The 111,575-nt window shown below is 42.7% G+C and overlaps 8 protein-coding genes, 1 long non-coding RNA gene and 1 pseudogene across 10 annotated transcripts in view; 6 read left to right on the top strand and 4 right to left on the bottom strand.

The window, feature by feature from the left end:
• Nucleotides 1-3,845: 3,845 nt before the first annotated feature.
• Nucleotides 3,846-8,751, bottom strand: LOC132450810 (ras-related protein Rab-25-like). The gene is made up of 5 exons (XM_060042910.1): nucleotides 8,384-8,751; nucleotides 7,621-7,816; nucleotides 4,939-5,132; nucleotides 4,555-4,635; nucleotides 3,846-4,361 (listed from the first exon to the last, which is right to left on the bottom strand). The coding sequence occupies exons 1-5, from the start codon at nucleotides 8,418-8,420 to the stop codon at nucleotides 4,246-4,248; spliced, it is 624 nt and encodes a 207-aa protein (XP_059898893.1). The 5' UTR covers nucleotides 8,421-8,751; the 3' UTR covers nucleotides 3,846-4,245.
• A 1,482-nt stretch (nucleotides 8,752-10,233) lies between these two features.
• ubqln4 (ubiquilin 4) lies at nucleotides 10,234-20,600 on the bottom strand. The gene is made up of 11 exons (XM_060042902.1): nucleotides 20,349-20,600; nucleotides 19,159-19,310; nucleotides 18,762-18,937; nucleotides 18,066-18,328; nucleotides 17,821-17,979; nucleotides 17,403-17,625; nucleotides 17,103-17,242; nucleotides 16,502-16,585; nucleotides 16,211-16,326; nucleotides 15,771-16,068; nucleotides 10,234-12,113 (listed from the first exon to the last, which is right to left on the bottom strand). Exons 1-11 carry the CDS (start codon nucleotides 20,490-20,492, stop codon nucleotides 11,961-11,963), a joined length of 1,908 nt encoding a protein of 635 aa, XP_059898885.1. The 5' UTR covers nucleotides 20,493-20,600; the 3' UTR covers nucleotides 10,234-11,960.
• A 1,388-nt stretch (nucleotides 20,601-21,988) lies between these two features.
• On the top strand, nucleotides 21,989-24,775 carry LOC132451276 (lens fiber membrane intrinsic protein-like). 2 transcript variants are annotated; one of them, XM_060043643.1, is made up of 5 exons: nucleotides 21,989-22,165; nucleotides 22,873-23,087; nucleotides 23,455-23,604; nucleotides 23,894-24,028; nucleotides 24,405-24,775. In XM_060043643.1, exons 2-5 carry the CDS (start codon nucleotides 22,913-22,915, stop codon nucleotides 24,464-24,466), a joined length of 522 nt encoding a protein of 173 aa, XP_059899626.1. In that variant the 5' UTR covers nucleotides 21,989-22,165; nucleotides 22,873-22,912; the 3' UTR covers nucleotides 24,467-24,775. The 2 variants fall into 2 exon arrangements, with proteins under 2 accessions (XP_059899626.1, XP_059899625.1); XM_060043642.1 differs by having other exon boundaries at nucleotides 22,151-22,285.
• A 1,839-nt stretch (nucleotides 24,776-26,614) lies between these two features.
• tinagl1 (tubulointerstitial nephritis antigen-like 1) lies at nucleotides 26,615-71,654 on the bottom strand. The gene is made up of 12 exons (XM_060042903.1): nucleotides 71,468-71,654; nucleotides 57,669-57,982; nucleotides 55,595-55,661; nucleotides 45,882-45,974; nucleotides 45,607-45,721; nucleotides 43,589-43,715; nucleotides 43,133-43,283; nucleotides 42,678-42,864; nucleotides 36,985-37,030; nucleotides 35,417-35,540; nucleotides 30,380-30,425; nucleotides 26,615-30,157 (listed from the first exon to the last, which is right to left on the bottom strand). The coding sequence occupies exons 2-12, from the start codon at nucleotides 57,973-57,975 to the stop codon at nucleotides 29,996-29,998; spliced, it is 1,425 nt and encodes a 474-aa protein (XP_059898886.1). The 5' UTR covers nucleotides 57,976-57,982; nucleotides 71,468-71,654; the 3' UTR covers nucleotides 26,615-29,995.
• Nucleotides 53,710-55,148, bottom strand: LOC132450812 (uncharacterized). Its single transcript, XR_009523924.1, has 2 exons — nucleotides 54,555-55,148; nucleotides 53,710-54,501 (listed from the first exon to the last, which is right to left on the bottom strand). It is a non-coding gene; the product is annotated as an uncharacterized LOC132450812 (long non-coding RNA).
• LOC132451746 (5S ribosomal RNA) lies at nucleotides 66,210-66,325 on the top strand (annotated as a pseudogene).
• Nucleotides 71,655-85,558: 13,904 nt separating the features above from the next.
• On the top strand, nucleotides 85,559-86,691 carry LOC132451312 (zinc finger BED domain-containing protein 4-like). Its single transcript, XM_060043682.1, has 2 exons — nucleotides 85,559-86,267; nucleotides 86,438-86,691. Exons 1-2 carry the CDS (start codon nucleotides 85,670-85,672, stop codon nucleotides 86,689-86,691), a joined length of 852 nt encoding a protein of 283 aa, XP_059899665.1. The 5' UTR covers nucleotides 85,559-85,669.
• A 13,788-nt stretch (nucleotides 86,692-100,479) lies between these two features.
• LOC132451228 (uncharacterized) lies at nucleotides 100,480-105,238 on the top strand. Its single transcript, XM_060043592.1, has 8 exons — nucleotides 100,480-100,738; nucleotides 100,847-100,924; nucleotides 101,222-101,287; nucleotides 101,640-101,696; nucleotides 102,092-102,157; nucleotides 102,510-102,566; nucleotides 103,449-103,532; nucleotides 104,072-105,238. The coding sequence occupies exons 1-8, from the start codon at nucleotides 100,519-100,521 to the stop codon at nucleotides 104,293-104,295; spliced, it is 852 nt and encodes a 283-aa protein (XP_059899575.1). The 5' UTR covers nucleotides 100,480-100,518; the 3' UTR covers nucleotides 104,296-105,238.
• Nucleotides 105,239-106,041: 803 nt separating this feature from the next.
• LOC132451311 (uncharacterized) lies at nucleotides 106,042-107,628 on the top strand. Its single transcript, XM_060043681.1, has 2 exons — nucleotides 106,042-106,863; nucleotides 106,912-107,628. The coding sequence occupies exons 1-2, from the start codon at nucleotides 106,279-106,281 to the stop codon at nucleotides 107,626-107,628; spliced, it is 1,302 nt and encodes a 433-aa protein (XP_059899664.1). The 5' UTR covers nucleotides 106,042-106,278.
• An 837-nt stretch (nucleotides 107,629-108,465) lies between these two features.
• LOC132450939 (uncharacterized) overlaps nucleotides 108,466-111,575 on the top strand; it is a 3,510-nt gene continuing 400 nt past the window's right edge. The window contains exons 1-2 of the mRNA XM_060043137.1: nucleotides 108,466-110,054; nucleotides 110,337-110,397. Coding sequence (XP_059899120.1) covers nucleotides 108,978-110,054; nucleotides 110,337-110,397 — 1,138 coding nt within the window. The 5' untranslated portion in view covers nucleotides 108,466-108,977. The remainder of the gene's footprint in view (nucleotides 110,055-110,336; nucleotides 110,398-111,575) is intronic.

The following is a 111,575-nucleotide window of genomic DNA, read 5'->3' as shown; positions in this document are numbered from 1 at the left end:
TCTGAAACTGTTGTCCTGACCCCAGATGGATCCAATAGAAGAGCCAAACACAACAAGTTGTGTTATGATATTAGAGGATTTTAAGGAATTAATTGCCCAAGCTGTATGGGAAGATAACACACACACATACAGAGTGTACTAACAGCCCTCCCACATGCACACACACGTTCACCTATAAACACAAATACTCATTCACAAACAGAAACGTTTTTACACTGCAGAATATGCCCTTCTTATGCTGCCTTTTTCCAGCATGGTCCGAGGTAATACAACGGCTTGATCTTGCACCCCAATTTACCCTCTCGGACCCTACACATATTGGCGGTTTCATTGTGATGTAAATGTGATTACACGGCTCTGCAGTTCCAGGGTAGAGGTGTTGCTGCGTAGTCTCTACAACAGAGACAACGCAACAATATGAACATGAGTAGTTCTAATTAGAGAGATGTTGAGATCCACAAGCTGCTGACCATTATGGGAGAGAAGGTTATGCAGTCGCATTTAACGAAGATATTGAAAGATGGTGTGATCTACGAGAAAGACGAGGGTCTTTCCTTATGTCGGGATAAAAAATATGTGGTCAGCAAAATAAAGAATATGTTGGTGTTTTCGACCTTGTAAATAATTAATCGGGTTTATAGCCTACACTCAGATGTATACGCATTCTTGCACGTGGGTGGCTTGAATAATAAAAAATAAAAACATTTAGAATATGTAAATTATTCTAAACAGGTCAACTCTCCGGGCGTAGCCCTGCCTACTCCAATGAGCAAAGAAAGCCGGCTCCGTGACGAAGGGGGATTTTACCCCCCCTCGGTTTTACACAGGCAAGACAGTGAAATTGCCGGTCATGCCAAGTCGTGACCGTACCGGCTTGGCAGTGTAAAAATGCCTATAGAGACACATAGACAAATACATCAAATCACACACGCTCACAGAGATACAAACACAGACACACATACAAATATATTCAAACACAGACAAAAACACACAAACAGACTCCTAAATATAGACAAACTACAGTACATGCTCAAGTACAAACACACAAAAACACATGTACACAGACAAAGTCAAAGACTCCTGTTTGAGGATGACCCCTGAAAGAGTACAAGAATGGCTGAACGTCACACTCCCAACATCTCCTCACTATCCAAACATCTCCCATCTCACCAACTACTCACCATCTACTATCTCACCAACTATTCCTCATCTACCATCTCCCATCTCACCATCTCCTCATCATCTAACATCAGTGATGGACTGTGAAAAGCTGTATCTGCAAGTTGCGCCGGTGGGCCGATGGTGGGTGCAAATGCCAGGGCCGTTTTTGATCCGAGTCCGTCACTGTCTACCATCTCACCATCTCCTCAACATCTCCTCTCCTCACCATCTAACTCACCAACTACTCATCATTTTTACATTTAGCAGACGCTTTTATCCATCATTTATCCATCATTTACCATCTAACCATCAACTCATCTACCATCCCCTCATCTCAACATTTCACCATCTCACCATCTCCTCACCCTCTACCATCTCACTATCTCCTCACCATCTAGCCATCTCCTCACCCTCTACCATCTCACTATCTCCTCACCATCTAACCATCTCCTCACCCTCTACCATCTCCTCACCCTCTACCATCTTACTATCTCCTCACCATCTAACCATCTCCTCACCCTCTACCATCTCACTATCTCCTCACCATCTAACCATCTCCTCACCCTCTACCATCTCACCATCTCCTCACCCTCTACCATCTCACCCTCTCCCATCTCACCAACTACTCACCATCTAACCATCTCCTCATCATCTACCATCTCACCATCCACCATCTTCTCAGCCGAAGCCCCCTCTGAGCTCTCTGCCAGGCATTTTGGAACTCAGGAACAATAGCACACCACACAACCCCAAAGCACATTTTGCTGGTTGCCATAACAACATAACCACCAGTAGTAGGCATCCTCTTACATTAATTGCTATTTTTTTGTGCACTGACAATTGGCATTTTTAATGCCCCCCATCTAATCACAGAGGAGAAAGAGTGGCTCGCCCGGTAACACAGATGTGTTCATATTCATGTAGGCAGCAATACCCCCATAGTCACAAATACAACCTCACAAAAAAACACAACTTCATTTAGGCTTCAACCTCACCTGCCAACAAATGACCAACCCAGTCCCAATGGAGTTGGTGTGTATCTGTTGAACTGTGCACCTACGTGTGTGTGTGTGTGTGTGTGTGTGTGTGTGTGTGTGTGTGTGTGTGCGTGCGTGCGTGCGTGCGTGCGTGCGTGCGTGCGTGCGTGCGCATCATCAGTGTTGAGAGACTCTTCAGTACATGCCAGAGTTCTGAGAAGCCATAAAAAACACTAAACCTGACAAAAGCATGGAGAGAGTATACTGTGTTGTTAGCTGCTTAGCTACATTACACCGCCTTTATTGGTGTGTGTGTGTGTGTGTATGTGTGTGTGTGTGTGTGTGTGTGTGTGTGTGTGTGTGTGTGTGAGTAGTCAAATTCAATGGAGAGTTATGTGCAGGTACGCACCAGTCAAGGTGTTGCCTGTTCTCCTCTTGTTCCCAATGTGGTTGGTGACACATGGCACATGGCTAAATACAACATAAGCTAACTTCCACAGAGAGAGACAGAGAAAGAGAGCGAAAGAGATACTGTATAAAGAGAGCGGGAGATGGAGAAGAGAGAGAAAGAGAGATTGGATAAGCGGGAACTCTGTGTTTGTGGGTGAACCAGAATGTGAAAAGTGAGGACGAGCTCAAAAGATGTATAGAAGATATATATAGGCACGTTCAAATATCACAGAAACCAATTCAACATTTACTGATTAATTCATTGTCGTACTAATTGCTGGTATTCATCGTACCTAGGCCACATAGGCCCCAAACACACACACACACATACACACAGACAGACACACGCAAATACTCACTCACGCATACACACACACCTAGATGGACACAGAGATACACACACCTACTGCACATGTGTGAGCCAGAGACTGTATCTGTCAGAAAGATGTCGGAAAGGAGTGACACCTGAGATTTAACATTCTCAGACGAGCTGCACAGCGCCATCCATTTAAAAATATCGTCTGCAGATCTTCTTTTTGCCCTTGCTGCCGCGATAACACAATGAGGCCCGCGAATGAGCCAATGCTTTGCAGTCTCTCATTAATCTTCAAAGGAAGGAGATTTTGGGGACGCCTGAACATATTGACTCGTGTCACAGCACGGCGCGAAGATTTTCAAAAGAGCATGAAAGCCATCACTAATAAAGATGAGTGCCTGCCTGAAAACATATGTTATTGTGGTACATTTATCCTAGATATGAAAACTAAAGACGTAAATGTTAAGACATCTAACATAGCTTACACCTTATTGGCTACCTACACCTTGCTCTAGTATTTGCTGTTCTCAAAATGTGTCGCCTATGACATTTATTCATTTAGTTGGGTGGGGATCGCTCCCTTTGTTTAAAAAACAGTTTTATCAGGACTTTTTATAGTGTATGTATTAATTAGTGTGAGTGTTTTTCTGCAGTTGGACCTTAGAGCTGTTTTTTGATGTACCCCCGACCCCCCTCTTCTCTGTGTACTGGGCTCTAGAGGTTAATGAAGAAGGTTAAGGGGATTAAAGGTCGTTTAAGGTGTTGGTATGTGTGTGATTCTTTCCCAGACTACACTGACACCTACAGGCCACGGTCAACACAGTTTAAGATGGTGTTGAAAAAGGGTTGCAAGGCCCACGCTATATCAATCCCACCTCAAATGAATCCAATACTCCAGTGTAGATTTCTGTCGGTATTAGAGATGCACAGAGACCAAAGAAAAAAGACAAGCTTTTTTTATAAGATTAAATTTATCCTACTGGATTCAAAACATAAATGTGAATAAAATAACGGAGACAAAGTATTGCAGTGTCATCTTTTAGCATTTACAACCATTCTTTGCAATGGTAAGCACCAGCTTACCACCTCCGTTTTACATTTAGGTCATCCATCCATATATTAAATACAATTTCTGCACTTTAGAGCAACCACATCATAATCTTTGGGTCCAAATAGTACCGACTATCAGTTTATTTGTGGCAAGCAGTCGGTTGACCTTGACAGCTGAACACGATGATGATAGTGATGATGATAGTGATGATGATAGTGATGATGAGGATGATGAGGATGATGAGGATGATGATGATGACATGTCTGTCACCAGAGACCCTGGTGGTCTTTTCAAAGGTTCTTACAGCAGGTTCTCCCCTCATCCTTGGGCTCGATGGGGTTGGACAGGGTCACTGCGGAGATGGAGCCTCGCGTCACCTCTTTGCTGGCCACCTTCTTATGGATAGCTAAAGGAAAACACAGGAATCAGTAGAGGATCCTACACGCGCGCACACACACACACACACACACACACACACACACACACACACACACACACACACACACACACACACACACACACACACATAAACACACACACACACACACCTTTGACCTTGTAAAATAGGGCTTATAGCTTTTTGCAGGTACAGAGCATACCTTTGAGGACCTCATTGAAAGCAGCCTCGACATTGGTGGAGTCCAAGGCTGACGTCTCCATGAACATGAGCTCTCTCTTGTCTGGTAAAAGAAGATCGGATTCAATATCGCAGTTCACTTATCATGCAAAGCAAAGGATATCTTAGAATCACAGCTCACTGGACGCATGTACAGTCGTTTTCACTCCTGTGTTGAACATATATTTGCTATACTATACTTCCTAAACAATAACATTTGATAACATGCACACATACATCGGAATAAAACAACAACATAACAGCTCTTCAGAAATTTGGAGAACGCTACTAAAATGCATGTCTATACAAACGGCCTGATAACTATTCAATGACAAATCAATGAGAGAGATTGATCAGGAGGTCGGACCTGCAAAGTCTTGGGCCTCCTCGGTGGGCACGGTGCGCACGCTATCCAGGTCGCTCTTGTTGCCCACGAGCATGACCACGATGTGGGGGTCCGCGTGGTCGTACAGCTCCTTCAGCCAGCGCTCTGCGCTCTCATAGGTCAGATGCTTACTGATGTCATAGACCAGCAGTGCTCCGACGGCACCCCGGTAATATCTGGCGTAACAGAACAGAGGAAACCAGGGTTACACTTCACGTTGCGATGTGCTGTGAGGGTGTCACTACACAAGCAAGTCCATTGTGATCAACAATGTACTTAATATTTAAAAACATCATTGAACAGCATTCCAAGAGTAACAAACTAACCTCTGTGTGGTCACATGCTATGCCACAACATTATTACATATTAATCGCATGGTGTCACAGGTTGTTACCTTATTGCTGTGTAATTACAATGTAATAAGGACGCGCTTCTGTAAAGTGTTACCAAAACCATGTCAGCAGCCTGATAATTAAAGCCTATGTTAACAACATGTGTTTTTGACTGTATATGGTGTGTGTGTGTGTGTGTGTGGTTTTGTGTGTATGTGTGTGTGTGTGTGTGTGTGTGTGTGTGTGTGTGTGTGTGTGTGTGTGTGTGTGTGTGTGTGTGTGTGTGCGTGTGTGCGTGCGTGCGTGCGTGTGTGAGTTTGTGTGCGTGTATCTGAATGTGTATGTATGTGTGTGCGTGCTTGCGTGTGTATATATGTACTAAAGAAAATATTATTAATTACTTTCTGCCCAAATGAACCTGCTAAATTAACTTTCATAATTTATATTACTTTACAATAATTAGGTCAAAGGTCTAAGTTGCAAAGATGATTATTATATGTAAGAATTGTGGAATTTTTGGATTAAAAGAGTAATTTGAAATTAAAACAAGGTTTTAATACAGTGAACCTTAAAATAAATAGAGCAAGTACATTATTCTTTTCCCAAAAGTGTATTCATGAGGTACCTCAGGAGTTTGGTCAATTTAAATAGCTTTAACCACTTCCAAACTTGGGAAACTAATGGCTGGGAACTGGAAATAACAAATAAAGTCAATTAAATGTACGTGAACTGCTCCTAGATTAAAATGAGTCTCTTCAGACTGATGCAATCTGAAAGTGAAAGGACACATTTAAATAAGGTCCTACGAATATGTAGAGCAATTGGTAATCTGTAAAAAAATCTATTTGAACAAGATATTCTAAAATACCCCCCCCAAGAGTTCTCCTGATATCAGGGGCCCTCCCCCTGGGGCCCCTTCTAGGCAAAACCACGCAAGGAAAAGACAAAGCATTTATGACTGCAATTCGGTTATCCCGCCAGCAGGTGCCAACTAAAAATGGTAGTGCTACCCTTCAGTGCCAGTTTCATGTCTGAAACATGTTGAACGGTCCAGTTGATGTACATCTGCAGCATTAATATAAAATGATGAAACAGTCATTACACGCAATTAAAAATAACTCTATTCTTGTTAATACCAAAGGTAGGTCTTTGTGAAACATTAAAGGGGCCCTATTTTATCGCAAGGGTGGGCTCAATTAGTCATCACAAGCCATTTGAATCTGCCTTTTCCTTAGTGACAACATAAGTGGGCGTTGTCATGAAAAAATACCAATGTTGTTACCTTTTAGTCATATAGGCTTTGTTTTCTATTCCATGTATTGTCTTACCACCCTGCTTTTCCTCAGTTTCGTCTAAATGTTTACCTTTGTGCTTGGGTCAGCCACCCCACCATTGCAGAGATTTCGTCTAGAATGTTAACCTTTGTGCTTGGGTTAGCCGCCCCACCGACCTAAGTGGCATCTAAATGTTAACCCTTTTGCTTGGATAACCACCCTACCTTCCTCAGCGTCAATCAAAATGTTAACCTTCCTACTTGGGTAAACCTTTCACAAGGGAGAAGGCATCCCCTTATGCACTCTTCTGCTTGATGAGAACACAGGCAACTCTGTGTCTTGGGTAAACATTACCTGATTTGATTATTGACATCTACAAAGTGGGGAGGATGGGAAACTGTATAAATAGCTCTGCCACACTGTATTCTGGACTCACTCTGCTAGAGAGGAGTCTAATGTATGCAAATAGGTTAAGTGTTTACAACTATTGTGTGCTTTTTGCATTTAGAAATCTCATCTGTTCTAGACGCAATATCTCTTGAAGGAAATTGCCATGACAGCGTCCTTCTACGTGGAGGTGCTGAAGGAGCTGGTACAGACAGGGGTGACCAAAACCTCATCAGGGGTTGGCCAGAGGTGAGTCATGAGGTCTGGATCGTTGGATCAAGGATATCTTCATTGATGATTAATGTTAAATTAAAAAACGCTCATATTTTTAAGTATATGTAATTTAAATCTACAGAGATGACTCATAGAGTTGACAGTTGCAGTAACACAGAGCGCAGTCACTGTCACTCAAAGTAACCACCTAGGTCTTATTTTGAGTCAGGAAAAACCCTGTTTATATCTGTACGTGATTTTTATGTGTGTGTGTGTGTGTGTGTGTGTGTGTGTGTGTGTGTGTGTGTGTGTGTGTGTGTGTGTGTGTGTGTGTGTGTGTGTGTGTGTGTGTGTGCGCCCGTGCGAGTGCGTGTGTGTGTATGTGATATGTCCGTGTACGCGTGTGCGTGTGTGTATGTGATATGTGCGTGTGTGCATGTGTGTCCGTGTGTACCCACGCGGAGGTGATGGCCCGGTAGCGCTCCAGGCCGGCCGTGTCCCAGATCTGGGCCTTGATGGTGTTGGTGTCCAGCTGAACCGTCCGTGTGCTGAACTCCACCCCGATGGTGGTGCGGCTGTCGTGGTTGAACTCGTTCTTGGTGAAGCGAGACAGCATGTTGCTCTTGCCCACACCAGACTCACCTATCAGAACCACTGGGGGACAAGAGGAGATTCTGACACTCAAGACCGACCTGTCAGGGCATGCTGTGGCAAGAAGCAGTCATCCAGCCAGCCAAATCCTCTTAAGTTGTCTATTAACCTGAGAGGGTTTGGCTGTCCTGCCCGGTGTTTGACTTGATGACATCACACAGCCGCAGTATTGCTTCACACGACCACTCCATTGAACTTCTGATGGAATGTAAGGATCGGACCGAATTCTACCGAGTCATGTACTATGACGTATTGAAGCCAGAAAAAACGAATCTTTCACAACAATAACACTTCCCCATATCGACTTGCAACACATCTAGAACTTAAATACCGCATAATCTGGTCAGAAGCCAAATAGTAAATACATCGTTACTTCCTCCTTTCCAATCCCCTCCCTGTATGCAACCCTTGGCATTTTTTCAGAAATCTCAACAGATCCTCTCGGCTACGGCAACGACAATGGAATGTCTTAAGGTCAAAAGCTGGCTCTGTTCTCTTTCAAAAATAACTTGAAACAACGTCAAAAATAGAAGAGGAAATGATCCACTTAGAACGAAAGATATCACTCACCTTTGAAGACAAAGTTGTAGGAATCATCGGAACCCATGCTGTGTTCAGTGTCTGCAAGGATTCACCTTACGGTCAATAAGCCCGGAGCCGGGAAACACCATCAGATCCCCAGTGTAGAAGGGAGAAGGGACAATGTGAGGAGAGAGCAACAGCAGAACAAAGCCCATACACCGCCAACATACAGTACACAAAGCTCTTTTTCCACTCTCGCCTAGAGAACCGAGTGCAGTGGATTCATGAAAACGTAGTAAGGAAGTGAAGGAGGAAAGAAACAGGTTCAGCCTGACCCTCCCTCCTTCCTCCCACCTCCTTCCTTCATTTGCAGATAGGGGCAGTGCCGGAGTGAACAGCGACCAGCCACGGCCGAGCCACGGACAAGAGTTCCTGTTGCATGACAACCAACTGATCAGGTGACAACACAGGGAAGGGAGGGAGGACGGGTGGAGAGCAGGTGTAACAGGTAGAACCACTCACACACAAACAGACAGGCTCCACCCCACCCTGTTATCCAGCTCTACCGCTCTCCGTTTGTGCCACTGAATGACACCCAACACTGGGCGAGGAGAACAAAGAGAACTCATTTGAATGTCACCAGGGAGCCCGGAGGCTAGCAGGGAGAGGCTCAATCCCAATCCCTCTCACAGGCGCGTGCCAACTGTCGTAGCGTCAATGAGGATCTTTCTGCATTATAACAGAGCGCATTGTCATTGTAAAAAGAAACACTAATGATCACGTCTACCACCAAGAAGGGTGGGAGTCCGACTGGGATATTCAGAGGAGTTTCCAATTTGTCACATGGTGTGAAAACAGCTTGAAAAACCAGAAGCCTTCAGACAATACAGCACGAGGCAAGGGTGTAGCAATCATTATGGAGGTGTGGGTGTAAATCAATGTAAGCCAACTATAGATATATTTTTTTTATCTACCACTTTATAGAACACAATATGAATATGTGATCTACATTCTGACAGTACACATGCATGTTCATGTTCATTTAAAAAAGGTGATTTTGGCAACATTTTCACAAAACTAAATTGTGGGGGCACACACAAGTGGCGATCCACTATGCAATACACAATACACAATAAAGTGGTTTAATTTAGTTTTTGTATTGTTTTTCAAGTTAGCGCTTATTTTCTTTTACATGTTTGGTCGTAATAGCAGCAACACCATTAGGTCTTTATTCTGAGGCTACAAAAATATGAATATTAAAAAAAAAGATTGAGTCATCTTCATTTAATTAGAGCGTGAAATGTGTGAGAAGTAATATTCTAATAAAATTGTGAAAAACTTTTTCTCTCTGAAATATAAACAGTATTTGAAAAATACTGACCATTTTCAAAAGGTGAGAGAGTTTCTTACAATGTGAGCCTGGGAACCAGTCATTTAAATCAAGAAGGATCAATCCAAAGACCAACACAGCCTGTCAACTTCTCTGGGTGAGTGACATGAAAACTTCAGTAGATGAGGCTCAGGATAAAGATTATAATCCACCATACAGGGTGATTCAATTTGTAATTCACATGTTGTATACAATATGACAAAGAACAAGACACTTATTTAAAATGATTGTATATATACTTGAAATTTAAAAAGTTACATTTAGAAGACCCCTCATTGTGAATTGCCCTCATAACATCTACACTCCATTTATTTCACCCCACCTCCAAGCAACACACCCCTAAGATGAAGGAATTCAAGTCTCATATAAGGACCTGCAACAAAATTAGTTAAAACGTGAAATAGACTATCAAAAAATTGTGTTGCAAATATGCATCGTATGCGTTCTAGGTCTGGTGCCAGAAGGTAAAATGTTGCAATACACTGATTTCAAACCCTGCCCAGGATCATTGAGTGTTAATGGTTCAGAGCTTTATTGCAATATTCCAGGAATGAACAGCAATTTTCACGATGATTGAGCCAAATAGGAGCAAACAATGAATCACAATTCTCTAGACCCTTGAGCTCAGCCACAGCTGCGGCCATTTAAATGGATCAACTCATCCATGACATGTAGACAGACTTGAACCACTAACAACAATTACAGTTAAAGCCATTAGACGGGGAACCAACTTCTAGAAATATATTATAGTATGCCAAAAAAAAAAAGACATATCATCACTGTCCATTAAATTACACTGCGCCAAAATGTTTTTTTTTTAGCAAGATTTTTTTTATTATTCTTTTTTAGTACAGTACTGTTAAAAGTTAGTTCCAACATGTTGAATTGGGAGATGTATTTGTATCAGCTGAGGTCAACAGACAAAGCAAAGCTATAGAAGCAGTTGCCAAGGTTACCACAACTACAATGCTGAGATTTCCAAAAGCAAAAAAAAAAAACTAGAAGTTCAATTTACATGACTATATTTCCACCATAACAAAATAATAGACTTTCCATTATGTCTTTAATCATTTTGATTTCAGATTTATTTATTTTGTTTTAGGTTTGAGACTTGCAATAATTATCTATTGGTACCATCTCCACCTCAAATCGTCTTAAATTGGTATGGATAAAATAGAAGAAAAAATGATCTTCCTGGTGTTCCTCTTCAACTGGTTCTCAATGATTATGGTGAAAAATAAATGACTTCTTTCTGCGTGAAAGCCATTCTAGATATTTGGCCGAAAATTCGGGTTTCCGACCAATCCTGGATAATTGGTCGTGCTAAATTGATGTCAGTTAAGAATGCCTTTGAGGGAAGGGAGGGGTAGGGAACGACGAAGGCACAGAGGTAGTGCTTTAAAGGTGGAGAACAGCCATTACCCATGGCTAGAGGGTGGGCAAGCCGTTCTGGAATGACCAATCATAAAATTGAAGTGTGGGAGGTGCACGTCATTAAGAAGCGCTTTATAATTTATTGTGATTTCATATATAACCCGATGGCCTGTTCGTTCAGAAGTCTAAAATAAAGGTGAGTGAGAGTGGAGGGAATAGAGGGGCGGTGTTAAAGAGTTTAATGAACAAAACAAAAAAAGGACAATCTCTTGCTTGTTCTTTCGAGACTGTCTAAAAAACAGGAGCTCCACAATATTAAAAAGCGATAACTCAGATTATGTATATATGTAAATGTGTAGAGCTGAGGACAAAGCCACATTATGTCACTCTGGATTCAAGCTCTATTCTAGGCATGTTTGTCTGCAAACAAGTCTCCCCCTGACTACAACCACCCACGGAAAAAAAATAATTAAATTAAATAACTGGTTGTGATTCTCATTGCTGATGCAACATAACACCCCCCTCAGGTAAGGAAATGGTCAAGTCCGCCACTGCAGCAGTGCACTGGAACAGATCCCTGTGGATGGCACCAACAGGATCGGGGAAGGGGGGAGGGGAAAAAAAGAGAAGGAGGAAAAAGAAGGGTGGGGAAAGAATCGGAGACGCAACATGTCCGTGTTTCTTCTGCAAAGGTTGAAACCTCTTCACTGGTATTTCTCTTGGTTCTGCCAGACTTCTGTCAGGGTCTTCACGAAGATGTATGGATGACAGCGAGTGAGTGTGTGGCTTGTTGGTTGGTTGGTTGTGTGGGTGGGACGTGTGCATGTGTGTGAGTATGCACGCTTGTCTGCATGTGTGTCTTTACGAGGGCTGTGAGCCCAGCAGTCTCTCGATGGCCGCGTTGATGTCGCCCCCGGTGGCGATGAGGGCCTGCAGATTAGCCTCTCGGTTGATGAAGCCCATGGCGCTCAGCTGGTCCAGCTGGGACTGGAACCGGACTTCTGGTGTCTGGGTCTGCGGGGGGGTGGGGGAGGGAATCTTATCAGACATCTGGACAATTGGGGGATTTAATTTTGTAGCGCAGCCCATATATTAATATAATAATTGTTGTTACGTTGTAAAGCACAAGCATCTGTATGTTTTGCTTGCTCTTTGGCGTTATTTCACTTCCATCCCGACACACCTGTGTGCTTTGGGTTGACGGACCCTACCATATATACTGTCTACACAAGCTTGAATTAGCTGCTAATAGCCTACCAAAAATCACACCTGGTAAAATAGGGGTGCATACATCTTTTTTATATGTGAAATATACTTACCAATGCAAATATCATATACAGGCTCAAGAAAGTCATGGCATGGCAGTAATGATGTAAGAGACAGTAATTATAACAAGTGGACAAATGCTTCATGAGGAGATGTATCTCATGTAAGATCAAACATGAGACCAATATTAATAACACATATCTCAACCTTTTATTTATTAAAGTTCTGGGGTCTCATGTATAATACAGTGGGATCAATACTAAAAGTGTACTTGAATCACAGTCCACATGGAAATTGCACACATGTATCAGTGTCAACACACCCTCTAAACACCCAAATTCAACAATGAAGGGTCAATGCAAAGCACTAAATGAACGTTGATATAAATGAGCCTGCAGATAAATGGTACGTTAGGAGGAATCCTGGCCACAAATGAGATGAAGCATACTTTTTTTTGCAATTGGGTAACGTGGATCTCAGAGAGCAGAAGATTTGTGTTTGCTTAGGCTATATCTTTTCAAATTGAAAAAGTGCTTTGGGAATATTATGGCTTACTACAAGCACTTAAATTTAGCCTTTGGATCTGACGTGCCTGTTATTTCAACTTGTTTCCTTAACCTGGCCACCGTAATGGACAACTGGAGAATGCATTCATTTTCATTTTAATGTTTTTGATTTATTTTTTTTAAACCAAAAATAGATTGACCATGTATTGTCCACTTGGAATTTTCAGAGACGGATACAGCCCAAGATGTGACAAACAAAAAGTCCACTTTAGTGTTCCAGCATTAAAATGCAGTCCGTTGAATAACACTCATTGTTTGGTGTGAAGCCACAGGGCAGTTTCCTTCAACGTGGTGCAGCAGGTGCTGCTAGGATTGGTCGGATCCAGATAAGATAGACGTGATATACATCAATGAGGACACATGTCCAAAGTGCAGCAAAATACCAAGTGCCCCTTTCTCTTTGGCCTGAACTGAATAACTAGGTCGCCATTTGACATTGAGGGTATTTAGCAGAGGCTTTTTTCCCAAAGCGACCTACAACGGTTCATACACAGTGACCACAGCGGAGTCTACCATGCAAGGGACACCTCGACACTAGGCTGGGAGGAGCCAGGGATCGAACTAGCAACCTGCCCACCACTTCCATTTTTGCTCCTTGTAATTTCCACAGTTTATTTGTGGTCATTGTTTTTGTTTCTAAATACTGGTCAGGAGTGAATATCAGTTCATATAACACCATTATATCTTTGAAGGTCCCATTGCATGCTACTTTCTGGATGCTTTAATATAGGTGTTAGTGGGCCCCTAATACAGTACTTGAAGACGTTCAATAAATTCAGCCTTGGTGCAGAATTACAGACACTTACAAGCCAGTCCCACAATGAGCTTTCCACAAATGTGCCGTTTTTTTAGAGGCGGGTCAAGGTGGAGGGTGGTGGTGTGGCCCTGAGCAGCATGCGGCCACGGTACCATTCGCTAGTGTTTACAATAGTGATCGACCGATATATCGGCCGGCCGATATTATTTGCGTTTGTTTTTTTTTGGAGTGATTTACAGACATTTTTTTAAATTGAGACATTGTACCATTTGTTATCATCATTGTGTCATTTTTATGATGTAAATTGAGGGAGGCTTAGCCTACAAATCCAGACCCACATCTAGAAAGCTGTAAGGTCTGGCAACGAGTAATGAAAATGGCCCAACTCGAGGGGCGGCACCAAGCATGCATTAGAAAATATCACTGGATAACACACATTGGATAACACTACGACCAATCAGAAGAATGCAAGGGGTGACAAATCCAGACCAGTGGAGCTAACCAATAGATAAGACTCTTTCCGTATCCGGTCGGTAAAACAGCAACGCTTTTGGCCCGCCTATATTGATACATCGATGTGATTGATTAATGTTCTGGGCCAGGGGAGGCCGAGAATATATCAGAGTATATTGCTCGTTCCCAGAGTGACTCGCTGAGCAAATTCAATTGTGCTCTCGGATTTCCAGGGTATAATCGGCTCCAAATTTTCGGCCCAAGAAAATCGGTATCGGCGTATCGGTTATCGGATAAGGCTGATGAAAAAAAATCGGTATCGGTCGATCCCTAGTTTACAATGGATGTATTGCAATGGCTTGGATTCATAATATCATCCAGAGGCGTACACAGCTTTTGGCCGTGTTCTGTTAATATTCTACAACAATCCGGGTGCACCGGCGGGAGTCCTGAAGCACTATATCTTAATAATATAATATATAGATAGATAGTACTTAACTGTGTAGCAACTGCAGTAGCTGCTAGCATTGCTGCAACACGGGGAATTGGTTAGCCTAGCGATTGTTGCACTTGGTTCTATGAACATCCTTTCTGTACCGACATTGATATATTGTTGCACTTCTTATGACAAATGTACTTATTGTAAGTCGCTTTGGATAAAAGCGTCTGCTAAATGCCCTAAATGTAAATTTAAATATAGATATCTATATAATATAATATATATTATCATGGCCAAAAGCTTTGTGCGCCACCGGATGATATTATGAATCTCAAACGACTGCGTCTCTGGTTCTTCCACTCAATCTGAAGTACAGATTGAGTAGCGACCTGGGGGAGGAGAAAGGGATAGTTGCCGTTTGCGGACTCCCGGTACCTCCAATATGAGACTCGTAGTGGGGGTTATCTCGGCTGCGGTGGAGCACCACCGCCGACACGGAGGAGAAAGAGATTGGTCTGGCGGTGGTGCTCCACTGCCAGGCAACAATCCCTTTCTCCTCCATGTCGTGGTTCAATCTGGACTTCAGGGAGCCAAAGCCAAAGTTCTTTTCCACCCCCCCCAATTCTTTCTCAATCATGGACGAGATAACCCCCACTACGAGTCTCGTTGTGGAAGTACCGGAGACGTCAGAGAACCCGATGCAGTCTAGCCTTTTCACCAAATGGGAGCTTTACGCAAACCGTACCTTATGTTGCGTGTTAAGCGCCATAACACCAACAGCAGAACGGTTATCCAAATAACAATGAAGTGTACAACACTTGCGTTACTGTGTGTGTATATTCACACACACGGTCGTAGCTCATTGTTGGGCCAAATTCTCTGAAAGGGGAGGTAACTTGGCCCCCCTCTGAGCTTTCCTTTTTCAAAAGGCGGAGCAGGATACCTAGTTCTTGTTTGACACCAAACGTAATTTCTAGCCACGGGGGGACCATAGGCAGGCTAGGGGAACTCATTAATGTTAGAAAACCTCAACCAGCCATAGAGAAAGACATACTTTTAGGGGTAAAAAATATATGCATTCTATTAGGTACATGCATGTGTGTGAGCAGATGAATATTTTTCAATCAACCATTATTTTTCACAGTACTCTAAAATCTCAAAATCTGTGTTTGCATGCGCTTGGAACGTACCGTTGCAGTTCCTCCTCCTCCTCCTCCCAGTCCTCCACCGAGTCCTCCTCCCAGTCCTCCACCGAGTCCTCCTCCCAGTCCTCCACCGAGTCCTCCCAGGCCCCCTCCGAGTCCACCAGCTAATCCTCCCAGTCCTCCTCCTCCCATTCCACCCGCACCTCCGGCAAACATCTGGAGCATCTGCTGCATCAGCTGCTGCTGGGCGGGGTTTGTTCCCGCGCTGGGGGAGGGGGCGGGGCTCTCCGGCACCACACCCCCAGCGGCGGGGGGCATCCCGGGGATTCCACCCGGGACCAGACTTCATTGGAGAAAAATACAATTAAAAGCTGCAAAAAAATTAACCTGAGCAGGTCCATAGAGTTCGAGAGTGTGTGTACGACTGTTTGGGCTCATCGAGAAGGTGTGCCAGTGTGTGCGTGTGTGTGTACGTGCGTGTGTACCTAGGCATAAGTCCCGGTGCTTCCGACTGCAGTGTCTGCAGGCCCTGCTGGATCTGCATGAGAGCCTGCATGGCCCGGGGGTTGGTCATTACCGAGAGCGCCTCCGGGTTCTGCATCTGTCATCACACACAATGGTTCCATCAACAGCCAATCACAACCCGATCCTCCGTTGGCTCAGCTACAAAGACCCTTTGCAACACATCCTTAAAAGCCATTACAAGCAGTTATCCATCCATGTACTTGATGCATTGCATCAATCAGTGTGGATGTTGCTGCAGCTGTGGATTTTACCTGCTGCAGGAAGACGGGCATATGGGACCTGAACTGTTCCTGCAGTTGCGGATTTCCGGCAAATAAGGGGTTGTTCATCAACACCTGCAAATAAGTGGCGTTAGAATACATTGATTCTTCATGTGGTATTGGAATTAATGTCACCTTAAAAATCTGTAGTAGAATATACCCAACACATCTTCACGTCTTTGGCCATAATAACAATATCTATACACCTTTAGTACCAGTGTCTTACAATCCCATGAGCACAGAGATATAGCATGAGTGCTCAGATTTATATTCCCGCCATAGAGTGGTTATTCTGTGCCGAGCACCAATGTCTAAAAAGAGAAGAGTCAGAACCATTCTCTCCTGATTATTGTTCCTTCAAATCAGATTTGCTGTAATTTAAGGTGGGCTTATAGAAAAGCTCTGCGCGTGTGCATGCCAATGGGCTGCCACACAGCAAGCTTAGCCTGCCGGTTCAATCCCTCATTAATATTCAATACAACCTGTGAATAAAGTCCAACATAATCAGAGTCTAATGGGATACACGATCAGAATATCAATGAGCGGCCCGTTTTCTAGATGCACTCTCTAAAAATGCGTTGTGTGTTCGAACCTGGGACGCCAACTCAGGGTTCTGAGAAAGCGATTGCATCATGCTGCGCATGTAGGGGGCAGACAGCATGTTCTGCATCAGCTGCGGGTTCTCTGAGATCTGCTGCATCAAGCTCTGCATACCGGGGCTGTTGAACATGCCTAGAAGACCAAGACATTTAATGAGGTGTGACGTTTTGGGGGGCGGGGGGTGTTAGATATCTTGCTCAAGGTTGCCAACAGGTAGTCTGCGGACAGAGCTAGAATTCCTGTAAAAACAGACTCAAAGAAGTGTGGGAATGTACGCGTCTCTTCTCTTTACCGTTCCCCAGACTGCCTGCGTTGATGCCCAGGGGGTTTGTGACGCTGGGGGTGGTCCCAGGGGTGGTGCCTGGGGCGCCTGCAGGGCCCCCCCCACTCTCGGCAGGGTTGGTGGCGCTAGGAGGCCCCCAGGGGTTGGGGAGGGGCTCCCGGTTCTCTGTCCGTGACGGCTGGATGCCAGAGTCATTGGTCCCCCCCAGGGCTGAGAAGGGGTTGCTACCAAACTGTGTGGACAGGGATCGTTTTTACTGCATTTGGTCATATAGAATACAATTTAGTCTAAATGTGACTAAAGTGAGGCTTAGCGTGATCATAGGAAACGACAAAAATAAAATGGCCTCAAAAGATAGGTTTCTAATTAAAATTGTGACCATCCATTTCTAATTGATGCTGAACAGATGAAGGTCTGGTCCACCCACCTGTTCTCTGGCAGCGCTGAACATGGGCTCCTGGATGTCGGTGTACATGCGGCGGAGGGCATTGTACCCCCCGGGGATGCTCTCCAGGTTGCTAAGCGCCCTGTCCTGGTTACGCATCATCTCCTGCATCATGGCTGGGTTCCTCGCTAGCTCCATCGTCTGAGGAATACAGAGCGCAAGTTCAGCACCGATCCTATACTCCCTGAGATAAACCCGAGAGGATGTTTGGAGTCGGACGGCCTCACTTGTCTCATGAGCTCTGGGTTGTTGAGCATGTGGGAGATCTCCGGGTTGCGCTCCATCAACTGCTGCATCTGAGGGTTGGCCACGATCATCTGCCGCATCATGTCCGGGTTGGACATCATGTTCTGCACCAGCGGGTTCTCCATGATCTGGGACAGCATCTCTGGGTTGGACATCAGCTGCCGCTGCATCTGCTGCTGCAGCTCCATGAAGTTCCCAGAGCCCATGCCAAGGCCGGCCAGGTTGGACAGGTCGCCGAAGCCAGCTGGGAAGAAAGAGGGGGGAAAAGATAATCATGAAAGACATGAATTGATGTGTTACTATTAGAGTATTTTTAACTGAGAAGCAGTGGCTTCGCTCAGTTCCTTCTAATGTCAAGTTGAGCAAGAAACCTTAAATGCCCAAACACCTCCTGACAAGCTGGCTTTTGCCTGCATGAAAGTGCTTTACAAAAGAAAAGGACTGTAGTAATTAAGAAGACACTTTTAATCAAGTGCATTAAGTTATATGTCGTTGAGGAGCAGGTAAGTGAATTACCTACAGGTAAGCTGCCGACAATGGGGAATCCAGTACTTTTTGGCTGAGAACAAACACCCCAGACACTAGACTACCCCCCCGCACCCCACCGAGGGTTTATAATGGTATCCTGTACGTATGGGAGTGGGTCTGTAGGATAAGATAATGCAGGAGGGACTCACATAGTAGGTTAGGGGTCTGTGTGGGAGGCGGGGCCGTGCCAGCGGAGCCTGCTGCTGCTGTGGTGGTGGCAGTTGAGGTTGCGGTGGTGGGGTTGGCCATCGGACTGGGGGTTGAAGCATTGCCCACTTGGCTGGAAGTAGAGCTTGTGGACGAAGAGCCAGCGCCGTCTCCAGCTCTAGAGACGGAAGGATCAGAACTGAGAATCTGGCATACAGTCTGCAAACAAGCGATGGTGTGAGTTTGCAGAGATAAGGGTAGGGGATGAACAGATAAGGGATTGCGCAGCATTTAGTAAAAACACAGAAGACCAGTGCCACCGGGGAGTCCTAGATCAGGGAAAAACATTTAGCGACGGGCGTTGGGGCGGGAAGGGTTGTCCCTGCTGCATTTCCTTACTTCTGTGCCGTCTTAATTACTAAGTGTACTGTCAGGCCGTCCTTGATGCCGTGCTGGTTGAGGCTGTCGCCATCCTTCAAGATCTTTCCGGCAAATATCAGAACCAACTGATCCTGTTTGGCCTTGAACCGCCGCGAGATCTCCTCCTTAAACTGAAAACAGAGAAGTGCGAAAGAGGAAATAAATAAAGGGACAGCACCGAAGGGACACCGAGTGGAGGGGAAAGATGTGAGCAAAATTAAGAATGGTTGTAAAAAATAAGGAGGGCTGGAGCAAACCAATGTGGCGAAACTCTAACATACTCTCATTCACAATATAATGTGAAAACAAGCCATTGATCAGCAATGTTCAATTTGGAAGATTTGTGCTTGGATTGATTCTTACATAATAATTGCACAAAGCTTGACACATAGATAAAGAAATCATGACAAATGGATAAACCTTTTCTGAAGATATTCTACCACTGCCTTGGTTTCCAATAACCACATTCTCTCACGATAGTTTCCTACCATATACATCACTGATAAGACTGAAGGTTTCCAAGCCATGCCATCTAGCGAATATGGTGGGGAAACGTAAAGACTACACATAATGACTGAAATAAAACAATGTATTCATCTTTATTCTAATCAAAAGCAATACAATCGAGGAGATACTCTCTATTCTATCCTGATGTGCAGGACTCAATGAAACATGTGGAAGAATGTTCTAGAGTCCATACCTTCTGAGAGCTCATTTCACCCCACTGCTTGATTAAACAGGTTGAGTAACATAGTAACATAGGCTATGGTTATTTTAGGTTATATAGATGTTACATTACGTTTAACAAGAGGACAGCCCATCAGCTGACACTTGTTTGGCTAGCTAACATTAGCCCACAGTGGAAGCTCATCCGGCTAGCTGTCGTTAGCTAGCTAGCCGGCAGTCCATCTCACTCACATCGCCACTATTTATCCAGACCGCCTCTCTGAGAAAAACACTTTACAGTTCATATCGTATACTGTCTGATGTATTGAGCCGACAATCGATTCAATAGGCACATCATATCAGTAGGCTAGTAATACGACAAATGCTAGGTTAGCTCGTTAGCTCCTAGCTAGTGTGTGCTAGGCTAAAGTGGGCAGGGTTAGCATGACACCGTAGCCCCGCGCTGAGCGCCTCGGTCGGCTAACCCTAACCCCGATACACACCTGGGTGACGGAGGCGTCTTCACTGATGGCGATCTCCTCCTTATCTTTGGGGGTTTTGACTGTGACCTTGATAATAGTTCCCTCCGGTGCGACAGTTTCATTATTGTTGTTATTTCCAGGATCCGCGGCGCCGTTGTCAGCCATCTTTACTCCTCCGATGGAACAGCTTGGGTTCGTCAGCTTCCGGGTCAGGAGAGGTCACGTTTCTTTCCAGAACGAACCATTGGGACGCATGCGCTTCACATCTTTGGTAAAATATAAATAAATAAGTATGGATATACATGATATTATATATTGATTTTTATAAATAATATTATTTTCAATTTCATAATAATGTATGATCATCTTTGAGAGTTCCCCATCAGACAGACAAATACATAACTAGTGGGTATTTATGGTTCTTTATTATTATTAATTAATTAATTATTAAAGTGTTTATGAAGTTGTGTAGTGAGGTGAAAATAGGCCTTTGTAAATGTAGGTCTGTATGCAAACACATTTAAACACGTTTATATATAATTATGTAGATGAATAAATATATCCTAACAAATTGAAGTGCATCTTTCATCAAATTCCCGGCTGTGTTGGAAAAATTGTGAAATAATGGTTCTGTTTGCAGATTAATGGATTATAGACTGGCCTAGTCCATTAATCTCATCATCACCAAATGGTCTGTATTTGTAGTCTTCTGACATTTAGCTAATTATGACGCTGAATGACGGGTTGAAAAGAATGACGGATCTGTTCAATGTCTGATAAACTCAACTGACTTGGTGAAATGCATTGTGTAATGAATTTGGGTTAAATTAATCTAAATTTCACTATGTTGTCATTTTCTTGTGATTGTGACTCACTTTCCTATGTATGGCCTGTGGGCTTTTTTTGTGTGTCTTCATGTGCATTTCTATGTTTCTGTTTATGATTTGTGTGGTGGGGTGAGCACATACTGTATCTACGTACACATGTACTGTATATATAAAAAACATTACTTGAATATGAATATACTACGTATATATATAAAATACGTAGAATATATAAAACATATAACCAAAAATATGGAGATACAGTAATGAGGCATACATCCTATTGCAGTAAAGAGAAGCCTGGTGGTGTGTGTCTTTGTCCACAACGCACGTGATCTCTCAAAGCAAAGTGTCTATTTCAGCATGTTGCATTCACTCCATCAGGAACGCATACCTATGCATATCCCCTGTTCTAGGGCACGCCGACTGCAAACAAACAAAAACAACACAAAATATACAGGGGAGACCCCCACCACCACCCACCCATTCCGGATCCAAAACCAACACACACACACACACACACACACACACACACACACACACACACACACACACACACACACACACACACACACACATACACATACACATACACACACACACACACGCACATGCACATGCACGCGCACGCACACACACACACACACACGCACACGCACACGCACACGCACACGCACACGCGCACGCGCACACACACACACACACACACACACACACACACACACACACACACACACACACACACATACACACATACATACAGACAAATGAGTACTGGGTTAAAGCCCCCCTCCCCTCAGCATCATGCCATTCAAATGGCATGATGCTATACAGGAACATGGGGTTGGTCACAATAGATTGTGCTTCCATCAACAGAAAACAGAGGGGCTAACTTTTTGGATTGTCGCCCACGGGAACTCTTTCTCTCACTCTGTGCCACCAACATCTGTCCCTCTCTTCCCTTGCCTCGTAGAGGTGGTTTGTCAAGAGGCTCCATTTACTAAACGATAGAAGGTAAGTAGTGCCACCGGGGAGTTTATCTTGCGTGATGCATTTACGTTGTCCGTCATAAAACAGTTGGCATTGACAGAATATGACGAAAAAATCTGCTGGGGAATTGGTAGCGAATTCTTGGTGAGGATGCCTGACATAACCTTGTATCATACTGTATCAATAATTGCTTCTGCTGACATAAAATCGATTTTTACTGGTGGTTAACATAGCACAAGGTGAGTTCTGAGGGATTATGTGCATCTAGATCATTCCATAGGATGAGGAACATGCATGAAGAAAGGTTTGTAATATTATACTAATACACGGCTGGTAACATTTGATGGTATTTGCTTTGTTTGATTTGTACATTTTTACCTTCACATGTCTCCCGCTGATACTTTCGTACATTACTTACATGCATATTTTTTAAGCTAATTTGATATATACATAGTTTTGTAGATTTATTTTGGCTGATTAACCTGATTCTGTGTTATTTAAATTAAAGACATTATTAATAGGGCCATTGTAAAGATCAATCAGTTATCCAATTACATTTTCATTAATTGGTTTTATGTTATAACTATTATAAGTCCTCTGCTCTGTTTTTTGGATAGTTTGCCAACATTCTAAACCATATTCATGTGTTAAGCCCTCTACTCAAACATGTACCTTCCTGTAGCATGCCACCCTTCAACCCTGAACTATTTTCTCTGTGTCCTTCTCCACAGTGATAGGTGCTCTGCAGCAGGCCTACAATCTCAGCTCAGGATGTACAGTTTCATGGGAGGAGGCCTCTTCTGTGCCTTTGTGGGCAACATTCTGCTGGTGGTGTCCACTGCCACAGACTACTGGATGCAGTACCGTCTGTCCGGAAGCTATGCCAACCAAGGCCTGTGGAGGTACTGCATGGCCAACAAGTGCTACATGCAAACCGACAGCATAGGTAGGAATAAGGTTCACATACGTGTGTCTTTTGGTTTAATCTCCCACAGCCCTCTACCCTAGGTTTGAAAAATAACTTTGAATCGGTTTTAGAAACAATAAAAGCCGGTTAAAAAATTTGAACCATCAACCAGTTAAATCAGGTAGAGCCACCTGATCAGACCATGTGTTATGACATTTGTTTGTATAATTTGGATTTATTGCAGAAAAGGAAATGAAGCTGTTATATAGTCTGATCAAATAAAATAAAAACCTTTCCATAGAAGAAAAGCAATTATCCCAAGCAGGTGGAAAATGGCATCCTTTCACAAGTGCACATGAGAAACAGCGAAACAACCCTAGTAACCCTTTCTCCCTGACCTCTACAGCCTATTGGAATGCAACCCGGGCCTTCATGATCCTGTCGGGGATGGCCTGTTTTGCGGGCATCATCGCCGGCATCATGTCCTTCGCCCACTTCTCCTCCTTTGAGAGATTCAACCGCTCCTTTGTTGCAGGAATCATGTTCTTCGTCTCCAGTGAGTAGGCTGAACAGTGGAAACTCGTCTCCTCCATACAACTCACACCTGAACACAGATACGCATGCAGTGATTCACCTTAAGATCTAGTTCTTTAAACACACACACAAAAACACACACACACACACACACACACACACACACACACACACACACACACACACACACACACACACACACAACCTCACATATACACATATAACACACGTCACACACATGCATAAGTAACACACACAAATAAAATTATCATTACAATAATACGTTTTATTTATCTTTTCGTCCTAAACAGCTTTCTTTGTATTGCTGGCCATGGCGATCTACACCGGTGTGACAGTCAACTTCCTGGGAAGGCGCTTTGGTGACTGGCGCTTTTCCTGGTCCTACATACTTGGCTGGGTCTCTCTCCTCATGACCTTCTTTGCTGGTAATCAGAGACGCAATGAGTATCTTAAAACCTTGGAATGTTACCGATGCATGGTAACTAGTTGTTGTAGTTATTATCGAAATACTGGAGAAAAGTTTTTTTGTTCACATTTTAGTTATGTTTGCCTTTTAACACAAAATTCAAGTCAAGCTCAGTAGAAGCCACTTGGGCCTTGTTCGTGTAGCACACAATGCACTGTGTGATACACAACATTTCTTCTTTAACACCAATGTCTTTATTATGATTGATTATTTGTTTAATACCCTATACTGTATATTATAGATATAATATATATACACATATATATACACACGTATATATATATCATCTACCCTAAGATGATTGATCAAGGAGTATACCTTTTTTTGTCTTCCAGGTATTTTTTACATGTGTGCCTACAGAATGCACGAGTGCAGGAGAGGCAACGGCCCACGCTAGAGGGAGACAAAGAGCCAAATGAGTCCGAAAGGCCCGTATCTGGACCACATGATGTCAGAGTACATCACTGTACACCTTCTACCATAGAGAAGAGTTGTCAGCATCAGGAATTAATAACAATAATTATACCTTGAATTTATATTACTGATTTTCAACCTTGGTCATTTTGGTCTAATTGATGAGATGGAGATATTTTTATTGTTGCAATACAATATTTAGCATCATTTCGGAAATATGTAAAGAGAAAACACAAATATATTTAGTTGATACAAACAAATTTAATGTTTCAATAAAGTGCCTCTTCTCATATTTGGTGGATGTTTTATTCCTGTTGATTTTAAGTGCCCCACCAGTCCAATGTAAAGTATAGTTGTTGTTGAGAAAAGCAAAAGATCAACTACGAGAGTACCGGTTTGGCACTGGAGTTGTAGCATGCAGACTAATATGGTCGTACACTGTAGTGTTTATCTCCATCCGGACAATCTCACTCCAATCATCATCAAGAAAGACCAGCAAAATGTGCGTTTCCATTATGGTTTTGATAAGGGAAAAACGGTGGAAATGATAAGGCTAAGTCAATGCTTCTATTCTTTGATTTGATATCAAGATCTTAGCAGTGGGAAAGTTAAACTTGCGGTCAATCTTCAGTTGTTTTTCTAATGAAGGCGGGCTTCCTTTGGCTTCCCGCCGATCAAAACTAGCATTGTTTCAACACCTAGGCTACCTATTGTTGATAACAGGGTTTATTTTCTGTTACTCTATCTCGCTTTAATCTAGTCTTCTTCCATTCTCTGCGGTGTTTGTGTTTATTATTCATCATTAGCTGGGAAGATATTTCATAGTAATAATGAAAGCTTAATAGGTGACCTTGGGTGTCTTGAAAGGCGCCTCTAAATGAAATGTATTATTATTATTATTAATAATGATAATAACAACAGTTTGCTTTATCGACACGTTTCCATGCTTGGTGCTTCCAGAAGCTTCTGTGATGAATATATGCATTGTATATCTTAGGTGTTTTACTGGGATTATATCTTGGCCTGGTTAAAGACAGATAGATGGGGAGGATAAGGGTAAGCATGAGAAGATGAAATAAGGAAAACATCTATATTATTTACTTATTGATATTGTACTTTACAAATCATTATCATCGTCATCACAAACATGCCACATAACACTACACACATTAAGATGAAGTCATGAAGACTAGTAATTATTCAAGGCTAGTATGACATTTATTTAGGAGACGCACTGGCAATTTATGATTTTATTATTACATCATAAATTCTGCATTTTTGGCCTCAGCCAATGTGTATGGAAAAGTCAAGAAGAGGTGATGCAGTCCCACAGCTGGCTACATGGTTGGTAAATGACATCTTCTTTGATTTGCAAAGTATGTGACTGGAATGCAAGGTCACCCCATGTAGTAGACAGTAGGTTTCTAATATCCTACTTCGTGTTTGTTCAACAGTTTCGGTGTGAAAACCTGGTGGGCTATGTTTCTTATGTTACAGCTTGTTTAAAACAGGTGAGGATTTTCGAGGCACGCAATTATGATTGACTAGACTTTAAGCTCAGCAGTGCCCCTCTGTCTCCAGAGGATCCTCGCAAGCAGATGTTCACATAAAGCCTCGTTCATATGTAGTAAAAAAAAACACACACAGTAATACACAAACTGACGTTGGTTGGGTTATTGTCATTTCATTGCTTTCAATAATAGAACGGATCAATAAATAATTATCACTATATCGCAAATATTGTATCTCTGTTTAGAACTCTGTGTGTGCACTTATGTTCGTTAATGATTGACATTTCAGTTTAGTTGCCCTGCTTTCCTACTGTCTGGGAGCTCTGGCGGGGTTACTGAAGTGACTAAAGAGGTTCAGCTGACACAGTACAACCTTATTCAAACTGAATTATCCAAACCCGCCTCTCATCCCATAGACTTGGCGGCTGCACATCCTAAACCCAACCATCAACCCTGTCCTGTTTCCCCAGTTCCCCTGGAATGCTGGGCACAAATCCTTGTTTTTTCAGACCTAGTTCCCAGCTTTTCCATGTATGTGCAGCCCTTCTAACCGATATGGTGGAAAAGAGTCTGGATCAATGTAGTTTACCAATTTAGAGTCAAAAACATATATATTACTATTGCTGTTTATGAAAGCCTTTATTGGGCCACAAAAGTGAGATATTTTGTGGTTTTGAATGAAGTGCACAAGATGCACCAGACAGAGTGATATTACATTGCACAGGAAACAAAGAAGGGTAGGCCTAATGGCATATAAATGTATCTTTTCATAAATTAAGTATACAAATATAATAATAGAGAACATGGAGTTGTGCCTTTGACTTTAGCTATTTATTAGACTGGAGATGTAGAAAGCTGGAGAAAAAGGACAGGATAAGGTTCCCTTAAAGGGGTCTCTTTGGTTTGTTTTCAGATGGAAGGAAATAATCATAATTCCAAGCCACGTCATTTTCTCAACCAAATGAAGATTAGCGGATATGCTCGCTTTTCGTAGACTTGCCATCAATGAGATGTGCTAAAATTCGGACTTTGGGTCAAAATCACAATAATTTCGTCTAGAATGAAATACTAGCCTGGTTGTGTCTCATCTGCAGCTAGCTTATCCTATTACCTATAAAGACGTCTGTTGACTGAGTGCTTGGGAATGGAAGCGCACTCACATCAGGTTGATAACAAGCCTGCCACTCACTAGATGTAGGGGAAAAGTCTGAAGAATGAAGAAAATACCATGATAATGACTGTTATGGTAGCTTATACTGGTCATTAAGAACTGTTAAGCTCTGTTGCCACATTTTAAACATCTCCATTGATTACAGTCTACCTGAAACATAAAAACGATTTAAATTGTACTGACATTTTTGAGTTTTTAACAACTACGAGGCATTGATAAACACTTAGCTAGTTGGCTTGCTAATGATAGTATAAAGCAGGGGACCCTCTACAGCATCTCACCGTATTTTAACAACACAGATTCAGCGAGGATTTAGAACATCACTATGTGACCAAACCTCCTTCTTAACGCTTGACAACTCCACATTGCATATTTCTTGTCCATCCGACCCTGCTTCACAACCTTTCATGTCTATCTATGGTCGTCATTTAGCACCGCACAGCTGAACTGGAGGGGAAGAGGTGATGTATGAAAAAAAAAAAAAAGCAGATGCTCAGCTAGCTTAAAGGCTAGCTTTGCTTAAAGCTCTTTCGAATGCAGTTAAAGGCATTCTAGGTCTAATAACATCACTGTATAATGTCTTAATCCTAAAATACAGTTCATAAGCTTCAGTTTGAACACAAGAAGCTGACATTTTCTAAGGCAAGGAACACACAAGGCTAAAGATAACTGTATGGTGTGGGGATAATATCTACATAGGCAGCAACATGTTTGATATTTTACTTTTAAAATGGCCTTACATGCAATACATTATACTGTTTGATATATGATAATATGATCTACAATAAGTCAGTATTAAATACACTTGGCTTAAACCCCTCCTGCCCTCTGGTGTTTGAAAACAAATGTGATTACCAGTAGGCCTATGTGCATTTTTTGTGGAGTGGGGAATAAAGAATGATACAGAATTTTCATAACAGATAATAGAATGCAGAGTACAGTACAATTACAACAATGAAAAATTGACATCTTCAGCTCACATAGTAACATAGCGTACACACATAGAACAAATTAAGTCTACATTACAGAAAGACTATATTCTTCACCGAAAATATTGCTGATTCTTTCAGGCTTTTCATAAACCAATATATGACCATTGTCGTAATGTTTGCTACGCTACAGGTTGGAAAGAACGAATGAAAGATCGTAGGGAAGAGGCATAAGAAAATGCATTAAGTTGGAGCTCAATGCCCCTTTTTCAGTGTTGTTGAAGGTGTTTGAATTGAGTGGCAAATGGCAGAACGGATTTGGCAGAAATGGAATATATTATATTCATAAATGTGTATTAATTAGTGTTTAATCCCATGAAAATAAGAATCGTTGTGGTTTCTACGTAGGGAGCACGTCCTCTGCCAGAGTGCTCGCCATGTTACACCGCTATTAATCTACACAAGCCCAGCTTCAGCTTTCCCTTAAAGTGTAAGCTTAACCTGCTGAGTGTGTAGAGCTAGGAGTAGGAGTAGTTTGGCTTATTTGATGGGTTTTATGAACAGCCAAGTTACTTTTTGGGATATCTTCATGGTTGAAAGCACTTTTTGTCAGTCCCTTTGGATTAGGGAGTCATCTTAATAAATGTTATGCAAGTGACACGATAAGTGACCGAGAAGCTTAACCCGCACACGCACACACCACACACACACACACACACACACACACACACACACACACACACACACACACACACACACACACACACACACACACACACACACACACACACAAATACACACCGTGGCACCATACTATAAGTTGTGAAGTAGCTTAACCCAACTGAGCAACCAACTGAATATTAGTTTCTCTCTGCAACCTTACTGCTAGATGCCACTCAATTCCACACACTTCACCTTTAATGGAAAGTAGTATTCACACTGCAAAATAAAAGCATGGGGAGAAAATGTTTTCCACAAAAGGTTTGGGATATAAATATTAAATACTGAAATCTCTTAGGAAAATCCACCTTTCTGGTGGTATTGGCCCCAACAATCAAAAGTACTTGCACCTACGTTGTTGTGAACATCTATGCAAGATAGTGGCCTTAAAAAATAAAGTTTTTCTACAATCATTGTGCTTTCTAACACACTCATCGCCCTATCCTCGCCGCCCTCCCTTGGGCATTCTTTTTCACTACTTATAACAGTGTATTCATCTTTTCATTGGAATGTATAGCTATTAACTACTCTTTCTATGTAAATGTACTCTGTCTCTAGTAAATGTAGTGAGTCTGCTTTGGGATCTTTCCATATAATTGTTACACCCTTTCTCTATTGAAAAATAATTGGGGTGATAGAAGATCTCAAGGTAAGTCCCCTCTCTTCTCCCAAACTGCCCAATACCCTACAAGGCTTTAAAGTAAGAAAAATAAAACTACAACTAAAGCTTTTATATGAAACTATATTGTGAACATGTGTATACCAGAAAATGAGGATTCTGGAAAGTGTGGTCTTTGGCATAGTCCTGAGTTGCTTAAACTATTACTTGTACTACTACAACTTACTACTTTAATTACAACTTAGTTAATTCGTACATTAGTGAAGTGGTGTCAAATATATTTTCATATCCTCATCTCTTTTGTAACTTCGCTAAAGGGGTGCTAGAGACAGCAATAGTTACGGGAATAGTAATGCAGACCCCCATCGTCATAGGGTTTTATGTGAGAGACAACATAGGTGATATGGGTAATCTTGGGTATAAACTGGCCTTTCCAAGTATACCAGGTCAGCGGAAGCTGTTGGAACTACAACTGGTCACTTGTTATCCTCCAGGGCATGGTAGGTTCCAGAACAAAGAAGATCGCCACATGGGAGCTTTTGTGTGTCGAAGGAAAGGGTCTCTAGTTGCGTCGGTGGCGGTTGGGTTGGTTGTGCATGTCCTCCATCGTGACCCTCCCCCACACGCCGATCACAAAGGTTTCAATCTCACACTCATTCTCGCCACGAGCGATGCGAAAGTAGCCGTCCTCGCCCCAGTTCTTCCCCCAAGAGTTGGCCGCAATCTGACGACAAAGTGAACGAGACATGCAAATGGGAGTTAATGGAAAGAATCGAGTAAATACAAAGGAATGTAGTAGACTAACATAGTAAGAATGAAAGTATAGTAGGGTAAACTGTATTGTTGTTTGTTGATGGTTGTGTCTCTTTATCAGATAGTCAATAGAGTAGGCAACTGAATGCATTTTAGGGTTTAGGATTTCAACAGTAAATGAGGTAAAACTTACCCAATATTTCTTTGGGAGTCCATTATAATCTCTCTCCTCTCCCCATCTGTTGTACACAGGAGAAATGATTGACAATTATAATCAAATGTAAACAGTACTTAAATACTAAAATATACCTTCAAACAATCTTTTGTAATATACAGTAATCTTTGATAATGCGGGACATGCTGAATCAATAATCATCTTCCAAAGGCAACACTCATGGAATGTGTTCAGGTATTTCATTTATGCTACGGCTGACAATGAAATTGAGGAAGGGCCTGAAGTGTTTCCTACTGAAGAAACGTCCTTTAACTTTTCAGACTTTAACATCCTGAAAACATAAGTTAGGGTTGTGTACAAAGAATGTTAGTGTAGCTTAACACACGCGCACGCACGCACCCACACACACACACACACACACACACACACACACACACACACACACACACACACACACACACACAGGTCTAGATGCTCAGTAAACAGAGTTCCCCCTTTCCGCTGACACTTCCTTCCCCGCAGGAAACAGGGAGTTGAGACATGGAGAAGTAGGAAGTGGACACTGCCTTATTCTCATAATTTTGTACACAACACTGAATTGAAACTGAATCCCATCACCATAGTTTCTACACACACACACACACACACACACACACACACACACACACACACACACACACACACACACACACACACACACACACACACACACACACACACACACACACACATACATTGCATGCCAACTTTGATACAATCTCATAGCCAGGAGGCGTTATTCTGAGAAAGACTTAAGATTTATTGACATCCCAGATGTCAATTGTATGTCGCCATATTTCCTGTATCAGTCCCTGACCAAAACATGCCCACAGGAGGGCTGGCTGCCATCGTATTTATCCACTTAAGGCCTTCCAGTTTCCAAGGAGCCCCCCGGAGAACATTGCTTATTTTGGTTGTTCTAAAAGGAAATGGAATGCAGAGGGGGACATTTCTGAGCAGATAACACTAGACTTCACTTGGTCTTTTTTGAACATTGAGTCTTCATGAGCTCCATGTTGGTTCTTCAGGGGCCGGCAACTATAAACAGTTAATGTCAACAAATCAGTTGGCATCTAAAATGTAAAATAGGGCCAATTTTGTGAAATATTTTCCATTCGGTTTTGTGTGTTTGTGTGGGTATGTGTGTCTATGTGTGTATGTGGGGGTTTGTGTGTGTGCTTGCTTGTGTGGATGTGCATGGGTTGACGAGGGCGTGGATGTGTCTGTGTGTGTACATGCAATAGCAACAGTCAGAATCAGCCCACAGCTAATAGCTTATCTGTTTGCCCAATCGGCTCTCTTGGTCCCCCTGGGACAATGAAGGCCTGCCCCCCGCCCCTCCTCTGTGCGCCCGCCCTCTCCACAGCACACCTCGTCCCACACCCCTGACCTGGTCTCGGGCTCCTGATCCCTCCACGTCCTCTGTCCGATGTGGCCGGGATTAGCGTGTCAGACAATGGGCTTTTCACCACATTGGACCTCAATGCTCTCTCAACAAACTTTCCCAGGCCCTGGGCTTAAAGAAGCACACCGCGTCGGGATTTGGCCAATGAAAACACACAGATGTGCCCCCCTGATGGCTGTCTGTCGCAGGCTGCGACCATCTCCTCCTCCTCCTCCCTTCTCTCTTCTAACTCTGCACCCTCTTTTCCCATCGCTCCCCCTTCAATCAACTACCTTCATTTAGCCGTTCATCCCTCTATCCAAAAACCTTTGTCCCTTTATCTTATCATCTCATCAGATCTTATCTATCCATCTATCCACTTATGCGTCCAGTCAACCATTCAACCTTCATCTTTCCCCTTCACCCAGGTCGTTGGGGTCATTGATAATCATTTCTTACATTTATATAGCGCGTTACATTGAAGGGGGGACCTCACTAACCACCAGCGCAAAATAACGATGGCAACAATAAATTGAGTCACATCAGAAACTAAACTCATGCATCTTCATCCACAGCATCAGCAGAAATCTCATGACCTATCAAGACTACTGCACGATATTGTCCTCTCCGCTGACCTATTAAGAATACTGGTCCTCCCCACTGACCTTTCAAGGCTAGGGAATTCCAGTGTAGCGTTACTTACTTTACTTACTAACTTTTACTAGTGTAAAAGTTAGGGCGATGTAAAAAGAACACACACTAAGGTAAAGAAAATATACAGGTGGGAAACATCACTCATGATCCTAAGTTTAATGTTGGATGCCTTAAACATGTCAAATAAATCAGAGATATTAGACCCACATACACAATGGAATGTGATCATTGCAACAACAACAAAGATGTGAAATCCAAGTTTTTGAGAGAACCGGGTGACCCCTCCGTTATGTAAGTCTCTTGAACAATGTCCAATCAGATAGACCTTCATCTAGATAGACCATGATCACAGATATCTAGAGTTTGTTTTGACTAAGCGAACACAGGCGGTGTCACAAAAGCATAAGGTGTTGAGAAAGCATAAGAAACATAGGACAAAGGCAGCTGAGGGACGATAAACAGACAGACAGAATGACGGAGAGACAGACCGGCAAACTGACTAGCAGAAACAGTAATATACAGATGGACTGACTGGCAGAAAAACTAGCAGCAGATGGACACACAAACACACACACACACACACACACACACACACACACACACACACACACACACACACACACACACACACACACACACACACACACACACACACACACACACACACACACACACACACACACTCCTCTTTCTAAGTACAAAAATATATATTTTGATGCTTGCGGACTACAATGTTATTGTCAAAGCACACTTAAAAAACAGCCAGCTGACTAATTCCCAATGACACAGCCAACTATTTACTGAAGGAAAAGTGTGTTGATGGCCCTATATTAGGGGAAACTCCTCCTGACTGAGCACCACCTTCAAAACACAGGGGGTGGAATTAAGTGGTACCTTTCTACTGCAACGCTACTTGGCCTTGACCATGGGGGGGGGGGGGGGAATGCGTGTGCTGTGGGGGAATGGATTATAGTTCTGCAGTTGTATGACAATGACGCGAGCACAAGCTGAGGAACAGAGGACGATTAGGGGAGGTGAGTGGGGAAGGGTGGGCGCTGTGGGTGTAGGGGCGGGGCGGGGTTCTTGTAGACAGGGATGGGCGTGGACAGGTGATCTAGGTGTGTCTGTCGTCTGCCTGGCCGCATATTTGCGGTCGCTTTGGTTGGTGGATGGGGGAAAGAGATGGCGGACGGAGGGAGGGAACTCTGTCTGGGCGGACAGAGGATCGGAGCAAACATGTGTCCTGTAATGTTGCAGAACGGAAGGGAAGGGCATGGGGTTGCGGCTGTACGTGCGCGAGCACACACACACACACACACACACACACACACACACACACACACACACACACACACACACACACACACACACACACACACACACACACACACACACACACACACACACACACACACACACTAATAGAATGAGTCACACACATAAGGATTTCTTTGGTATATAAATGATTAAAACCAAATCAAGAATCTCCCTTTAGGGGATCAATAAAGTATCGGCCTATAATAAATAGACACAGGCTCCTTGCTATGGCATTCATGTTTGTTTTGCTAGTCTTGAAGAAATATTGAAGAATCGATTCCTCTCCGTCAGACCCTGTGTTCTGCCAAGGTGTGCAAACAGTCATTTGTTGGGTATGCAGGAAGTTACCCAGACCAGTTGAGAAGGGCTGGGATGCAGGTATAATTATTGTCTCATCGACTCTTAGAGAGTACCGCACTGTTGTGAGATTCAGCTCTGTGCTTCGACGCGAGCCATTGAAAAGGGGAGGAGAGTCAAAAGGGTTTCTGCACTTGTCACATGTTTAATAGCGTTAAACCATCAGGTCGTGATTAAAATGTTAATAGTATTGATTCATCACTAAAACAAAAGAGGGTCAGGTCTGTACTGTAAAGAAAGAGGAAAAATACATGACTAGATTCAAAATCTAGTCATGTTCATTCCTAGGTCTGAAGGGGATGTATAAATGCCATCATTAAAAAAAATATTTTATATGTATTATGTTTGTAAGGTTGACAGTCACATAGGCCTTCAGCAGGCTCCTCCACATACTGGATATTTCAAACTGTTAACATTTCACACTGACAATTTCAACACATAGTATGTTTCTAACGGAGGTAAAATAAAACAAGCCTTCCAAGCTAATGCACAGCCCACACACTGCCTATCCCAGCATCCGCCCTTTTCAAGCGAATCATGGCTGTAGTCATTGCTCCTAAACACAACTATGACACAACTATGCTTCCGGCAGGGGCGGATCTTTGTTATTCACTCACACGCCCACACACAATCACTCACATGTACGAAAGCATGAACACGCATACTCATACGCATACAGAGACACACAAACGATGTACATGTTAAAGGATGGGTCCTCCTTTTTCCTGGTAAGTTTCCCAAACCTGTCTGCTTCTGACAGGGCGATGGAAATGGAGCATTAGTGTTTAGTTTCGCATTCCTTCACATTTTTCAAATTGGTTCTGTGACCTCATTTTTTGAGCACACAAAGTTTATACACACGTGAAGAGGCCACACATTGAATGTGCCCTCTATGTGCATGGCAAGTTTCTGCTTCCTGTTTGTGATGCTGACTTGTGGTGATGTAATGTTTGTAAATGAGCAAATATTGAATTTGCCATAACTCTGCCTTTTTTACACAATCTATATCAATCCAAAGATTTGTATTCACGCAAGTCCATGGATCATGTTCATCCAAACTGTTTGTCATTTGAAGCTATGATTCAGAAGAAGAAAAATAATAATTTATGAGTCCCAATTGCAAACATTTTCAGCAGTATAAGACCTATACACCAAGTTTCAGAATTTGTCATCCATTGGGGCAGCCATGAAAAGCGTTTAGCAAAGACCGGATGTTATAGCAACCCCTATAGGAATTTCAGCACCAAACCTTTTGGAGACCTGATGACCGTGGACATAGGCATTAACAATTAACAGTGTCTTACCCGAGGATCCTGACTGAGTGTGTGCCATGTCTGCGGCTCTGTGGCGGTTTAGTGAGGCTGACATCTGTGTGTTTGTAGATGCCGCTCTTGTACACAAAGAAGTCCTCATGCACCTCCATAATCGCTGCCAGAACAAACAAAAGGGGGGGAAAGGATTTACGGGCGGACGTTGAAGTGCAATAAAACACAGGCATTCCCAGAGTTATTCACAGCCCATGCAACGCCTATCCCAGCGGCAGACCTTTTCAAGCCAATCATGGGTGTACTCATACTCCCAGACACAAATATGCTTCCGGAAGGAGGCTCTTTGTTATTCACTATCACTCGCAAACACACTCGCACACACGCACACACACACAAACAAGCACACTCACAAGCATATTCACATGTTAAGAGAGGGGTCCTCTATGTTCCTGGTAAGTTTCATGTTCCTGCCTCCTTGTTTCGCAGACTTGCGATGGGATTGGAACAATATTGCCTAGCTTAGAATTGACATTTTTCAAATAGCTGCTGTGACCTCATTTTTGTTTTCTGTTTCCTTCTGAGGCTGACTTGAGTTTGATAGAATTATGTTCACAAACTAGCAAATATACAATTTGCCATAACTCCTGTTTACTGCGGATATGTATAGATATTTGAAAACTCTTGACAAGCCCACCACAGAGATATAGGCATTACCAATCCAAAATAATAATAGCCAACCACAACATAACAATAGGTATCCACAGATGCACTCTAAATACCTAACAAGAAACACAATGGTTACCATTGATAAGAAAGGTGAAACCATTACGTTCAAAGGGCGATTCATCTGAAAGTATTTTCTTTCTTTCACCTGATAGGAACATTCAATGATTATCCACCTGTGTGTATGCGTTTGTATGTGTGTATCAGTCTGTTTGTGTGTGTGTGTGTGTGTGTGTGTGTGTGAGAGAGGTTGCATGTCATAACCCGAACACACACACCTCCAATCCAAAGGCTAACATGACCTGAGGTCAACCAGAACTGCACTCTATCTAATACATGCATTCTTCACATACACACACACACACACACACACACACACACACACACACACACACACACACACACACACACACACACACACACACACACACACACACACACACACACACACACACACACACACAATTGTCTATTTATAGAAGTACACTTGACAGCGGTCCAGATGGGTGCCAGAGACTGAGCTGCCCGAAAAGCATATCACAGTTCAGAGCCATTAAGCCCCGTCTCTAACCAGTGGAGGAGGATACGGTCAGAGGTCAACCCCTGGTGAGGAACCATCAAGAAGATGAAAAGGTCAGACATGAGCTCAAAGGAGATCAGATGCATGGCTTGCTCAATAGGAGCTTGCGTATTTGAGATACCTCTTTGGTTAACTAGCAGACGGAAGGTGATTTATGTTGCTGATGTTTAAGGATAATTAAGTTTGGAGTAATGTTTAAGTTAGGATAACTGAAACACACATGCACACACACACACATGGACACACACAAACATACCCAGACATCCGACCCACACACACACAAACATATTGATCAAAGTACCTTGCACGGGGCCATTATCCATGATCTCCTTCATGATCTCCTTGTCCTGAAGTGGATGAAAAATGTTCATGAGCAACGGTGGAAGATGATACGAGCAGGAAGTAAAACGATTACATGACAGTCAAATGGATAGTCTGAAAACAAGCCGGGTGGCTATAGTCCCCCCCGCCCCCTCGCGGCCCTTAATGCCTGGCTTATTGACTTCACAAGCGCAAAAAAAAAAAAGAGCGTAATTTCAGGAGGCATCAGCCATCCGTTAGAATGATGGATGGGGTTAGGGTTAGAGCTTTGACAACAAACCACATGTTTGCCGCCACCTGGTTTTAAGTACCACAGATTTGCAAGTGGCAACATGTGGAGAAGGCGTCTGGAGACAATTTTATTGACCGTTACGAGATGCTGTTCACCGGAGACCCGACCCCCCCATTATGACCCCACCCTTTGGACAAGGTCATTGGCATCCTCTCTGTGGACACTGGCGGAGAAATACAGAGATCAAAAGTTAAAATGTGTTAACTTGATTATAATCAAGTTTACATTCTCTTGTGTTTTTAATGAACATTGATTTATGTATAATTGGTTTGTCCTATTCATGATTTTTTCTTTGCTCCTGGTCTGATTGTATTATTCCTCCGACATAATTATTGTTCGGTTGTAAAGCTGTATATACGTAGGTGCTCATTCATACATGGTCATGGATTTGTGTTCCAGTCAAATCAGGGTGAGCTAGACGGTGGCTACATAACGACCACTGTAAACGCAAAATATTTATATAATAGATACCATTTCATGAATGAAAATGTATTATTCAAATATATCTCTTGTCACATAGAATTGATTTGACATGATGCAGTTAGTGATACGCAATGCAAAAATTGTACAAAATGCAATGCAAAAAAAACGCAATGCAAAAATTGTAGAAAAATTGTAACAAACCAGTATCACGCAATATCATGCTCATGCTCAAAAAAATGGATCTATCGAATCGGGTCCCAGAGCATGATTGTATGATTATTTTTTCATGCTACACAGAATGAAATGTAAACCATGCATTTCAAACGGGAGATTTTTTTCGACTTCAGAAGGGGGGGGAGTATACCCTCTAGCTATGGATAGATCTAAACAACACTATTTGAACTGATGAAGGCCTTTGTAGGCCAAAACATTATCACCAATTAAAACATTCTTACTATTGGAACTCGGTTTGTGTGGCACCTTCTTTTTCCTAGGTCGAAACAACAATCAGATTTATATGATTTTTGTCCACGTCACGTGACTGTCAAGGTTGCTATGGTGGTTGCTATGGACCCCCCCAGTTATTGTTTATATCCATATGCATTTGTTTACGACCAATTGCCATTATTGCATTTTCTGTTACATGCACGCATATATCCTGTATTTAATACATGAACATTTTATATGAACCCAATATTGTGAACAACCCCCGAACATATTGATTCTAGATTCCTGTGATAGTTGCGGGACGCTGTGATGCAACCAAGTGTATGAGTTCCGTGTTAAGGGTAATTTACACAAACCTAGATGAGGATTTATCACCCTTATAGTGCACTTCAGTTATTTACAAATTTAAAGATAAAAGATTTGAGTGTCTATTCGTACCCTTGATACTTTTAGCATTGGCCACACAGTTTGGCTAAAAACACCCATTCCCGGGCATTCGTGTACTTCGCACATTCCCAGGCATTCGTGTACTTTATATGAATGGGGTTCATGTATTTTATATATTCTATATAGCCTATATGTATTGTTAAATGTAATGAAGTCTAAGATACATTATGTACAAAGTTCTCTTTTGTAGCCTGATATAGTTGTATGAGTAGAACAGCAGGTAACAGTGTGGCCACAGTGGCCGAAGCGGTAGCGACGCTTTCTCTGTAATCAAGAGGTTGCGCGATTGAATTCCCCTATTGTCTGATTATCATGCATTTATGATCGCAACGCTTTTTGTCAGCCAGCCAGACCTCCTGTATCATAAAGTTTAAAATATGACTTACACATTACATCTGAATCTAGCAATAAGTCAAAAATAAAAGTAAGCTGTTTTACTTGCATGTTCTATTGAGGAAGCTATCAAGGCAAAATAGTGTAGCTATTCCCAATGCAATCATGGGTGATTACAAATGTATTTGAGGAATCTGATCACCACACTTAAAAATGTTTGGAGAAGATTTTGTCAGGGTTACCTTGTCTGAAGCAGTTCTTCTTTTTTTTTATAACACATTGTCTGATCAATATGCCAGGGTAAATGCACAGGGGTGAAATAGCCTCACCCTAAAAAAATTAGCTGGCTTTTTTTTTACAATAGCTTTGGTACAAACCACAGCTCACAAGTGTCGCAGCTGAGCTACCCTGACATTCGTAGCCAGAAATTCAACTTAAAAAATAATAACCCTTAGGTAATATCTTTTCCGGAGTAAGGGCCCTTACATAGTCGACGCAACGCTACGCTTACGCGTCCAAAAGGCTACGCGACGCGACGCTTCGGCCGCCATTAACGTCGAAGCGTAGTAAAACGCGTCCTCCAAATTTTTGATACGCGACGCGCCGATCCATGCAATACCAAGCGTAGTCGGTGGGGGCGATACTGCAAATATTGTACATTATTACTACTATAGGTTATATTTACAGAAGAATATATGAGAGGATGCGGGAACGTGATAAGAATGACTTGACGTCTCTTTTACTAATTATCTGTGTCAATTTATGCGAACCCTTCCACAGGGTCAAAGTGCTATTTTGATGCGCGACATCAAACAGCTGATGCGGGATTGTGAGCCATTTTAATGATCTTCTTGTCACCCGATATTCGTTCTATTACTGGCCTTATTTGTTTTACTGTTAGCCTATTTGAATTAATTACGTAATGTTTTGTGTTCACGTTCAATTTGAAACATAAGTTCAGTAGCCTCTTTGAGTGAATGAAATTTGAAAGCGTGAGTGTGTAGTGAATGAAAAATGTGTGCGTGTATGGTGGGACTATTTTCTGTATTTGATAAATAAACCCCTTTTCTCTAATAATGTTGGCTACCATATAATTTCTGTGGACATTATGCGCTATAGCTTAAAGCCTTTGGCTATAGGCCTACACTTAAATAATTCATTCATCCGTCAAGGCAATAGCTCGTTGTATAAACATTTTATATGGATATGAATTAATAAGTTTGACGTAAACCAAATTAGGTAACTTGTGTAACATAACTAATGAATCAAAAGTCATGCTTCCAAGTGACCAATGTATATACATTTATTGGTCAGTGCGCATACCCAATCGTAGCACATTGTACTGGTGGGGAAACACGCCAGCATCTGACAAAAAATAATCTGCCAGCTGCTCCCTGACAAGGGCCGGTTTTGGTGAGAGTCGGGAAGATATCGGATGACTCGCGAAAGGAGATCATCAAACTTTGGTGCCGACATCCGAAAATACTGGAAATGCCTCTCCTCGTCCATGCTTCGCATTGGAAGCACCAGAGAAACAAATTCCCCATCCTGATCTCGTGTGGTATTTAAAGGGCGCACATACCACCGCCTATCTCTGCGCTTCATCACTCTTCTTCTGTAGCCACTTTGATCGGAACGTCACCTCGAACGTCCCCCCGCGAAAACACCGGTGACTCTGCTGCCACCCATGGCGTGAGTGGTGTATTGCATGTCATGCATTGCCCGCGACGTTCGCGTATGCTGTGTAGACTATGAAAGGAAGCGCGACGCTCGCGTCACTCACGTCGTTTACGCGCGTCGCTCGCGTCGACTATGTAAGGGCCCTAAATGTAGTTTCCCTTGTGTATGAATGAGGCGTAGAAAGTCGGTATTTCTCACACCCCTGAGTTGATGACGCGTCGGTCTGCATTTGCATGTCATCGAGTGGCACCGTAAATGATGATCAGCCTGTTACCTTTTGTTTGCTGAATGGTTAAAAAATAAATCACAACTTCACACGAAAAAGTGTACCAGCAGAATCCCTCAAGGCTAGTCCTCAAAATGTTGTGAAGTGCAAGACCACAAATGGTTAAATTTAAACAGCCTATATTTTCAATAAGCGTCGAAGATTAAATGATTGTTAATAATTTAATGAATTGCATGTTATTTTTGGATATTTTCTCAACACATTTTTATGCAAATTGATTCTTCCACATCAAGAACCAGCAGTTGGGTGAGTGGTCTAGAGCTGGCGCTGTGGTATGGGTGTCCGGTGTTCGCCTCCTGAGTATGTCATAGAATTCTTGGCATTGGCATTTTTTTGTTATTCCCTTTATGTCAGAGAAAGTAGGTCTAACAAATTTATTTTTATGCAACAAAAAGTATATTTATATTTATTTAACATTTATATAGTATAAATGAATGCAGGTTTTCACCTGTATCCATGTTCTTTTTTCATTGCAGAGACCACTTATGTTGACATAATTACTATGGTTAGTCAATTTAGAATATGGAAATATAATACATGGCATGAAAAGTTATTTGATTTCTCCAGTAATCCTTCCTAAATTACTAATTGCATGGGGATTGAACCCCGGACGACCATGTAAAAGATATCTCGACACTGCAATGAGTAGGGGACTTCTGAGTCAAGGACTTTAACAAGTAAGATATAGACCTGGGGTCTCTATTATATCAAAGAGTATAGCAACCACCTTAGCAACCTTGACAGCCCCAGGGCATGGACGCAGGCCCATGTCCTATGTTCAGAGCCGTTATTGAGAAACTACTACGTTTTCCGCTGTGGACCAACGTAGTTATATTGCAATCTGGTGAAAGAGTTTTTAAGGGACGTGGTTAGTTTCAGTTTTTGAGGTCTGCCGCAAAATTCTGAAAAACCTCCTGAATTTAAATGCAATGGTTTAAAAGTTCTGTGTAGCGTCATTTCAATGCTCCCATTGAAAATTAGTGGGTTTACATTTAGTTTTGTGTAGCACAAAATAGTCTGAGAAGCGCTCCCATTCAAAATGCATGGGTTAACATTTCGTTCTGTATTTCACGAAAAAAATGTCGGACCATCGTGTTCTGGGACATGATTCAATAGATACATTAAATAAAGCATATATAGTTTAAATACAAGTTAAAGCTCCTTCCTAGGCTAACATGAACTTATCTGATCATCTGAAGGCTACAGATACAGGCCAAGATAAGCCTGCATTCTTACCACACATACACAGTTACCGACAGACACTTGATCTGATGTAGTCTTCCATTATCATTCACAATGAGGGCGGGTACGCGTGAATGAAGGTATGCAACAACACCACAAAAGCATAGCAATAGAAGGACCGCCACGTGATAGAGATTACAGTCTACAGCAGCGCCAGGAATTCTCCCCAATGCACAGCAGGCTTAGACACAAGCCGGTGTCTTTACTGTGGATTAAAGGACACTTTTTTGCAAGCGGAGTGTTTAGAATCGATGAAGTAATCGTTTTGTGGTGGATGTGGGTGCATGTGTGTGAGAGAGGGTTTTTGGATTTTAGTCTTAGCATGTATATGCAAAGGAACAGAAACATCATTTTTGAATGCATGTTCCGGAAGACGTGGATAGGGCCCCTTTGTACGCATTTCCCCTGTGGTCTAAGTGTGTTTAATATGGTCCCCATATACCTGTTCACCTGGGTTTTTAGGGTGTTAGAAAGGGTCCCCATGGACATATTCCCCCAGGTTTGGAGTGTGTGCCGCTCTTACGTTGGAGGAGAGCCTGTATGGTGGCGTGGACTGGAAGATGTCGTTGTGGTAGTTGCGTGAGTTGGGGCATCGGTGCGTGGCCTGTCTCTTCCCACGGCCCACCGAGCGGCTCTGCATCATGCAGCGGCCCACCTCCACGGGGGTCTGCTTGGGCTGGACGTAGGGGTAGCAGTCCTCCGTCACCACCCTGGACCAAGGGATGGGCCAAAGGTTTAAGGACGTGCATCAGCAAAGCAGAGCACAACGGATGGAGCAGATCTCCACCTTCCGTGAAACTCAAGTTTTCAAAGTTACTTTTTTATAGTCACTTTGTATACACATTTATCCAAAGCAACTTATAATGAATTTAAGATACATAGGAGATATGGAGTCAAACCATTTATCATTACTTGTCTATCCTTCCCAATATGTTATGTTGCGTGACGCATTGGATTTGCTGCTTGTGCTGCCTTTACCCTCTTCTCCTCAGGAACCACCAGGCACCGTCAATGCGCCCCCCCGCACAGCCACCCTGGTTGCGCGTGTCACAGGAAATGAGGTTCTGCGGCGAGAGCTGGGGAGTCATGTGACCCATTGACTGGATGGAGATGCGGTCCGAGGCCACCGCTATTTGACCAGACAGAGAAGCGTCCAAATGAACGGGGGTAGAAAGTCAGAGCGTTTGTGCTGATGATTTGCTCAACATTAAACGTCATTTTCAGCATTCAACATTCAAACTGAGTAAAAAGTTGAGGTTTTAGCTCTTACTTAGAGGGCTAGCTCCAATTCCCTATCAACTCCATTAGCTTTTGTTTAACATTTTAAGTAAGTTGAAATTTGAAATGGTAAAAAGAACTTCCCTTTTTCACTTCCTTCATAATAATGTCATTATATTATCATTATCCTCATCACATCATTATCATGACACCCACATGCGGTAGAGAAGGCCCAGGAGGCTGCACAGTTGCCCTGGTCCAGTGGCTCGTGGATCTTCCCGGGCCACTTCTCCACAGCGTTGAAGTATCCAGGAAGGTGCTCGCTCTGTGGGTCCATGTTCATCTGCATGGAGCCCAAGGGGAGACCAGAGTTATTATGTATATTTTAATGTCCCTCACTATGATATAATGGAGCACATGCAGTATTTAATATTCAGAAGAAATATCCTCAGCACCAAAAATGGATTTTGATAAATCAGGACAGAAATATGCTTAGATATATATTAAGGGGTCTCAGATAGTTTGTGGTTTGGCAAGCAGGTAAAGAAGTGCAGTCTAACTATGTGAACCAAACTAAATACAAACACAGGGCTGCCACAGAGGAGCTGCCAGGAGTAAGATGTCTCCTTTGGAGGCAGATTTCATTATTCAGCTCAACAACTGATGATTAGGAGCGTCATGCCCAGTATCATTCTTTCCCACTGTGGAGCATTCCCAAATATCTGATGCCCCCTCCACAACACACAGACAGGCTGTCCACTCTATGAAACCATTTGGCCTGGAGCAGTTTATGGTTACATCAGAAGAGGAGAAGATAATGATACCCTACTACATGGACACCATAGACTTTGTTTTCACACCACCCAGACAAATGTCCATTCATGCTGAATATGCAAGTATAATTAGCAATTATTATAAATTCATTGAAATTTAAAGAAAAATAAGTGTTATTAATTTGAAACAGCTGTGATCGTTCAACTTTTACCACTCTCTGTCTTGCTCCTGCTCTCCCAACCCCTTCAACAACATTCAATATTATATTCATTAAATAAGTGTATTGTAAGATAAGTGAATTGTGTAGTGATTTCCATCAAATATCACTGCTTAACATTCCCCCTGGGATTGGCAGCCCATAATTGTCTCATAACTCATCCAAACATCCTCACAAGTTTGACTGTATTCCTTCACTCTCAGATGGTTGTGATTGCAAAAAGGCACGTGATTCTGCATACCGTCTGACTACTTTCACATACATGCCCTCCACTCAGCCAGGGCTGCATTCCTCTCAATTAATCTTTAGCTATTCAATGAGCAGTTACACATCATCACAAGCTGATGTCCAACTAAGGAATGTGCTCCGTTTCAGATAAAAGGAACTCTTGGTTAACGATCAGTCAGAGTCAAACCTCTACATCACCTGCTCCTTACGGCGATGCTAACCCTTGACACAGTGTGTCTGATACTGTTAATAAAGACAACTAGTCGAGGCAGAGTAGGGGAATTATGAATGAGACTGTGATCTGGTCCCTGACGCAGGTAAGGACATGCTGATGAAAGGTAGATGGGGGTAGGGGGTGTTTGTGTCTGTGGGGCGGGGGAGTTAGGGGTTTAGTCAGAGAGAGAGAGAGAGAGAAAGAGAGAAAGAGAGAGAAAAGAGAGAGAGAGAGAGAGAGAGAGAGAGAGAGAGAGAGAGAGAGAGAGAGAGAGAGAGAGAAAGGAATGTGGGTAGAAGAAGGGAATAGAGAGATAAATAAAATGGTGTGATTTCACTCCAGGATGCATAGAGGGATGGATGGATAGAATGAGGAGGAGGAGGTGCCGATTTATTCTGTAACAGGGCTGTCTGGTTTCGGTTTCATCTTGTGAAATCTGTATACAATCTAAATACAATCAACACGCTCAAGAGAACGAGAAAGAGAGCAAGACCGAGAGATCGATAGAAATTGGTTATTGGTGTGTCACTACAGACAGACAGACAGACAGACAGACAGATGGACAGACATAGATGATAGATGGACAGATGAAAGTTATATAGACAGAGATTAAAGACAGATGGACAGACGAACAAAAGATATATATATATATATATATATATACATATATGATTTAAATATATAGATGACAGAATCATAACCATACAGACATAAGGAGAGACAGACAGACAGACAGACAGACAGACAGACAGATAGATAGCTGACAGACTCATACCCATACAGACAGATGGACAGTGTTACCTGGATTTGGTTCATACTCATGATGGTTCTAGACGGCCGCTGGGTGCCTAGTCGGTACCGGATGCCATCTTCCAGACTCATGCCATAGAAATGACTGTAGTTAGTGGCCTTCCATCTGCAAAACAGCACAGAGCACTGTGTAGTGTGTGTGTAGGACATTGAGTAAGTGTGTGTGTGTGTGTGTGTGTGTGTGTGTGTGTGTGTGTGTGTGTGTGTGTGTGTGTGTGTGTGTGTGTGTGTGTGTGTGCGCGCGTGTGTGTGTGTGTGATCTATACCCATAGTCCCCTCTGTTGACAGACTGGATCATGTCGTTCTCTATCAGACAGGCGTTCTGCTCACACTCCCAGCGTCCCGTGGTCCCACATGTACTGTAGTACAAAGTTGTACACAGAAGTACATTGTACTATATAGTAGATCACAGTAGTACATAGTAGTACACAGAAGTACATTGTAGTATATAGTCGATCACAGTAGTCTAGTAGGACAGAACAGTTGGTAGATGCATAAAGAGATAGAGGAATGAAGAGAGCAACGGGAGAGAAAGAAAGAAAACGGTTAGTATCGACACTAGGCAGTTCTATACTGTGACAGGTGTTACAAGGACATATGAGATCCTGTGGACGCATGGCATAACCTGGAGCCATTTGACTTTGGTGCTATACCCAAAGTTCAGTTGTCATTTCTAAGGATACATTTAACATTAAAACAACCACTAAAAAAATCAATTCAGTTATATGAGAAGGATGACATAAGAGATTGAGTCTGAGTTTGGAGTTCATCAGGGGAGTCAAGTGGAACTGAATTAGAGAGAAAAAACAGGGTAAATAGGGAGGGGACATTTCTCGTCTAAAAGCCCATCTCCTTTTTTAGTCAGAGTAGGCAGAGCACAGCAAGGGGAGCAGAGAAGACAACAACTTCTATGGAGGGTGGAGTACATAACTGGGCAGGATATTAATGGTCACGTCAAGACATTTAGCTTCGGGTTAAAGAACAAAACAAAACAGAGCTATAGAGGCTTCTTACAGTGGTATAGAGGGAGAGAGATGTGTGTGTGTGTGTGTGTGTGTGTGTGTGTGTGTTTATTACAATGTTCATATTGTCAATTTAAATAGATTAAACTACTTTATTTTTATATTTAAATGATATCAGAATAAAATACACACTCTGAACTCAACGGTTGATTGGGGCTTATGTGTTAAAGCCAAATGAAATATCCCCTCTCCAAGAACATTCCTTCCTGCTGCTTTTTTTAGCAGGTCATCGGTCACCTTCCTCTGGCAGGGGGTAAAACACAGGAATACCTGGGGCCCGCAGTGGCCCAAAAGGGAGGTCCCTGTTGCCTTTGATTGAAGGAAACAGATAATGGCTTTGTCCTTCTGGAGAGGTACCTCACCAATAGTGCCGTTAGAACACACGGGTCCAGAGGTCACATTCACCCAGAATAGAAATGGATGGAAAAACATGGACTCACAGACCAGCTCAATGACAGACGGAGGGCCGGCCAGCATTACCCGGACTAGAGTTATAGGTGCCTTTTGGGTCATGTGAGAGGTCATACCAATACTTCTTTATTAGAGACAGACAGCCTGTATGCTCATCCAAAACACAGAAACACACATAGACATGCATAGGACACACGATGGACCCCCGTAACAAACAACTGCCTATGGGCTTCTGAAAACACATATTATAATGACATAAGATGGACTTTGATTTTAAATTTAATTTTGTTCTGCAATTTGGACCGTACGCTTTGATTGTTCTCAGCCTAACCAGCGTCATGGCTTTGGATACAAGGGGCCATTTAACGACTCAATGTTTAATGCTACCTAATAGGCAAGGCAACTTTATTTATGTAGCACTTTTCATACACAAGGCAGACTCAAAGTGCTTCACATATAAACGTTGTCATACAATAAAATAAAATAATAGATAAGTAAAAGAAAACATATGCAAAGAAATGGGTAAAATAGAACGTTAAAAAGGCATTTTAGTGTTAAAATAGAAAATAAAGGCAAAGTCAAAAAAGCTTTTAAGAAAGTGCAATGTATTTAAGATTTTGCAGAAAGCTAAAGCAAACATGAAAGTCTTCAGTCTTGTTTTAAAGGTGCTCAGAGTTGGAGCAAGTCTTAAATCCTCAGGGAGTTTATTCCAGCTATTTGTTGCATAGTAACTAAATCCTGCCTTCCCATGTTTCGTGTTTACTCTGGGGATAATTAACAGATTGGTCTCAGAGGATCTTAGTGGTCTAGAAGGCTTATGTAGTGGAAGCATATCAGTTAAATATTTTGGGCCTAAACCATGTAGGGATTTATTGGTTAGCAACATGATTTTAAAATCAATTCTCTGACCTACAGGAAGCCAATGTAACGATTTCAGAATTGGTGTAATACGTTCAAATTTTTTGCATTGCAGTAATCAAGCTTACTAATGATAAAGGCATGTACAAGTTTTTACATAGATTTGCGTGTCATCAGCATAGCAATGATGGTCAATATTGTTATTTTGCATGATTTGCCCTAGTGGGAGCATGTAGATGTTGAATAAAGAGGGTCCTAAGATCGAACCTTGTGGGACTCCACAGGTCCATTGGTTGATTCTGATACAAAGTCACCAATGGAAACAAAGTAGTTCCTATTTTGTAGGTAGGACCTGAACCAATTTAAGACTGTGCCTGAAAGCCCCACCCAGTTTTCTAACCTGTCCAGAAGTATTGTATGGTCTACAGCAGGGGTACTCAATTGGCGGACTCCGGTCCGGATCCGGACCCAAACGCAATGAAATTCGGACCAAGACGAAAATCAATATTATTATTATTTTTTTTTTTGTTATTATTTTTTTTTATATGTTCCAGGCGTGTGATTTCTCGATGTGTTTACAATCAAGTATCTACATCGTGCCCAATCAAAATGTCCTATCAGCGGTTGTATAATAACATCACCATGACATTGTTGCCGCGAGCGCAAGCAAGGTCTGCAAGTGTTTTTTCCCTCCGCAGTCTGTCGGCCTGTTCGGGTCACATTCCCCGGGGGGGATTTAAGGCACGCAAGCATTCATGGTTGAGAAGGAGTTGGGGGAAAGGAACTTTAGCTTTGACTCCCTGAATCACAAATCTACATGGAGGAGAAAGGGATTATTGCCGGTGCGGACTCCCGGACACCCGCTGGTGCTCAGCTCCGGGGCGCTCTCGGACTACCGCCGGAGATTGTCCGGCGGGTGCTCAGCTCCGGGGGCCGGCACTCCTGCCGGGACCCGGAGCTGAGCACCCGCCGGATTATATAGATAGTATATCTATATATTATATTATATTATATTGTATTATATTATATCATATCATATTATTTAGATAAAGAGCTCCCGGACACCCGCCGGAGATGCCGGAGTGTTCTAGATTAGAATATTTTATAGAACGGACGCACACTGCGGCCTCCTACATAGCTTTACCCAACCAAAATTAAGCGCAGAAATAGCATTTCTTTCAAATATTTGTAACATAATGATGCTTATTTATCCTACACAATTTTGTCAGACATTATAATATGGGCTATTTTTTCGTTCCTTGAATTTCAAGTTAATGCCGGGAAATTCTGATAGGGTGGGCCAGCTGTCAATCATAGTGGCCCTGGCCCACATTGGCCCTCTTGGCTACGCGCCACACAGGTCATCATTGGCTACAACAACGCGGTCAGATTTGCGAACGGTGTTTCTTTAGCTAGCAAACATCATGGCGTTCTCCAAACTAGAAAAAAAAAGAAAGGTGGATTCCGAAAATCGTGAATTTAAGACAGAGTGGACCGACAAATATGCATTTGTGCTGCCTGCAGGGAGCACAAAACCAATGTGTTTAATCTGTAATGAGACAGTTGCCCTTTAAAAAGTGGAAACGTGAAACGTCATTACGAAACAAAGCATGGCCACTTCGAGCAGAATTACCCACAAAACTCTGAGGTAAGGTCCGGAAAAATAAGCCAAATGCAAGCATCATACCAAGCAACACGCACTATGATAGTCAGGTCAGCCACACAACAGGAGCGTGGAACTGAAGCCTCACTGCGAGTGGCATGGGTCTTAGGCAAGCACAAAAAAACATTCACTGATGCGGAAATCGTGAAGGAGTGCATGAAGGAAGTAGCAATCGCTCTGTTTGAGGAAACTCAAAAAGATGACATCATACAAAAAATAAATCAAATACCCCCCCTCTCTGATTCCACTGCAGTAAGACGAACTGAAATCCTTGCTGATGATTTATTGGACCAACTGAAATCTGCTGTTAAAAAGGCTAAATGCATTTCACTGGCTTTGGATGAATCCACAGACAACACAGATGATGCCCAACTTCTGGTGTTTGTTTGTCCGATTTTTTGATGAAGAGAAGGGGTAATTCTTCGAAGATGTGTTAGGCCTCACAACCCTTCATGGGCATACAAGAGGGGATGAAATTTATGAAGCAGTGATTGAGACGTTGAGAGACCGAGAGATAGACCTGAAGCATGTTGTTTCCATTGCAACTGATGCCCCAAGTATGACTGGGAGAGAGAGGGGACTAGTGTCCCGCTTAAAGGTTCATCACCCTGACCTAATAGCATACCACTGTGTCATTCATCAGATGGTTTTGTGTGCCAGCCTTGGAAAGGAGTACTCAGAAATCATGACAACAGTAATGAGACTTTTTGAGGGCATCATCTGCTCTGCAGCATTGCTTGCTGCGCTCATTCCTCAAAGAGGTTAATGCAGAATTTGACGATTTGCCTCTACACAACAATGTCAGGTGGCTTAGTAAAGGCAAAGTACTGGAGCGTTTTTGAACACTACAGAAAGAGCTAGAAACGTTTCTGTTGAATCAGAAGAGTCCAAAAGCAATACCATTTGTGGAATTCCTGCAAAACAATGAAAAAATGGAAATTGTTGCATTTCTATCAGACATTACCCCTGGTATCAAATGAGCCGGATGAAACACTCACTAGACTCAGGCCAAGTCTTAAGAGGCGATAGGAGCTGAGGAGGCGACTTGTTGCACATCATTACTGAAGGATGAACAAGGATGCTGACATCGCCAGAGACCACAGGAACCAGCTGTTAGTGGGATGGGAGCCTGCCTGCTACAGAGCAATCCTCCAGATTCACAAACATGTATCTACACACACACATAAACACACACACACACACACACACACACACACACACACACACACACACACACACACACACACACACACACACACACACACACACACACACACACACACACACACACACACACACACACACTCTTGCCTCCATGAGGGTGTGGAAGAAGGGGGAGCTGATTTGAACGTGATGACATTTATTGAGGCTGGGCTTTGCAGGATGGCTGGCTGTCAGGGATGCGAGCAGAAAGGGAGGAAGGGAGGGTTGAAGCGGGAGGGAGGGAGGAAGGGCAGAAGGGGGGGGTGTACGATGGGATTACAGCGCATAAGTGCGACTCGTAGGGAGAGGAGATAAGGACGGAAGGACATGAGATTAGGAGGGAGATGGAAAGTGGGAGTGCGGTGTGAGAGGGGGGAGACCGAGTTGGAAGCGTAAGTGTGTATGTGTGCGTCTCTGTGTGTGTGTTCATGTGTGGGAGTTCTCCTAATCCTGTGTGCGTCGTTGTAATTAGTGTTAACAGCCGCAACACTCGCAGACACAAACACTTGTTTGTGTTTGACACAGTTTGGTTCCTGGCGTCCTCACGTCCAGGAAAACATCAAATTCCTTTCTTTTTGACCTGGAGAGTTCATCTTTGCAAAACATCATCCAGGAGGCCAGGAGCGCCACTATTCGACCCATTTCCCCGTCCGATACATATCTGGTTGATTTGAATTGAGACGGCCCCCGGATGGATGGAGTGTCAGATTGACACAAGCCCGGGGGGCACCAGGGAGGTCAAGCCCTGGGGGGGACCAGGGAGGTCAAGCCCTGGGGGGACCAGGGAGGTCAAGCCCTGGGGGGGACCAGGGAGGTGAAGCCCTGGGGGGGACCAGGGAGGTCAAGCCCTGGGGGGGACCAGGGAGGTCAAGCCCTGGGGGGCACCAGGGAGGTCAAGCCCTGGGGGGACCAGGGAGGTCAAGCCCTGGGGGACACCAGGGAGGTCAAGCCTGGGGGGGACCAGGGAGGTCAATTTTGGTCAGGTCTGGACAAGCAAAGATAAACACCAATTTGAACTGGCCAGACAAAATAAATATGAATTGGCCGTATGAGTGGTTGTTTTGAAGTCAACATCGACTACACATGAGATAAGAGGGTGTTTGTATAATGCTGCATACATGCAGAACAAACGCACCAAGCACACACCTATAACCAAACAACCACAAGCAATCTGCACTACAGTAGATATTGTAAGTACAGGGCTGATAGGAAGGGAAGTTATCTGTGCCTGAAATTATCAAATACATTCGAAGACACCATAGAGAATTGCCTTTCTTGACAACAATAAAAGGAGCGGAACTCGCACACCATGTAGCCGATGCAACAATATTTTTTTATTGCATAAAAGTGTAAAGTGCTACCCAAAGTGCGTGCAAAACGTTTTCAGTGCCATTCAGACCATCCTCAGTGCAAACATACCAAGGTAAAAGACTTCCTTACATAGACTACGCCTAGTTGGTGGCAGACATGTCAATCAAAAGGTCAGGTAGGTTGACGTGTTTGACTAGACATTTTAAAAGGCACCGCTCACCTATTTTCACTTTTCTTGACAACATACATGGCCAAGCTCAAGCCTGAATTCAGGCACCACGCCTGAACTCTATCAGGCCAGCAAGTATAGGGAAACCAAAAGTAACAGTGGTTGAGAAACAGCAAATGAGAGGGAGGTGACAAACCACTTTAGACAGCAGGTGAGGAATCCACCTTTCTCTTCTTCTCCATCTCTCCTTTCCTCTTTCTTTCACTTGACCTCCATTACCCCGCCACAGCCATCTCTCTTATTTATCACTCTCCAACCCCTTCAGCCCCCTTATGCTCCTCTGTCTAGTGTACCAGGGGCTGCACCTCGTCCATATCAGTGTCTCCTTAAGTGACAACAAACAGCCCGCCATCGCTGTTGTCCCGGAGAACCGAAGATATAATCCCCTTTTCTTTGACATGGAGGCGAATTATAGGGCTCATAAACAAATTGGATATTGGGTAAATCTATCTGCTGGGCCCCTGAGCTCCATCTGATAATGTGATCTCGGGAGGGGGAAGTAACCAGACCTGACATCAATGATATTCCGATCAATAGCAATCTAAATGGCAATAATATTTTTCTTTGTTAGTGGAGAAATGGTTTCATACAGAGAATTTGGAGAACTCAGGAGAACCGAGATCTGTTTAGATTACTCTTAGTGGGGTTTTGGTTACAGGAAGACGCTTTTGTAATCTAGGTTGATCAGATATCCCCTGTAGTGGGATTTGTTCTTTTGTCTCTCTATGCTAAAGAGCAGGCATGAAAACGGGTCAGGGGTGAAAAAGGTGAGAAGGATATTATCCCTCTAGGGGGGTCCAATAGGGTCTAAATATCTTGCAAAACGTGAATCTTATAGTGCGGCCAGTCTTCCGACAGTGTGACATGTTAAATCGTGGTGGAATATCTGAGATTCGTGTTGTCTGAACGGTACGCAACGTTGGGAAGACAGACTACGGAGAAGAGCGTCGCTATAGCAATTGAAAACATCCGGGGCTGTAGCCCAGAAGAGTCCTTTTAAAATGGGCGTTTGGGGGTTTCTCCCCCGAGGAAATTTGAAAATCGGGCTGATGAACATGCAATTGTCACGTAGTTTGAGAAGTAAAGGAAAGACAAATCGTCATGTCTGACTCACGTCGGGGCAGGCCTACTGAAGAGGTTAATGTTTACGTTATGGATAGGAAAGTGCACCACATACAGCAGCCAAAATGAGACATTAGAAAAGCCTGTAGCCAAATAAACACTCATGCGCCTAGATGTCAAGTGGACCGGGTTGAATTCACTGCGGGTCTCCTGAATCTGCGCAAAGAGCAGCACTAAACAGCAATATCGACATGATGGGCTTTGCATAGGGAATCAAATTTGCAACATTTTGCAACTAATGATTCTAAATTTGCCAATTAATGTACAAGTCAGAATTTTGCGATTTTCACTGGCTACAATATTGCATCTGTCAGTTGTCAAATGTGCTGAACAAAATGTTAAACTTCAATAATTGTTCATAGTCAACTTATATAGTGCATTTATTTAAGCTCTCAACAGCATAACCATACAGCTTCGCCACATCGGCGGGAAAACACGGCACACGCAAAGTACATCCAGGATGGAATCAGCCGTTCAAAACCAGTCTGCATGAATCGTATGACAACTGGATGGCAGGGGATGCGGAATAGGAATACACAGCAGGGGAGAACATGAGAGCCCCAGCTCGCCGCATAGTAGCCTGGGTGCTTTAAGCGTGGAACAAGCTGGATACCGAGTGGGTGAAAAACTATGTGTGTGTGTGTGTGTGTGTTTGTGTGTCACTCTGTTCGAGCCTGCATGAGAGTTCAATGTTGTCATTAGCTGTTACGTCTTTCTGACCAATCGCAGTTCAAGGCCAACCTGGGCTGTACCACTTCGGGAGGGGGCGCTCAGTTACTCCCCTCTAGACAAAATCGAATTGGTTGCGACGTTGACCCGGCGCCCCCCGAAACGTTAACGGGCCACAGGGAATTCTCCCAACTCTCCCGATTACCACTCTGCGTGTGCGTGCGTGCGTGCCTGTGTGTGTGTGTGCAGGCGTTATTCAACTGCCTGGTAAACATGTAGGCCTATGGTAATATTCATACTGGTTTAAATAATGCATTTGATAGTAGGCTATTTCCCATCGTTGCTGAGCAAGAGTTTTGTTCGAAAGTTCAGTGATAGAAAACAAATAATAGCCCGGGCTATTGACGTTTTACGGTACCACTGTCATGCACCTACCCGATGTCAAGTGGACCGGGTTGAATTCACTGCGGGTCTCTCTTATATCCATCTTACCAAAGATATTTTGGTACTGTCCTTCTCAACACTCTCTGATCTCACTAAAAGGCTAGCAGCACGAAACAGCAATATCGACGAGATGCGCTATGCATAGAGAAGAAAGAATACCGACGTTGAATTTGCAGCGTTTTGCAACAACTTATTCTGAATCTGCCCATACATGGACACGGCAGAATTTTGCGGTTTTCACTCGCTACAATGTTGCATCTGTGGCTGCTGGTAATTCAATCACAAAGAAGTAAACTCTACGGGGCTATTTTCAGCATTATGATGTTTTTTTACGGCACAGCGATCCGTCTCTGTTGCGTCGACTGATAGTTAAAAAAATATTGTATGCGCACGTAAACTACGGAGAGGTTCTCCGACAGGCTCTCCGTGTCTAAGTACAGCACTTTACGGAGGACTATAAACTGGCCGGCCTCTGAACCTAACCCCCCCCCCCCCCCCCCTAAATATTTTTTCATCGAATCTACACGATTCACGGAGGTCACCTATTTTGGTTTCAAAACGGCGAATTTCGCCGAAAGGTGAGTGATTTTCATGCCTGAAAGAGGAGAGGAAGTGAAAGGAGTAAAGGGGTATGAGGAATGTGTGTCAAACTATAAACTTCCTTCATGCCCACCCCAGGCCCTCTAGGACAGGGGCTCTACAAGGCATTAAGGATTCAATGGTTTTATAGTAGCAAGTGTGTAAGTGTGTGTGTGTGTGTGTGTGTGTGTTTGTGTGTGTGATATAGAGTGAGCAATAGAGGGAAGGAATGAGGGAGAGGGGGAGAGAGAGAGAGAGAGTTAGAGAGAGAGAGAGAGAGAGAGAGAGAGAGAGAGAGAGAGAGAGAGAGAGAGTAATTCAACCATAGGGGAATGTCTAATGTAATGAACATACCTTCCTCAATGCAAGATGTATGCATGCAATAATGTTTAGGAATACGTAAGAGGAGAAGAGGAAAAGACAGGTGTACGTCATTCAGCAGTATGGACGGTTCATCACGATACATACCATAAGTTACAGTTCTCCTTGTAGGTTTGGCCTGATAAGAACTTATTTCCGTTTCTTACACATTGGCCTAGGGAGGAGGCAAACACAGGCATGTAACACTCACAGTGATTCAGCAAAACACACAAAGAAAACTTTTTGAAAATGAGATACTGTCAACTGTTTGAAACAAACTATCTATGTGTGCTTGTGTCTTTCTGTGCATGCTTGAACGTATGTGTGTGTGGGTGTGTATGTGTATGTGTTTGTGTGTGTGCTTGTTTCTAATAAGCCTAGTCTAAGTCACTGTGAGCTCCAGTAATACGGTGCAGGAATGCAGCGTTGGCGTCCATCCTGCCTCGCTGGGTTCCCAGGCCCAGCCTTAACCACCTTTAGCACACAGTCAGAGTAAGGGTCACCACACCTTTTTTTGGCTCCATTATTCCCCCGGGAACACTTATTGGCTGTTCCGAGTCGGCTTAGCTCAGGAGGTAGAGCAGTTGTCTTGTAACCGAAAGGTTGCTAGTTCGATCCCCAGCTCCTCCTACCCGAGTGTTGATATGTCCCTGAACAAGACACTTAACCCTAACTGCTCCTGACGAGCTTGCTTTCGCCTTGCATGATTGAATCTGCCGTCGGTGTGTCAATGTGTGCATTAACTGATGTATGTCGCTTTAGATAAAAGCGTCTGCCAAATGCCCTAATTGTAATTCTGTTTGTTTGGTGCAATTTTACTCTACGCTGATACTTAAAATCTCTATATTGTGGTTTTATGATGTCTTGTGTTGAAAGGAATATGTTAGATGAATTCAATTAATAATATCCTATTATATGCGTTTAATCGAATTTTGATCACGATATTGGCGTCAAACGATCACACAATTAACGTAAACATAATACAATTTTTTATGTTTTATAGAAAGGGCAGAACAGCTTGATACATATCTGTATATCATTTTAGATTGGAACATTTTCTTTCTGACCATTTTGTGTATTTTTTTAAGGCGAAATTTCAAAGGTCTCAGTTACAAAAAAAATATTGGAGAGACATGCTGAATAAATACAACATGTTTCCAACTGAAAAATAATCATTTGAATAGTAGTGATTTCAATATTGACCAAAATAATCGTGATTTTGATTTTTCCCATAATCGAGCAGCCCTACTATTATCCATGTAATTGTTTCTTCCTTGCCACTGGTAAAGACAGTGTACATAAAGGTGTTCCTCAGACACCAGCCCTTACAGCTCTTACAGCCTTCAACAGAGCTCTGTCAAACTGACAAACTGACTATCAAAAAGGAAATATTTGTATATTTGTGTTTGTAGTTTTATAGTATAGTGCAACCATTCAAATATTATTGAAAATCGAATTAAACTCAGTAATTGAGGTATTTTTACTACACACTGGGATCTCTTCAAATGTATAAAAATTAAAGTTATGATTATTTTCCTAAATGGTTTGATTTTACAAATAACCCTAAATGGAAACATACGTGAATAGAAATGGATATGCTTTTTCGAGTAACACAATGCCTTGTGTTTGTTTGTTTTCACGTGCGTAGGTGTTATAAGTAAACCCCCAGTGTTTGATAACATGTCCGCTAGATGAAAATCTGCCTCTTCTGACATCAAAAGTGGGCGTGTCCACCTAGACGTGTGCTGGATAGATCACTGTACCAGCCTACCCAGTGGACTGTAGCAAATCATACATCTAGATGGTCACGCCCACTTGTGATGTCAGAAGAGGCTGATTTTCAAAACAGCTTGTAATGGCTAATCACCCTCACCCCTGGTTGTATAATAAGTGACCGTTAAACAGCTTTTCCATTTGAATAAAGGCTCTCAAAAAATGTTAATTCTACTTTTATTATTATAACTTTTTCAAATTGAATTGACGATTTCATTGTCACTTTGCATATTAAAACACACTGCAATGCACTGACTTATTGAATTGGAAATTGCAAATTGCATTGCCATTGTAAGGCGATTTGACTTTCCGAACAGAGCCTTAGTGTTTTTAACTAAATTTGAAATGGCGGGAAAAATCTAAAGAATATGACAAACATTGAATGAAAGGGTTGTAACAATGAACTTACCGATGAAGGGGGGTTCGATGCCCAGGCAATGTCCCCAGAAGTCAGGGCAGCAGTCTGACACGGTGCGGTTGCAGAACAGGTCGCAGTAGCAGATGGTGTCAAGGTAGGGCACGGTGCACAGGTCGTCTCGGCCTGGACAGCAGCCCCCCCTCCTCTGGCAGTAGGAGCCAAACGGGTCCCTGATGCCCCCACGGTGCAGGGGGCTGGTCAGGTCCCTCTTCACCCTCTTGCTGGAGAGGATGCGATCTGCACTACCCTCTCCGACCAGCAGGATCAGCGTGGACACCATCAACAAGATGAGCTTCATGCTTTATCTGTCCAAAGGATTGCAGAAAAATAAGGCTTTTACAGTTTACTTTTTTGGATAAAAGTCAATGGATGACTTAGAACACAGTGATGGATCTAAATGGGCCTCTGTAGGCCTATACCTATGTGGATATCTTACTACTTCAATAGCAGGCCTTTTGGACAAGTTGCTCCTGCACATGTGTCAAGCAGCCTGCAGCTCACGCAGTCTTACCAGCAGCCGTTGCAGTATGGTGCGATACGGTTAGGTGTGGGTAAGCTGGTCTCACAGGAATCCGTGCAATAACCACGGACCCTTAACACAAAATCCCGGGAATCCTCACGGAAACACGCCAATTTCCGTGATATGGCCGCGGATTTTGCTCCAATGCAAGTTAGTGTCACTCATATTCCGTTGCACACACACAAATCCCCTTCTCAACGACCGAGTCGACCATGGGCACTTAACTCAGAATCCGTGGTGGCCTCACGGAATCACTTAAATTATCTGCGATATGCCAACGGAATTCGCTTCAATGCAAGTTAATGGTTCTCCTATTCCGACCGTAGCACACACACAGATCCCCGTTTCAACGGCCGAGTCAACCTCGTCTCACAGGGATCCGTGAAATGACCATATATATATATATATATATATATATTATATATATAGATGAAATACATATTGACGGTATGGCACTATATCCCCGTTCTTGCCAATGCACCCATCTTGAATTTAATACACCATTTTCGTTGCTTCGAGGAGGTCTGGTGGTTTCCGGATATAATAAATAAATAAATATGTATTGTGAAATAAATAAATATATATAAATATGTATGTGTGTATATATATATATATATATATACATATATGTATGCATATATATATATACATACACATACATATTAATACATAGGTATTTATATTTATTATTAATTAATTATTATTTATTTTGTTGCTTCGAGGAGGTCTGGTGGTCTCCGTATATAATAAATAAATTTATACCACGGTCTGCGGGAATACTCGATTCTGATTGGATGCAGGGTGTGCATTAACTACTGATATACGTAGTGATATATACTATTGCCTCCGCGAAGTCCATTAATTCCTGATAATGGACACCTCGAAGGGCATTATCCCGCTTATACCACGGTCACTTACCAACGGTGACCAAATTAAGACCATTCATTTATATTTTCATGCGTTTTACAATCTGAATATAAAGTTTTCCACAAAACATACATTTGTTTCCCTGGTTACGCCTGAGGGTCCGACTAATACCCGGAACCACCATTACACGCCCGTTGGGTTCTCATCAGTGTTGTTTTCGTCAGGCAAGACGAAAATGAAAATGACGTCGTCAGACCCCTTTTTTCCATGACGAAAATGAGACTAAGACGAACGTCACCAAAGCCATATAAAGACTAAAATGTGACGAAAAATGTAGACATTTTCGTCAGACGAGAACTAGACGAGACTAAATTGTTAGTGAGTGGACGAACAAAGTTTCAAAACATGCTTTTTTCCCGCCAACTATAATATGCGGAAAAGAAATGGAGAAATGGAGCCAGCTGCTTGTCCTAACAGTCACGCCCCCATCACACACTAAAAGCCTCGCTCGCGCGCAGCTGCGCCTGCACGCACACGGCACACACGAGTGTGCCGTGTGCGACGAGTGCGACAGTCCGACGAGTTTTCGTTGGACTAAAACTAGACTAAAACCTTTTGAGTTTTCGTCAGACTAAAACTAGACTAAAACTTTCAAAGATAGAAATGACTAAAATGGGACTAAAACGAAGAAGCATTTCGTCAAAAAGACTAAGACTAAAACTAAATCTAAAATGCCTGCCAAAAACAACACTGGTTCTCATGCAACGGAAACGTTGTTCACTCCTCCAGTAATTAGGACGGACCATAGCTACGACTTTAGAACGGGAGGTAGCGGGAGGTATTATAGTCCGCTGAGCTTTGTTTTGTTTCCCGTTGCTATGGTTACTACTATTTTAGAGACGATACGCCAGCTAGCGCATTAATTGAGAACGGTAAACAGACAATTTGACGGAACTACTTGTCCAGGTGTCCGTATATCAGGAGTTAATGCACACCCTGCATCCAATCAGAATCGAGTATTCCCGCAGACCGTGGTATAAATATATATATATATGTATATATATATATATATATATATATATATATATGCACAAACATACATACATATTTATATTTCTTAATTTATTATATACGGAGACCACCAGACCTCCTCGAAGCAACAAAAGTCAGATACAGATCTCGTTATATCAATGATTTATATCGATGTAACGAGAAAGGATGTAATGATAACGCCAAGAAAATAAAGGCTACATGGTTATAATATTTTAAATATAGTTAACTTATAAAGCGTATAACGAGACAACGAGACGATCTAGTTGTGGGCCAGCAGAGGCTTCATTTTAACCGAATTCATCCTATAGCCTTATACATAATAGTCAAACTCTACATGTCAAATGTATGATATGCTGTAGGCCTACGTGTAGGCTAGTTTTTTATATTATAAATATTTAAATTTGGTCTGGTTATACCTTAACCACATTCCCAATAGAAAAAGTAAACCATGTTAGTTGGTGTTACAGCCCTCTTGATTGGATTGGTGGAAGTGAATTGTCAATGGTCTGATACAGATCTTGTTATAACGATAATAGCTACATGGTCTACTTATAATATAACTGAATAATTGTATTTTTATTTATAAAGGTATAATTGATTCATTATTAAACCAGATTATTTTCTTCAGAAGGGGGAACGGATTTGTCAAAACAACAATCCCACTTCCACCCAATTCTTTACGACCTAGGGCCATTATATCATTTTCTGTAACATCCACGCATATATCCTGCATTTAATACATGTTCATGTTATATGCACAATATTCTGAACAAACCCCCGAACCTATTTATTCTAGATTCCTGTGATAGGAGCGGGACGCTGTGATGAGGAACATTAATGTACACAATGTATGCACTGTTCACGTTGCAAACGACTTCATGAGTTCAAACATCTCTGCTCCATTCTTTTCTCTTCTAAATGTCCCTTGATTTCGTGCTGCTAGCCTTTTAGTGAGATCAGAGAGTGTTGAGAAGGACAGTAATAAAATATATTTGGTAAGATGGATACACGAAGAGAGACCCGCAATGAATTCAACCCGGTCCACTTTACATCGGGTGCATGACAGTGGTAGGCCTACCGTAAAACTTCAATAGCCCAGGCTTTTATTTGTTTCAATCACTGAACTTTCGAAAAAAACTCTTGCTCAGCAAAGATGGGAAATACTATAACATTTATTATTTAAACCAGTATGGATATTCCTACTGTACGCAAATACACACACACACACACACACACACACACACACACACACACACACACACACACACACACACACACACACACAGATGGTGTATGTGTGGTAGTCGGGACAGTCGGGAGAATTCCCGGTGGGCCGTTAACGTTTCGGGGCTGTCGGGCTGATTACTGCGGGATAACAATATTGCGTTTAAAAAAGTTCCTTGCAGCGCCGTCCGGCAGCCTGAGCTGTGCGCCCGCAACCTCTCACTCACGCAACAAACCAGCCGCAACAACTGTCAACGTCGCAACCAAGTCGATTTTGTCTAGAGGGGAGTAAAGGCTGATTCATACCTCCGGATCTGGACGAAATTCGTCCGTCGCCCCAAACGTTGTCTCCGGAACTACCCTTCATACCTCCGTCTGGTTTCAGCGTTGTTATGGATGTTACGCGATAAATCCTCTAGAGGGCACTGACTGTCGTTTCACAAATTAACGGCATTGACAATCGCAAACATGACATCTGTAGAGATGATTTTGCTTTGTGTCATCCGAAATCGGCAAAAAAAAGTGTGCTGTGGCATGTGACACCCCTCACCAACCCGCAGATTATCTCCTCAAAATGTTGTTAAATGACCAGTTACAACTCATTGCCAAAGCAGGGGAACAATAAAATAAAAAGGTCAGGTATATAGTATAATATAAGTATAAAACGTTAAATACAATATATATATACATATTAGATATTATACTACTTTCGCAAATGGTCAGATTTTTGACTCTATACTGCCGCCTCGATTTCCGGTGGCATTGCTCAGTTTCTCCCGGAGCACTCCGGATTCGTAAACTCAGAGGCGACGGACCCATTGACGGACAAAACACCTCCGTTAAAATTGGTTTAAGTTACCGCCGTCAATGACGCGTTAAACTGACAGCACTAATCTATATATATGGTCATTTTACGGATCCCTGTGAGACCAGGTTGACTCAGTCGTTGAAACGGGGATCTGTGTGTGTGCCACGGAATATGAGTGTCATCAACTTGAAATGGAGCAAATTCCGTTGGCATATCACCCACAATTAAGTGATTCCATGAGGCCACCACGGATTTTGAGTTAAGCGCCCGTGGTCGACTAGATTGTTGAGACGGGGATCTGTCTGTGTGCCACGGAATATGAGTGTCATTAACTTGCATTGGAGCAAAATCTGTAGCCATATCACGGAAATTTGCGAGTTTCACGGATTTTGAGTATGTGCGTCCGTGAGTCCTGGGAGACCAGGTTGACGCGACACATTAAACAAAGAGCATAATGGAGTATGTCCAAGAAGGACGGCAAACTTTTGTGCAAGATTTTCTTGAATAAATGAGGCTTCATCCTTGTCCAGAGATTCCTCGCGGTTACTTTGTTTGTTTGTTTTTATCCCCCTGTCACACGGAAGTGACGATTCTGTCGACCAATTAACGGACGGCGTGTGTAGCTCCACCTTTTCGGCACCCTTGTGCCGAAAAGGTGGAGCACTCAATGTGTGTACGATGTAAGTCGCTTTGGATAAAAGTGTCTGCTAAATGCCCTAATTGTAAATTGTACAAAAGGCTAAAGCAGAATTGTACATAAACTGAAATAGTTTCAAAAGTGTAACAGTATTTAAAAAATATAGGCTAAACCTTATCAAAAGTGCAACTTTTAACATCAAAGGACCAAGTGTTCAGCATGTAAACAGTTTATTTGTCAGGAACATTTACAGTCGTGCAGTTTTAAATTATACAAATCCAAACATTGAAGCTAAAACATAAAGAACAATATGTAATCAAATCAAAGATACACCACTTATTGTATATATTTTTTCTTCATTATCAAAATTTAAATGTAAAACTGTTCACATGAACACTTTTAAGTAAACCTTAAAAAAATAAGACAAAAGGGAATTATGCATTTAAAATAAATAGCTGCTATAAACAAGTGTTGATGACATAAAAACAAAATAAATAAATATGTAAACAAATCAACAGAACAGAACTGATGTATTCCTATTCTCTCCATCAACGAATAAGATGCTGCTGATCAAGCATCATGTATGTATGCATCTCTATTCACTTGAGAATCGACTGAAAAAAAAGTGTGTTTGGTTTAAAGTGTGATCTAAGAGGCAAATCAATGTACCCGCTGGCACTGTATAGTCTCTCAGATGGAACACTGGTTGCTGGGATAAAGGGCCCTATTTTAACGGTCTGAAACGCAAGTGGAAAGCGCAAAGCGCAAGTAGCTTTGTGGGCGGTTCTACGGCGCTATCGCTATTTTACAGGCGGATAAATGACACTTGCGTCGCGGCGCAAGTGTCAAAAGGGTTGGTCTGAAGCAGCCTAATTACCCGTAGGTGTGGTTTGGGCGTAACGTCCAACAAACCAATGAGAGTGCCAGCTCCCATCCCCTTTAAGAGCCATGAGCGCATTTGAATCGGACGAGTTGATATTTTGACAGCGCGTCTGCAGTCTCCGATGAGACAGATTTCAAACTGCAAATGGCTCAGTTTATTGCCAAATAATATGGCCTAATTCACACAAGGGGTTTTCTTCCACAACTTCAGAAATACTGAGTCCTCAAATAAATTTCGCCAAAGAAAACGTAAATAATATAACATATGATATGGGGTAACTGATCTATTTAATGAAATACGCAAGACATTATAAACATTGTTTCTTATCAGTATTGTATGCTATCCTAATATGCATGTGTCTCCGCGGTAATAGACATTGCCATTGATTGTATTATGCGTTACGTGTTTAGTTTGCGTGTGTTTAAACAGAGCACACACGCGCGCCCGCATTCATTCATTCTTTTTAACACTCACTCGCGGTAAAACAATGTTTTTCACGATCAAATACTCATCAATCCTAAAAGTCATGGGCATGTAGGCCACTAGGCCTATACGATGTCTGTGTCAAGAAAATATGTGTTTGCTGTACGGTGTTTGCAGATGCATTGATTTAAAAGTACAACTTATTACCGCTGCATCAGCTGTTCTTTCCCAAATAATTTACCAAGAATGTGCGGCTAGGTAGATGAGAGAAGCAAAGTGTATGCGCGAGGTGCACAAGCAATCCGTATGCATCGCATGCGCATGTAGGCTATGCATCCGCCCTTAAAATAGCATCTGAACAACGCGCCACTGACTTTAAACCAGGTATTTCCTGGTCAGTAGCGCAATGGTATTCAGCAACGGCAAAATAGCGTTTGCACCAGAACACGCCTCCTCCTTCCGCCGAACCGCCCCTTGGGGCGCATGATCAATCCCTAATTTACCGGCGAGTGGCGCTGGTGGGAAAAGAACACTCTGCGCCAGTTGTAAACTAGCAACGACACATGCGCCAGTGACTAAGTCACTTGCGCCGGATGCAAGATAGGGCCCAAAGAAAGCTTTCTTGCAATCCTGGCAAGATGAGCCAGCTCTTATGCACGGCCCCTCAACCGCACCAGTGGATCTCCGTCAGTTGGAATGGATGGCAGAGAATTGTAGACCTTGACTTCCTCCTTCACTGAATTTTCTGGGGTGGCTCGAACTGAACGTCTTTGCTGCCTTGTAGGGAAAAAGTGTCCCGATTAATGCCACACTCCGACACTGAAGGAAAATGTGGGTTCTAGATAGAATGCTTCTGGTACAATGTTATTCATTTCAGCAAATGCTTATGGCATTGCTGATTAAAATAATGCCATTTCCTTTCCTTATTAGTGTTGACCGTTGTCCTAGGTAAACAAATCTGCTTGCGCCATTCAGCTGATCTAGCTGCTAGCTCGTATTCGGTTGATTCCAACATCCATTTAATGATATATGGTTATATACCGTAGTCACTGTCAACTAAAATTGTTCAGAAAACAAAGTTCATGGCATTTTTTATGCCTTCAACTAGCGCTAAATAATGCTATAATAATAATGTTTTCACAGTTTCACTGTCTCATTGTGAATGAAAGTTTAGCTGATTAGCTTAGAATATTAGCTTCTGGATGCATTCTAAATACATACGCTGGGGTAGGGCGCTGCACACAGATTACTGTTTACTTTATTGACGAGTTAATAAGTTAGTCAGACGGATCCTTGCTTTCTCCCTCAACTTGTCTCCATGCAATGAATTTCAGCTAAAACGTTAACGTCAACTTACCTTGCATTGGCTATAAATTTGTGGGTGATGGTCACGGAGATGAGATTGCTGCCTTTAGCAAAAACTATTTTCCTGCACGTTCTGCAGACAGGATAACTGTCTTCAATCAACTGTCCCTCGGCATTCTTATAATACCCAAAATATGTCCATACCTCAGAGTTAATCCTCTTAGAGGGCTGATAGATGTCCTGAGCGCTGTCGTCTCCTCCTTCCGCCATGATTCAGACTTCAAGAAAGTTTAAACGCAGGTTGTAGGCTACACAGTGCGCCTGCCCGACAATTTCGGCAGACTGGGATGAAGCTGTGAATGATTAAACACAGATTCCATACCGTGGTAATCCACCGAGATGATACTTTTATTTGAAATGAAAACGGTAATTGCTATTTTCGACTTTTTATAGGGGTTTACCATAAACACCGGTAACCGTTACATCCCTACTGTCCTCCTTGAGCCTCCCGAAATGTCTTGAGATATTGATATCCCCCCTCCCCCCTGTTGATGACTATTTTAGTTGTTTAATTGTTATAATGTTTTCTGTGCAGGCTATTTGTGACTGTAGGCTACTGCTGCCTGTCTTGGACAGGAAACTTGAAAAGGCGATTTCTTATCTCAAGTACGTATTTTTCTTGTTAAATATTGAAATTAAAAAACATCTTAAACTCTCAAGTCAGGTAGCCTTCTCCTTGAGCCACCCGAAATGTCTTGCGATATTGACATCCCCCCTCCCCCCTTCTGATTGTTTTAATTGCTTTATTTATATACAAAGGCCTTACCACCATTGACATGCCCAATCTCGTCTGATCTCGGAAGCTAAGCATGGTCTGGCCTGGTTAGTACTTGGATGGGAGACCGCCTGGGAATACCAGGTGCTGTAAGTGGTGTCGGTTGGTGGCCAATAGGTAGAACTCTTCCCTCTGGCCTTAACAACAATCCCGATGCCCCAGTGCAGTGACGGGGACACTGTGCTGCGGAAGGCGTCGTCCTTCGTAGGAGACGTAAAAACGAGGTCCTGAATCACTGAGGTCATAAAAGATCCCAGGGCACTTATCGCAAAGAGTAGGGGTTTCCCCGGTGTCCTGGCCCAACCAGGCTCATTCAATCTGGCCCCCTAATCATCCTCCTGTATGATTGGCTGACTCATTAATTCCCTCACTCTCCATCTCAAGCTGGTGTGTGGTGAGCGTTCTGGCGCATATTGGCTGCCGTGCGTCACCCAAGTGGGTGCTACACACTGGTGGTGGTTACTGAGGTCCCCCCTTCACTGTAAAGCGTCTTAGAGTGTCTAGAAAAGCGCTATATATATTCAATCCATTGTTATTATTAATGTTTTGTGTGTAGGCTATTTGTGACTGTAGGCTACTGCTGCCTGTCTTGGCCAAGACACTTGAAAAGAAGATTTTTTTAATCTCAATTACGTATTTTTCTGGTTACATATTAAAATAAAAAAACATCTTAAACTCGTCAGGTAGCCAATGTACAATCCATCTTATCTTGCCATCGCACCCCCCCCCCCCCCCCCCCCTTCTCCCTCTCCCCCTCAAAAGCCTCTGCTTTAGTTCACTATAGTTAGGTAGGTTGCTGCCTTAGCTGTTGTTACACTTAGTTCATTTCACTAAGGTACTTCTGTAAATGAACAAAACTTTCAGTTTCAGAAGAAGCTGTTTGATATTATTTTCAACTAACCGATAGTATTTGCCATGCATTTAAAAAATGTCAATGCAATTTGAGCCCTGAATAACAGTAAAGGCTATTGAATATAGGATACTACACTTTCGATTAAACAATTACCCCCGTTACCCATAAATTGACTCATTTTATAATGCAATCAAATGCTCACTAGGGAGAACATTATTATGATTGCTTCATAAAGTAAGGAGAAAATTATTATGCTTGCATTGCTATGCTTTCAATACGTAATAGGTGAACCAAAATGTTATACGTTGTAACATTATAGGCAAATTGTTATTATATTATGTGCGCAGCAATTTGTTGGTACAGCTAACCAACACATGCAAACAGACCTCACACATTAACGTTAAACACACTTGGATTGCAGTTCCAACCGAGCTGGCAGAAAGGACCTAACATGAACCATTCACTTTCGGTTTCCTATCTCTTTTAACCAGTTGAAATAATATAAACTCAACCTCACCTCCAAGATTAACAGAATGGTGAACACAGGACCTTGCAGCCCGTCTCGTCTCAGACCTGTATGCGTTTCGGGTTCCATAAAGGGACCACAACAATTGTCATAACTCACCTGACTTCCTGGTTTTGTTTATCATGTAAAGAATTTGTTTTAATTGGTTTTTAATTTTGTTTTATTTACGATTACATGAACAGTGTGGTGTTAGTTCCAATATGATAACTAGGGGTGGGAATCTCTTGGCACCTCACGATTCGATTCCGATTATGAGGTCAACGATTCGATTCTGAAGCGATTATCGATGCATATCGATGCATCTCGACACAACAAATTTTTTTATGTACATTTCCATGCGTGATTTTCACAAATATATATATACATCTGGGTTTGCTACTCAGAGTTTGCTAATCCTTTCCTACTTTTGTTATGATCATTAAAGACATCAACAGATGAATTAACTTATCTAATATTTCATAAGAGAGAAAGCTTTTGTCACAAATATGACTTTCTATGAACAATGTAATAATCAATGCAGCTTGCTATGGAAGCATGCAAAAAATAGGTTTCCGTTTTATTTTCTTTCTAATCTTTCTTTTCTATGTCATTAAAGGAAAAGCTGCTCTTGAATTAGAAGGAGTTCTTGTGTCTGGCTGTGAGTTTGCTCGCATGCTATGCGTAGGCTGAATCGCAATCATGTCAAGACAAATCAGATTGGCCAATACACACTGAAGATAAATTCAATCATTTTAAAATCACAAAAATTATCCCACTCTGGTGAACAGAAGGTTGCAGCAGGCAACGATTATTAATTTATCTGCATCAAGACAGAATCGTTCTAGCGAGAATCGCGATGCATCGAAGAATCGATTATTTTTCCCACCCCTAATGATAACCATTGTACGTGAGCCATTATCAAGTGTGCTACATTTTTGTTTATCTAAGAAGGACATGTGTGGCTAGGCTTAACCTTTGGATGACATTATCACACTGGACGTGATGACTATCATGGCTAGAGAAACAAAGAGACTTCCTGCAGTCCCAGCTATTCATACACACGCAATTGGTAGAGGAAACCCAACCAGCTACCCAGCTCTGCTTCAAACATACGCCACCACCTCTAACCCCACTGGCGGCTTATTGACTTCAGAGATACACAAGTCTTTAACACACATGTGTGAGATAATGGATGGAGAGAGAAAAAAAGAAAGAGAGAAGGAAAAAAAGAAAGAAAAAATTGATCGAACAAACAAACAAACAGACAAACCAAAAAGAGAAGACTCAGGAGATAGGAGATTTAGGGGGGAAACAGAAGCAAATGAGGACAGATAAGAAGGCTACAAACACAAGCATGCAGCGAGTATGTTTTCGGACAGCTGTATTGACAATGTTTCTATCAACACTTAGAGCGCTCCGGTGGGCTGGTTGGCCTTTACGAGCCTGCCCTTAGTAATGGACTGACAAAGGGAAAACAATTACAATATCTTCAACAATCACATTTTCCATGTAGATAACATTCAATTAATCAGAAATCCAGTCTAGACATTGTTAATGTGGTAAATAAATATTCTAGCTCGAAAGGTGATTTTGAATGGAATATCTACATAGGTATACAGAGGCCCATTTCCAGCCATCACCCCTGTGTTCTAATGGTATATTGTTTAGCTAATCATGTTAAAAGGCTAATTGATGATTAGAAAACCCTAATGCAATTATGTTAGCATATCTGAAAACTGTTTCCTGGAAACATGAAATTGTCTGGATGACCCAAAACTTTGAACGGCAGTGTATATTTAATATATGTAAGACCATAATCATCCAGTAATATATCAGTGACTTTTAACCCAAACTTTTAAACGGTAGTGTGTATACACATATATTGAGAGTGAAAGAGAGAGAGTTGTTGTGGTCTGGATAGAATAGCTTGACCGGCTGCTTCCATGTAATCAGCCTCATCATCAGTCATTCATTTTCCAATCAGGGCTCATAGAACAATTACTATGATACGACTGAAGCTGTGGAAATGCATGCCTGTGCTTTTCAATAGAAAATAACGCACAGACAGCCTCACAAACACACACACACACACACACACACACACACACACACACACACACTGATGGCATATGGTGGAAGGAGCAGCCACCACCCCCTCCCCGTTTATATTGGACATCAGAGCATGGAGTGTTCTGTTGTGGCCGACTGAGCAACAGTGCAATAAAGCACCCAGGCCAGGCTGTTCAATGAGCTGCTGAAGAACGAGGGGTCCCACCGTTGACCCCCCCTAAAGAAACCCTAATAGGTCCTCCTCGAGTATCTGCTCCCAATAATCGGCAACATGCAGGCTCAGCCAGTCTCGCTACAGCTTTCCACTTAGTTCTGCTCCACTTGGGCAATGTGTGTGTGAGGCCACAAGGTCTAGGAGGATCTGTCTCCTTCACTAGAGTAGAATGGGATATTCTAGAAGAATACAATAAAAATCGAATTGGGGATTACACAAATGAAACAAGACAACTACAATAAATTCTTAATACATAATTGTGTAGATAATTGTTTTTTCCAGATTAAAATAACACATTTGATTCAAGCCCACGGAGCGTTTATTCAACACTGGCAAGTGGTTTTATGTCCTTTAATCGTATACAAAGGAAACCACAAATACGTTTTATCAATATTGAAGCAAGCAGCAGAGAGGCAGAGGAACTAGCGCTTATCTGCCCATCTACTGTGCATTTATAGAGGCAGACACCAGACAAGTACATGTTTGGGCGCGATTGCAGGAACGCAGACACAGTCATTCCCCAAAACACCCACACAGACAGACAAAGACCGACAGATGGACAGATGGCCACAAAGACAGAAGGACACACTCCCACATGCAGTTTGACAAATAGCACGTGACTTGCACCCACTTTGTACACAAAACAAGCATAAGACACGACTTCTCCTAAGAGTTCCACCTGTTCCAATAATAAGGTATGATTCTTGAGTACTTGAGAATCTACTTAATATGAAGAATGACTCTGTTTCCCTCTTGCTCCATCTCTCCTTCACTCTCCATATTTCCTTCTTTCTCCCTCCTTCTGTCCTTTTCTTTCTCTCCTTCTTCTCTTCTTCTCTCTCCTTCTTTCCATTCTCCCTCCTTCTTTCCTTCCCTTTCTCTCTCCCCTGAAACATTCACAGCATTGTAAAGTCCATTAGGCCTACTCACCCAAAGGGCCACAAGAGAATGAACTTTGAATCACTGGAGCAGACGTCAGACACACATTAAAGTCAGTTTATCTGTCTCACAAACCTTTTACTGCTGAGAGAGGGCAGTCCAGAGAGGTAGCTTATCTTACTTCTCATTTTAAAAGAAAATCTACACCCATTTACCAAAAACCTCATGCATGAAACTGTAAACATGATGATATACTAAATACCTCTGCCGTTATACCCTCTTCTTCGAAAGTTATAGCTGCTTCCAATTCGTGCCACTCATGGAACTAGTACATGCTCCAAGTTGTTAATAAAAGTTCACTCCTATACAGTCGTCATAATACTCAGCCATATTTTCTCACTACTCCCAGTAAGACGATATTGACCAACTTTTTACAGCACTCCAAATTTCAATTAGGCAACTGTAGGTTACAGGCTACAGTAAACACAGTTCCAACACTGGATATAGACCAGGTTCAATTGAAGGCAGTTATTCGTGGTAACAGAAATCTGGAATGAAGTATTAGTATGAGCATTAATACTGTAGCACAATAAGTATAAGTACTGTAATATAGTGACACATAGGTTGCACCTGCCTCCACCCTGCCATAGAGACAGGCAGGCCTAGAGAGTAGGCGGTGATTGAGTGAGTTCTTAAACTCTCAAAGATTCTTACCTTTTCTTTAATTTCAAGCGGAAGAAAACAATTTTGCTAGTTTATAATCCCACGGAATCAACACTTCTGTTCCAAGTTGACGATTGTTCTGGAACTCTCCCTCTCTCTCTCAAGTATATGTGATAGTAAGTCCGCCCCTTTATTTTCTCTCTCTGTTTAGCTCACTGGCTCTGTCCCCTCTCTCCCTGCCTTCTCTCTTTATACACCAGCAAGACCACTCCCCCAGTCCCTGTGTTCACTGCCTCACTTTGCCCACTCCATGCCTGGAATGCCCTCACTCCAACATGTTCTCTTTACCCACCCCCCTTTCTCTCTCTATGCATTATTATAATCCATCTCCATTTTCAGTTTTTTTTCCATTATCCTCTGTTTTAAAAGATTGACTTTCTTTTATTCTGCCTCATCATACCACTTACGGAACCCATTGTTTCACGTTTTTTTATGGTTTTCCTTTTCCATGAGCGGTTTATTAATTAGCCATTAGTATCATATGTGTTAACTTTAATCCGGATAATCTCTCTCTCTCCTCTCTACACTGAAGACTGAGGAGCCCAGCTGTCTGCCCTCTATTGGTCAGAAACAACATTACACCTTTAGCCCACACTGCAGGGCTTTGAAAATGTTGAACTAGGCTGCAGTAGGGGTTGATCTTTGGTTGCTGTGTTGTTCCCTTGGCTGCAATAGGGCTGATTTACAAAAAGTAAAATAAAATGCGACAAAAACTGTATTTCACTACGATACTTGATTTGAAACATCAACGGACACCACTAACCACTCGGTGAGTTGCACATTTCTGAAAACGATTTATGTTTTTCTAACTCTAGGTCTATGATTGTAGGTGTAGCCGTCTAGGCTTCGTCTTCTGTCCCTGTCCCCTGAAAATTTCAGCTCTGCACCAATCAACGTGGGCACCACCCACATTCCCCCCGGTAACGGATATATAACCCGGCGCTGTTCATCCTTCATGCTATTCTTTCAGCAATTGGAGGGAAAAGCAGGTGGGAAATTAGAAGGCTAAGCCTACATCATAGAACTAGAGTTATAATAACTATCGTTCTATTTCATGTAGGCTATGCGGTCTAGGCTTCGCCTTATGGGCTAAGGTGAAGCTGCGAGCGGAGCCCAATCAATGTACCACTGCTGGACCCCAGTCACAAAGACCTAGGTCACAGGGCACATCAGACTCATAAACCTGAAACTCTCTGTACTAAGACTGTAACTTCTGACTCAACCCGTATTTCATATAATCTATAAAAAACAGGCGATACAGACGAACAAAGCTTCTCCTACGTCCGCTGCCACTGGGGGCGGAGCTAGGAAAAAAACCAAGCCGCCAACTGCGGCGAGCAGCAAGGCCCCTCTTATGTCTGCTCCCGACGAGAGGTGATAAAAGGAACCGCGGGCAGGCGTAACAATAAACAGAGAATCTTATCTGCTTCGCTAAGCAACGAAGAAGCTCTGGTCGCCAGTGAATACACAGAACGTGTAAAACTGGAACGAATGTATTGCGACATTGGATTAAAGGTCCACACAAGCAATCATAACTTTCTCAATCAACACAAAGCGTATAAGAGACAAGCATAACCTTCAATATAAATTGAATGTATAGGACCGATGTAGAATGTAGGACAGGATATTAAAGACGCCGGTTACGAACTGTAACCAAAGACAGAATATCCAGTCACTCTTAATACCAGCGTAATGCTGGGATGTCACAATGAGGCAAAGCAAAGACGGTGTAGCCTACATGAAATAAACAGCGACAAAGAGCAGCTAATTCGGCACATCAACGCAGCGAAAAAGCTCTTACTTTACAGAGAACACACCAAGTTTGCGACATGACCGTATGCGACGGTAGACTAAAAGTCTACACAAGCTCACAAAACCTTCTCAATAAACGCAAAGCGTATAAGCGATAGGGGTTGCGGATCAATTATAGTATAAATTGTTGGACCGGAAATTAAAAATGCTGGTTACGAACCGTGACCAAAGCCAGAATAATCTGTCAATTCCAGCGTAATGCTAGGTGGGTCACCACAGGGTGACAGCAGAGAGACTTAATCGAGGAACAATGTTGGAAATCGTAACAGCTCCGAGAGACAAACCTAGCCAAGCCTGGCGCCTTGAGGCGCTGTCACGTTTACCGGCCTATGTCATCAACTGATTTGATTGGGTTGTCCATTGCCGGGCAGGTTTCAAAAAACATTTGGCTCATGTTTCCAAAGACGAAATAACATAATACTGATAACGGATCGCTAGATAACACTTGCTTTTACTTTATAGTTGTATTGTATTGAATTGTTTAATCGAATTTAGCTAGTAAACTGAGTGTTTAAAGCAGGTTTCTTGTCTTGTCACGCTCAATGAAGGAGTGCAATGAACGAGCATGAAAGTTCGCGAATGTTCAAGAACCTTCCTACGTCATTCGAAGCGATCGCCCGTTGCCAGGCAACAGACAATCGCGTCGTCTGTTGCCAGGCAGGTTTGGAATTTGTCAACAACTGATGACGTAGGCTGGTACAATTTTCGCCCCCGGTACAATTTTAACGTGACAGCACCGCTGTCACACTAAATTTGTACCGGCTGCCAAGTTTGTACCGGGCGCGTCATCCATACGTAATCCATTCCAAACCTGCCTGTCAGCAGATGATCGCGTCGTCCGTTGCCGGGCAGGTTTCAAAAAACATTCGCGCTCATGTTGCCAAAGACGAAATAACATAATACAGTTAACGGATCGCTAGATAACACTTGTTTTTACTTTATATTTGTATTGAATTGTTTGATCAAATTTAGCTAGTAAACTGAGTGTTTAAAGCGGGTTTCAAAAAACATTCGCGCTCATGTTGCCAAAGACGAAATAACATAATACAGAAAACGGATCTAGATAACACTTGTTTTCTCTTTATATTTGTATTGTATTTAATTGTTTAATACGAGAGTGTTTAAAGCAGGTCAAGGACGAAATAGCACAATACAGATAACGGATCGCTAGATAGAAGGTTCGCGAATGTTCGTGAACCTTTCACGTCATTCGACGCGATCGTCCGTTGCCAGGCAACGGACGAAGCGATCATCTGTTGCCAGGCAGATTTGGAGTGGATTACGTATGGATGACGCGCCCGGTACAAATTTGGCAGCCGGTACAAATTTAGTGTGACACCGCCAGACGGAAAAGCCTACATAAAAAAATACAGTGACAAAGAGCAGCTTAATTGGCAGAACAACACAATAAGTAGCTCTAGCTTGCCGGTGACCACTCCGTGTGTGCCGGCAAGGAACAAGTGCCGCAAAGTGTACAAGACACATGGGTAACGTATTCATAATTAACTTGAATTAATGAATTAATTCATAAATGAATTAAAACTCCCAGCGCAATACTGGGACACCGCTAGGTGACAGCAGAGATAGACTTAATTGAAGTGCAACGTATGAATCGTAACAGTTCCGAGAGACAAGCCTTTGCCAAGCCGTGGAAGGGATGGCAAATTGGAGCCCCTGGATATGTCTAACATGTGAAAACACATAAGGGGAGGACCATGACGCAGCTGCTAAAATGTCCTCCACTGAAACGCGCAGAGGGCGGAAGAGGAGGATGCTCAGGCACTCTGGATAGTGTTGATAATCACTGCTGGCAGTGTCTGCCCTGCAGGATGAACCAATCCGAAGGGTTGGCAACTTCCAGACGCATACAGGCAACTACCTGTTCGCTATTCTGCCCTCTGGGTGTCGCTTTTAGTATATTAAGACCCGCACCTGCAGACTCCTGAACAGTATAACCCCGAGCTATAAAATAACTGAATATTGTACGGTAGATTACCTTCTAAAACCACTTTGCTCATGTTGTCATCTCCGTTGTCGCTGTCCCCACCATTCGTTTCTAGACAAAAAAGGGAGAAATTTGACCCAGGTTTCAAGTTTACCTTGAAATGTTCACCTGCAAGTAAATACATTTAAATTAATAAATTGATACCAACCTGTGCTGTTAATTATGGATGCCAGAGATGTGACAATGGGCTTCTGGCCAAGAATATTATCCATTTCGCTGAAATAACGGAACTTGGTTTTTCCACCGGCACTGCTTGGGGACATTTGTCGTTACTCGCCCATGTATCGTTGTTTTAGTGATTTCCACTTACTCCTCAACACATACCAGGGCTTGTCGTATCCTTTTGCTCTCTCTAAGGTCCTGATCTATAGTGGAATTGCGTTGTTTTCCATCTAAAATAGCTGCAACGTTTTTTTTCTTCGATGAGAGCAAGGAAAAGGTTTACCTCTTCATCGCTCCACCCGTATCTTTTATTCACGTTGGCCATCTGTTCCATGGACATATTTAAAGAATATATTTAAAGGATATACAAACGCTTAAAAATAGGTAGTGACGCTACAAGTTGATGTCGGCGTGGTTGCTATGGACGGTCGTTATGCGGAAATCGGAAAGACGTTGTCACTCCCATGTGTCCAATGTTCGCTACGTCACAGCTTTTTCGAAGAGTGTTTCCATCTCCCATTTTGTGCATTTACTCTCTTTAACATAAGTCAAAAACCACCTCAAGGGAGCGTAAAACTTTCTTGCGAAAATCTTCCATCACCGTTTACTGATTCGATACTTCACAATTGTATTAAAAGCAGAAGGATGGAAACGCAGCTACTGACTCACTTATAGGGTCACTTCACCCCATTTGCATCAAGCTTTGTATCACTGGTACACCGGTGTGAACTTGCGCTACGGTATGGATTCTGAAGTTACCGTGAGACTAGTAGATCACAAGAGCTCTAAAGAAGCAATAATGTAGCACTAGAGACGCAGTCGTTTATTCATAATATCATCCAGCGCACACAGCTTTTGGCCGTGTTCGTTACGATGTTCTAGAACACTCTGGGAGCTCCGGCGGGAGACCTGGAGCTCTATATCTTAATGATATAACATAATATGTAGACATCTATAATATAATATTACGGGCAAAAGCTGTGTGCGCCTCTGGATGATATTATGAATGAACGACGGGTGTGTCGGGTTCTCAATATTATATTATATAGTGTGGTGTTTGAATGGTGTGTCTCAAAGGTTCTGGAGAAAATTATAGCTGAGCAACTAATGGAACATCTAGAGTCTAACCAGCTGCTTCATCCACAGCAGTTTGGGTTTAGACAGAAATACTCAACTGAAACAGCTAATTGTTATTTGCTTGAAAACATAAAAGCTTCAATGGATAAAGGAAATGTTGTTGGGGCAGTGTTCCTAGACCTAAAAAAGGCCTTTGACACGGTAAACCACAGTACTCTAATGAACAAGTTAAAATCGTTCAAAATGTCATCAGAAGCTCTGCAGTGGTTTGCATCTTACCTGGAGGGGAGAGAGCAATGTGTCAGGGTCAATGGAGTCAGGTCCCATCTGCGTGCCAACAGCATGGGTGTACCGCAAGGGTCTGTACTTGGTCCACTGTTGTTTTCTATGTATATCAATGACCTACCAAACTGCTGTCCGGGGTCCAACTGTCAAATGTATGCTGATGACGCTGTTATCCATGTGTCCAGTAAAACACCCAGCTTAGCAGGTGAGCACCTGACACAAGCATTACTCAGCATTTCAAAATGGCTTGAGCTGTCTCAGTTGACCATTAATGTGAAGAAAACCGTCTCTATGTGCTTCTCCATCCGTAATAGGTCTATCACCGATGTTTTCAAGGTACGGATCAAAAATGAATTAATTGAATCAGTAAATGAAGTAAAATATCTGGGCATCATCCTGGATCAGAATTTAAAATTTGTTACGCAAATTAAGTATGTTGCAAAAAAGGCAAAACTAAATCTAAACTGTTTCCGTTTCATAAGAAGGGACTTGTCATGTCAAACGGCCAAATTATTTATGCACGCTATGATATTTTCTCATTTGTCATACTGTATCACATCATGGTCACAAGCTTCTTCTACTGCACTAAAACCTATCTTTTCAATATACAAACAGACAATAAAAGTCATGGACCGGAAACCCATGAGATGGCATCACTGCGGCATTCTAAAAAAACACAACCTTTTCACCTTTGATAACTTTATTAATTTTAGTAATCTTCAATTGTTTTTCAAGTGTGTAAATAACCATGTGTCACCACTGTTGTCTGAATTGGCCATCAGACGTCAGAGCTCTCGTCGGGCAAATACACGAGCCTCCATCAATGGTGATTGTCTTGTTCCCATGCACAGGACATCTTTCGGTCAGTCTGTCTTCTCTGCAAAGGGGGCAAAACTATGGAACCTCTTGCCCACTAGTCTAAAACTAGAGACTAACAGCAACACTTTTAACAGAGAACTTAAACAACGGCTCAAATCAAATCAACAGTGCTCACACAAATAATTTACAACTGGTTATTGTTTGATCATGCTGCCTTTGTTCTCTACGTAGCCTATATATATATTCGACTCATTATATTGCTGCTATGTACTCTACTGTATACTGCATTTTTACTCTTTTTAATTATCACTATCAGTATTTTATCAGTATTTGATCTTGTTTCTGTCTTGTTTAGTTTCTTTTGTTGTTTTCAAAAAGCCTCCTGTGGACAGGTGTTGTAAACTAGCATTTATGCTAATACACTGTAAACAATGCATCTGGTTCGTCCAATGACATTGTCATGTCCATGTCCAAATAAAATCTACTATACTATACTAATGGAAAACATTCTGCCTGTAGGGGGCACGGTAGAATCTAAGTAACTGTGTAACCATATGTTGCCAGAAGAGGCCAGTCTGTAAGAGGAACAGACATGTGGCTGTTCGCCTGCTATTAAAGTAGCCACGTTTCTATGCATATTCCTCTCTGTCGTTTTTCATCATAAGTATCCACACAGTCTGTAGAGACACAACATATAGATACCTATATAAATATTATATTATTTAGATACAGAGCTCCGGGAGTCCGCAAACGGCAACAATCACTTCCCCTCCATGCTGCAGTTCTAGACTGCAGGGAGTGAACGCTGATTGGCTTTTATGTTACGTATCTCAGGGAGTGAACGCTGATGGGCATTCTGGCAGTAGTCGTCTTCAATCCACAAGCGCCAAAAAGTCACTATCTGCATTTTCTCCGTCAAGAAGATTCAAGATTCAAGTATTTATTTGTCACATGCTTAATTTGAGGAGCAAAAAGCTGTGAAATGGGGATTGCGACTGCTACTCCCAGCTGTGCAAAGTTTAATAATAATTGAAAAGTAAGAAGATTGGATTAAATAAATAAAATAAAATAAAAAGTTTATGAAGAGGGGGGAATTATGCATTCATTGTCCGTATGGCTTGGGGGTAAAAACTTCTTCTCAGTCTTCCTATTCTGGCCTTTTGAGAACGAAGCCTCTTTCCAGAGGGCAACCATTGAAACATTATATGGCCTGGGTGATGACAGTCCTTTAAAATTGTATTTGCCCTTGACAGGCAACGCCTAGTGTAGATGTCCTGACGTCCAGGGAGTGCAGTGTTGGTGATTTCCTCTGCACACCTGATGAATCTATTCAAGGCCTTCTTATCCTGAGAGTTACTATTTCCGTACCAGGTCGTGATATTTCCAGAAATAACAGACTCTATTGTTGCTGAGTAGAATGTTTTCTGCAGCTCTCTGGATATTCTGAATTTGTTCAGCTTTCTAAGGTGGTACAGACACTGTCTTGCTTTTTTTCACCAGGTTGGGGATGTGTGATGTCCATGAAAGGTCCTTAGGGTTCACTCACACTAAGCCATCTGGCCGTGGCCGTTGGCCGTTTTCACACCTAACCGTGCTCAACTGGCCCCATTGTTCTCTGGCCTGCATTCACACTAGGCCATCTGGCCGTGGCCGTTGGCCGTCGCAACTGTGGCCTGGCAACGGTAAGCTCTTGTACATACGTCATCACGTCGTAACACGTCATCACCAAGAGTCCGCTACATGGACCATAATAAAGTCTGCCGCCAGTCAGAGTTCGGAATTCTTGTGGGTCTTCTCCAACTGTGCCTGAATAGCATTGTCTGCCCAAATGGCTAGCAGACACTCGACTTCTCTATGGGACCAACGTGAACCAACAGTTGAACCGCTTGACGCCATGTTTACCTAATGGGAAAGATGGCTCGTCGCCTTTATTATGTCCATGGTCGTCGCATGGACTATACGTCATCCAGCTCAGGTGTGTGTGCGCCTGTCAGCTCATTAGCATCTGTACCGTGGCGGCCCGTACCCTAGCAGCACACCTCTCCCAAGTGACCAAGTTGGCCTGGCCTGCCCAGACTGGCCACACTCACACTGGCAGATTTGAGCACGGTTAGGTGTGAAAACGGCCACGGCCATGGCCAAATGGCCTAGTGTGAGTGCACCCTTAGAGATGACAACTCCCAGATATTTATAGTGACTCATTGTCTCCACCAGGGCACCATGGATGTTCAGTGGTGTCTGATGTAGCCTCTGCTTGTCCCTTCTGAAGTCAACCACCAATTCCTTTGTTTTGGCAATGTTTAGTTCAAGGCTGTTGTCATTTCACCATGATGTCGGCATCTTAATTTCATTTAGGTAGGCTGTAACATCGTTGTTTAAGATGAGTCCAATCACTACTGTATCATCCGCAAATTTGACAATAGAGTTTGAGTTGTAATTGGCTGTACAATCATGGGTGTATAGGGAATAAAGCAGGGGGCTTAGAACACATCCTTGGGGGGCACCAATGTTGAGAGTGACAGTATTTGACATGCAGCTCCCAATCGTCACCGCCTGTGGCCTGTCCGTCAAAAAGCTGAGAACCCAGGAGCAGAGAGATGTATTAAGACCTAGATGCTTGAGTTTGGTGACTAAAATATTTGGCACAATGGCGTTAAAGGCTGAGCTATAGTCAATGAACAGCAGGCGTGCGTAATTCCCCTTCCCTTCGTCCAGGTCGGAGAGAGTGGTGTGGAGGACATGGGATCATCAGTACTTCTATTGGGTCGATAGGCAAACGGAAGGTGGTCTTATGAGCCAGGTGTTGATGAACATATCAAATCTTTTACCAATTTCTCAAAACATTTCATCACCGCTGACGTCAAGGCTATAGGGCGGTAATCATTTAAGCTGGCTGGGTTGGTCTTCTTGGGCACAGGAATAATGGTGGATATTTTTAGGCACCTAGGAACTACAGAGTGGGTTAGAGACATATTGAAGATTGTAGTTAACACTGGTGCAACCTGGTCAGCACATGATTTTAACAACCGCCCAGGAATGCCGTCTGGGCCAGCGGATTTTCTGCTGTTCACTCCTCTAAGTGCTCTTCTGACGTCATGCTCAGAGACGGAGATTGACTGGTCTTCGGGCAGATCGCACGTACTACCATTATTAAAACTGGCTGCAGGGCTAACAGCGTTGTTGTGAAAATATACGCACTGATCTCAAAGCGTGCGTAAAATGAGTTCAAATCATTTACCAGTGAAGGGTCCACAACATCCGAGGTGGCCGATCGTCCGCTGTAGTCAGATATCCTCTTCAGTCCCTGCTAGACAGTCCTGCTGTCGCGATTGCCTAAGTGCGTCTCCTCCTTGTCTTGGTTTCCAGCTTCTTCGCGGCTTTCACTGCTTTACGCAGTTGGTAGGAGGCCACTTTGTAGGATGTCATATCACCAGATGACAGGCCATTGTTATATGCAGATGTTCGTGCTTTCAAAGCCTCACGGATAGATCTATCAACCCAAGGTTTCTGATTTGGATACACCTTCACAATTACCTTGGGGATAATTTCATCAGTCAGCTGCGAAATGAAACTTATCACCACATCGGTGAACTCATTGATGTTGTCAGAGCTCATCCTGAACATATCCCAGTCAACATCAGTCAACGAGTCTTGCAGCATGCTCTCTGATTGGTCAGTCCACCGTCTCACTTCTCTAACTGCCGGAGCTTCCTGATTTAGACGTTGTTTATACTTCGGGAGAAGAAGGATGGCAGCGTGGTCAGACTTTCCAAACGCCGGGAGACGGGTAGCTTTGTATCCATCTTTAAATGGAGAGTAGCAGTGATCCAACGTGTTTTCACCCCTAGTTGGACACGAGATGTGCTGGAAAAGGTTTGGCAGAACTAGTTTGAGGTTAGCCTTGTTGAAGTCCCCCGCCACTATCAAGGCAGCATCTGGATGCACTGCAAGGTGTCTGCTTATTGTGTCGTGAAGAGTTGACAGAGCAGTGACTGTATCTGCCTGTGGTGGGATGTAGACGGCAATGGTGATAATAGCAGAAAACTTACGGGGCAGATAAAAGGGACGGCACAGAATCGCCAGATGTTCCTGATCAGGTGAGCAGGAGTACTACATGATGGATATATTTCTTGGATTACACCAGCTGTTGTTAGTCATAAGGCTCACACCTCCTCCTTTGGACTTTCCTGGCTCTTCTGTTCTGTCCGCCCCAAAGGCGGAGAATGTCTCATCTGGTAGAATCGCATGGCCCTGGGACCTCTGAAGTTAACCAGGTCTCTGTGAAACACATTGGGCCCTATTTTAACGGTCTGAAACGCAAGTGGGAAGCGCAAAGCGCAAGTAGCTTTGTGGGCGGTTCTACGGCGCTATCGCTATTTTACAGGCGGATAAATGACACTTGCGTCGCGGCGCAAGTGTCAAAAGGGTTGGTCTGAAGCAGCCTAGTTACCCGTAGGTGTGGTTTGGGCGTAACGTCCAACAAACCAATGAGAGTGCCAGCTCCCATCCCCTTTAAGAGCCATGAGCGCATTTGAATCGGACGAGTGGATATTTTGACAGCGCGTCTGCAGTCTCCGATGAGACAGATGCACATGCATTTCAAACTGCAAATGGCTCAGTTTATTGCCAAATAATATGGCCTAATTCACACATGGAATAAGGGGTTTTCTTCCACAACTTCAGAAATACTGAGTCCTCAAATAAATTTCGGCAAAGAAAACGTATATGATATAACATATGATATGCAGTAACTGTGGTTCTATTTAATGATATACGCAATACATTATAAACATTGTTTCTTATCAGTATTGTATGCTATCCTAATGTAGCGGACGGGACCTACGTCCGCTTGGTAGGGGTAAATCACTCTTCCCTGAATGGCTGGAAGTTAGAGGATCTAGGTCCCTAACCCCCAGACCTATTAGTCTCGTGTCTGCTCTATCCGCTCAGTTGAAGTACAATAGCTTAGGCTTTAGGATTTTAACCTGTCACGGTGAAGACCTAAAGGACGGAATATCGGAAGGTATTGGTGTGTCTTACCCTGTATTCCCCCTAACCACTATACTTTATGGACAGAGGATGGTTGAATCCCATTACTTGTCTCGCTTCAAAATCTCAGCCCTAACCCTCGCTGTTGCGCGTTCACGCGCCGTGGAGCCATGTCCCAATACAGTTTAAAGGTAGCTTAAGGGGTAAGGGGGAGGGCTAACATCCCCTCAAAATTGAGATTTTCGATGGGCACCCTCAAAGCGCCTCAGTTCTGACTTGCTCCCACAATACCTTGCGAGAAAACGGAAAATCAAGAAATATCCTAGACAAGATGGAGGGCGAAAAGATGCGACAGGATTGGAAAAACACAAATGTAAGTGTTTTCTCTGTAATTAACTATTAATTATTGTATTGATTATACTCTGCAGCCCGGCCGCGGGCTTCGAAGCCCGGCCGCGGACTCTCGGAAGATCGCGAAAGTCCGATCACGGGCTCTGCAGCCCGGCCGTCGGACTTTCGCGGGCCGCCCGACCCCGGCCGTCGGACTTTCGCGGGCCGCCCGACCCCGGCCGTCAGACTTTCGCGGGCCGCCCGACCCCGGTTCTCGGCCGGGCTGCAGAGCCCGATCACGGGCTCTGCAGCCCGGCCGTCGGACTTTCGCGGGCCGCCCGACCCCGGTTCTCGGCCGGGCTGCAAGACCGGGCTGGATATCATGTCATATGATATCCAGATCTTCCATGTTCTAGTGACTCCAGGTTAAAAATAAGCTTTATACTAATATATTATATTATATTAGTAATATTACATGGTTAATCAATGTAATTTTTGGCAGTACTATATTGTGTACATAGCTATTATATATTGTACGTAACATATGGCCATATCACCCAGTTCTGGCATATAATTCCTAATTCCTTCTTATTCGTTTTCTTTCAGGACATCGTTGAGTCCACTGCCACCAGCCCCCCCACCTCTCCCTCATGCTCCTCCACCCCAGGCACCTCTTCCACCACCCCAGACACCCCTTCCAAGAGGAGAGTGCAAGGGAGCAGGCGAGGCATGAGGAGAGCGAGGCAAAGTTGGCGGAATGGTGGAGAAGATGTGATTCTCCACCATTCTCTCAAAAGCTGAGAGAGGGTGTGTGTGTGTGTGTGTATTTTTAGGTGTGCGTGTGTGTGTATTTTTTAGATGTGTGGTTCAGTGTTTCTTATTTAAATAAAGTGTTTCTTCTAAAGTGTTCTTGTTCTTAACCGATTATTATCTAAGGGTGCACTCACGTAGCGGCCCGTGCCGTAGCAGCACACCTCTCCCAAGTGGCCAAATTGGCCCGGCCTGGCCAGACTGGCCACACTCACACTGGCAGATTTGAGCACGGTTAGGTGTGAAAACGACCAACAGCCACGGCCAGATGGCCTAGTGTGAGTGCACCCTAATACCACCTTTAACATGTAGCTAAGTGACATTCAAAATAAAGGTATATTACGAGGGACAAATAGTATTATTATTATTTTTTTTTTTTTAACACTTTATTTAAACATGCCAATTACAAAATATAAATACCATTTCAGGTTAAACATCTTTACAATGGGTCTTGCTCGTTGCCCGAGACAATGGCAGCCAGTCTGTCTCTTGTAACATTACCAGGGGTCTGGTTATCTGCTAGGGGGCACGGGGAGGCCATGATGACGTCACAGGGTAGGGTTGTCCCATTTGGTAGGGGATCGGTTAGGGGTAGCAATGAGCATGAGCAATGAGGGTTAGGGTTGAGATGTAGGGTTGAGACAGTGAGCTAAGAAACGGGATTGGGCCGATGAGACGCCCCTACTTCAGAGAAGATGGAAAAATAAAAGCAATAGTGTAACGGTTGAAAAACGAGTGGTTATTTATTATACTAAGTACTAGTCTTCTGAGATTAGATAAAATAGGAAAGTAATAAAATAAAATAATAAATGTATAAATCAAATGTATGTAACCACCATGTAACGTCCAAAATCTTATATCAACAACATCCACTTCACGAGAGTGGCTCAATACCACTTTCAATCAATACTATCAGCAGGTACCTCTAATACCATACACTGCAGATGAACCTCACATGTAAATAGCAACAGCATTAATACAATTCACACAATAGTAACATATAATAATAACTTCAGAAACGTTTTTGTACAATACACATAACCACACTCAATGTCCACTCTTAGTTCAATGTTCCTTTTGGTTCGGATTAGGGATGGGCGTGAGGAATCGATTACTCGAGTACTACTCGTTACAAATGAACTTGATTGGAGGAAACACAAACTCGAGTTAAAGTTTTCTGAAAATGTATCAATTTTCTGTTTGGCGCCACTGGTGTGTGCCGTGCGCACAACGAATACGTTAAAAGATGGCGGTTAGAACAAAACGAAGCGAAGTCTGGAAAAATCTTTCTGAAATAGGAGATCATAAGGTTGAATGTAAATTATGTCAAACCAAATTGAGCTATCAAAGTACAACAAGTACTATGCGGCAGCATATGCTCCTTAAACACGGCGATGTGTTCGGTAAAGCAGACCCGCAGCAACCTAGTGTGTCGGCTATTTTCACCGCCGCAAAACGTAGCTGTAATCCCGGCCGGGGAGAGAAAATCACAACGCTGATTACATCAATGATCATAAAAGAGATGCTGCCTCTGAGTTTTGTGGATCAGAAGGGGTTCCGTGATCTCATGGCCTTTATAGAGCCTGAATACACGGTGCCATCGCGGCGCACCATCACTGCTCAAGTGGAGAAAATGTACGCGGAGAAAAGGGAGCAGTTAAAGGCCGACCTGGTGACAGCCAAAAAGGTTGCAATAACAACAGACGCGTGGACTTCCCTCACAACTGAGTCCTACGTTACAGTTACCTGTCACTATGTGGAGGAGGCCGACAGCGGTGCTGGAGACTCGTAGCTCGGATGAGAGACACACAGCAGAGAACATCGCTGCTCATCTCCGAGCTGTCACTGAGGAGTGGGGAGTTCACGATAAAGTAGTAGCATGTGTGCATGACAATGCACGCAACATGGTCCTGGCAAACCAGCAGCTGCTCCAGTGGGAATCAGTTCCCTGTTTCGCCCATACGCTACAATTAGCAATTAATGACGGCTTTAAAAATGTGAACATCAACCGGGTGGTCGCAGCGTGCAGCAAGTTGATTTCTCACTTCCACCACAGCACAGTGGCATCTAATGCTTTAAAAATAAAGCAAGCGCTACAAAACCTCCCAACACACAAATTGATCCAATACTGCCGGACACGATGGAACTCAATTTTTGAAATGATGGAGCGACTGCACGAGCAGAGATGGGCTGTGACCGCAGCGCTTTCGGACAGGACGGTGACGAAGCTGGCCGATGCGAGGACCCTTGAGCTGAAGGACGAAATGTGGAAGAGCGTTGAAGAGATCTTGCCATCACTGAAGTCCCTCAAATGTGCGACCGCAGCTCTCTGCACTGAGACTCATGTGTCTCTGTCCATGGTGCTCCCAGTCGCGAAAAGCCTGCTTGAAAAGCATCTTGAGCCAATGGAAGGGGAATCAAAGCTTGTAGTGGACTTCAAGAGAACCGTCGCCGGCTCCCTCCGAACCCGTGTAAGGCCGCTTGAAGAAAATATCAGCCAAGGTAATTAATTAAGCCGCTGGCTGTTTATTAATATTGCTTTGCTCTTTAAATAGTTATGTTTTTTGCCACTAAAACTAATTTACATTTATTAAATGTGTGTGTGTGTGTGTGTGTGTGTGTGTGTGTGTGTGTGTGTGTGTGTGTGTGTGTGCGTGTGTGCGTGCGCGCAGCAATCCTTGCTTCTGCGCTTGACCCGAGACACAAACACCTTCGGTTTTTGGATCCAGCACTTCGCCTCCGCACCCAAGAGAAGCTGTCGGAACTGCATGACGGGGTTACATTGCAAGGCCCAGATGACATGGGGGAAAGTAGTGAAGCACAAGCCTGCAGCGTCGAAAGCACTTCAGAGGCACTTGACACCCTCTTCGGGGAGGACTACTACGTAAATACTAGCGACGTCAACGAGCTACACTGTAAAAAATGATTTTTTGCCTTTGTAAATACAATGAGGACAATTCAAGTATTTTTTACATGAATGTATCAATTCTGAGAATTACTCAAACATGTCATGTGAAATTCAGTGTAATGCTTGGAGTTTCTGTGTAATTGAGTGTCCTCACATTCAGTTAAATAAATTCAGTAAATTTAACCGTAATAACTTGTGAAAATTACTGCAATTTTGTGATCATGACATTAACTACAGAAATTCAAGTAAAATTTGCCAACAGAACGATGGCGTGACGTCACATTCTAGACATGCCCCAACGGTTGACTTTCTAAAGTGATGACTTTGATGCGATGTGAGATTTTGTCATTGTGGTCGCGGATTAAACTCCAGGTGCATTCAATTCTGTTGCTGTTGGTCGTCGGAGCTTCCCTTTCTCAGGCTTTTGAAAGTGTGGACATTCACCACGGTTAAGGTAAGCAAGCACAAATCAATTCAATTTTCGGGCTTCGCAACTTCATTTGAACGCGTTTTGGACTAATGAAATATTGCAGCATCTAGAAAAGGCTAGGCTAGGCTAGGCTACATGGCTACATGGATAATAGGATGGTATCTGGGTTTTCGTGGTATTGATGCGGCGATTTGTCATCACTGTTGCATTAAAAGTAGGACAGTGATACTAACTACGACGTGATTTTGGGTGGAATCATTATTATTTTAACAATAACGGAATCAGGTGAGCTGTTTTGCGGGTGGTTAGTTAGCTGGTGGATTTGCTAGCAAGCCAAGTGTGTGCTATCAGTTAATTACATAGAGCCGTAGCCGTTTATGAAATGGCAACCATATCGCAAGGCTAGCTAATATCTGGTGGTCAGAGTTATTATCAATTTCAAGTCAGTTCAAAGTAAACATTTACCGTTCACCTATTTAAGCTCGGGGTTTACGGGAAAGACTATGCCTAGACTTTGTTTTAACATTGGGCAAAGTGTCTGAAGTGGAGCCGTCTGAAGTGAACAGTGAGCAGAGCACGGCTCTGATTGAGGATATATTAAACAACTTGGGTTTGTATAAATAGCAGGTGTTAGTTGTTAAATTGATATGGAGTTAGGGTTGAAGAAGTAGAATTATCTGAGCCATGAATACGCTGCTTTAGAAACCGATTTTATATATTTTTTTAACCGTTGTGATCATAGCAAGATGGCGCTGGCCTCGTGGCTATGTGTCTTCACAAACATCGATATTGTGATTTTAGTAGGCTAAGTCCATGCCGAGTTTGACATTTTGTGTGCTGTACATGTTTACTGAATTAAAAACATACAGCATGCAATATTAAGCTTAAAGAATAAAGAAATACCACAAGTATTCATAAAATATCTTAATATTTAATTTAACAAACACAATGCAGGTTATTGTGCAAATTATTAATTCATGGTTTTAATTATTTCATAGGAAGAGCTGGAGGACATTTTTACCCCTCATCAGGCACCCTATTAAGGGTAAGTTGAGCACACAGTCATTCACAATACAGCATGATTTGTGTGTGTGTGTGTGTGTGTGTGTGTGTGTGTGTGTGTGTGTGTGTGTGTGTGTGTGTGTGTGTGTGTGTGTGTGTGTGTGTGTGTGTGTGTGTGTGTGTTCGTTTATCTATCCTTGTGGGGACATTGACTTGAATACACACCAACACCGTGGGGACCATTTACACCATGGGGACCAAAACCAATTGTGGGTGTGACCCACTCCAATTAATAGGAAATGACTGTCCAAAATGGCTGCCGAAGTTTCGTGAGAAGTCCCCTGCAGGCTGCTTTTTATGACTTTGTGTGTGCTCTATAGCAACCCCAGAGACCAAACCTGGTATTGCAGTGTGTACGCAAAGTCCCCAGCAGGCTGGTTTTCAGAAATTGTGTGTGTGGTACACTACAGGAGGCCAAACCTGGTATTACAGTATGAGTTTACGAGGCAAATGGAACGCAGTCACCACCCAACACAGTCCCAAAAACAACAAAAATGGCGGACACTGCTTACATTTTCCGTGGAAAAGCTACCATCCACATTTACATGCATTAAGATGACATTTCTGGCGAAAAATATGCGTTATATTTTCATAATCTTCTATCAGAGAATGTAGACGACCTTCTGTTTATTAGTTTCTATGACGATTTTAGTGTCTCTTTAGATCGTTGGAATGCAACGCTTTGTACCGTTGTTATGGTGGTTGCTATGGACGCTACTATTGCACGACCACGGCTCTAATGGACGATGTGGGTATCCGTCCTATTGGTTAGTTATATTACTCCTGTATCAGAGCTATAGAGTAAACAACTCTATAAACAACTCTGTTTACTCTATAGCTCTGATTCCTGCACCAAGTTTCAATGACGTCAGGTTGCTAGGGGCTACGGCTGAAAGACGCCGTGACCACCTGTCCCATTGGGAGGACCTATCAGGACCTACTGTCCTTTCTGTACTATTGTTTATGTTGTAATGTCATTATATTGTTGACAATAAAGTTTGTTAAAAAAACAACAACCACTATTATTGTCCCACACCACAATGTATGTCCCACAATGTGAACTCAAACAATTCATGTTTGTCCAATTCATGGACAAAGCAGCTGGAAACACGTCTAAAAACACTTGAAATAGAATGTAGCCTGCAGGGTTGCCAACTTTGGGACTTTGGCTGGAGTGAGACTCTAAAATATTAGTGTGAGCTGCGAATTTTTTGGACAACCCAAACGCTTTTTTTTTTTTTTTTTTACAAAATAGTCCTTGTTTACTTAGTATAAACCCTCATTTATGAAAAAAAAGTTAAAGAATGGAAACGCTTTTTCAAAATGTACAATTAATTTATTGATTGTACTATTACAAAATAAAGAGAGGCATCTTAAATAAAGACAGAGAAATTAAAAAAAATCTTCTCTCGCCCGGGATTTGAACTCAGGCCGCCCGCATGGCATGCAGTGACACTACCGCTGCACCACCGTTATCATGTGACTATTTGCCGCAAACAAGCAAACTTGTTAAGTGCACATTGCATTGCAATGGCTGTGTAGAGGTTGATTATAACTCGTGAATAATATTGTTTATACCACGGCCAGGGGGAATACTCGTATTCCATGACGCGGCGGTCCGTCAGATAGATGTTATACCTTGTTATCTGAATGGGAAATGCAATATTTTAGGACAGATACACCATTAATCGTGTTTCTAATGACATTTCTAGCGAGAAATATACCTTTTCCTTAGATAATCTTCAGCCAGTGATTGTGTCTGATCTTTAGTTTATGGTTATTAGGACGATTTTATCCACTCGCTCGCATGTTTCAACAACACAGTCTCACTCCGAGAACGTCAAATACCGACTGTTGGCAAAGGCACTTTAGCATCGGTAACTGACGGGAAAGGTATCCTTTGCCGTCGGTCGGTGACGGGAAAGGTACCCTTCGGCGTCTCCTGCAGACGGAATGGGGGGTCACCTTTGATTCTGAGAAATTGTGACAATTCACGGATATATTAAATGCAGGTGCGCTGCTCTGTAGGCAAACCGCGATGGAAAAAGGGTAGATGCTTCATCTGTTCTTTTTAGAATTATATGCCTTTTATCTAGCCATCTATTGTCTTGTTTTTGAATATGTGAATGAAAGTCCGCGTCGATGCCTCGCAAGTCCAGTGTCGCGAGCGGACGTTGCCATGACATCTAGAAATCATACCGTATTTAATGGGTTAAGATTATCTAAGGAAAAGATAGGCTATATTTCTCGCTAGAAATGTCATTAGAAACACGATTAATGGTGTATCTGTCCTAAAATATTGCATTTCCCATTCAGATAACAAGGTATAACATCTATCTGACGGACCCCCGCGTCGTGGAATACGAGTATTCCCCCTGGCCGTGGTATAAACAATAGCCTATTATTCACGAGTTATAATCAACCCCTACACAGCCATTTTATTGATAACCCATTAAAACCCATTAAATACGGTATGATTTCTAGATGTCATGGCAACGTCCGCTCGGACGTTGTCCGTTCGTCCACAATTTCAATATAACAACATAACAATCAATGTTCTGTACGGAGATTTGGGAGAACGCAATTTAAATACATGAGTTGGATAATTGTGCTCCTCTGTCAGGGTGTGTGTGTTTCCCTGTGTTTCCCTCCTGTGTTGATTACTGTTCCCTCCCCTAATGTGTCTCAGCTGTTCCTCGTTCCTCGTTCATCGTTATTTAAGCCCTCGTCTTTCCTTTGTTCCTTGTGCTGTCATTGTGGTTGCTTGTGGTTTGCTGTGGTTAGTTGTGGTTGTTAGTCCTGCGTGTTCCGTGTTCCCTGTCATCTCCCGAGTTCCTTGTTCCCTCTCGAGTTCCCTGTTGTCTCCCGAGTTCCCTGATTCCTGTGCCTTAGCCTTTAGGCCTGAATAAAGTGCCGTTTCCTGTAATACCGTCTGCGTTTGGGTCCTACCTGCCTGCCTGCACCCGCAGCCCCCTAACATCCTCAACACGTAAATTTAGAAAATACGTGACCCTGATCACGATAAATAGATTAAAATAACGTGACAGTGTCACGAATTTTCGTGAGACCGGGTTGTTTATTTACAACTTGACTACTGTCCAGCAAGTTGACGTGACAATGAGGGCGCCCCAGCGCCCACTCCACTAACCTGACATGGAAATGAGCGGTAGTCTAGACAACTGGCGAGTTTTTTTTTTTTGTTTTTTTTCAGGGCGCGCTCGTGCGCGCACATAGATTGCGCCCTGAGCCTATATTTATATTTTTACAACATCAATCTCCCTATAATATGAACAAAATATGTTCAGGTTAGACTTTCTCTCTTAAAAAAAAAGTTTTCTCTCTTGAAAACGGGCAAAACGCTAACGCTAACCCGGAAAATGAATTAAAAAAACGACAAATGTTCGGAAAATGCAATACACTTAAGTGTGCGGCGCCATGTTTTTTGTAGTTCTAAAATGTTTAATTAACGTTTTCCATTATGTGAAAATGTGTCAAGGAACTTTGCAAGTGTATTATATGTTTTAGGGACTGGGGAGCACATTTATTTGGTCAGATTTCATTTTTACTATTGTTAATTGGGTGAAATCTGGTTTTGACCCTACCCAGTAGCGCCCCTTGATGGTTTGGCCATTAGGCCAAAGGCCATGATAGAAGTCAAGAGCTTTCCAAAAATGTTTTCCCCATGTATGTATCACATTGTGTTGCTTTTCTGTAAGCCTTTAAAAGAGCCTTAGGTTCAAGGTTCAAAGGGCATTCCTGAGGAGCAGGAACCACCCAGAATGTCCACAGTGGCATATCTGTACTCTGCAGATCAAGACCTTTCCAACGATGTCTTCATTGTCATCCTACGACAAAGATTCATTTTTATCTTGCTCACTGCCAAGGCACTTACTGATGTGTACTTTCTCACAGCCTATATAGAGCCAAGATGGATAAAATCACTAAAACATATTTTAAGGGATATTTAGTGGCAAAATGTGTTCAACATATTGATGGTGACCTTATCCTTAGTCATGCTTTTCAATTTGGAGCAGTTTAGACCCCATTTACCCCTTAAACTACTTAATGTTTCATATCAATATTTCCATATTAGGCCTACTGGCTATATATGACCATTTATAGCCATTGTGTTCCCTTCTCCATGGCTGACAGGATTGCCCTGGATGAACCAATAGTATATAATACACACAGTTGTTTTTAATTGACCAAGATATGAGCTTTTGAAAGAAAGTAGGCCTGTGCCATAGTAACATGCAAAGGGCTTTAGAACTACAGAAAACATGGCGCCGCACACTTAAGTGTATTGCATTTTCCGAACGTTTGTAGTTTTTTTAATTCATTTTCCGGGTTAGGGTTAGCGTTAGCGTTTTGCCCGTTTTCAAGAGAGAAAGTATAACCTGATCATATTTAGTTCATATTATAGGGAGATTGATGTTGTAAACATATAAATATAGGCTACATTTTATTTCAAGTGTTTTTAGACGTGTTTCCAGCTGCTTTGTTTGTCCATGAATTGGACAAACATGAATTGAGTTAACATTGTGGGACATACATTGTGGTGTGGGACAATAATAGTTGTTGTTGTTTTTTTTTTAACAAACTTTATTGTCAACACTGATGACATTACAACATAAACAATATTACAGTAAGGACAGTACTTCCGGCTGGTCCTCCCAATGGGACAGGTGGTCACGGCCATATATATATATATATATAAAAAGTATATATGTCTATGGTCACGGCGTCTTTCAGCCGTTGCCCAACCTGATGTCATTGAAAATTGGTGCAGGAATCAGAGCTATAGAGTAAACATAGTTGTTTATAGAGTTGTTTACTCTATAGCTCTGATACAGGAGTAATAACTAACCAATAGGATGGATGCCCACATCGTCCATTAGAGCCGTGGTCGTGTTAATACAGGAGTGGATGGGCTGCTGGAGCACCCGCTCTGAACGTCAAATATCGCCTGAGACGGCATCACATTGTAGTGAATTGAACCCCCTCTCCGTCTGCAGACTACGTGGACAGGTTTGAGCAAGTCAGGTTTCAGCAAGTCAAATTTAAGACTTTTTAAGACCTTTTTAATACCACCTTGAATGAAATTTAAGACCTTAAACCCGCGATGGTGGGGGGGATCCCGCTGTATTACAACCCAAGCATAGCATGTGTGTCACTCAATGAGACTCATTCAAGTTTACTTTCTGTCTGTTTATTGAACATAAAGTGATACTCCAGGGCTCCAGACTAACTTTTTCCTTGGGTGCACTGGTGCGCCTACATTTTTAATTTGGGTGCACCAGCACGTATTTATGGTGCACCCAAGTTGTGAGTTGTTGAGAGGGGGGTGACAGCGTCTGGGCCCCCGGGCAGCTGCACCGGTTGCACCGTCGATGTTTACGCCACTGATTAATAATATTTTCACCATTAAATAAATGCCTTCAGTAAGACCTGGGGGGTATACCACGAACCTCGTTGAACATACCCAGGCTTTCTTGGGAAAACCTGGCTCGACAGAGCCGCAACTCGCAATCACAGTTAAATGGTACCACGACGCTCACTTTAGATTCAATTAGTTGAACCAGGTTTTCCGCTTTAGGTTCAATGCGCGTTCACATAAAAGGGGCGTTTCTCGCGTCATTTGACTCACCCCTTATGCAAAATAAATCGCGCAAGAGCGGTGTATTTCATCCAAGGCGAGCAATGTATTATTATGAACTCCTACGAGGAATTCAAAGTTCAAATCACAGCCAAGGGGAACACGGTTGCCCATAATATGGCTAGGGTGGCGTGCTGGCAAAAATAGCCGACCGTGTTAATTCGTAAGTGAAAAGATTCTGCATATTGTCTAAAAAATATTATGTATCATCATCCCTTTTACCCCCATATATGTGGGGCCCCATGAATTGCGAGCCCAAGTACCGGGAATGCACTCGATCTCCGACCCAATATCGGACGTGCACGTCAAGTTGCTTGCTTTTAGTGGCGTGGTTCAACGTCTCAAATATCAAAACAAAATCAGCCTTGTTGACGCTGCAGATTAGCTCGTTTCGGATGAAAGGCGCTGGTCCGAAGCGAGTTATATACGCCGTTTTGTCCCTTCCAGCAGTAAAGGTGCTCGCGATTTGAGAGTCAGGGAACATCAAACCGAAGAGATCTCCTATCCCCTCATTCGAGTTGTAGGACTGGTGCTTGACCACTGTGACTGTTTAGAATCCACAACACCTCCGCTTTCAGTGTTGGTGTCGTACCAAATGCTACCCTCAGGTCAGTGCTAGCAGCGCGGACCGTCTGCGGCGGTGGCGCCGGGGCAGAGATGCAAAACGTAGAAATGGCTGGGGTCTGTGTGTGGCTCCTGGCAGAGGTTTTATGTTTTTGGCTCTGCATATGGCTGACGACAGCCTTAATCCCCATGGTGCCGAGCTTGAATGTAGGCTACTTTTGCACGGAATGCATCTGGCCTGTTCTGGGTTGGCAACGGACGCTAGCCAACCTCGGAAACGGACGTCTTCCAGCCAACTGACGTTGAACTTGCATTTACCCATTGTTGCAGACTAGCTAGCAAGCGCGCAGACATCCGTTTATATATGCAGCTAGAAAGAAAGTAGCCTCTCGTACATCTCCTTCCCGAAAAGTCCCGCGAGAAAAAATAAAATAATAATAACCCTGCCCCGACAAATTTAAGACCTCTGAGTTATAAATTTAAGACCAGCATATGACATTTTTGACGAATTTAAGACTTTTTAAGGCCTTAAATTTAGAAAAATGAATTTAAGACTTTTTAAGACTTTTAAGACCTCCGCGGACACCCTGGTGGAAGGGTACGCTAAAGTGCCCTTACAGACAGTCGCTATTTGATGTTCTGGGAGTGAGACTGTGTTGTGCTCTTTTTAAAGAGCTGCATTTTAACTTAACCCTAACCCACACTCTTCAGGCCTTCCTCCAAGCATATGCCCTAGGTTCTCAGCGGTATTGTCTAAGGGTGACTCATTTTGGTCACTATTACCACTAAAAACAACAAATAAACAAAAAGCTTCATTTTATAAACTGGGCCTCCAAAGTGCTCTCTGAAACTAGGCCTGGGCTGGCTTGTGTCCAATGGGAAAATTAATTATTTTAATTATAGGCTACTATTAATTTAGTCAACAACTTGAGGGTACTAGATATTTGATATAGGCCTATTCAATCTATTGAATATATCAAATATCTAGTACAGCCAAACTAGTAATTACACTGCATCTAGATGATTTGTCAATAAAAAGCAAAGGTTTAGAAAGTACAGTATTTCCCTCTAAAATGTAGTGGATTGTAAATATAAAGATAAAGCATAAAATGGAAATACTAGTAAAGTAGGCTAAAAGTACGCCAAAATACTAAAGTAAAAGTACTTAGTTAGTGTCCACCACTAGTATAGTGAAACTTTGGTTTAAGGAGAGACTTTAATGTTAACAATTTTCTATTTTGCAGGGTTTACTTTAGCGTTAAATGTGAAACATCAGTTATTTGCAACACTAGTCTGTAAAACTACCCTGTGAGTCACAGTTGAGAAGTGGAGAAATATTGTGTGGTCCTCTGCCGAGCCTTAATTAATCACCGCGGGTCTGCACCATAGACTGTAAAGTCTGCACCTGCACCCAGCAGCTATGCGTAGTGCGGGTTGGTCCTGGGGTTGGCTGCTCGCGGGTTGGTCCTGGGGTTGGCTGCTCGCGGGCTGGTCCTGGCTGCTCACGGGTGGTCCTGGGGCTGGCTGCTTGCGGGCTGGTCCTGCCTGCTCACGGGATGGTCCTGGGGCTTGTTGCTCGCAGGCTTGTCCTGGCTGCTGAAGGGCTAGTCCTGAGGCTCTTTTACGTTTCGGAGCTGGCTGATGCTCATCCTCCTCTTCAAACTTGGTGTCAGACTCTGAAATGTTATCCTCACTTTCCGAAACTATTTCCTCTGCATCACCATCAAAACCCTCTGTCTCTTCAAATATCAACTGTAAGGCAGTCTGAACAGAGAAACGCTTTGCCCTCTTGATCAGTTGTGGTATGGAACCACGCTGACAGAGCTTTTTTATAGTGTCAGGTCCCCAAGCTTGATAGTGTTGGGTGCTCCAATTTTGCAACCTTGTGCGGGAACAGTGGGTGCACACTGTGGGTGCTCACACCAAGGGCCCATTCACCTGCTTTACTCTTTCCCCCTCTCTCTCTCACACACACACACACACACACACAGAGAGGAAGAAGGGAAAATGAGGGTGCACAGAACCTATGATTTCCACACTTAAACTAGCTCCGGGTCCACTGGACCCGAACACCCTGTGTGTAATATAAATGTGATGGGGGGGTATACAGGGGGGGGTCATTGAAAATGTTTTCTGATTCATGTTCCTCACATAAAATGAGCCAAAGCCAATGAATCTTAGTTCAAAAAAATTATTATTTGTATCACTTTTATAAAGCTAAAAACTGAAAACGAGTCCCACAGACCCGAACACCTTATAAGGGTTAAGGAGAGAGACTTTAATGTTAACAATTTTCTATTTTGCAGGGTTTACTTTAGCGTTAAATGTGAAACATCAGTTATTTGCAACACTAGTCTGTAAAACTACCCTGTGAGTCACAGTTGAGAAGTGGAGAAATATTGTGTGGTCCTCTGCCGAGCTGCGTAGTGCACCCCTCCCCCACTCCCCTCCCCCCGCGGCTAGCGCGCGACGCGACGTCACGGCAGTGGCACATGGCAGCAGCAGCAGCAAGAAGAGAGCGTTTCAAAAGAAGACGACTTGTTAAAGACATGACAACGGCTCCAGCATCAGCAGCTGGTAAGGATTTACGTTCTCTTATTTTGCTTTAATATGTCATGATTTTTAATCGATAGGTTATGATAAACAGCGATGTTACTCGTGAATGGAGTAGTTAGCGTATAAGCCAGTTAGCGTTAGCTAAGTGGCTCGCATTGCTGTCGGCTAATACAGTGAACTACAGGTGTTTTATTCAGCGGTCCTCAACCTTTTTTGCGCCACGGACCGGTTTAATGTTAGACAATATTTTCACGGACCGGCCTTTACATAAATGTGTTTCCACTTAAAAAATATTATTTTTAGGGGTGTCAAATTATGGCGTTAAATATCATTTTTACAAGCACACGCACGAAGCGGGCCGCCTATTAACGGCATGGACCAAGCGGTTCTGGACCACTTTTAATAATCGTATTAAACCGTATAACTTATAACGTATAACACAACTTTATTTAAAAGCAAGCACATGGAAAACATGTTATATTTTGTTGTCCGGTGCGTGTGGATGTGCGGCAACTTCGGCGGAGCGGTTCATGTTAATAGGCCTTTTTCACAGCAGACATTTTGACTTGTCATAGTGGGAAAAGCACGTGTTACTAATCACCCATCCAAGATGGCGGCCGCACTGATACGTCAGCTCCAACAGGCAGCGTCAGGCTATGAGGCGTCTACGTATATTATGTCTGTTACTAATAACATTAACGATGGCTCTGTCCCAGTAAGCTGTGACAGTGAGCCATCATGCACAACGCAGCACCCTGAAACTAAAGCAGCTAAATGGAGTTCAGCTATCATTCATTTGATTATTTACACCTGTGCTTTTCCTACGATGACGAGTCAAAATGTCTTCTGTGAAAAAGGCCTATAGCGGAGTCCGGGAGGGTTCACCTTCACGGCGTAGTTACGAGTGATGTGCGACTATTGTTTTAAAAAATACTAAAGTGTTTTTTAAAGTTAGAAAGATATTAGATATTCAACGGATATTCACGCTCCGAATTACAGCGATCAGACACGGCGAACTACAGCCGCGATCACCGGTATGAGTCCCGTGTATCTAGCGGTGTCTACCTGCCCAGGTGTCTACCTGCCCAGGTGTCTACCTGCCCAGGTGTCTACCTGCCCAGGTGTCTACCTGCCCTGGGGCCGGTTGCACCAACTGGTCTTAACTACGGCTGGTCGTAACTGCTAAGTAGGTCTTAGTTAAGACCTGGCGTTAGAATGGAACTAACGCCGGTTGCACCAACGGGACTTACGCCTGGTCTTAACTACGAAACGAAGCGCAATAAGCAGTTGTAAGCTGGTGGTAGCGCTGCATTGCGGTCCGACACGAACAGTAAATCCGGTGACAGTTCTTCTATATTTTTCAAACAGATCTCTCCTACAGAATCGAAACCTCTCAATCAGCTCCTCGTCATTATAAATGTCCAATGGATTGCTTATGTCCCTAATTACTCTTTCCCGTCTAAACGTCCCGTTGTAGGAGATCGCAATGAAATGGAGACGGAGACTTGATTGCCGGTGAAAAACACGAGAAGGATTTATTTCCCTCTCTCTTTTTACATCTTGTTACTTCATTGTTTCTGTAATCTCGGCTTCATTGAAAATGAGGGCTTCCCTCAATGACCCTCCGAGAATAAATAAAGGTTGAATGAATGAATGAAAAATGCCCGCTCGTTGTACAGCCTATGTATTAAACGTGCCATGGTCGCGCTGGATGGGTTGAATGGAATTGCTACGGAAACAGCAGAAATTTCGACTCTACGCCTCCCCCTGACCAGGCGTAGGATTTACGCCCTGGTCTTAGTGAAAAGAACGCTAAGCCCAGTTGGTGCAACCAGCGTAACGGTTAGGTCGAACGCAAAGTTACGACCAGGCGTAGTTAAGACCAGGCTTACGCCCAGTTGGTGCAACCGGCCCCAGGTGTCTACCTGCCCAGGTGTATTGTCAGTATTTCTGCAGCGATAAGTTAAATCAGGGCTTGTTGCGACCACTGATGTATTCGGTTTGCGGTGCTCATGCCTTCTTATTTTTATGTTTTACTTTTTGCTCGACTAATGAAAACGTATTCGACTAAGCCGACTATTAGGTGGCAGCCCTAGTTAACACTTTATATGGACCATTAGTTATATTTTCAATTTATTTACAGAGCAATCCCTGCAAAGTGTTTTAGGTAATAACTATAGAAGAGACTAGACTGATGCTATTAAAAATTATTCTATGCGAACTAAAATGGGAGTTTTGCTGCGAGCTCCGTCTCTCCTCTCCTCTGCTCTGTCTGTAGGAGGTGAGGCTGAGCTCCACACATACAACAGCCGACAGGATGAAACAGACTTTAGGTTTCACGTTTCTCTCGTCAAGTACAGCTCCTTGCTGTCATAAGTGCAACAAAATCTGTAATTGAGATGAAGTACGAGCAATTGTTCAAACAATACAGAACTTATTATACAGATAATTAACTGTTATGAACAGACTCAAAGCAGACATTTACTCTATGTAGTGATTGAGTCTAATTAGCTAAGTATCTTAAAATATATTTTTTATTAATAACTAAATTAACTAATTAACTAATTTCCACAAACTGAACTAAAGGGTTTATCTCCAGTATGACTGCTCACTTGTCTCCTCTCCTTGCTTCCTCTCCTCCTGTCATCCTCTCCTCTTCCACTCTTTCATCTAGATGGATGCTGTGGACCACCATAAGCAGCACAGGCAGGGGTCCACAGCCCCTGGTCTGTCTCGGCATCTCAAGGTGGATTTGCCTAACCCTGACCCTGACCCTTACCCAGAGGAGACTACCACTACCACCATTAATATGGACCTGCACATTGCCAAGGAGAATAACAATGAGGTGAGATGGAGGCCTGCAAATATTCCAGTACCTACAAGTCATATTTTAAATAGCAATTTAATAGTCTTTAAACAGTAATATAACGAAAACACAAATGCTATGATCCAACAAATGTCGGCTATTATATTAAAAATATTCAGCAGAATGAACTTTGCGACCTTAGTTAGCATACAACAATAATATATAACAAGTAGCTTTTTTTTTTAATTCAAGGTTTAAATGAATGAATCAGAAGATTTTTTTTTAATTGCTCCTATTATGCAGTAGTTCCCTCTGTCCCCGCATTGCCACTGCTGCTTTTAGTGGGAGTGGACGGATCTTAGGCTGTTTAGGCTATTTACATCTCACAGACAACTTCAGATGGCTATTCAAACTTACACTGATGGGTTTGTTTACTTCAAGGAAGCAGACATGTTTGTAAAAGTAGCAGTCACATGTGTCAGTCACATGGCTGACCACCGTATTCGAAGTCATCTTCCGTATCCTCAAAATCATCTAAATATTCAGCCATTATTGAGAAAATACTTACCAGTATGCGACGAAAACATTGTGCCTCTGAGTTCATATTACTTGGTTGAATTAATCTACAGGAGCACTTCAGACTAGCTGTAAATACACTGGGCTTCAGACTGTAAATACACTACCATAATCACAGTGCTGTTTCATCGCACTTTCCTGCTGTTAAATGTGAAGGACCCTCAAACATTGACATCGACAAGATTAAGGAAACAAATGGCAACAATGTCACAAGTTCTGAACTTGAAAGACAATGAGGAGGACTGCCTCGCCGGTTTTATGGGTCACAACATCAGGGTCCATCGACAATATTATCGGCTCCCTGAAGGGACATTACAAGTTGCCAAAGTTGCAAAGTTGCTTATGGCCTGTGAGAGAGGCGAGCTATCACAATTTAAAGGCATGACATTGGACGAGATCAGCATTGATCCAACTGGTAAAACCTCACCTTGCACACACTATTTTTATCATTTTAATCTGTGATGGTTTAAATGTGTCATAGGTTTGTCATGCTGGTTCACAACATTTTTTGCTGTTTATTCAGAGGAAGTACCTGAAGACGGCTCTCTATCTGGAAGTGAAGATGAAGGTGTGATGTCGAGTTTATCCTCCAACTCATCAGGTACATTCACTGAACCAGTGGTTCTCGAAGTGGGGTCTGGACACTCCCAGGGGTTTCCAGCAAGAAGGAATAATTTGTTTTCACTTGTAAAAGGCTTTTATCTAATGGGAGTCTGAAGTCTTATTTGTGTCAGTTTTGGGGTCCTTAGGTGGGGTATCAACCCTACTATAGTTAAAAACAAAACAGGTCGATGTTGGCATGGCTTGTGTTCTCATCCTCCATGGAGAGGACGATTTAGTACATTCAGTGCTTCAAGTGAGCTTTTCTAACATTGCATCTTTTAGTTTTTCCTTGAAGGTCTAAGACCAGTTGAGAGGACAACTACAGAGGAGGACCAGGAGTCTGAATCACAGCTAACCAGAGGTATTTTAAAGGAATGGTTCATCCCAAGTCAATGTTCAATCATTATCTACTCACCCTCATCCTGATGAGAAATCCGGTGTAGTTTTTTAATCCTCTACAGGCGAACAGGCTACAGTTAATATTTAGGCTACAAAAATGTACTGAATTATGTTTTAAGTCAACTGTGCATGTCATGGCTTTGAGACACTTGGATTGCAGTGGACAAGCAGTATGAAGGAATTTTACAAAGTTTTGGGGTAGTTTTATGGGCCTTTTTTGTGACTGATACCATCACCACCCATCGATAAATGCTGTGGGATGTTCTCCCCGCGGCACTCTTTTCAAAACATATTTTCCATCTGTTTGCCTACAGGTAGATCAAGGACCTGGACAAAGGACCATGAGTCTGCCTCATCACATCCGAGAAAAGGTATTTTACCAATAACCTGTCTCAGTGGGTGTAACAATCCACTTAATCTGGAAGTGAAGATGAAGATGTGATGTCGAGTTTATCCTCCAACTCATCAGGTACATTCACTGAACCAATGGTTCTCGAAGTGGGGTCTGGACACTCCCAGGGGTTTCCAGCAAGAAGGAATAATTTGTTTTCACTTGTAAAAGGCTTTTATCTAATGGGAGTCTGAAGTCTTATTTGTGTCAGTTTTGGGGTCCTTAGGTGGGGTATCAACCCTACTATAGTTAAAAACAAAACAGATCGATGTTGGCATGGCTTGTGTTCTCATCCTCCATGGAGAGGACGATTTAGTACATTCAGTGCTTCAAGTGAGCTTTTCTAACATTGCATCTTTTTGTTTTTCCTTGAAGGTCTAAGACCAGTTGAGAGGACAACTACAGAGGAGGACCAGGAGTCTGAATCACAGCTAACCAGAGGTATTTTAAAGGAATGGTTCATCCCAAGTCAATGTTCAATCATTATCTACTCACCCTCATCCTGATGAGAAATCCGGTGTAGTTTTTTAATCCTCTACAGGCGAACAGGCTACAGTTAATATTTAGGCTACAAAAATGTACTGAATTATGTTTTAAGTCAACTGTGCATGTCATGGCTTTGAGACACATGGATTGCAGTGGACAAGCAGTATGAAGGAATTTTACAATGTTTTGGGGTAGTTTTATGGGCCTTTTTTGTGACTGACACCATCACCACCCATCGATAAATGCTGTGGGATGTTCTCCCCGCGGCACTCTTTTCAAAACATATTTTCCATCTGTTTGCCTACAGGTAGATCAAGGACCTGGACAAAGGACCATGAGTCTGCCTCATCACATCCGAGAAAAGGTATTTTACCAATAACCTGTCTCAGTGGGTGTAACAATCCACTTAATACACAATTCATATTTTTTAATTATAAACTTCTTTTAATATCAGAGTACTTTTACTATGTAATTTATTGTTTTTTAAGCTGTGCTCTAACTTGTCTATTTAACTTTTTCTTCAATGTCTACACCAGGGACAGTTTCTGTAATTTTGTTGTGTTCATATATAATTTGATGCAAGATACACAAATCAATATCATACCTATATACCTATCATACATCATACCTGGAGAAAAAACTTGAATATTGAACATGTATTTGAAAATGTGGTTTTCGTAAAGTCTTGCAGTGCTTTAAAGGTAGGGTGGAGGATGTTGGAAAAACGGTTTGAGCACACAGCATTAAGAAAAAAAAAAAAAACCTTTCCTCGGCCTCCCCCCCGAAGCCACGCCTCCAGAGTACAGGAACGCGCAGCGCTTGTTCCCGAGGGTTCATGAGTGCTACACTTGCTTATTTTACTGATAACTATATCATTAGTTTTCTTTCAACAGCCCGTGCTATCTGATATGCAGCTAACCTGCCAGTAGCCAAGCCTCTGAGGGCGCGCGATTCGTTCGTGCCCGAAGAGGAGTACGCACAGAGGGGGGAGGGACAAATGGCAGTTGAGTTTGATAGACAAGTCACCATCCAAACATCTTGAATGTGACGCTCATGATTGGATGGAGTTTTTTCAGTCCTGCCCATCCCACAGATTTTTTCGGTGTATGTGTCATATCATTTAATTCATTGGTTTCAATCTGTGTGTGAAGGAGATTTTAAGCAATATGGTAAAAAATGCTGCAGGAAAACATCATCCACCCTACCTTTAAGTTAACTTTTCTACCATTGTATGTCTGTTTTCAAGGAGGGTCAAGATCTGTGAAAAAGAGGACACCTACAGAGGACCAGGAGTCTGATACATCACAGCCAGAAGAAAGAAAGAAAAACGGTATTTTACCAATAACCTGTTTCAGTGAGTTATTTTCTAATCTCATACAGACTATGATGGTTTCAGGATGTCCACTATTCCTACAATTACTGGTACTTGGGGGTGTGATGAAACTCAACTCGCACACAACTCAGTCATGAACTAAAATAAGGCATTCTTTTCTTACAGTGCTTACAGACAGTAAAGACTGACAATATGCATATTTATTTTTCTTATAGCATTTACAATAATAGGCTTATAAGGAGTGAACAAGTCATGTTGCCTTTTCCTTATGTTCGCTTACTAATTTCATCAAATTTAGGGATGGGAATTGAGAACCAGTTCCAGTTGAGAACTGGCTCAATCCATCAACATCCTATTTCTCCGAGCTTATCGATTCCTCTTATCGATTCCCAGGGATGTGATGTTGACAGAACGAAAAAGGCAGAACACAGCTCCGAGGGCAGTGCAGCCTCCGGACTGTCTATAGCGCGCACACACACACATCTATAGTAATCACTCCCACCAACCTTTCTTTTATCTTATTTTATTTTTCATAGATTCATCAAGAAAGAAGAGGAAGATGTGGAGCAAAGAAGAAGTCCAAGCTGTGGAACAGGAGCTGATGCACAGCATTAAGACTGGCAAGGTTCCTGGTAAAGCACAGTGTCTTGAATGTATCCGTGCATTTCCAGAGGCACTTAAAGGTAGGACCTGGGATGCTGTCAAGTACTACGTGAAAAACAGAATAGACGCTTGGAAGCGGCAGTCAATGTCACACTAACTGCAAGTTGTTCTTGCTCTTTTGTGTTCGAAAGAGGCAGTTCTAACAGTGACCATCGTTTGATCTGAGTCATAATTTTTTATTTATTTTAAGAGGTACAATTTGTATCGGTTGTGCTAAATTTAAAAATGTTATTACCATGTTTGTGTACTATAACCATTTACTTGACTGTTTATCTTGCATGGGAAAGAGAAGAGTGGTTACATCAAGAAGAGTTCTATTATGATGTTTGATCCTTGTACTACAAAAGAGATAAACCTTGGTTAAACACACAACAACCTGTGTCTAGACATCTTATTTGGCATCTCCCATATTGGCGTCTCATAATTGGTAAAATAGTTAGGGTTGCTTACTAGCATGCCACCAACATGTGATCATTTTATGAATAGTTTCACTATGATCTCTGACCCTCAGAACATGGGTCTAGACACCTTATTTGTTAAGCTATCTGCAATATTGGTTGAGATATAGTGAAATTAGATTTGTTTCGATAATGGCGGCACTTATTTGCATAGAAATATGTGGAACATCCCGACAACTATTTAACATAGCTCATCATTTTCTACACTTTTTCCAATCTAGAAACACTGATTTAGAAGTATATTTCCGAGGGGTGCATGATACCCCTCTTCCTACTAGACTATCAGTGTAAGGGTTAATTCATTATTTTTATATTAAAGTTCCATGCAGGCAAAAATGCACTGCAACAGACAGAGTAGCAAGTAAAAAGAGTAAGCACTTGTTATGCAGCTGTTGCCTGCTGTTTAAAATAAAATGTGACAGACATTTCATTACACATTTGTCCCCCCCTATTGGCGGCACCCGGTACCAACCCTCTTCTTAAGTCCCCATCGTGTTGGTAAATGTCCTATGCAATAAGTGAAAAATTTGAAATGTGAAATCTTAACATTTTAAGTGATACATGAAAATCTAAAATCAAAAACTTGGACTTGGAACCATGTCTATCTCATTTAGAAAGGGTGGTCCCCAGCAGACACCTTTTTGTCCACTGTCCCCACCGGGCCAGATAAACGAGTATGTGTGTGTGTGTGTGTGTGTGTGTGTGTGTGTGTGTGTGTGTGTGTGTGTGTGTGTGTGTGTGTGTGTGTGTGTGTGTGTGTGTGCGTGCATGTGCACCAGAAATGTAATTTTACAAATTGTTTCTATTTATTTTTTTGCCCTAGGTGTCCCACCATGAGGTGGCTGTGTAAAAGTTGTAGCTTTGCCTCAAATAGAAGGGTTGATCTTTTCAAGCACTACAGACTCAAACATGGAAACAGTGGCCGTACTCAATCCATACCTTGCCTATATGCTAATTGTCCTTGTTCATTTAAGACGTTTAATGCTCTCAAGATCCATCTATCCCGTCATCATGCACCAAACGTGGTTGTTTCGTTCAGTTGTCAGCGCTGCAATTTAGCGGCCTTCTCTTCAGAGAAACAGTATTTTGAACATTTACACAGTCATTTGAAGAGGTTTGAAGTTGTGCAGTGTGTATTCAAAGACTGTAGCTTCAGTACAAACATCTATTCAACCTTTTGTTCTCATAAGCACAGGAAACATGGTCAGTACTCACATGAAGACTTTAAACCTGAGGTTTTGAAAACGCTTTCAGATACTCCTGTCTTCCAGCATGATCCAGTGTTTTCTGAACAGGATCCAGAGGTTTTTGTTGAACCATGTGAGGATTTGTCTGAGGTTATAAAGGATAGACTTGGACTGCTGTTTCTTAAGTTGGAGAGTTGTTACAATGTGCCGAACAAGTGCATTGATGAAATTGTAGATGAGTTACAGTTCTTATCCTGCTCCCCATCTGGACCAGTTTTGAGACATGTTGTTGAGTCCACCTTCAAGAAACACAACTATGACTTTGATTCAGCTCTTTTAAGCGATTTGGTGAGCAACTTATGTGAGTCACATCCTATTAGTTCAGCTGTAGGGAAAGATGGTCCTTTTACTACATCATATAGGAGGAGGCAATATATGAAGTCACATTTTTCAGTTGTGGAACCAAAAGAGTACATTCTGAAGAAGAGGGAGAATAAAACATTCCAATATATTCCTATACTGCAGTCTTTGTCACAGGTACTTAAGAATTCTCCAGAAAAGCACCTAGTTGCTACAAGGAACTCGGACAGGGCATCGAAATATCAGTCATTTCAAGATGGGTCTCATTTTCAGAAAAATATTTTTTTCTCTTCAGATGAGGATAGATTAAGTCTTATCCTGTACATTGACGACTTTGAAGTCTGCAACCCCCTTGGAACATCCCGGAAGATACACAAAGTTACTGCTGTGTATTGGGTCTTAGGCAACATCCCAGCACATGCAAGATCGGCATTGACGAGTATATACTTAGCCATTCTCTGTAAGGCCAGTGACACCAAACAGTTTGGATTTCAGACAGTGCTAGAGCCACTATTGCGGGATCTTCAAAGCTTAGAGAAAGATGGTCTTTTCATTCCAAGTTTTGGGAAAGTGATCAAAGGCACTGTGGTGAGCGTAGTGGCTAACAATTTGGGTGCTCATGCTGTAGCAGGACTTGTTGAAAGTTTCTCAGGACCTCATGTCTGTCGATTCTGTCTGGGAGAGCGCTCTATGTTTCAGACAACAGAGGTAAGATCAGGAGTTTTTCAACGAAGAAGGGAAGAGCAGCACACCTTACATGTTCAAACAGCTTTATCGAGTCCTTCTCTTAGTCCGTGCTATGGGGTGAAAAAACGGTGTGCACTATCTGAAAAGCTGTGTTATTTTGATGTGACGTCTGGTTTCCCTCCTGATGTGCTACACGACCTTCTTGAGGGTGTTGTTCCCCTAGAGCTGGCATTGTCACTGAATGCGTTCATCAAGAACAAGTATTTTTCCTTGGTGGAATTCAATGACTTAATTGCTCAGTTCCCTTACAAGTGGACTGACCGAACAAATCGCCCACATTTGGTCACTGCTACTTTCGCTGCAAAAAGATCAGTAGGAGGGAATGCCCATGAAAATTGGTGCCTGCTGCGTCTTTTGCCTTTTTTGATTGGGTTGAGAGTACCTGAGAGTGATCCAGTATGGCAGGTGCTAATGGTTCTGAAGGACATAGTGGAGCTAGTCATGTCTCCAGCTCACACAGAGGAAAGTATCTGTTACTTGGACACCAAGATCGCCGAACACCGGCAAAGATTTCTGGATGTATTCCCCCAAAACAAACTAATTCCCAAACACCACTTCATTGAGCATTATCCTGAGCTCATAAGGGAATCTGCCTTGTGGACAATGCGCTTCGAAGCGAAGCACAGCTTTTTAAAAAAAATTGTCCGACAGACTGGGGGCCCTATTTTAACGGTCTGAAACGCAAGTGGAAAGCGCAAAGCGCAAGTAGCTTTGTGGGCGGTTCTACGGCGCTATCGCTATTTTACAGGCGGATAAATGACACTTGCGTCGCGGCGCAAGTGTCAAAAGGGTTGGTCTGAAGCAGCCTAATTACCCGTAGGTGTGGTTTGGGCGTAACGTCCAACAAACCAATGAGAGTGCCAGCTCCCATCCCCTTTAAGAGCCATGAGCGCATTTGAATCGGACGAGTTGATATTTTGACAGCGCGTCTGCAGTCTCCGATGAGACAGATGCACATGAATTTCAAACTGCAAATGGCTCAGTTTATTGCCAAATAATATGGCCTAATTCACACATGGAATAAGGGGTTTTCTTCCACAACTTCAGAAATACTGAGTCCTCAAATAAATTTCGCCAAAGAAAACGTAAATAATATAACATATGATATGCGGTAACTGATCTATTTAATGAAATACGCAATACATTATAAACATTGTTTCTTATCAGTATTGTATGCTATCCTAATATGCATGTGTCTCCGCGGTAATAGACATTGCCATTGATTGTATTATGCGTTACGTGTTTAGTTTGCGTGTGTTTAAACAGAGCACACACGCGCGCCCGCATTCATTCATTCTTTTTAACACTCACTCGCGGTAAAACAATGTTTTTCACGATCAAATACTCATCAATCCTCCTTCCGCCGAACCGCCCCTTGGGGCGCATAATCAATCCCTAATTTACCGGCGAGTGGCGCTGGTGGGAAAAGAACGCTCTGCGCCAGTTGTAAACTAGCAACGACACATGCGCCAGTGACTAAGTCACTTGCGCCGGATGCAAGATAGGGCCCTGGCTGTTTTAGGAACATACTGTTGTCCCTCGCCAAAAAACACCAACTCATGGTTGCACTGTGTCTCCATGAGAACAGTGCATTCAAACAATCTGTGTCTGTTACCAAAACATCACAAGTGTCATTAGATGTACTAAATGCGGCCATTAAAGACTTGGTGCTGCGCAAGTATCCAAACATCACAATGGTCCATGTCTCAAACAAGGTGGCCATCTCAGGTACAAGCTATGCGCCAGGAATGTTGCTGTGTTATGGTTCAACTGGAGGTTTGCCTGACTTTGCTGAAGTTTCTCAGATCATCTTGGTTTTGGATAGCATAGTCTTTGTTGTCAAACTACTAAATGGATGGTACAATGAGCACCTCAGGAGCTATGAGCTAGAGTACACAGGCAACTTCCAAATAATTGAGCCGAAAGAACTACTTGATTTCTATCCCCTGGCTATGTACACTATTGCAGGACGACGAGTTGTTACCTTAAAACACCACATCAGCACCCCCTTTTAAATATGCAATGGAATGTTTTTTTTTGGAATGTTTTTTTTAAGGATTTTCTTTTTTTCCAGTGTCTTCCTGCCTGCTCAGATGTCCACCCCAGCAAAGCTACGGATCATTTTTGATGATCATACAGTGCACAAATTGCTTCTGCCATCAGGTATCCCCAGTACTCTACAGGATCTCAAGCTTGTCATCCAGAGCACATTCAGCACTCCAGATGGCTTTACTCTGATGTATCAAGATGAGGAGTTTGGGGGTCAGTTCTTCACATTGACGTCTATAGAAGATGTGCAAGACATGGGTACCCTGAAAGTTGTCCAAGTTGAAGCAGTCATTTTAAATCTCAGCGCTGTGGAAGAAGAAGATGACAACTTACCAGAATCAGACGTCATGTCATCCACATCTTTAGCATCCCAGGACACCGTTTTGCTTTCTTCATCATCTGATGAAAGTCCTGCATCATACCGTTCCCGACCATGGCCAAGACAGTTCGATATTCCACCATTTTCCTTTGAAATTCAGCTCTTGCTGGAGGCAGGAAACCGAGCTTACAACGCCAATGGAACTCTCTTAAACAACCAAAAAGTGACAAGAAGCGTTCTCGAGAAATTAGCTGAGATAATGTTTCAATACACAGCTTACCCAACAGGAATCCAAGTGATGCACGTAGTTGAGGCCTTGGCTGAGAAGTATCCATGCCTCAAAGAGCCAGGCTCATTCAATGGCATGTATGGATGGCAACAAAGAATCAAGTATAAAATGGCCAATTATCGGGCAAAAGTAAGAGGGCTCCAAATTGCCTGTCCAGAGCTAGAGGTGAACTCTTCAAGAAAGATGACTTCCCGTCCCAAAGGCCTCAAAAGACCCAAAAAGGCTGAAGTAAATTATTTGCCGCCATTGGCACATGGAGAAACAAAAGAAACAATGGAAGAAGAGAGGGTGGTTCTACTCACAGAAGTGAAAAAGACCAACAACAACAAGATTATCAGTGAGAAAATGGAGAATACCTTTCCATATCGGCGGTTGGAGGTTGTCAACCAGATGCCTGCTGTCCCAGATGTCATGGAGAGATGGCCTGCCCTTTTCTACGAATCTCAGGTAAACGTGAACGCTTGTGCCAAACTTTCATGGCAGTTAGTAGGTCATTAGATATTTTGAAGTAAAATCATTTGGAGGGTCTTAAATCCATTGATGTAGCTTTTAAATGTATATACACACAATTATATGAAATCAACTGGTACATAAATACAATAATAAGTAGAAGTTAAAATATGAGCTTGTAAAAACATTCACATAATATGTGCCATTTTAAAGCTTTTTCATTTCAATGTGTGTGCCTTTGTGTTGTGTGCTTTGTGTCTTTGTTTGTTTGTTTTTTAGGTGAAGGAGGAGTTCAAGAGGATCACAACTATCAACCTGGACCGAACCTTTTTGACTAACTGTCCGTCCACACCAGAAGCGAATTGAGCGACCAAATCGCCGGAAGTCATTCACTTTCTATGGGCAAGAGCGACCAAAGCGACCAAAGCGACCAACGCTACCAGCGGCCAAAGTTGAGCGACCAGAGCGTCAAAAAGAAGTTGAAAACTTTTTAACTTTATGCAAATGACTATTATTCGCTTCAGCGACCAAACACTGACAGCCAATCGGAATGTAGACGCTCTTCGCTTGCGTGGATCCCAGGGAACATCGGCAGGCACTTTGGTTCCTACCTACCTTTATTCACTCACTGAACAAAATGTCGGCTGAAGTATTAATCGCGGCTGTAACTGGGCACCCGGTGTTGTACGAACCCACCCTTTTTCAGTTCAGAGATCGAAACGCCATAGTGGTTTGGATATCAAGTGATGATAAGCGGGAGTATTTATAGGCTACATCTAGAACGTTCGTATTTAAGCGGGAATCATTATAATTTGCTCTACATGCCACCAATCTAACCAACCAATCGCGTGTAGCATGCTTTAAACAAAACCGTCACATAAACAAACTAATCGACAAGACGAGGGATAAATGACAAGGGATATATCTCTTGTCTTTTATCCCTCTATTCCCCACTATTCACGGAGCCTGAGGTGAATAATTTTTAATTAAATAGTCTAGATAGATAGATAGTCAAGTCTTTATTAATACCAAACGACACAAATCGTCGGGAATCCATTTAGGTGGTTCGTCCCACACAGGACAGTAGCCTACAAGACCACACAGAACAAGTCTGACTGGACATACACACAATACATCACATTAAAACTAGACACACGTTGATAGATAGATAGACAGAAAGGCCTAGATAGATAGATATGTTCCATTATTTGCCTTGCGGAGCCAACCAGTCCTGTGCACGTATGCAAATTAGCCATGTGCGCCAACGTCTATTTGTTTTGAATGCGACGAATGAGTGCAGATCATGATTTGCAGATCCAGATCAGTGAAACATATTTCAACTACTACAGCACGCAGGGTTTTTTGTTCTCGGTTGTAATTCGCCTACATTTTAGGATTTTTTTTATATTGGGGGGAATCACTGTCCTACTTGTTGTCGAAGCACTTTATCGAACAAGCAAAACCGTCTCGGCAATATGGCCAAGGTGTATGGGAGAGTTCAATATTTGATATGGCTGT

Source organism: Gadus macrocephalus, chromosome 22 (genome assembly GCF_031168955.1).
Source record: "Gadus macrocephalus chromosome 22, ASM3116895v1".
NCBI lineage: Eukaryota > Metazoa > Chordata > Actinopteri > Gadiformes > Gadidae > Gadus > Gadus macrocephalus.
This window is presented reverse-complemented; position numbering and strand designations above follow the sequence as displayed.

What these genes read in the sequence shown, in the direction of transcription:
- LOC132450810 (XM_060042910.1), bottom strand. Translation starts at nt 8,420, where the DNA reads ATGGGTTCCGATGATTCCTACAACTTTGTCTTCAAAG. An exon ending in TACCGGGCCATCACCTCCGC is followed by an intron (nt 5,133 to 7,620) that starts GTGGGTACACAC and finishes CTGTTACGCCAG; the next exon opens with ATATTACCGGGGTGCCGTCG. An exon ending in GGAGGCCCAAGACTTTGCAG is followed by an intron (nt 4,636 to 4,938) that starts GTCCGACCTCCT and finishes TTCTTTTACCAG; the next exon opens with ACAAGAGAGAGCTCATGTTC.
- ubqln4 (XM_060042902.1), bottom strand. Translation starts at nt 20,492, where the DNA reads ATGGCTGACAACGGCGCCGCGGATCCTGGAAATAACAACAATAATGAA. An exon ending in ACAGACCCCTAACCTACTAT is followed by an intron (nt 18,329 to 18,761) that starts GTGAGTCCCTCC and finishes CTTTCTTCCCAG; the next exon opens with CTGGCTTCGGCGACCTGTCC. An exon ending in CGCAGGCAGTCTGGGGAACG is followed by an intron (nt 17,243 to 17,402) that starts GTAAAGAGAAGA and finishes TTGGTCTTCTAG; the next exon opens with GCATGTTCAACAGCCCCGGT.
- LOC132451276 (XM_060043642.1), top strand. Translation starts at nt 22,245, where the DNA reads ATGACGAAAAAATCTGCTGGGGAATTGGTAGCGAATTCTTG. An exon ending in AATCATGTTCTTCGTCTCCA is followed by an intron (nt 23,605 to 23,893) that starts GTGAGTAGGCTG and finishes CGTCCTAAACAG; the next exon opens with CTTTCTTTGTATTGCTGGCC. An exon ending in CCTCATGACCTTCTTTGCTG is followed by an intron (nt 24,029 to 24,404) that starts GTAATCAGAGAC and finishes TTTGTCTTCCAG; the next exon opens with GTATTTTTTACATGTGTGCC.
- tinagl1 (XM_060042903.1), bottom strand. Translation starts at nt 57,975, where the DNA reads ATGAAGCTCATCTTGTTGATGGTGTCCACGCTGATCCTGCTGGTCGGA. An exon ending in AAGGAGAACTGTAACTTATG is followed by an intron (nt 45,975 to 55,594) that starts GTATGTATCGTG and finishes TTTGTACTACAG; the next exon opens with TACATGTGGGACCACGGGAC. An exon ending in GTCAACAGAGGGGACTATGG is followed by an intron (nt 45,722 to 45,881) that starts GTATAGATCACA and finishes GCTGTTTTGCAG; the next exon opens with ATGGAAGGCCACTAACTACA.
- LOC132451312 (XM_060043682.1), top strand. Translation starts at nt 85,670, where the DNA reads ATGGTCCTGGCAAACCAGCAGCTGCTCCAGTGGGAATCAGTTCCCTGT. An exon ending in TGAAGAAAATATCAGCCAAG is followed by an intron (nt 86,268 to 86,437) that starts GTAATTAATTAA and finishes GCGTGCGCGCAG; the next exon opens with CAATCCTTGCTTCTGCGCTT.
- LOC132451228 (XM_060043592.1), top strand. Translation starts at nt 100,519, where the DNA reads ATGGCAACAATGTCACAAGTTCTGAACTTGAAAGACAATGAGGAGGAC. An exon ending in GATCAGCATTGATCCAACTG is followed by an intron (nt 100,739 to 100,846) that starts GTAAAACCTCAC and finishes CTGTTTATTCAG; the next exon opens with AGGAAGTACCTGAAGACGGC. An exon ending in TGAATCACAGCTAACCAGAG is followed by an intron (nt 101,288 to 101,639) that starts GTATTTTAAAGG and finishes GTTTGCCTACAG; the next exon opens with GTAGATCAAGGACCTGGACA.
- LOC132451311 (XM_060043681.1), top strand. Translation starts at nt 106,279, where the DNA reads ATGAAGTCACATTTTTCAGTTGTGGAACCAAAAGAGTACATTCTGAAG. An exon ending in AAAGTTTCTCAGGACCTCAT is followed by an intron (nt 106,864 to 106,911) that starts GTCTGTCGATTC and finishes CAGACAACAGAG; the next exon opens with GTAAGATCAGGAGTTTTTCA.